Raw genomic sequence first — 136734 nt, 5'->3', positions numbered from 1 at the left:
CATGGCATCTGTCATGACACCCTGTCCAGGAAAACCTTCAGCCTCACTACAATCTTACCATGGCATCTGTCATGACAGCCTGTCCAGGAAAACCTTCAGGTTCACTACAATCTTACCATGGCATCTGTCCTGACAGCCTGTCCAGGAAAACCTTCAGCCTCACTACAATCTTACCATGGCATCTGTCATGACAGCCTGTCCAGGAATACATTCAGCCTTACTACAATCATACCATGGCATCTGCCACGAGAGCCTGTCCAGGAAAACCTTCAGCCTCACTACAATCTTACCAAGGCATCTGTCATGACAGCCTGCCCAGGAAAACCTTCAGCCTCACTACAATCTTACCATAACATCTGTCATAACAGCCTGTCCAGGAATACATTCAGCCTCACTAGAATTTTACCATGGCATCTGTCATGACAGCCTGTCCAGGAAAACCTTCAGCCTCACTACAATCTTACCATGGCATTTGTCATGACAGCCTATCCAGGAAAACCTTCAGCCTCACTACAGTCTTACCAAGGCATCTGTCATGACAGCCTGTCCGGGAAAACCTTCAGCCTCACTACAATCTAACCATGGCATCTGCCATGAAAGACTGTCCAGGAAAACCTTCAGCCTCACTACAATCTTACCATGGCATCTGTCATGACAGCCTGTCCATGAAAACCTTCAGCCTCACTACAATCTTACTATGGCATCTGCCATGAGAGCCTGTCCAGGAAAACCTTCAGCCTCACTACAGTCTTAACATGGCATCTGTCATGACAGCCTGTCCAGGAGAACCTTCAGCATCACTACAATATTACATGACATGACAGATGACAGCCTCACTACACTCTTACAATGGCATCTGTCATGACAGCCTGTCCAGGAAAACCTGCAGCCTCACTACAATCTCACCATGGCATCTGTCCTGACAGCATGTCCAGGAAAACCTTCAGCCTCACTACAATCTTACCATGGCATTTGTCATGACAGCCTGTCCAGGAAAACCTTCAGCATCACTACACTCTTACCATAGCACCTCTCATGACAGCCTGTCCAGGAAAACCTTCAGCATCACTACAATTTTACCATGGCATCTGTTATGATAGCCTGTAAAGGAAAACCTTCACTCTCACTACAATCTTACTATGGCATCTGCCATGACAGCCTGTCCAGGAAAACCTTCAGCCTCACTACAATCTTACCATGGCATCTGCCATGAGAGCTTGTCCAGGAATACCTTCAGCCTCACTACAATCTTACCATGGCATCTGCCATGACAGCCTGTCCAGGAAAACCTTCAGCCTCACTACAATCTTATCAAGGCATCTGTCCTGACAGCCTGCCCAGGAAAACCATCAGCCTCACTACAATCTTATAAAGGCATCTGTCCTGACAGCCTGCCCAGGAAAACCTTCAGCCTCACTACAATCTTACCATGGCATCTGTCATGACAGCCTGTCCAGGAAAACCTTCAGCCTCACTACAATCTTACCATGGCATCTGCCATGAGAGCCTGTCCAGGAAAACCTTCAGCCTCACTACAGTCTTACCAAGGCATCTGTCATGACAGCCTGTCCGGGAAAACCTTCAGCCTCACTACAATCTAACCATGGCATCTGCCATGAAAGACTGTCCAGGAAAACCTTCAGCCTCACTACAATCTTACCATGGCATCTGTCATGACAGCCTGTCCATGAAAACCTTCAGCCTCACTACAATCTTACTATGGCATCTGCCATGAGAGCCTGTCCAGGAAAACCTTCAGCCTCACTACAGTCTTAACATGGCATCTGTCATGACAGCCTGTCCAGGAGAACCTTCAGCATCACTACAATATTACATGACATGACAGATGACAGCCTCACTACAATCTTACAATGGCATCTGTCATGACAGCCTGTCCAGGAAAACCTTCAGCATCACTACAATCGTACCATGGCATCTGTCATGACAGCCTGTCCAGGAAAACCTTCAGCATCACTACAATCTTACCATGGCATCTGTCATGACAGCCTGTAAAGGAAAACCTTCAGCCTCACTACAATCTTACCATGGCATCTGTCCTGACAGCCTGTCCAGGAAAACTTTCAGTCTCACTACAATCTCACCATGGCATCTGTCATGACAACCTGTCCAGGAAAACCTTCAGCATCACTACACTCTTACCATGGCATCTGTCCTGACAGCCTGTCCAGGAAAACCTTCAGCATCACTACAATCTTACCATGGCATCTGTCATGACACCCTGTAAAGGAAAACCTTCAGCCTCACTACAATCGTACCATGGCATCTGTCATGACAGCCTGTCCAGGAAAACCTTCAGCATCACTACAATCTTACCATGGCATCTGTCATGACAGCCTGTCCAGGAAAACCTTCAGCCTCACTACAATCTTACCATGGCATCTGTCCTGACAGCCTGTCCAGGAATACCTTCAGCCTCACTACACTCTCACCATGGCATCTGCCATGAGAGCCTGTCCAGGAAAACCTTCAGCCTCACTACAATCTTACCAAGGCATCTGTCCTGACAGCCTACCCAGGAAAACCTTCAGCCTCACTACAATCTTACCATGGCATCTGTCATGACAGCCTGTCCAGGAAAACCTTCAGCATCACTACAATCTTACCATGGCATCTGCCATGAAAGCCTGTCCGGGAAAACCTTCAGCCTCACTACAGTCTTACCAAGGCATCTGTCATAACAGCCTGTCCGGGAAAACCTTCAGCCTCACTACAATCTAACCATGGCATCTGCCATGAAAGACTGTCCAGGAAAACCTTCAGCCTCACTACAATCTTAACATGGCATCTGTCATGACAGCCTGTCCATGAAAACCTTCAGCCTCACTACAATCTTACTATGGCATCTGCCATGAGAGCCTGTCCAGGAAAACCTTCAGCCTCACTACAGTCTTAACATGGCATCTGTCATGACAGCCTGTCCAGGAGAACCTTCAGCATCACTACAATATTACATGACATGACAGATGACAGCCTCACTACAATCTTACAATGGCATCTGTCATGACAGCCTGTCCAGGAAAACCTTCAGCATCACTACAATCGTACCATGGCATCTGTCATGACAGCCTGTCCAGGAAAACCTTCAGCATCACTACAATCTTACCATGGCATCTGTCATGACAGCCTGTAAAGGAAAACCTTCAGCCTCACTACAATCTTACCATGGCATCTGTCCTGACAGCCTGTCCAGGAAAACTTTCAGTCTCACTACAATCTCACCATGGCATCTGTCATGACAACCTGTCCAGGAAAACCTTCAGCATCACTACACTCTTACCATGGCATCTGTCCTGACAGCCTGTCCAGGAAAACCTTCAGCATCACTACAATCTTACCATGGCATCTGTCATGACACCCTGTAAAGGAAAACCTTCAGCCTCACTACAATCGTACCATGGCATCTGTCATGACAGCCTGTCCAGGAAAACCTTCAGCCTCACTACAATCTTACCATGGCATCTGTCATGATAGCCTGTCCAGGAAAACCTTCAGCATCACTACAATCTCAACATGGCATCTGCCATGAAAGACTGTCCAGGAAAACCTTCAGCCTCACTACAATCTTACCATGGCATCTGTCATGACAGCCTGTCCATGAAAACCTTCAGCCTCACTACAATCTTACTATGGCATCTGCCATGAGAGCCTGTCCAGGAAAACCTTCAGCCTCACTACAGTCTTAACATGGCATCTGTCATGACAGCCTGTCCAGGAGAACCTTCAGCATCACTACAATATTACATGACATGACAGATGACAGCCTCACTACAATCTTACAATGGCATCTGTCATGACAGCCTGTCCAGGAAAACCTTCAGCATCACTACAATCGTACCATGGCATCTGTCATGACAGCCTGTCCAGGAAAACCTTCAGCATCACTACAATCTTACCATGGCATCTGTCATGACAGCCTGTAAAGGAAAACCTTCAGCCTCACTACAATCTTACCATGGCATCTGTCCTGACAGCCTGTCCAGGAAAACTTTCAGTCTCACTACAATCTCACCATGGCATCTGTCATGACAACCTGTCCAGGAAAACCTTCAGCATCACTACACTCTTACCATGGCATCTGTCCTGACAGCCTGTCCAGGAAAACCTTCAGCATCACTACAATCTTACCATGGCATCTGTCATGACACCCTGTAAAGGAAAACCTTCAGCCTCACTACAATCGTACCATGGCATCTGTCATGACAGCCTGTCCAGGAAAACCTTCAGCCTCACTACAATCTTACCATGGCATCTGTCATGATAGCCTGTCCAGGAAAACCTTCAGCATCACTACAATCTCAACATGGCATCTGTCATGACAGCCTGTCCAGGAAAACCTTCAGCCTCACTACAATCTTACCATGGCATCTGTCCTGACAGCCTGTCCAGGAATACCTTCAGCCTCACTACACTCTCACCATGGCATCTGCCATGAGAGCCTGTCCAGGAAAACCTTCAGCCTCACTACAATCTTACCAAGGCATCTGTCCTGACAGCCTACCCAGGAAAACCTTCAGCCTCACTACAATCTTACCATGGCATCTGTCATGACAGCCTGTCCAGGAAAACCTTCAGCATCACTACAATCTTACCATGGCATCTGCCATGAAAGCCTGTCCGGGAAAACCTTCAGCCTCACTACAGTCTTACCAAGGCATCTGTCATAACAGCCTGTCCGGGAAAACCTTCAGCCTCACTACAATCTAACCATGGCATCTGCCATGAAAGACTGTCCAGGAAAACCTTCAGCCTCACTACAATCTTGACATGGCATCTGTCATGACAGCCTGTCCATGAAAACCTTCAGCCTCACTACAATCTTACTATGGCATCTGCCATGAGAGCCTGTCCAGGAAAACCTTCAGCCTCACTACAGTCTTAACATGGCATCTGTCATGACAGCCTGTCCAGGAGAACCTTCAGCATCACTACAATATTACATGACATGACAGATGACAGCCTCACTACAATCTTACAATGGCATCTGTCATGACAGCCTGTCCAGGAAAACCTTCAGCATCACTACAATCGTACCATGGCATCTGTCATGACAGCCTGTCCAGGAAAACCTTCAGCATCACTACAATCTTACCATGGCATCTGTCATGACAGCCTGTAAAGGAAAACCTTCAGCCTCACTACAATCTTACCATGGCATCTGTCCTGACAGCCTGTCCAGGAAAACTTTCAGTCTCACTACAATCTCACCATGGCATCTGTCATGACAACCTGTCCAGGAAAACCTTCAGCATCACTACACTCTTACCATGGCATCTGTCCTGACAGCCTGTCCAGGAAAACCTTCAGCATCACTACAATCTTACCATGGCATCTGCCACGAGAGCCTGTCCAGGAAAACCTTCAGCCTCACTACAATCGTACCATGGCATCTGTCATGACAGCCTGTCCAGGAAAACCTTCAGCCTCACTACAATCTTACCATGGCATCTGTCATGATAGCCTGTCCAGGAAAACCTTCAGCATCACTACAATCTCAACATGGCATCTGTCATGACAGCCTGTCCAGGAAAACCTTCAGCCTCACTACAATCTTACCATGGCATCTGTCATGACAGCCTGTCCAGGAAAACCTTCAGCCTCACTACAATCTTACCATGGCATCTGTCCTGACAGCCTGTTCAGGAATACCTTCAGCCTCACTACACTCTCACCATGGCATCTGCCATGAGAGCCTGTCCAGGAAAACCTTCAGCCTCACTACAATCTTACCAAGGCATCTGTCCTGACAGCCTACCCAGGAAAACCTTCAGCCTCACTATAATCTTACCATGGCATCTGTCATGACAGCCTGTCCAGGAAAACCTTCAGCATCACTACAATCTTACCATGGCATCTGCCATGAAAGCCTGTCCGGGAAAACCTTCAGCCTCACTACAGTCTTACCAAGGCATCTATCATAACAGCCTGTCCGGGAAAACCTTCAGCCTCACTACAATCTAACCATGGCATCTGCCATGAAAGACTGTCCAGGAAAACCTTCAGCCTCACTACAATCTTACCATGGCATCTGTCATGACAGCCTGTCCATGAAAACCTTCAGCCTCACTACAATCTTACTATGGCATCTGCCATGAGAGCCTGTCCAGGAAAACCTTCAGCCTCACTACAGTCTTAACATGGCATCTGTCATGACAGCCTGTCCAGGAGAACCTTCAGCATCACTACAATATTACATGACATGACAGATGACAGCCTCACTACAATCTTACAATGGCATCTGTCATGACAGCCTGTCCAGGAAAACCTTCAGCATCACTACAATCGTACCATGGCATCTGTCATGACAGCCTTTCCAGGAAAACCTTCAGCATCACTACAATCTTACCATGGCATCTGTCATGACAGCCTGTAAAGGAAAACCTTCAGCCTCACTACAATCTTACCATGACATCTGTCCTGACAGCCTGTCCAGGAAAACTTTCAGTCTCACTACAATCTCACCATGGCATCTGTCATGACAACCTGTCCAGGAAAACCTTCAGCATCACTACAATCTTACCATGGCATCTGTCATGACACCCTGTAAAGGAAAACCTTCAGCCTCACTACAATCGTACCATGGCATCTGTCATGACAGCCTGTCCAGGAAAACCTTCAGCATCACTACAATCTTACCATGGCATCTGTCATGACAGCCTGTCCAGGAAAACCTTCAGCCTCACTACAATCTTACCAAGGCATCTGTCCTGACAGCCTACCCAGGAAAACCTTCAGCATCACTACAATCTTACCATGGCATCTGCCATGAAAGCCTGTCCGGGAAAACCTTCAGCCTCACTACAATCTAACCATGGCATCTGCCATGAAAGACTGTCCAGGAAAACCTTCAGCCTCACTACAATCTTAACATTGCATCTGTCATGACAGCCTGTCCATGAAAACCTTCAGCCTCACTACAATCTTACTATGGCATCTGCCATGAGAGCCTGTCCAGGAAAACCTTCAGCCTCACTACAGTCTTAACATGGCATCTGTCATGACAGCCTGTCCAGGAGAACCTTCAGCATCACTACAATATTACATGACATGACAGATGACAGCCTCACTACAATCTTACAATGGCATCTGTCATGACAGCCTGTCCAGGAAAACCTTCAGCATCACTACAATCGTACCATGGCATCTGTCATGACAGCCTGTCCAGGAAAACCTTCAGCATCACTACAATCTTACCATGGCATCTGTCATGACAGCCTGTAAAGGAAAACCTTCAGCCTCACTACAATCTTACCATGGCATCTGTCCTGACAGCCTGTCCAGGAAAACTTTCAGTCTCACTACAATCTCACCATGGCATCTGTCATGACAACCTGTCCAGGAAAACCTTCAGCATCACTACACTCTTACCATGGCATCTGTCCTGACAGCCTGTCCAGGAAAACCTTCAGCATCACTACAATCTTACCATGGCATCTGCCACGAGAGCCTGTCCAGGAAAACCTTCAGCCTCACTACAATCGTACCATGGCATCTGTCATGACAGCCTGTCCAGGAAAAACTTCAGCCTCACTACAATCTTACCATGGCATCTGTCATGATAGCCTGTCCAGGAAAACCTTCAGCATCACTACAATCTCAACATGCCATCTGTCATGACAGCCTGTCCAGGAAAACCTTCATCCTCACTACAATCTTAACATGGCACCTGTCATGACAGCCTGTCCAGGAAAACCTTCAGCCTCACTACAATCTTACCATGGCATCTGTCCTGACAGCCTGTTGAGGAATACCTTCAGCCTCACTACACTCTCACCATGGCATCTGCCATGAGAGCCTGTCCAGGAAAACCTTCAGCCTCACTACAATCTTACCAAGGCATCTGTCCTGACAGCCTACCCAGGAAAACCTTCAGCCTCACTACAATCTTACCATGGCATCTGTCATGACAGCCTGTCCAGGAAAACCTTCAGCATCACTACAATCTTACCATGGCATCTGCCATGAAAGCCTGTCCGGGAAAACCTTCAGCCTCACTACAGTCTTACCAAGGCATCTATCATAACAGCCTGTCCGGGAAAACCTTCAGCCTCACTACAATCTAACCATGGCATCTGCCATGAAAGACTGTCCAGGAAAACCTTCAGCCTCACTACAATCTTACCATGGCATCTGTCATGACAGCCTGTCCTTGAAAACCTTCAGCCTCACTACAATCTTACTATGGCATCTGCCATGAGAGCCTGTCCAGGAAAACCTTCAGCCTCACTACAGTCTTAACATGGCATCTGTCATGACAGCCTGTCCAGGAGAACCTTCAGCATCACTACAATATTACATGACATGACAGATGACAGCCTCACTACAATCTTACAATGGCATCTGTCATGACAGCCTGTCCAGGAAAACCTTCAGCATCACTACAATCGTACCATGGCATCTGTCATGACAGCCTTTCCAGGAAAACCTTCAGCATCACTACAATCTTACCATGGCATCTGTCATGACAGCCTGTAAAGGAAAACCTTCAGCCTCACTACAATCTTACCATGGCATCTGTCCTGACAGCCTGTCCAGGAAAACTTTCAGTCTCACTACAATCTCACCATGGCATCTGTCATGACAACCTGTCCAGGAAAACCTTCAGCATCACTACAATCTTACCATGGCATCTGTCATGACACCCTGTAAAGGAAAACCTTCAGCCTCACTACAATCGTACCATGGCATCTGTCATGACAGCCTGTCCAGGAAAACCTTCAGCATCACTACAATCTTACCATGGCATTTGTCATGACAGCCTGTAAAGGAAAACCTTCAGCCTCACTACAATCTTACCATGGCATCTGTCCTGACAGCCTGTCCAGGAAAACTTTCAGTCTCACTACAATCTCACCATGGCATCTGTCATGACAGCCTGTCCAGGAAAACCTTCAGCATCACTACAATCTTACCATGGCATCTGTCATGACACCCTGTAAAGGAAAACCTTCAGCCTCACTACAATCGTACCATGGCATCTGTCATGACAGCCTGTCCAGGAAAACCTTCAGCATCACTACAATCGTACCATGGCATCTGTCATGACAGCCTGTCCAGGAAAACCTTCAGCATCACTACAATCTTACCATGGCATCTGTCATGACAGCCTGTAAAGGAAAACCTTCAGCCTCACTACAATCTTACCATGGCATCTGTCCTGACAGCCTGTCCAGGAAAACTTTCAGTCTCACTACAATCTCACCATGGCATCTGTCATGACAGCCTGTCCAGGAAAACCTTCAGCATCACTACAATCTTACCATGGCATCTGTCATGACAGCCTGTCCAGGAAAACCTTCAGCCTCACTACAATCGTACCATGGCATCTGTCATGACAGCCTGTCCAGGAAAACCTTCAGCCTCACTACAATCTTACCATGGCATCTGTCATGATAGCCTGTCCAGGAAAACCTTCAGCATCACTACAATCTCAACATGGCATCTGTCATGACAGCCTGTCCAGGAAAACCTTCAGCCTCACTACAATCTTACCATGGCATCTGTCATGACAGCCTGTCCAGGAAAACCTTCAGCCTCACTACAATCTTACCATGGCATCTGTCCTGACAGCCTGTCCAGGAATACCTTCAGCCTCACTACACTCTCACCATGGCATCTGCCATGAGAGCCTGTCCAGGAAAACCTTCAGCCTCACTACAATCTTACCAAGGCATCTGTCCTGACAGCCTACCCAGGAAAACCTTCAGCCTCACTACAATCTTACCATGGCATCTGTCATGACAGCCTGTCCAGGAAAACCTTCAGCATCACTACAATCTTACCATGGCATCTGCCATGAAAGCCTGTCCGGGAAAACCTTCAGCCTCACTACAGTCTTACAAAGGCATCTGTCATAACAGCCTGTCCGGGAAAACCTTCAGCCTCACTACAATCTAACCATGGCATCTGCCATGAAAGACTGTCCAGGAAAACCTTCAGCCTCACTACAATCTTAACATGGCATCTGTTATGACAGCATGTCCAGGAAAACCTTCAGCCTCACTACAGTCTTAACATGGCATCTGTCATGACAGCCTGTCCAGGAGAACCTTCAGCATCACTACAATATTACATGACATGACAGATGACAGCCTCACTACACTCTTACCATGGCATCTGTCATGACAGCCTGTCCAGGAAAACCTTCAGCATCACTACAATCTTACCATGGCATCTGTCATGACAGCCTGTAAAGGAAAACCTTCAGCCTCACTACAATCTTACCATGGCATCTGTCCTGACAGCATGTCCAGGAACACTTTCAGTCTCACTACAATCTCACCATGGCATCTGTCATGACAGCCTGTCCAGGAAAACATTCAGCATCACTACACTCTTACCATGGCATCTGTCCTGACAGCCTGTCCAGGAAAACCTTCAGCATCACTACAATCTTACCATGGCATCTGTCATGACAGCCTGTAAAGGAAAACCTTCAGCCTCACTACAATCGTACCATGGCATCTGTCATGACAGCCTGTCCAGGAAAACCTTCAGCCTCACTACAATCTTACCATGGCATCTGTCATGATACCCTGTCCAGGAAAACCTTCAGCATCACTACAATCTCAACATGGCATCTGTCATGACAGCCTGTCCAGGAAAACCTTCAGCCTCACTACAATCTTACCATGGCATCTGTCATGACAGCCTGTCCAGGAACACCTTCAGCCTCACTACAATCTTACCATGGCATCTGTCCTGACAGCCTGTCCAGGAATACCTTCAGCCTCACTACACTCTCACCATAGCATCTGCCATGAGTGCCTGTCCAGGAAAACCTTCAGCCTCACTACAATCTTACCAAGGCATCTGTCCTGACAGCCTAAACAGGAAAACCTTCAGCCTCACTACAATCTTACCATGGCATCTGTCATGACAGCCTGTCCAGAAAACCTTCAGCCTCACTACAATCTTACCATGGCATCTGTCATGACAGCCTGTCCAGGAAAACCTTCAGCCTCACTACAATCTTAACATGGCATCTGTCATGACAGCCTGTAAAGGAAAACCTTCAGCCTCACTACAATCTTAACATGGCATCTGTCATGAGAGCCTGTCCAGGAAAACCTTCAGCATCACTACAATCTTAACATGGCATCTGTCATGACAGCCTGTCCAGGAAAACCTTCAGTCTCACTACAATCTTACTATGGCATCTGCCATGAGAGCCTGTCCAGGAAAACCTTCAGCCTCACTACAGTCTTAACATGGCATCTGTCATGACAGCCTGTCCAGGAGAACCTCCAGCATCAGTACAATCTTACATGACATGACAGATGACAGCCTCACTACAATCTTACCATGGCATCTGTCATGACAGCCTGTCCAGGAAAACCTTCAGCATCACTACAATCTTAACATGGCATTTGTCATGACTGCCTGTCCAGGAAAACCTTCAGCCTCACTACAATCTTACCATGGCATCTGTCCTGACAGCCTGTCCAGGAATACCTTCAGCCTCACTACACTCTCACCATGGCATCTGCCATGAGAGCCTGTCCAGGAAAACCTTCAGCCTCACTACAATCTTACCAAGGCATCTGTCCTGACAGCCTACCCAGGAAAACCTTCAGCCTCACTACAATCTTACCATGGCATCTGTCATGACAGCCTGTCCAGGAAAACCTTCAGCATCACTACAATCTTACCATGGCATCTGCCATGAAAGCCTGTCCGGGAAAACCTTCAGCCTCACTACAGTCTTACCAAGGCATCTGTCATAACAGCCTGTCCGGGAAAACCTTCAGCCTCACTACAATCTTACCATGGCATCTGCCATGAAAGACTGTCCAGGAAAACCTTCAGCCTCACTACAATCTTAACATGGCATCTGTCATGACAGCCTGTCCATGAAAACCTTCAGCCTCACTACAATCTTACTATGGCATCTGCCATGAGAGCCTGTCCAGGAAAACCTTCAGCCTCACTACAGTCTTAACATGGCATCTGTCATGACAGCCTGTCCAGGAGAACCTTCAGCATCACTACAATATTACATGACATGACAGATGACAGCCTCACTACAGTCTTACAATGGCATCTGTCATGACAGCCTGTCCAGGAAAACCTTCAGCATCACTACAATCGTACCATGGCATCTGTCATGACAGCCTGTCCAGGAAAACCTTCAGCATCACTACAATCTAAACATGGCATCTGTCATGACAGCCTGTAAAGGAAAACCTTCAGCCTCACTACAATCTTACCATGGCATCTGTCCTGACAGCCTGTCCAGGAAAACTTTCAGTCTCACTACAATCTCACCATGGCATCTGTCATGACAACCTGTCCAGGAAAACCTTCAGCATCACTACACTCTTACCATGGCATCTGTCCTGACAGCCTGTCCAGGAAAACCTTCAGCATCACTACAATCTTAACATGGCATCTGCCACGAGAGCCTGTCCAGGAAAACCTTCAGCCTCACTACAATCGTACCATGGCATCTGTCATGACAGCCTGTCCAGGAAAACCTTCAGCCTCACTACAATCTTACCATGGCATCTGTCATGATAGCCTGTCCAGGAAAACCTTCAGCATCACTACAATCTCAACATGGCATCTGTCATGACAGCCTGTCCAGGAAAACCTTCAGCCTCACTACAATCTTACCATGGCATCTGTCATGACAGCCTGTCCAGGAAAACCTTCAGCCTCACTACAATCTTACCATGGCATCTGTCCTGACAGCCTGTTCAGGAATACCTTCAGCCTCACTACACTCTCACCATGGCATCTGCCATGAGAGCCTGTCCAGGAAAACCTTCAGCCTCACTACAATCTTACCAAGGCATCTGTCCTGACAGCCTACCCAGGAAAACCTTCAGCCTCACTACAATCTTACCATGGCATCTGTCATGACAGCCTGTCCAGGAAAACCTTCAGCATCACTACAATCTTACCATGGCATCTGCCATGAAAGCCTGTCCGGGAAAACCTTCAGCCTCACTACAGTCTTACCAAGGCATCTGTCATAACAGCCTGTCCGGGAAAACCTTCAGCCTCACTACAATCTTACCATGGCATCTGCCATGAAAGACTGTCCAGGAAAACCTTCAGCCTCACTACAATCTTAACATGGCATCTGTCATGACAGCCTGTCCATGAAAACCTTCAGCCTCACTACAATCTTACTATGGCATCTGCCATGAGAGCCTGTCCAGGAAAACCTTCAGCCTCACTACAGTCTTAACATGGCATCTGTCATGACAGCCTGTCCAGGAGAACCTTCAGCATCACTACAATATTACATGACATGACAGATGACAGCCTCACTACAGTCTTACAATGGCATCTGTCATGACAGCCTGTCCAGGAAAACCTTCAGCATCACTACAATCGTACCATGGCATCTGTCATGACAGCCTGTCCAGGAAAACCTTCAGCATCACTACAATCTTACCATGGCATCTGTCATGACAGCCTGTAAAGGAAAACCTTCAGCCTCACTACAATCTTACCATGGCATCTGTCCTGACAGCCTGTCCAGGAAAACTTTCAGTCTCACTACAATCTCACCATGGCATCTGTCATGACAACCTGTCCAGGAAAACCTTCAGCATCACTACACTCTTACCATGGCATCTGTCCTGACAGCCTGTCCAGGAAAACCTTCAGCATCACTACAATCTTAACATGGCATCTGCCACGAGAGCCTGTCCAGGAAAACCTTCAGCCTCACTACAATCGTACCATGGCATCTGTCATGACAGCCTGTCCAGGAAAACCTTCAGCCTCACTACAATCTTACCATGGCATCTGTCATGATAGCCTGTCCAGGAAAACCTTCAGCATCACTACAATCTCAACATGGCATCTGTCATGACAGCCTACCCAGGAAAACCTTCAGCCTCACTACAATCTTACCATGGCATCTGTCATGACAGCCTGTCCAGGAAAACCTTCAGCATCACTACAATCTTACCATGGCATCTGCCATGAAAGCCTGTCCGGGAAAACCTTCAGCCTCACTACAGTCTTACCAAGGCATCTATCATAACAGCCTGTCCGGGAAAACCTTCAGCCTCACTACAATCTAACCATGGCATCTGCCATGAAAGACTGTCCAGGAAAACCTTCAGCCTCACTACAATCTTACCATGGCATCTGTCATGACAGCCTGTCCAGGAAAACCTTCAGCCTCACTACAATCTTACTATGGAATCTGCCATGAGAGCCTGTCCAGGAAAACCTTCAGCCTCACTACAGTCTTAACATGGCATCTGTCATGACAGCCTGTCCAGGAGAACCTTCAGCATCACTACAATATTACATGACATGACAGATGACAGCCTCACTACAATCTTACAATGGCATCTGTCATGACAGCCTGTCCAGGAAAACCTTCAGCATCACTACAATCGTACCATGGCATCTGTCATGACAGCCTTTCCAGGAAAACCTTCAGCATCACTACAATCTTACCATGGCATCTGTCATGACAGCCTGTAAAGGAAAACCTTCAGCCTCACTACAATCTTACCATGGCATCTGTCCTGACAGCCTGTCCAGGAAAACTTTCAGTCTCACTACAATCTCACCATGGCATCTGTCATGACAACCTGTCCAGGAAAACCTTCAGCATCACTACAATCTCACCATGGCATCTGTCATGACACCCTGTAAAGGAAAACCTTCAGCCTCACTACAATCGTACCATGGCATCTGTCATGACAGCCTGTCCAGGAAAACCTTCAGCATCACTACAATCTTACCATGGCATCTGTCATGACAGCCTGTCCAGGAAAACCTTCAGCCTCACTACAATCTTACCATGGCATCTGTCCTGACAGCCTGTCCAGGAAAACTTTCAGTCTCACTACAATCTCACCATGGCATCTGTCATGACAGCCTGTCCAGGAAAACCTTCAGCATCACTACAATCTTACCATGGCATCTGTCATGACACCCTGTAAAGGAAAACCTTCAGCCTCACTACAATCGTACCATGGCATCTGTCATGACAGCCTGTCCAGGAAAACCTTCAGCATCACTACAATCGTACCATGGCATCTGTCATGACAGCCTGTCCAGGAAAACCTTCAGCATCACTACAATCTTACCATGGCATCTGTCATGACAGCCTGTAAAGGAAAACCTTCAGCCTCACTACAATCTTACCATGGCATCTGTCCTGACAGCCTGTCCAGGAAAACTTTCAGTCTCACTACAATCTCACCATGGCATCTGTCATGACAGCCTGTCCAGGAAAACCTTCAGCATCACTACAATCTTACCATGGCATCTGTCATGACACCCTGTAAAGGAAAACCTTCAGCCTCACTACAATCGTACCATGGCATCTGTCATGACAGCCTGTCCAGGAAAACCTTCAGCCTCACTACAATCTTACCATGGCATCTGTCATGATAGCCTGTCCAGGAAAACCTTCAGCATCACTACAATCTCAACATGGCATCTGTCATGACAGCCTGTCCAGGAAAACCTTCAGCCTCACTACAATCTTACCATGGCATCTGTCATGACAGCCTGTCCAGGAAAACCTTTAGCCTCACTACAATCTTACCATGGCATCTGTCCTGACAGCCTGTCCAGGAATACCTTCAGCCTCACTACACTCTCACCATGGCATCTGCCATGAGAGCCTGTCCAGGAAAACCTTCAGCCTCACTACAATCTTACCAAGGCATCTGTCCTGACAGCCTACCCAGGAAAACCTTCAGCCTCACTACAATCTTACCATGGCATCTGTCATGACAGCCTGTCCAGGAAAACCTTCAGCATCACTACAATCTTACCATGGCATCTGCCATGAAAGCCTGTCCGGGAAAACCTTCAGCCTCACTACAGTCTTACCAAGGCATCTGTCATAACAGCCTGTCCGGGAAAACCTTCAGCCTCACTACAATCTAACCATGGCATCTGCCATGAAAGACTGTCCAGGAAAACCTTCAGCCTCACTACAATCTTAACATGGCATCTGTCATGACAGCATGTCCAGGAAAACCTTCAGCCTCACTACAGTCTTAACATGGCATCTGTCATGACAGCCTGTCCAGGAGAACCTTCAGCATCACTACAATATTACATGACATGACAGATGACAGCCTCACTACACTCTTACCATGGCATCTGTCATGACAGCCTGTCCAGGAAAACCTTCAGCATCACTACAATCTTACCATGGCATCTGTCATGACAGCCTGTAAAGGAAAACCTTCAGCCTCACTACAATCTTACCATGGCATCTGTCCTGACAGCATGTCCAGGAACACTTTCAGTCTCACTACAATCTCACCATGGCATCTGTCATGACAGCCTGTCCAGGAAAACATTCAGCATCACTACACTCTTACCATGGCATCTGTCCTGACAGCCTGTCCAGGAAAACCTTCAGCATCACTACAATCTTACCATGGCATCTGTCATGACACCCTGTCCAGGAAAACCTTCAGCCTCACTACAATCGTACCATGGCATCTGTCATGACAGCCTGTCCAGGAAAACCTTCAGCCTCACTACAATCTTACCATGGCATCTGTCATGATACCCTGTCCAGGAAAACCTTCAGCATCACTACAATCTCAACATGGCATCTGTCATGACAGCCTGTCCAGGAAAACCTTCAGCCTCACTACAATCTCACCATGGCATCTGTCATGACAGCCTGTCCAGGAACACCTTCAGCCTCACTACAATCTTACCATGGCATCTGTCCTGACAGCCTGTCCAGGAATACCTTCAGCCTCACTACACTCTCACCATAGCATCTGCCATGAGTGCCTGTCCAGGAAAACCTTCAGCCTCACTACAATCTTACCAAGGCATCTGTCCTGACAGCCTACCCAGGAAAACCTTCAGCCTCACTACAATCTTACCATGGCATCTGTCATGACAGCCTGTCCAGAAAACCTTCAGCCTCACTACAATCTTACCATGGCATCTGTCATGACAGCCTGTCCAGGAAAACCTTCAGCCTCACTACAATCTTAACATGGCATCTGTCATGACAGCCTGTAAAGGAAAACCTTCAGCCTCACTACAATCTTAACATGGCATCTGTCATGAGAGCCTGTCCAGGAAAACCTTCAGCCTCACTACAATCTTAACATGGCATCTGTCATGACAGCCTGTCCAGGAAAACCTTCAGTCTCACTACAATCTTACTATGGCATCTGCCATGAGAGCCTGTCCAGGAATACCTTCAGCCTCACTACACTCTCACCATAGCATCTGCCATGAGTGCCTGTCCAGGAAAACCTTCAGCCTCACTACAATCTTACCAAGGCATCTGTCCTGACAGCCTACCCAGGAAAACCTTCAGCCTCACTACAATCTTACCATGGCATCTGTCATGACAGCCTGTCCAGAAAACCTTCAGCCTCACTACAATCTTACCATGGCATCTGTCATGACAGCCTGTCCAGGAAAACCTTCAGCCTCACTACAATCTTAACATGGCATCTGTCATGACAGCCTGTAAAGGAAAACCTTCAGCCTCACTACAATCTTAACATGGCATCTGTCATGAGAGCCTGTCCAGGAAAACCTTCAGCCTCACTACAATCTTAACATGGCATCTGTCATGACAGCCTGTCCAGGAAAACCTTCAGTCTCACTACAATCTTACTATGGCATCTGCCATGAGAGCCTGTCCAGGAAAACCTTCAGCCTCACTACAGTCTTAACATGGCATCTGTCATGACAGCCTGTCCAGGAGAACCTCCAGCATCACTACAATCTTACATGACATGACAGATGACAGCCTCACTACAATCTTACCATGGCATCTGTCATGACAGCCTGTCCAGGAAAACCTTCAGCATCACTACAATCTTAACATGGCATTTGTCATGACAGCCTGTCCAGGAAAACCTTCAGCCTCACTACAATCTTACCATGGCATCTGTCATGACAGCCTGTAAAGGAAAACCTTCAGCCTCACTACAATCTTACCATGGCATCTGTCCTGACAGCCTGTCCAGGAAAACTTTCAGTCTCACTACAATCTCACCATGGCATCTGTCATGACAGCCTGTCCAGGAAAACCTCCAGCATCACTACACTCTTACCATGGCATCTGTCATGACAGCCTGTCCAGGAAAACCTTCAGCATCACTACAATCTTACCATGGCATCTGTCATGACACCCTGTAAAGAAAAACCTTCAGCCTCACAACAATCGTACCATGGCATCTGTCATCACAGCCTGTCCAGGAAAACCTTCAGCCTCACTACAATCTTACCATGGCATCTGTCATGATACCTTGTCCAGGAAAACCTTCAGCATCACTACAATCTCAACATGGCATCTGTCATGACAGCCTGTCCAGGAAAACCTTCAGCCTCACTACAATCTTACCATGGCATCTCTCATGACAGCCTGTCCAGGAAAACCTTCAGCCTCACTACAATCTTACCATGGCATCTGTCCTGACAGCCTGTCCAGGAATACCTTCAGCCTCACTACACACTCACCATGGCATCTGCCATGAGAGCCTGTAAAGGAAAACCTTCAGCCTCACTACAATCTTACCAAGGCATCTGTCCTGACAGCCTACCCAGGAAAACCTTCAGCCTCACTACAATCTCACCATGGCATCTGTCATGACAGCCTGTCCAGGAAAACCTTCAGCCTCACTACAATCTTACCATGGCATCTGCCATGAAAGCCTGTCCAGGAAAACCTTCAGCCTCACTACAATCTTAACATGGCATCTGTCATGACAGCCTGTAAAGGAAAACCTTCAGCCTCACTACAATCTTACTATGGCATCTGCCATGAGAGCCTGTCCAGGAAAACCTTCAGCCTCACTACAGTCTTAACATGGCATCTGTCATGACAGCCTGTCCAGGAGAACCTTCAGCATCACTACAATCCTACATGACATGACAGATGACAGCCTCACTACAATCTTACCATGGCATCTGTCATGACAGCCTGTCCAGGAAAACCTTCAGCATCACTACAATCGTACCATGGCATCTGTCATGACAGCCTGTCCAGGAAAACCTTCAGCATCACTACAATCTCACCATGGCATCTGTCATGATAGCCTGTCAAGGAAAACATTCAGCCTCACTACAGTCTTACATGACATGACAGATGACACCCTTACAACAATCTTACCATGGCATCTGTCCTGACAGCCTGTCCAGGAAAACCTTCAGCATCACTACAATCTTACCATGGCATCTGTCCTGACAGCCTGCCCTGGAAAACCTTCAGCCTCACTACAATCACACCATGGCACTTCTCATGACAGCCTGTCCAGGAGAACCTTTAGCCTCACTACAATCTTACCATGGCATCTCCCATGAAAGCCTGTCCAGGAAAACCTTCAGCATCACTACAATCTTACCATGGCATTTGTCATGACAGCCTGTCCAGGAAAACCTTCAGCCTCACTAAAATCTTACCATGGCATCTGTCATGACAGCCTGTAAAGGAAAACCTTCAGCCTCACTACAATCATACCATGGCATCTGTCCTGACAGCCTGTCCAGGAAAACTTTCAATCTCACTACAATCTCACCATGGCATCTGTCCTGACAGCCTGTCTAGGAAAACCTTCAGCATCACTACAATCTTACCATGGCATCTGTCATGATACCCTGTCCAGGAAAACCTTTAGCCTCACTACAATCTCAACATGGCATCTCCCATGACAGCCTGCCCTGGAAAACCTTCAGCCTCACTACAATCTTACCATGGCACTTCTCATGACAGCCTGTCCAGGAAAACCTTTAGCCTCACTACAATCTTACCATGGCATCTCCCATGACAGCCTGTCCAGGAAAACCTTCAGCCTCACTACAGTCTTACCATGGCATCTGTCATGACAGCCTGTCCAGGAAAACCTTCAGCCTCACTACAATCTTACCATGGCATCTGTCATGAGAGCCTGTCCAGGAAAACCTTCAGCCTCACTACAATCTTAACATGGCATCTGTCATGACAGCCTGTCCAGGAAAACCTTCAGCCTCACTACAATCTTACCATGGCATCTGTCATGAGAGCCTGTCCAGGAAAACCTTCAGCATCACTACAATCTCAACATGGCATCTGTCATGACAGCCTGTCCAGGAAAACCTTCAGCCTCACTACAATCTTAACATGGCATCTGTCATGACAGCCTGTAAAGGAAAACCTTCAGCCTCACTACAATCTTGCTATGGCATCTGCCATGAGAGCCTGTCCAGGAAAACCTTCAGCCTCACTACAATCTTAACATGGCATCTGTCATGACAGCCTGTCCAGGAAAACCTTCAGCCTCACTACAATCTTACTATGGCATCTGCCATGAGAGCCTGTCCAGGAAAACCTTCAGCCTCACTACAGTCTTAACTTGGCATCTGTCATGACAGCCTGTCCAGGAGAACCTTCAGCATCACTACAATCTTACATGACATGACAGATGACAGCCTCACTACAATCTTACCATGGCATCTGTCATGACAGCCTGTCCAGGAAAACCTTCAGCATCACTACAATCTTAACATGGCATTTGTCATGACAGCCTGTCCAGGAAAACCTTCAGCCTCACTACAATCTTACCATGGCATCTGTCATGACAGCCTGTAAAGGAAAACCTTCAGCCTCACTACAATCTTACCATGGCATCTGTCCTGACAGCCTGTCCAGGAAAACTTTCAGTCTCACTACAATCTCACCATGGCATCTGTCATGACAGCCTGTCCAGGAAAACCTCCAGCATCACTACACTCTTACCATGGCATCTGTCATGACAGCCTGTCCAGGAAAACCTTCAGCATCACTACAATCTTACCATGGCATCTGTCATGACACCCTGTAAAGAAAAACCTTGAGCCTCACAACAATCGTACCATGGCATCTGTCATCACAGCCTGTCCAGGAAAACCTTCAGCCTCACTACAATCTTAACATGGCATCTGTCATGGTACCTTGTCCAGGAAAACCTTCAGCATCACTACAATCTCAACATGGCATCTGTCATGACAGCCTGTCCAGGAAAACCTTCAGCCTCACTACAATCTTACCATGGCATCTGTCATGACAGCCTGTCCAGGAAAACCTTCAGCCTCACTACAATCTTACCATGGCATCTGTCCTGACAGCCTGTCCAGGAATACCTTCAGCCTCACTACACACTCACCATGGCATCTGCCATGAGAGCCTGTAAAGGAAAACCTTCAGCCTCACTACAATCTTACCAAGGCATCTGTCCTGACAGCCTACCCAGGAAAACCTTCAGCCTCACTACAATCTTACCATGGCATCTGTCATGACAGCCTGTCCAGGAAAACCTTCAGCCTCACTACAATCTTACCATGGCATCTGCCATGAAAGCCTGTCCAGGAAAACCTTCAGCCTCACTACAATCTTAACATGGCATCTGTCATGACAGCCTGTCCAGGAAAACCTTCAGCCTCACTACAATCTTACTATGGCATCTGCCATGAGAGCCTGTCCAGGAAAACCTTCAGCCTCACTACAGTCTTAACATGGCATCTGTCATGACAGCCTGTCCAGGAGAACCTTCAGCATCACTACAATCCTACATGACATGACAGATGACAGCCTCACTACAATCTTACCATGGCATCTGTCATGACAGCCTGTCCAGGAAAACCTTCAGCATCACTACAATCGTACCATGGCATCTGTCATGACAGCCTGTCCAGGAAAACCTTCAGCATCACTACAATCTTACCATGGCATCTGTCATGAAAGCCTGTCCAGGAAAACATTCAGCCTCACTACAGTCTTACATGACATGACAGATGACACTCTTACTACAATCTTACCATGGCATCTGTCCTGACAGCCTGTCCAGGAAAACCTTCAGCATCACTACAATCTTACCATGGCATCTGTCCTGACAGCCTGCCCTGGAAAACCTTCAGCATCACTACAATCTTACCATGGCATCTGTCCTGACAGCCTGCCCTGGAAAACCTTCAGCCTCACTACAATCTTAACATGGCATCTGTCATGAGAGCCTGTCCAGGAAAACCTTCAGCCTCACTACAATCTTAACATGGCATCTGTCATGACAGCCTGTCCAGGAAAACCTTCAGTCTCACTACAATCTTACTATGGCATCTGCCATGAGAGCCTGTCCAGGAATACCTTCAGCCTCACTACACTCTCACCATAGCATCTGCCATGAGTGCCTGTCCAGGAAAACCTTCAGCCTCACTACAATCTTACCAAGGCATCTGTCCTGACAGCCTACCCAGGAAAACCTTCAGCCTCACTACAATCTTACCATGGCATCTGTCATGACAGCCTGTCCAGAAAACCTTCAGCCTCACTACAATCTTACCATGGCATCTGTCATGACAGCCTGTCCAGGAAAACCTTCAGCCTCACTACAATCTTAACATGGCATCTGTCATGACAGCCTGTAAAGGAAAACCTTCAGCCTCACTACAATCTTAACATGGCATCTGTCATGAGAGCCTGTCCAGGAAAACCTTCAGCCTCACTACAATCTTAACATGGCATCTGTCATGACAGCCTGTCCAGGAAAACCTTCAGTCTCACTACAATCTTACTATGGCATCTGCCATGAGAGCCTGTCCAGGAAAACCTTCAGCCTCACTACAGTCTTAACATGGCATCTGTCATGACAGCCTGTCCAGGAGAACCTCCAGCATCACTACAATCTTACATGACATGACAGATGACAGCCTCACTACAATCTTACCATGGCATCTGTCATGACAGCCTGTCCAGGAAAACCTTCAGCATCACTACAATCTTAACATGGCATTTGTCATGACAGCCTGTCCAGGAAAACCTTCAGCCTCACTACAATCTTACCATGGCATCTGTCATGACAGCCTGTAAAGGAAAACCTTCAGCCTCACTACAATCTTACCATGGCATCTGTCCTGACAGCCTGTCCAGGAAAACTTTCAGTCTCACTACAATCTCACCATGGCATCTGTCATGACAGCCTGTCCAGGAAAACCTCCAGCATCACTACACTCTTACCATGGCATCTGTCATGACAGCCTGTCCAGGAAAACCTTCAGCATCACTACAATCTTACCATGGCATCTGTCATGACACCCTGTAAAGAAAAACCTTCAGCCTCACAACAATCGTACCATGGCATCTGTCATCACAGCCTGTCCAGGAAAACCTTCAGCCTCACTACAATCTTACCATGGCATCTGTCATGATACCTTGTCCAGGAAAACCTTCAGCATCACTACAATCTCAACATGGCATCTGTCATGACAGCCTGTCCAGGAAAACCTTCAGCCTCACTACAATCTTACCATGGCATCTGTCATGACAGCCTGTCCAGGAAAACCTTCAGCCTCACTACAATCTTACCATGGCATCTGTCCTGACAGCCTGTCCAGGAATACCTTCAGCCTCACTACACACTCACCATGGCATCTGCCATGAGAGCCTGTAAAGGAAAACCTTCAGCCTCACTACAATCTTACCAAGGCATCTGTCCTGACAGCCTACCCAGGAAAACCTTCAGCCTCACTACAATCTCACCATGGCATCTGTCATGACAGCCTGTCCAGGAAAACCTTCAGCCTCACTACAATCTTACCATGGCATCTGCCATGAAAGCCTGTCCAGGAAAACCTTCAGCCTCACTACAATCTTAACATGGCATCTGTCATGACAGCCTGTAAAGGAAAACCTTCAGCCTCACTACAATCTTACTATGGCATCTGCCATGAGAGCCTGTCCAGGAAAACCTTCAGCCTCACTACAGTCTTAACATGGCATCTGTCATGACAGCCTGTCCAGGAGAACCTTCAGCATCACTACAATCCTACATGACATGACAGATGACAGCCTCACTACAATCTTACCATGGCATCTGTCATGACAGCCTGTCCAGGAAAACCTTCAGCATCACTACAATCGTACCATGGCATCTGTCATGACAGCCTGTCCAGGAAAACCTTCAGCATCACTACAATCTCACCATGGCATCTGTCATGATAGCCTGTCAAGGAAAACATTCAGCCTCACTACAGTCTTACATGACATGACAGATGACACCCTTACAACAATCTTACCATGGCATCTGTCCTGACAGCCTGTCCAGGAAAACCTTCAGCATCACTACAATCTTACCATGGCATCTGTCCTGACAGCCTGCCCTGGAAAACCTTCAGCCTCACTACAATCACACCATGGCACTTCTCATGACAGCCTGTCCAGGAGAACCTTTAGCCTCACTACAATCTTACCATGGCATCTCCCATGAAAGCCTGTCCAGGAAAACCTTCAGCATCACTACAATCTTACCATGGCATTTGTCATGACAGCCTGTCCAGGAAAACCTTCAGCCTCACTAAAATCTTACCATGGCATCTGTCATGACAGCCTGTAAAGGAAAACCTTCAGCCTCACTACAATCATACCATGGCATCTGTCCTGACAGCCTGTCCAGGAAAACTTTCAATCTCACTACAATCTCACCATGGCATCTGTCCTGACAGCCTGTCTAGGAAAACCTTCAGCATCACTACAATCTTACCATGGCATCTGTCATGATACCCTGTCCAGGAAAACCTTTAGCCTCACTACAATCTCAACATGGCATCTCCCATGACAGCCTGCCCTGGAAAACCTTCAGCCTCACTACAATCTTACCATGGCACTTCTCATGACAGCCTGTCCAGGAAAACCTTTAGCCTCACTACAATCTTACCATGGCATCTCCCATGACAGCCTGTCCAGGAAAACCTTCAGCCTCACTACAGTCTTACCATGGCATCTGTCATGACAGCCTGTCCAGGAAAACCTTCAGCCTCACTACAATCTTACCATGGCATCTGTCATGAGAGCCTGTCCAGGAAAACCTTCAGCCTCACTACAATCTTAACATGGCATCTGTCATGACAGCCTGTCCAGGAAAACCTTCAGCCTCACTACAATCTTACCATGGCATCTGTCATGAGAGCCTGTCCAGGAAAACCTTCAGCATCACTACAATCTCAACATGGCATCTGTCATGACAGCCTGTCCAGGAAAACCTTCAGCCTCACTACAATCTTAACATGGCATCTGTCATGACAGCCTGTAAAGGAAAACCTTCAGCCTCACTACAATCTTGCTATGGCATCTGCCATGAGAGCCTGTCCAGGAAAACCTTCAGCCTCACTACAATCTTAACATGGCATCTGTCATGACAGCCTGTCCAGGAAAACCTTCAGCCTCACTACAATCTTTCTATGGCATCTGCCATGAGAGCCTGTCCAGGAAAACCTTCAGCCTCACTACAGTCTTAACTTGGCATCTGTCATGACAGCCTGTCCAGGAGAACCTTCAGCATCACTACAATCTTACATGACATGACAGATGACAGCCTCACTACAATCTTACCATGGCATCTGTCATGACAGCCTGTCCAGGAAAACCTTCAGCATCACTACAATCTTAACATGGCATTTGTCATGACAGCCTGTCCAGGAAAACCTTCAGCCTCACTACAATCTTACCATGGCATCTGTCATGACAGCCTGTAAAGGAAAACCTTCAGCCTCACTACAATCTTACCATGGCATCTGTCCTGACAGCCTGTCCAGGAAAACTTTCAGTCTCACTACAATCTCACCATGGCATCTGTCATGACAGCCTGTCCAGGAAAACCTCCAGCATCACTACACTCTTACCATGGCATCTGTCATGACAGCCTGTCCAGGAAAACCTTCAGCATCACTACAATCTTACCATGGCATCTGTCATGACACCCTGTAAAGAAAAACCTTGAGCCTCACAACAATCGTACCATGGCATCTGTCATCACAGCCTGTCCAGGAAAACCTTCAGCCTCACTACAATCTTAACATGGCATCTGTCATGGTACCTTGTCCAGGAAAACCTTCAGCATCACTACAATCTCAACATGGCATCTGTCATGACAGCCTGTCCAGGAAAACCTTCAGCCTCACTACAATCTTACCATGGCATCTGTCATGACAGCCTGTCCAGGAAAACCTTCAGCCTCACTACAATCTTACCATGGCATCTGTCCTGACAGCCTGTCCAGGAATACCTTCAGCCTCACTACACACTCACCATGGCATCTGCCATGAGAGCCTGTAAAGGAAAACCTTCAGCCTCACTACAATCTTACCAAGGCATCTGTCCTGACAGCCTACCCAGGAAAACCTTCAGCCTCACTACAATCTTACCATGGCATCTGTCATGACAGCCTGTCCAGGAAAACCTTCAGCCTCACTACAATCTTACCATGGCATCTGCCATGAAAGCCTGTCCAGGAAAACCTTCAGCCTCACTACAATCTTAACATGGCATCTGTCATGACAGCCTGTCCAGGAAAACCTTCAGCCTCACTACAATCTTACTATGGCATCTGCCATGAGAGCCTGTCCAGGAAAACCTTCAGCCTCACTACAGTCTTAACATGGCATCTGTCATGACAGCCTGTCCAGGAGAACCTTCAGCATCACTACAATCCTACATGACATGACAGATGACAGCCTCACTACAATCTTACCATGGCATCTGTCATGACAGCCTGTCCAGGAAAACCTTCAGCATCACTACAATCGTACCATGGCATCTGTCATGACAGCCTGTCCAGGAAAACCTTCAGCATCACTACAATCTTACCATGGCATCTGTCATGAAAGCCTGTCCAGGAAAACATTCAGCCTCACTACAGTCTTACATGACATGACAGATGACACTCTTACTACAATCTTACCATGGCATCTGTCCTGACAGCCTGTCCAGGAAAACCTTCAGCATCACTACAATCTTACCATGGCATCTGTCCTGACAGCCTGCCCTGGAAAACCTTCAGCCTCACTACAATCTTACCATGGCACTTCTCATGACAGCCTGTCCAGGAAAACCTTTAGCATCACTACAATCTTACCATGTCATCTCCCATGATAGCCTGTCCAGGAAAACCTTCAGCATCACTACAATCTTACCATGGCATTTGTCATGACAGCCTGTTCAGGAAAACCTTCAGCCTCACTAAAATCTTACCATGGCATCTGTCATGACAGCCTGTAAAGGAAAACCTTCAGCCTCACTACAATCATACCATGGCATCTGTCCTGACAGCCTGTCCAGGAAAACTTTCAGTCTCACTACAATCTCACCATGGCATCTGTCCTGACAGCCTGTCCAGGAAAACCTTCAGCATCACTACAATCTTACCATGGCATCTGTCATGATACCCTGTCCAGGAAAACCTTCAGCATCACTACAATCTCAACATGGCATCTGTCATGACAGCCTGTCCAGGAAAACCTTCAGCCTCACTACAGTCTTACCATGGCATCTGTCATGACAGCCTGTCCAGGAAAACCTTCAGCCTCACTACAATCTTAACATGGCATCTGTCATGACAGCCTGTCCAGGAATACCTTCAGCCTCACTACACTCTCACCATGGCATCGGCCATGAGAGCCTGTCCAGGAAAACCTTCAGCCTCACTACAATCTTACCAAGGCATCTGTCCTGACAGCCTACCCAGGAAAACCTTCAGCCTCACTACAATCTTACCATGGCATCTGTCATGACAGCCTGTCCAGGAAAACCTTCAGCCTCACTACAATCTTAACATGGCATCTGTCATGACAGCCTGTAAAGGAAAACCTTCAGCCTCACTACAATCTTACTATGGCATCTGCCATGAGAGCCTGTCCAGGAAAATCTTCAGCCTCACTACAGTCTCAACATGGCATCTGTCATGACAGCCTGTCCAGGAGAACCTTCAGCATTACTACAATCTTACATGACATGACAGATGACAGCCTCACTACAATCTTACCATGGCATCTGTCATGACAGCCTGTCCAGGAAAACCTTCAGCATCACTACAATCTTACCATGGCATCTGCCATGAAAGCCTGTCCAGGAAAACCTTCAGCCTCACTACAATCTTAACATGGCATCTGTCATGACAGCCTGTCCAGGAAAACCTTCAGCCTCACTACAATCTTTCTATGGCATCTGCCATGAGAGCCTGTCCAGGAAAACCTTCAGCCTCACTACAGTCTTAACATGGCATCTGTCATGACAGCCTGTCCAGGAGAACCTTCAGCATCACTACAATCCTACATGACATGACAGATGACAGCCTCACTACAATCTTACCATGGCATCTGTCATGACAGCCTGTCCAGGAAAACCTTCAGCATCACTACAATCGTACCATGGCATCTGTCATGACAGCCTGTCCAGGAAAACCTTCAGCATCACTACAATCTTACCATGGCATCTGTCATGATAGCCTGTCCAGGAAAACATTCAGCCTCACTACAGTCTTACATGACATGACAGATGACACCCTTACTACAATCTTACCATGGCATCTGTCCTGACAGCCTGTCCAGGAAAACCTTCAGCATCACTACAATCTTACCATGGCATCTGTCCTGACAGCCTGCCCTGGAAAACCTTCAGCCTCACTACAATCTTACCATGGCACTTCTCATGACAGCCTGTCCAGGAAAACCTTCAGCATCACTACAATCTTAACATGGCATTTGTCATGACAGCCTGTCCAGGAAAACCTTCAGCCTCACTACAATCTTACCATGGCATCTGTCATGACAGCCTGTAAAGGAAAACCTTCAGCCTCACTACAATCTTACCATGGCATCTGTCCTGACAGCCTGTCCAGGAAAACTTTCAGTCTCACTACAATCTCACCATGGCATCTGTCATGACAGCCTGTCCAGGAAAACCTCCAGCATCACTACACTCTTACCATGGCATCTGTCATGACAGCCTGTCCAGGAAAACCTTCAGCATCACTACAATCTTACCATGGCATCTGTCATGACACCCTGTAAAGAAAAACCTTCAGCCTCACAACAATCGTACCATGGCATCTGTCATCACAGCCTGTCCAGGAAAACCTTCAGCCTCACTACAATCTTAACATGGCATCTGTCATGATACCTTGTCCAGGAAAACCTTCAGCACCACTACAATCTCAACATGGCATCTGTCATGACAGCCTGTCCAGGAAAACCTTCAGCCTCACTACAATCTTACCATGGCATCTGTCATGACAGCCTGTCCAGGAAAACCTTCAGCCTCACTACAATCTTACCATGGCATCTGTCCTGACAGCCTGTCCAGGAATACCTTCAGCCTCACTACACACTCACCATGGCATCTGCCATGAGAGCCTGTAAAGGAAAACCTTCAGCCTCACTACAATCTTACCAAGGCATCTGTCCTGACAGCCTACCCAGGAAAACCTTCAGCCTCACTACAATCTTACCATGGCATCTGTCATGACAGCCTGTCCAGGAAAACCTTCAGCCTCACTACAATCTTACCATGGCATCTGCCATGAAAGCCTGTCCAGGAAAACCTTCAGCCTCACTACAATCTTAACATGGCATCTGTCATGACAGCCTGTCCAGGAAAACCTTCAGCCTCACTACAATCTTACTATGGCATCTGCCATGAGAGCCTGTCCAGGAAAACCTTCAGCCTCACTACAGTCTTAACATGGCATCTGTCATGACAGCCTGTCCAGGAGAACCTTCAGCATCACTACAATCCTACATGACATGACAGATGACAGCCTCACTACAATCTTACCATGGCATCTGTCATGACAGCCTGTCCAGGAAAACCTTCAGCATCACTACAATCGTACCATGGCATCTGTCATGACAGCCTGTCCAGGAAAACCTTCAGCATCACTACAATCTTACCATGGCATCTGTCATGATAGCCTGTCCAGGAAAACATTCAGCCTCACTACAGTCTTACATGACATGACAGATGACACCCTTACTACAATCTCACCATGGCATCTGTCCTGACAGCCTGTCCAGGAAAACCTTCAGCATCACTACAATCTTACCATGGCATCTGTCCTGACAGCCTGCCCTGGAAAACCTTCAGCCTCACTACAATCTTACCATGGCACTTCTCATGACAGCCTGTCCAGGAAAACCTTTAGCCTCACTACAATCTTACCATGGCATCTCCCATGAAAGCCTGTCCAGGAAAACCTTCAGCATCACTACAATCTTACCATGGCATTTGTCATGACAGCCTGTCCAGGAAAACCTTCAGCCTCACTAAAATCTTACCATGGCATCTGTCATGACAGCCTGTAAAGGAAAACCTTCAGCCTCACTACAATCATACCATGGCATCTGTCCTGACAGCCTGTCCAGGAAAACTTTCAGTCTCACTACAATCTCACCATGGCATCTGTCCTGACAGCCTGTCCAGGAAAACCTTCAGCATCACTACAATCTTACCATGGCATCTGTCATGATACCCTGTCCAGGAAAACCTTCAGCATCACTACAATCTGAACATGGCATCTGTCATGACAGCCTGTCCAGGAAAACCTTCAGCCTCACTACAGTCTTACCATGGCATCTGTCATGACAGCCTGTCCAGGAAAACCTTCAGCCTCACTACAATCTTACCATGGCATCTGTCATGAGAGCCTGTCCAGGAATACCTTCAGCCTCACTACACTCTCACCATGGCATCGGCCATGAGAGCCTGTCCAGGAAAACCTTCAGCCTCACTACAATCTTACCAAGGCATCTGTCCTGACAGCCTACCCAGGAAAACCTTCAGCCTCACTACAATCTTACCATGGCATCTGTCATGACAGCCTGTCCAGGAAAACCTTCAGCCTCACTACAATCTTAACATGGCATCTGTCATGACAGCCTGTAAAGGAAAACCTTCAGCCTCACTACAATCTTACTATGGCATCTGCCATGAGAGCCTGTCCAGGAAAATCTTCAGCCTCACTACAGTCTCAACATGGCATCTGTCATGACAGCCTGTCCAGGAGAACCTTCAGCATTACTACAATCTTACATGACATGACAGATGACAGCCTCACTACAATCTTACCATGGCATCTGTCATGACAGCCTGTCCAGGAAAACCTTCAGCCTCACTGCAATCTTACCATGGCATCTGCCATGAAAGCCTGTCCAGGAAAACCTTCAGCCTCACTACAATCTTAACATGGCATCTGTCATGACAGCCTGTCCAGGAAAACCTTCAGCCTCACTACAATCTTTCTATGGCATCTGCCATGAGAGCCTGTCCAGGAAAACCTTCAGCCTCACTACAGTCTTAACATGGCATCTGTCATGACAGCCTGTCCAGGAGAACCTTCAGCATCACTACAATCCTACATGACATGACAGATGACAGCCTCACTACAATCTTACCATGGCATCTGTCATGACAGCCTGTCCAGGAAAACCTTCAGCATCACTACAATCGTACCATGGCATCTGTCATGACAGCCTGTCCAGGAAAACCTTCAGCATCACTACAATCTTACCATGGCATCTGTCATGATAGCCTGTCCAGGAAAACATTCAGCCTCACTACAGTCTTACATGACATGACAGATGACACCCTTACTACAATCTTACCATGGCATCTGTCCTGACAGCCTGTCCAGGAAAACCTTCAGCATCACTACAATCTTACCATGGCATCTGTCCTGACAGCCTGCCCTGGAAAACCTTCAGCATCACTACAATCTTCCCATGGCACTTCTCATGACAGCCTGTCCAGGAAAACCTTCAGCATCACTACAATCTTAACATGGCATTTGTCATGACAGCCTGTCCGGGAAAACCTTCAGCCTCACTACAATCTTACCATGGCATCTGTCATGACAGCCTGTAAAGGAAAACCTTCAGCCTCACTACAATCTTACCATGGCATCTGTCCTGACAGCCTGTCCAGGAAAACTTTCAGTCTCACTACAATCTCACCATGGCATCTGTCATGACAGCCTGTCCAGGAAAACCTCCAGCATCACTACACTCTTACCATGGCATCTGTCATGACAGCCTGTCCAGGAAAACCTTCAGCATCACTACAATCTTACCATGGCATCTGTCATGACACCCTGTAAAGAAAAACCTTCAGCCTCACAACAATCGTACCATGGCATCTGTCATCACAGCCTGTCCAGGAAAACCTTCAGCCTCACTACAATCTTAACATGGCATCTGTCATGATACCTTGTCCAGGAAAACCTTCAGCATCACTACAATCTCAACATGGCATCTGTCATGACAGCCTGTCCAGGAAAACCTTCAGCCTCACTACAATCTTACCATGGCATCTGTCATGACAGCCTGTCCAGGAAAACCTTCAGCCTCACTACAATCTTACCATGGCATCTGTCCTGACAGCCTGTCCAGGAATACCTTCAGCCTCACTACACACTCACCATGGCATCTGCCATGAGAGCCTGTAAAGGAAAACCTTCAGCCTCACTACAATCTTACCAAGGCATCTGTCCTGACAGCCTACCCAGGAAAACCTTCAGCCTCACTACAATCTTACCATGGCATCTGTCATGACAGCCTGTCCAGGAAAACCTTCAGCCTCACTACAATCTTACCATGGCATCTGCCATGAAAGCCTGTCCAGGAAAACCTTCAGCCTCACTACAATCTTAACATGGCATCTGTCATGACAGCCTGTACAGGAAAACCTTCAGCCTCACTACAATCTTACTATGGCATCTGCCATGAGAGCCTGTCCAGGAAAACCTTCAGCCTCACTACAGTCTTAACATGGCATCTGTCATGACAGCCTGTCCAGGAGAACCTTCAGCATCACTACAATCCTACATGACATGACAGATGACAGCCTCACTACAATCTTACCATGGCATCTCTCATGACAGCCTGTCCAGGAAAACCTTCAGCATCACTACAATCGTACCATGGCATCTGTCATGACAGCCTGTCCAAGAAAACCTTCAGCATCACTACAATCTTACCATGGCATCTGTCATGATAGCCTGTCCAGGAAAACATTCAGCCTCACTACAGTCTTACATGACATGACAGATGACACCCTTACTACAATCTTACCATGGCATCTGTCCTGACAGCCTGTCCAGGAAAACCTTCAGCATCACTACAATCTTACCATGGCACTTCTCATGACAGCCTGTCCAGGAAAACCTTTAGCCTCACTACAATCTTACCATGGCATCTCCCATGAAAGCCTGTCCAGGAAAACCTTCAGCATCACTACAATCTTACCATGGCATTTGTCATGACAGCCTGTCCAGGAAAACCTTCAGCCTCACTAAAATCTTACCATGGCATCTGTCATGACAGCCTGTAAAGGAAAACCTTCAGCCTCACTACAATCATACCATGGCATCTGTCCTGACAGCCTGTCCAGGAAAACTTTCAGTCTCACTACAATCTCACCATGGCATCTGTCCTGACAGCCTGTCCAGGAAAACCTTCAGCATCACTACAATCTTACCATGGCATCTGTCATGATACCCTGTCCAGGAAAACCTTCAGCATCACTACAATCTCAACATGGCATCTGTCATGACAGCCTGTCCAGGAAAACCTTCAGCCTCACTACAGTCTTACCATGGCATCTGTCATGACAGCCTGTCCAGGAAAACCTTCAGCCTCACTACAATCTTACCATGGCATCTGTCCTGACAGCCTGTCCAGGAATACCTTCAGCCTCACTACACACTCACCATGGCATCTGCCATGAGAGCCTGTAAAGGAAAACCTTCAGCCTCACTACAATCTTACCAAGGCATCTGTCCTGACAGCCTACCCAGGAAAACCTTCAGCCTCACTACAATCTTACCATGGCATCTGTCATGACAGCCTGTCCAGGAAAACCTTCAGCCTCACTACAATCTTACCATGGCATCTGCCATGAAAGCCTGTCCAGGAAAACCTTCAGCCTCACTACAATCTTAACATGGCATCTGTCATGACAGCCTGTACAGGAAAACCTTCAGCCTCACTACAATCTTACTATGGCATCTGCCATGAGAGCCTGTCCAGGAAAACCTTCAGCCTCACTACAGTCTTAACATGGCATCTGTCATGACAGCCTGTCCAGGAGAACCTTCAGCATCACTACAATCCTACATGACATGACAGATGACAGCCTCACTACAATCTTACCATGGCATCTGTCATGACAGCCTGTCCAGGAAAACCTTCAGCATCACTACAATCGTACCATGGCATCTGTCATGACAGCCTGTCCAGGAAAACCTTCAGCATCACTACAATCTTACCATGGCATCTGTCATGATAGCCTGTCCAGGAAAACATTCAGCCTCACTACAGTCTTACATGACATGACAGATGACACCCTTACTACAATCTTACCATGGCATCTGTCCTGACAGCCTGTCCAGGAAAACCTTCAGCATCACTACAATCTTACCATGGCATCTGTCCTGACAGCCTGCCCTGGAAAACCTTCAGCCTCACTACAATCTTACCATGGCACTTCTCATGACAGCCTGTCCAGGAAAACCTTTAGCCTCACTACAATCTTACCATGGCATCTCCCATGAAAGCCTGTCCAGGAAAACCTTCAGCATCACTACAATCTTACCATGGCATTTGTCATGACAGCCTGTCCAGGAAAACCTTCAGCCTCACTAAAATCTTACCATGGCATCTGTCATGACAGCCTGTAAAGGAAAACCTTCAGCCTCACTACAATCATACCATGGCATCTGTCCTGACAGCCTGTCCAGGAAAACTTTCAGTCTCACTACAATCTCACCATGGCATCTGTCCTGACAGCCTGTCCAGGAAAACCTTCAGCATCACTACAATCTTACCATGGCATCTGTCATGATACCCTGTCCAGGAAAACCTTCAGCATCACTACAATCTCAACATGGCATCTGTCATGACAGCCTGTCCAGGAAAACCTTCAGCCTCACTACAGTCTTACCATGGCATCTGTCATGACAGCCTGTCCAGGAAAACCTTCAGCCTCACTACAATCTTACCATGGCATCTGTCATGAGAGCCTGTCCAGGAATACCTTCAGCCTCACTACACTCTCACCATGGCATCGGCCATGAGAGCCTGTCCAGGAAAACCTTCAGCCTCACTACAATCTTACCAAGGCATCTGTCCTGACAGCCTACCCAGGAAAACCTTCAGCCTCACTACAATCTTACCATGGCATCTGTCATGACAGCCTGTCCAGGAAAACCTTCAGCCTCACTACAATCTTAACATGGCATCTGTCATGACAGCCTGTAAAGGAAAACCTTCAGCCTCACTACAATCTTACTATGGCATCTGCCATGAGAGCCTGTCCAGGAAAATCTTCAGCCTCACTCCAGTCTCAACATGGCATCTGTCATGACAGCCTGTCCAGGAGAACCTTCAGCATTACTACAATCTTACATGACATGACAGATGACAGCCTCACTACAATCTTACCATGGCATCTGTCATGACAGCCTGTCCAGGAAAACCTTCAGCATCACTACAATCGTACCATGGCATCTGTCATGACAGCCTGTCCAGGAAAACCTTCAGCATCACTACAATCTCACCATGGCATCTGCCATGAAAGACTGTCCAGGAAAACCTTCAGCCTCACTACAGTCTTACATGACATGACAGATGACACCCTTACTACAATCTTACCATGGCATCTGTCCTGACAGCCTGTCCAGGAAAACCTTCAGCATCACTACAATCTTACCATGGCATCTGTCCTGACAGCCTGCCCTGGAAAACCTTCAGCATCACTACAATCTTACCATGGCACTTCTCATGACAGCCTGTCCAGGAAAACCTTCAGCCTCACTACAATCTTACCATGGCATCTGCCATGAAAGCCTGTCCAGGAAAACCTTCAGCCTCACTACAATCTTATATTACATGACAGATGACAGCCTCACTACAATCTTACCATGGCAACTGTCATGACAGCCTGCCCTGGAAAACCTTCAGCCTCACTACAATCTTACCATGGCATCTGTCATGACAGCCTGTCCAGGAAAACCTTCAGCATCACTACAATTTTACCATGGCATCTGTCATGATAGCCTGTCCAGGAAAACCTTCAGCCTCACTAGAATTTTACCATGCCATCTGTCCTGACAACCTGTCCAGGAAAACCTTCAGCCTCACTACAATCTTACCATGGCATCTGTCATGACAGCCTGTCCAGGAAAACCTTCAGCCTCACTACAATCTTACCATGGCATCTGTCCTGACAGCCTGTCCAGGAATACCTTCAGCCTCACTACACTCTCACCATGGCATCTGCCATGAGAGCCTGTCCTGGAAAACCTTCAGCCTCACTACAATCTTACCATGGCATCTGTCATGACAGCCTGTAAAGGAAAACCTTCAGCCTCACTACAATCTTGACATGGCATCTGTCATGACAGCCTGTCCAGGAAATTCTTCAGCCTCACTACAATCTTACTATGGCATCTGCCATGAGAGCCTGTCCAGGAAAACCTTCAGCCTCACTACAGTCTTAACATGGCATCTGTCATGACAGCCTGTCCAGGAGAACCTTCAGCATCACTAAAATCGTACCATGGCATCTGTCATGACAGCCTGTCCAGGAAAAACTTCAGCCTCAATACAGTCTTACATGACATGACAGATGACAGCCTCACTACAATCTTAACATGGCATCTGTCATGACAGCCTGTCCAGGAAAACCTTCAGCATCACTACAATCTTACCATGGCATCTGTCATGACAGCCTGTCCAGGAAAACCTTCAGCATCACTACAATCTTACCATGGCATCTGTCATGATAGCCTGTCCAGGAAAACCTTCAGCCTTACTACAGTCTTACATGACATGACAGATGACACCCTTACTACAATCTTACCATAGCATCTGTCATGACAGCCTGCCCAGGAAAACCTTCAGCATCACTACAATCTTACCATGGCATCTGTCATGATAGCCTGTCCAGCAAAACCTTCAGCATCACTACAATCTTACCATGGCATCTGTCATGATAGCCTGTCCAGGAAAACCTTCAGCCTTACTACAGTCTTACATGACATGACAGATGACACCCTTACTACAATCTTACCATAGCATCTGTCATGACAGCCTGCCCAGGAAAACCTTCAGCATCACTACAATCTTACCATGGCATCTGTCATGATAGCCTGTCCAGCAAAACCTTCAGCATCACTACAATCTTACCATGGCACTTCTCATGACAGCCTGTCCAGGAAAACCTTTAGCCTCACTACAATCTTACCATGGCATCTCCCATGAAAGCCTGTCCAGGAAAACCTTCAGCATCACTACAATCTTACCATGGCATTTGTCATGACAGCCTGTCCAGGAAAACCTTCAGCCTCACTAAAATCTTACCATGGCATCTGTCATGACAGCCTGTAAAGGAAAACCTTCAGCCTCACTACAATCATACCATGGCATCTGTCCTGACAGCCTGTCCAGGAAAACTTTCAGTCTCACTACAATCTCACCATGGCATCTGTCCTGACAGCCTGTCCAGGAAAACCTTCAGCATCACTACAATCTTACCATGGCATCTGTCATGATACCCTGTCCAGGAAAACCTTCAGCATCACTACAATCTCAACATGGCATCTGTCATGACAGCCTGTCCAGGAAAACCTTCAGCCTCACTACAGTCTTACCATGGCATCTGTCATGACAGCCTGTCCAGGAAAACCTTCAGCCTCACTACAATCTTACCATGGCATCTGTCATGAGAGCCTGTCCAGGAATACCTTCAGCCTCACTACACTCTCACCATGGCATCGGCCATGAGAGCCTGTCCAGGAAAACCTTCAGCCTCACTACAATCTTACCAAGGCATCTGTCCTGACAGCCTACCCAGGAAAACCTTCAGCCTCACTACAATCTTACCATGGCATCTGTCATGACAGCCTGTCCAGGAAAACCTTCAGCCTCACTACAATCTTAACATGGCATCTGTCATGACAGCCTGTAAAGGAAAACCTTCAGCCTCACTACAATCTTACTATGGCATCTGCCATGACAGCCTGTCCAGGAAAATCTTCAGCCTCACTACAGTCTCAACATGGCATCTGTCATGACAGCCTGTCCAGGAGAACCTTCAGCATTACTACAATCTTACATGACATGACAGATGACAGCCTCACTACAATCTTACCATGGCATCTGTCATGACAGCCTGTCCAGGAAAACCTTCAGCATCACTACAATCGTACCATGGCATCTGTCATGACAGCCTGTCCAGGAAAACCTTCAGCATCACTACAATCTCACCATGGCATCTGCCATGAAAGACTGTCCAGGAAAACCTTCAGCCTCACTACAGTCTTACATGACATGACAGATGACACCCTTACTACAATCTTACCATGGCATCTGTCCTGACAGCCTGTCCAGGAAAACCTTCAGCATCACTACAATCTTACCATGGCATCTGTCCTGACAGCCTGCCCTGGAAAACCTTCAGCATCACTACAATCTTACCATGGCACTTCTCATGACAGCCTGTCCAGGAAAACCTTCAGCCTCACTACAATCTTACCATGGCATCTGCCATGAAAGCCTGTCCAGGAAAACCTTCAGCCTCACTACAATCTTATATTACATGACAGATGACAGCCTCACTACAATCTTACCATGGCAACTGTCATGACAGCCTGCCCTGGAAAACCTTCAGCCTCACTACAATCTTACCATGGCATCTGTCATGACAGCCTGTCCAGGAAAACCTTCAGCATCACTACAATTTTACCATGGCATCTGTCATGATAGCCTGTCCAGGAAAACCTTCAGCCTCACTAGAATTTTACCATGCCATCTGTCCTGACAACCTGTCCAGGAATACCTTCAGCCTCACTACAATCTTACCATGGCATCTGTCATGACAGCCTGTCCAGGAAAACCTTCAGCCTCACTACAATCTTACCATGGCATCTGTCCTGACAGCCTGTCCAGGAATACCTTCAGCCTCACTACACTCTCACCATGGCATCTGCCATGAGAGCCTGTCCTGGAAAACCTTCAGCCTCACTACAATCTTACCATGGCATCTGTCATGACAGCCTGTAAAGGAAAACCTTCAGCCTCACTACAATCTTGACATGGCATCTGTCATGACAGCCTGTCCAGGAAATTCTTCAGCCTCACTACAATCTTACTATGGCATCTGCCATGAGAGCCTGTCCAGGAAAACCTTCAGCCTCACTACAGTCTTAACATGGCATCTGTCATGACAGCCTGTCCAGGAGAACCTTCAGCATCACTAAAATCGTACCATGGCATCTGTCATGACAGCCTGTCCAGGAAAAACTTCAGCCTCAATACAGTCTTACATGACATGACAGATGACAGCCTCACTACAATCTTAACATGGCATCTGTCATGACAGCCTGTCCAGGAAAACCTTCAGCATCACTACAATCTTACCATGGCATCTGTCATGACAGCCTGTCCAGGAAAACCTTCAGCATCACTACAATCTTACCATGGCATCTGTCATGATAGCCTGTCCAGGAAAACCTTCAGCCTTACTACAGTCTTACATGACATGACAGATGACACCCTTACTACAATCTTACCATAGCATCTGTCATGACAGCCTGCCCAGGAAAACCTTCAGCATCACTACAATCTTACCATGGCATCTGTCATGATAGCCTGTCCAGGAAAACCTTCAGCATCACTACAATCTTACCATGGCATCTGTCATGATAGCCTGCCCAGGAAAACCTTCAGCCTCACTACAATCTTACCATGGCATCTGTCATGACAGCCTGTCCAGGAAAACCTTCAGCCTCACTACAATCTTACCATAGCATCTGTCATGACACCCTGTCCAGGAAAACCTTCAGCATCACTACAATCTTACCATGGCATCTGTCATGATAGCCTGTCCAGGAAAACCTTCAGCCTTACTACAGTCTTACATGACATGACAGATGACACCCTTACTACAATCTTACCATAGCATCTGTCATGACAGCCTGCCCAGGAAAACCTTCAGCATCACTACAGTCTTACCATGGCATCTGTCATGATAGCCTGTCCAGCAAAACCTTCAGCATCACTTCAATCTTACCATGGCATCTGTCATGATAGCCTGCCCAGGAAAACCTTCAGCCTCACTACAATCTTACCATGGCATCTGTCATGACAGCCTGTCCAGGAAAACCTTCAGCCTCACTACAATCTTACCATAGCATCTGTCATGACACCCTGTCCAGGAAAACCTTCAGCATCACTACAATCTCAACATGGCATCTGTCCTGACAGCCTGTCCAGGAAAACCTTCAGCCTCACTACAATCTTACCATGGCATCTGTCATGACAGCCTGTCCAGGAAAACCTTCAGCCTCACTACAGTCTTAACATGGCATCTGTCATGACAGCCTGACCAGGAGAACCTTCAGCATCACTAAAATCGTACCATGGCATCTGTCATGACAGCCTGTCCAGGAAAACCTTCAGCATCACTACAATCTTACCATGGCATCTGTCATGATAGCCTGTCCAGGAAAACCTTCAGCCTTACTACAGTCTTACATGACATGACAGATGACACCCTTACTACAATCTTACCATGGCATCTGTCCTGACAGCATGTCCAGGAAAACCTTCAGCATCACTACAATCTTACCATGGCATCTGTCATGATAGCCTGTCCAGCAAAACCTTCAGCCTCACTACAATCTTACCATGGCATCTGTCCTGACAGTCTGTCCAGGAAAACCTTAAGCATCACTACAATCTTACCATGGCATCTGTCCTGACAGCCTGCCCTGGAAAACCTTCAGCCTCACTACAATCTTACCATGGCACTTCTCATGACAGCCTGTCCAGGAAAACCTTTAGCCTCACTACAATCTTACCATGGCATCTCCCATGAAAGCCTGTCCAGGAAAACCTTCAGCATCACTACAATCTTACCATGGCATTTGTCATGACAGCCTGTCCAGGAAAACCTTCAGCCTCACTAAAATCTTAACATGGCATCTGTCATGACAGCCTGTCCAGGAGAACCTTCAGCATCACTACAATCCTACATGACATGACAGATGACAGCCTCACTACAATCTTACCATGGCATCTGTCATGACAGCCTGTCCAGGAAAACCTTCAGCATCACTACAATCGTACCATGGCATCTGTCATGACAGCCTGTCCAGGAAAACCTTCAGCATCACTACAATCTTACCATGGCATCTGTCATGATAGCCTGTCCAGGAAAACATTCAGCCTCACTACAGTCTTACATGACATGACAGATGACACCCTTACTACAATCTTACCATGGCATCTGTCCTGACAGCCTGTCCAGGAAAACCTTCAGCATCACTACAATCTTACCATGGCATCTGTCCTGACAGCCTGCCCTGGAAAACCTTCAGCCTCACTACAATCTTACCATGGCACTTCTCATGACAGCCTGTCCAGGAAAACCTTTAGCCTCACTACAATCTTACCATGGCATCTGCCATGAAAGCCTGTCCAGGAAAACCTTCAGCCTCACTACAGTCTTACATAACATGACAGATGACAGCCTCACTACAATCTTACCATCGCAACTGTCATGACAGCCTGCCCTGGAAAACCTTCAGCCTCACTACAATCTTACCATGGCATCTGTCATGACAGCCTGTCCAGGAAAACCTTTAGCCTCACTACAATCTTACCATGGCATCTGCCATGAAAGCCTGTCCAGGAAAACCTTCAGCCTCACTACAATCTTATATGACATGACAGATGACAGCCTCACTACAATCTTACCATCGCAACTGTCATGACAGCCTGCCCTGGAAAACCTTCAGCCTCACTACAATCTTACCATGGCATCTGTCATGACAGCCTGTCCAGGAAAACCTTCAGCATCACTACAATCTTACCATGGCATCTGTCATGATAGCCTGTCCAGGAAAACCTTCAGCATCACTACAATCTTACCATGGCATTTGTCATGACAGCCTGTCCAGGAAAACCTTCAGCCTCACTAAAATCTTACCATGGCATCTGTCATGACAGCCTGTAAAGGAAAACCTTCAGCCTCACTACAATCATACCATGGCATCTGTCCTGACAGCCTGTCCAGGAAAACTTTCAGTCTCACTACAATCTCACCATGGCATCTGTCCTGACAGCCTGTCCAGGAAAACCTTCAGCATCACTACAATCTTACCATGGCATTTGTCATGACAGCCTGTCCAGGAAAACCTTCAGCCTCACTAAAATCTTACCATGGCATCTGTCATGACAGCCTGTAAAGGAAAACCTTCAGCCTCACTACAATCATACCATGGCATCTGTCCTGACAGCCTGTCCAGGAAAACTTTCAGTCTCACTACAATCTCACCATGGCATCTGTCCTGACAGCCTGTCCAGGAAAACCTTCAGCATCACTACAATCTTACCATGGCATCTGTCATGATACCCTGTCCAGGAAAACCTTAAGCATCACTACAATCTCAACATGGCATCTGTCATGACAGCCTGTCCAGGAAAACCTTCAGCCTCACTACAGTCTTACCATGGCATCTGTCATGACAGCCTGTCCAGGAAAACCTTCAGCCTCACTACAATCTTACCATGGCATCTGTCATGAGAGCCTGTCCAGGAATACCTTCAGCCTCACTACACTCTCACCATGGCATCGGCCATGAGAGCCTGTCCAGGAAAACCTTCAGCCTCACTACAATCTTACCAAGGCATCTGTCCTGACAGCCTACCCAGGAAAACCTTCAGCCTCACTACAATCTTACCATGGCATCTGTCATGACAGCCTGTCCAGGAAAACCTTCAGCCTCACTACAATCTTAACATGGCATCTGTCATGACAGCCTGTAAAGGAAAACCTTCAGCCTCACTACAATCTTACTATGGCATCTGCCATGAGAGCCTGTCCAGGAAAACCTTCAGCCTCACTACAGTCTCAACATGGCATCTGTCATGACAGCCTGTCCAGGAGAACCTTCAGCATTACTACAATCTTACATGACATGACAGATGACAGCCTCACTACAATCTTACCATGGCATCTGTCATGACAGCCTGTCCAGGAAAACCTTCAGCATCACTACAATCGTACCATGGCATCTGTCATGACAGCCTGTCCAGGAAAACCTTCAGCATCACTACAATCTCACCATGGCATCTGCCATGAAAGACTGTCCAGGAAAACCTTCAGCCTCACTACAGTCTTACATGACATGACAGATGACACCCTTACTACAATCTTACCATGGCATCTGTCCTGACAGCCTGTCCAGGAAAACCTTCAGCATCACTACAATCTTACCATGGCATCTGTCCTGACAGCCTGCCCTGGAAAACCTTCAGCATCACTACAATCTTACCATGGCACTTCTCATGACAGCCTGTCCAGGAAAACCTTTAGCCTCACTACAATCTTACCATGGCATCTGCCATGAAAGCCTGTCCAGGAAAACCTTCAGCCTCACTACAATCTTATATGACATGACAGATGACAGCCTCACTACAATCTTACCATGGCAACTGTCATGACAGCCTGCCCTGGAAAACCTTCAGCCTCACTACAATCTTACCATGGCATCTGTCATGACAGCCTGTCCAGGAAAACCTTCAGCATCACTACAATCTTACCATGGCATCTGTCATGATAGCCTCTCCAGGAAAACCTTCAGCCTCACTAGAATTTTACCATGTCATCTGTCCTGACAACCTGTCCAGGAAAACCTTCAGCCTCACTACAATCTTACCATGGCATCTGTCATGACAGCCTGTCCAGGAAAACCTTCAGCCTCACTACAATCTTACCATGGCATCTGTCCTGACAGCCTGTCCAGGAATACCTTCAGCCTCACTACACTCTCACCATGGCATCTGCCATGAGAGCCTGTCCTGGAAAACCTTCAGCCTCACTACAATCTCACCATGGCATCTGTCATGACAGCCTGTAAAGGAAAACCTTCAGCCTCACTACAATCTTGACATGGCATCTGTCATGACAGCCTGTCCAGGAAATTCTTCAGCCTCACTACAATCTTACTATGGCATCTGCCATGAGAGCCTGTCCAGGAAAACCTTCAGCCTCACTACAGTCTTAACATGGCATCTGTCATGACAGCCTGTCCAGGAGAACCTTCAGCATCACTAAAATCGTACCATGGCATCTGTCATGACAGCCTGTCCAGGAAAAACTTCAGCCTCAATACAGTCTTACATGACATGACAGATGACAGCCTCACTACAATCTTAACATGGCATCTGTCATGACAGCCTGTCCAGGAAAACCTTCAGCATCACTACAATCTTACCATGGCATCTGTCATGACAGCCTGTCCAGGAAAACCTTCAGCATCACTACAATCTTACCATGGCATCTGTCATGATAGCCTGTCCAGGAAAACCTTCAGCCTTACTACAGTCTTACATGACATGACAGATGACACCCTTACTACAATCTTACCATAGCATCTGTCATGACAGCCTGCCCAGGAAAACCTTCAGCATCACTACAATCTTACCATGGCATCTGTCATGATAGCCTGTCCAGCAAAACCTTCAGCATCACTACAATCTTACCATGGCATCTGTCATGATAGCCTGCCCAGGAAAACCTTCAGCCTCACTACAATCTTGCCATGGCATCTGTCATGACAGCCTGTCCAGGAAAACCTTCAGCCTCACTACAATCTTACCATAGCATCTGTCATGACACCCTGTCCAGGAAAACCTTCAGCATCACTACAATCTCAACATGGCATCTGTCCTGACAGCCTGTCCAGGAAAACCTTCAGCCTCACTACAATCTTACCATGGCATCTGTCATGACAGCCTGTCCAGGAAAACCTTCAGCCTCACTACAGTCTTAACATGGCATCTGTCATGACAGCCTGTCCAGGAGAACCTTCAGCATCACTAAAATCGTACCATGGCATCTGTCATGACAGCCTGTCCAGGAAAACCTTCAGCATCACTACAATCTTACCATGGCATCTGTCATGATAGCCTGTCCAGGAAAACCTTCAGCCTTACTACAGTCTTACATGACATGACAGATGACACCCTTACTACAATCTTACCATGGCATCTGTCCTGACAGCATGTCCAGGAAAACCTTCAGCATCACTACAATCTTACCATGGCATCTGTCATGAGAGCCTGTCCAGCAAAACCTTCAGCCTCACTACAATCTTACCATGGCATCTGTCCTGACAGTCTGTCCAGGAAAACCTTAAGCATCACTACAATCTTACCATGGCATCTGTCCTGACAGCCTGCCCTGGAAAACCTTCAGCCTCACTACAATCTTACCATGGCACTTCTCATGACAGCCTGTCCAGGAAAACATTTAGCCTCACTACAATCTTACCATGGCATCTCCCATGAAAGCCTGTCCAGGAAAACCTTCAGCATCACTACAATCTTACCATGGCATTTGTCATGACAGCCTGTCCAGGAAAACCTTCAGCCTCACTAAAATCTTACCATGGCATCTGTCATGACAGCCTGTAAAGGAAAACCTTCAGCCTCACTACAATCATACCATGGCATCTGTCCTGACAGCCTGTCCAGGAAAACTTTCAGTCTCACTACAATCTCACCATGGCATCTGTCCTGACAGCCTGTCCAGGAAAACCTTCAGCATCACTACAATCTTAACATGGCATCTGTCATGATACCCTGTCCAGGAAAACCTTCAGCATCACTACAATCTCAACATGGCATCTGTCATGACAGCCTGTCCAGGAAAACCTTCAGCCTCACTACAGTCTTACCATGGCATATGTCATGACAGCCTGTCCAGGAAAACCTTCAGCCTCACTACAATCTTACCATGGCATCTGTCATGAGAGCCTGTCCAGGAATACCTTCAGCCTCACTACACTCTCACCATGGCATCGGCCATGAGAGCCTGTCCAGGAAAACCTTCAGCCTCACTACAATCTTACCAAGGCATCTGTCCTGACAGCCTACCCAGGAAAACCTTCAGCCTCACTACAATCTTACCATGGCATCTGTCATGACAGCCTGTCCAGGAAAACCTTCAGCCTCACTACAATCTTAACATGGCATCTGTCATGACAGCCTGTAAAGGAAAACCTTCAGCCTCACTACAATCTTACTATGGCATCTGCCATGAGAGCCTGTCCAGGAAAACCTTCAGCCTCACTACAGTCTCAACATGGCATCTGTCATGACAGCCTGTCCAGGAGAACCTTCAGCATCACTACAATCTTAGATGACATGACAGATGACAGCCTCACTACAATCTTACCATGGCATCTGTCATGACAGCCTGTCCAGGAAAACCTTCAGCATCACTACAATCGTACCATGGCATCTGTCATGACAGCCTGTCCAGGAAAACCTTCAGCATCACTACAATCTTACCATGGCATCTGCCATGAAAGACTGTCCAGGAAAACCTTCAGCCTTACTACAGTCTTACATGACATGACAGATGACACCCTTACTACAATCTTACCATGGCATCTGTCCTGACAGCCTGTCCAGGAAAACCTTCAGCATCACTACAATCTTACCATGGCATCTGTCCTGACAGCCTGCCCTGGAAAACCTTCAGCATCACTACAATCTTACCATGGCACTTCTCATGACAGCCTGTCCAGAAAAACCTTTAGCCTCACTACAATCTTACCATGGCATCTCCCATGAAAGCCTGTCCAGGAAAACCTTCAGCCTCACTACAATCTTACATGACATGACAGATGACAGCCTCACTACAATCTTACCATGGCATCTGTCATGACAGCCTGCCCTGGAAAACCTTCAGCCTCACTACAATCTTACCATGGCATCTGTCATGACAGCCTGTCCAGGAAAACCTTCAGCATCACTACAATTTTACCATGGCATCTGTCATGATAGCCTGTCCAGGAAAACCTTCAGCCTCACTAGAATTTTTACCATGCCATCTGTCCTGACAACCTGTCCAGGAAAACCTTCAGCCTCACTACAATCTTACCATGGCATCTGTCATGACAGCCTGTCCAGGAAAACCTTCAGCCTCACTACAATCTTACCATGGCATCTGTCCTGACAGCCTGTCCAGGAATACCTTCAGCCTCACTACACTCTCACCATGGCATCTGCCATGAGAGCCTGTCCTGGAAAACCTTCAGCCTCACTACAATCTTACCATGGCATCTGTCATGACAGCCTGTAAAGGAAAACCTTCAGCCTCACTACAATCTTGACATGGCATCTGTCATGACAGCCTGTCCAGGAAATTCTTCAGCCTCACTACAATCTTACTATGGCATCTGCCATGAGAGCCTGTCCAGGAAAACCTTCAGCCTCACTACAGTCTTAACATGGCATCTGTCATGACAGCCTGTCCAGGAGAACCTTCAGCATCACTAAAATCGTACCATGGCATCTGTCATGACAGCCTGTCCAGGAAAAACTTCAGCCTCAATACAGTCTTACATGACATGACAGATGACAGCCTCACTACAATCTTAACATGGCATCTGTCATGACAGCCTGTCCAGGAAAACCTTCAGCATCACTACAATCTTACCATGGCATCTGTCATGACAGCCTGTCCAGGAAAACCTTCAGCATCACTACAATCTTACCATGGCATCTGTCATGATAGCCTGTCCAGGAAAACCTTCAGCCTTACTACAGTCTTACATGACATGACAGATGACACCCTTACTACAATCTTACCATAGCATCTGTCATGACAGCCTGCCCAGGAAAACCTTCAGCATCACTACAATCTTACCATGGCATCTGTCATGACAGCCTGTCCAGCAAAACCTTCAGCATCACTACAATCTTACCATGGCATCTGTCATGATAGCCTGCCCAGGAAAACCTTCAGCCTCACTACAATCTTACCATGGCATCTGTCATGACAGCCTGTCCAGGAAAACCTTCAGCCTCACTACAATCTTACCATAGCATCTGTCATGACACCCTGTCCAGGAAAACCTTCAGCATCACTACAATCTCAACATGGCATCTGTCATGACAGCCTGTCCAGGAAAACCTTCAGCCTCACTACAATCTTACCATGGCATCTGTCATGACAGCCTGTCCAGGAAAACCTTCAGCCTCACTACAATCTTACCATGGCATCTGTCATGACAGCCTGTCCAGGAATACCTTCAGCCTCACTACACTCTCACCATGGCATCTGCCATGAGAGCCTGTCCAGGAAAACCTTCAGCATCACTACAATCTTAACATGGCATCTGTCATGACAGCCTGTCCAGGAAATTCTTCAGCCTCACTACAATCTTACTATGGCATCTGCCATGAGAGCCTGTCCAGGAAAACCTTCAGCCTCACTACAGTCTTAACATGGCATCTGTCATGACAGCCTGTCCAGGAGAACCTTCAGCATCACTAAAATCGTACCATGGCATCTGTCATGACAGCCTGTCCAGGAAAACCTTCAGCATCACTACAATCTTACCATGGCATCTTTCATGATAGCCTGTCCAGGAAAACCTTCAGCCTTACTACAGTCTTACATGACATGACAGATGACACCCTTACTACAATCTTACCATGTCACTTCTCATGACAGCCTGTCCAGGAAAACCTTTAGCCTCACTACAATCCTACCATGGCATCTGCCATGAAAGCCTGTCCAGGAAAACCTTCAGCCTCACTACAGTCTTACATAACATGACAGATGACAGCCTCACTACAATCTTACCATGGCATCTGTCATGACAGCCTGCCCAGGAAAACCTTCAGCCTCACTACAATCTTACCATGGCATCTGTCATGACAGCCTGTCCAGGAAAACCTTCAGCCTCACTACAATCTTACCATGGCATCTGTCATGAGAGCCTGTCCAGGAAAATATTCAGCATTACTACAATCTTACCATGGCATCTGTCCTGACAGCCTGTCCAGGAAAACCTTCAGCATCACTACAATCTTACCATGGCATCTGTCATGATAGCCTGTCCAGCAAAACCTTCAGCCTCACTACAATCTTACCATGGCATCTGTCCTGACAGCCTGTCCAGGAAAACCTTAAGCATCACTACAATCTTACCATGGCATCTGTCATGACAGCCTGCCCTGGAAAAACTTCAGCATCACTACAATCTTACCATGTCACTTCTCATGACAGCCTGTCCAGGAAAACCTTTAGCCTCACTACAATCTTACCATGGCATCTGCCATGAAAGCCTGTCCAGGAAAACCTTCAGCCTCACTACAGTCTTACATAACATGACAGATGACAGCCTCACTACAATCTTACCATGGCATCTGTCATGACAGCCTGCCCAGGAAAACCTTCAGCCTCACTACAATCTTACCATGGCATCTGTCATGACAGCCTGTCCAGGAAAACCTTCAGCATCACTACAATCTTACCATGGCATCTGTCATGATAGCCTGTCCAGGAAAACATTCAGCATTACTACAATCTTACCATGGCATCTGTCATGACAGCCTGTCCAGGAAAACCTTCAGCCTCACTACAATCTTGCCATGGCATCTGTCATGACAGCCTGTCCAGGAAAACCTTCAGCCTCACTACAATCTTACCATGGCATCTGTCCTGACAGCATGTCCAGGAAAACCTTCAGCTTCACTACGTATACAGTCTTACCATGGCATCCGAAATGTAAATATCAGCCTTCCCGGCACCACACCCATGGTGTTATGCTATTGGTGCTAGACGGAAACATAATCGATGTGTAGTGTATTCACGAAATGAACTTGTTAATAGATAATTGGTTATGTTGTCCACACAAGGGTGGATTAGTGCAAAAACAACCCAGATACATTCCATCTTAATCACTTCTATATGTCACAACTTAATGTAATCCTTTACAATAATATGTGACTAAATGTTTGATACATTAGTCATTTTAGATGACGTTGAACAATTTCTAGAGAAATCAGTGGACAAGTTCATATCGCAAATGATTCCAGAGACAAGTAGGTGATGAGATTGTAGTTTATGAAAAGCATTTATTTTCAAAATAATGCAAACCAATCTCACCTCTAATGCTCTGGAATCACTACCACTTTTATGAGAACAGTTTGAGAAGGTGTCAGCTAAGAAAGCCAACCTTTCACTTTTTTAGGCTCAGGACGTCAACGAGTAGTACATTTGAAGTTAGCACATAACACATCTCCTGTGACGTATTATAACAAGGCTGGTGGTTGATGGAAGTGAATATATATCACACGGAAGCCGACAGTGTCGAAACATAAACAACATAATCAAACAAGAACACAGTGAAAGGGGCATTGATTTCCGAGCGTTTTCCGTTCACTGGTTGTTGCTTTTACTGCTATTTTTTCTGTGTTATATCAACAATATTCTTGACTGGTTCGTGACTCCACATGCGCAACTGATAGTATAGATATAGATTGATTAACAGAAATGAAATCTTTTTTTACTTGACAATTATTTATCCATCTTAATTTTTAAGACAAGAAACGAAAAGCTTTGGAATTTTAACTATCTGACAGTCTTAAATGTTAGGGATGAAAAATATATATGAGTATTCATATTTTGTTTGTTTACGAAAGAGTGTGATCAGTATAGATTTGTAAATCTACAAACGTAAACGGTGCCTTTTGATAAATCCACAGTGCAAGAAACAAGTAATTAATCAATCAGCATGTTATTGATTAATCCTTTGATCGATTCTTGTTTTTGTATCTTAGCTGATAATTCATTCACTTCTATGCATTTGATTTAACCGTTTCAGTAGAGCGTTCAAATCTTCAATGGCCTGCTGTTTAATGTTATTCTTAAAAGGGTTGAAGCGGCATCTGCATGTTCATCTTTTGAGGTATTGGTACAAAATATGTCTCTTTCCTGGCACCTGCGAATTGTTATTTGTTTAGAAAGTCTTAAAACCTCCTTTGAGCATGCAACACCAATCGTAATCCAATGTTTGTTTGATCGGCATTCTTACAACTTTACAGACGCCGATTTCTTGTTGATGCATAGAGGGGACTTTCCATGTTTATTCTCCCGCCGTTATCAAGATAGTTAATCACTCTTTATTTCGTTTTACCACTCACCGTAGTACATTCAGGTGAACGAAAGTATATATGCATAGCGCCAAGCAGCAAGTTAACAACACCAGGTAATTTACCAAGTAGCACATTGTCGGATGGGGCCAACGGACGAGTAAGATCAACAAATTGTAAACTGACTCATAGGAAGGAAAGCGAGTATACAACTTCTAAAACGCTTTTAAACGGCTAATAGACCGATCCAGTCTGTCAATCAAAACTGGCGCCTGTGTCTCCTTCGGCCAATTATCACAGTCCGGGAACGCTTTGTGGATTTGTAGGACTTTTTTGTAGGGTCAAACGATGTCTCTGAAGCGATGTGCTTTGAATCATGCTATTCACACTCGTTATATCTATTATATATTGCTGTGATTTATGTGTACCTTCACCAAAACCAATACGGTCAAGACAAATCAAATTAAGGCGGATCAAGAAATGCGACATAGCTTACGATCACTTTAATGTCGATACCATCCTTCGCGAAACCTACGTCTGCTCAAAGGTAAGAATCTGCACAAATTTCCAACCTGTCGCACATGTGCAACATTATTAGCTGACAACAAGATGGCAAGATGACAAGATGACAACAAGATGACAAGATGATGACAAAATGACAACAAGATGACAAAATGACAACAAGATGACAAGATGACAACAAGATGACAAGATGACAAAAAGATGATAACAAACAGCAGTCTAAGACTTCGCAAATGAAATAAACATGGACAGTTCTTGTAACCGCAATACTGATTTTGACTGACATTTCTTGTCATTACTGGGCATAGAGTTGGTAGACCATAAAGCTGAAATAAGACGGGCGAAAAAGCCGTGACAAAATTTAATCAAATCTGACGGCGATCTGATTTCGGTTAGTGTCTACCAAAACAGAAAAACATGTTACATTAAGGAACAATGTGGTGGGTATTGTTGCCTTCGCCCGTATATATTCTTACATTTGTCACATATTTTATAATGTTTTCAAGTTCACAAAGCACAATCTGAAGACCTATTGTGCAGTACTGTATCTGTAATTTACTCGAAATGTATTTGTGGTGTAACAACACCTTTTTATTCAAACGGACAGTGCCTATCACATAATACCCAAAATATCAAAATTATTTCAAACGAGTGTATATAATCACACGTATGGGAGGTTCATTGGTGTATTATAAGAGTAATACCGTAATTAAAACTGCCATTATAATTAAATCATTGGAAATAATTGCATGGTATGCTTTTTAAGAATCTTGCGTCCTTTAGTGAACGTATGAAAATAATAAAATGAATGATATACTGTAATTTTAAAACATAATAAATACTTTTTCTCTGATGATACATCTATGCATCCGAAATCTTTCAAATCTAGGAAAACGTTAGCAAAACCCACTCAAACCCATCCATTCGTCGTGTTAATGGCGTTAGTGCCAAATCAGGTTTTGCACGTGCAGTCGGTCACGTGATCTTAGGATCGAAGTTTTCTTCATTTGCACGTGTTTGCATTGGCCTCAAGAATTGCCAATCTCCAATCTCGACGTCCACACTGTGACTTGACATTCCGTATACCCATGTTTTGGAACGGCGGTGTAGCCGAATGGAACTGATTGTGGCACTGTCAGTATATCGAGTACATCACACAGATGCAATGAAATTATAACAATTTAACCATCTTACCATCTCTTGTTCTTCTATAACGCCCTGAAGAAGAATATGACGTTTCTTTTTTGACTCAGTATAATATCAAACTAGAACAGAAACATTTCTCATGCTATCATACCTACTTCCTAACACTGAATGAAACAAATGCTGCATGGTGAGATGGATCAGAGAATATTATAATGGCATAAATGCTGGTTTGTGACTTGTCTAATGGTAACAAATATGTAATCACCCTGTTGGTTAACTTAGGACATGACACGTCAAACGGGCATCGATACGTTTATATCTAATATGTAAAAAAATCAGCATTTTTAGTAACTGAAATAGGATTACACGAATTTGGAATGAGACGTTTTAATCTGAGATTAAACGCATGCACGCACGCACGCACGCACGTACGCACTCGCGCACACAATATTATATCTGAATTACTATTAATACCATCCATGTCTGGTTGGAACTACTATTATACCATATATGTCTAGCTTTGTTTATTATCATACCATGTACGTCTGGCTATAACTACTATTATACCATATATATGTATGTCTAGCTTTATTTACTATTATACCATGTGTGTCTGGATGGAATTACTATTAATACCATCTATGTCTGGCTGGAACTACTATTATACCATATATGTCTAGCTTTGTTTATTATCATACCATGTACGTCTGGCTATAACTACTATTATACCATATATATGTATGTCTAGCTTTATTTACTATTATACCATGTGTGTCTGGATGGAATTACTATTAATACCATCTATGTCTGGCTGGAACTACTATTATACCATATATGTCTAGCTTTGTTTATTATCATACCATGTACGTCTGGCTATAACTACTATTATACCATATATATGTATGTCTAGCTTTATTTACTATTATACCATGTGTGTCTGGATGGAATTACTATTAATACCATCTATGTCTGGCTGGAACTACTATTATACCATATATGTCTAGCTTTGTTTATTATCATACCATGTACGTCTGGCTATAACTACTATTATACCATATATATGTATGTCTAGCTTTATTTACTATTATACCATGTGTGTCTGGATGGAATTACTATTAATACCATCTATGTCTGGCTGGAACTACTATTATACCATATATGTCTAGCTTTGTTTATTATCATACCATGTACGTCTGGCTATAACTACTATTATACCATATATATGTATGTCTAGCTTTATTTACTATTATACCATGTGTGTCTGGATGGAATTACTATTAATACCATCTATGTCTGGCTGGAACTACTATTATACCATATATGTCTGGCTGGAACTACTATTATACCATGTATGTTTGGCTGAACTACTATTATACCATGTTTGTCTGACTGGAACTACTGATTCCATAAATTTATGTCTTGCTGAAACTACCATTTTATCATGCATGTCTGACTGGAACTACTGCTATCACATACATGTGTGGTAGGTACATGTTAGGTACTCTAAAGCTGTCGTGGAGATCAAGCCGATTCGTTTGGAACATTCCAACAAAATGAAGATAGACGAACATGATATGGATATGCTTTTAACATTTATTGCTCTTGAATGTGTTTGTGCGTTTGTATGTGTTCGCATGCGTGCATGCGTTAGTTTGACTGCGTCTACGTCTTTGTGTCTCTTCACGTGTGTGTATGTACACGTATGGAAGAAGAAATGTCCCGAAGCTTGCCAGTGGTCCTGTCTGTGAATCATCTTCTGCATGTAAAAACAATACAAAGTACAATACAAATATAATACACAAGCGATAATCCTTGTATCATGTAAATATTGTTCGCCACTATAGTGTCAGCAGCTGTTACAGCGTATATTACAACAGTAGCCCGTACCTTAATATACTCTTGAAACAAAGAAACGTGAAGTATTCGCCCGAGCAATAGTCTTCCGATTTGTGCAAAAAATGATTCCGGGTGTTAGTGGGATGTGAAATGGGATTATTATAATCGCCAAAACATAGACAACAGTGCATATTTGGTGGAAATACCAGAAAACTGTCACTTGCAAAACACACACTCACTAAATGTACACTCAGTGACAATAGAAACTATATCACATTATTGAGGCTGACAAAAGATACAGAGAAAATCATTGTGGCAGGTGGAAGACAAATAATTGAGGACATGGGAAATCAATGTCAGTGACACCGCGACACACCTGTAGAGTGAGATCACCACTGGCATCGATACCGGCTCTAACACGGTGTCAAACAAATGAGGTCAGACGTCTGGTCACGTGAGGTGGTATCCTGTGCCATCCCTTTCTCAAAGTTCACTGGGCCAAACGTCTCAACCGCCTGCACGCAGAAATGTGCCGTCGATGCAGTCAGGTCAGTTCAGGAGGTATCTGCTCTCGTCAGTAAATAGACTCTGCGCGGACAACCTTGAACGATACGTACCCATCTCACACGTCGACGTCGGAAAAGGCGCCTCAGTGCTATACCACGGCAGGGTCTGTAGACTCGGATTCAGTGCTGGTGAAGTCTTCGGTTGATACGACGACCCAGCGCAGACGATGCTGATGATGTCACAGTGAGGAATCAGTTGCAGGGTACGCAACGCAAGGACTGACCTACAGCTGGAGTCGTGACCTGAGGTTTGCCACTGATCGACTTGTTTTGTGTCCTGTTTGTTGTCGGCAGTCCTGTGACCAGGGTGCGGGTAGCGCCAACCTGGATCGGACCAACTGCCCTTTTTCACGTTTTCATTTTCACCTGCTTTTATACCGAATATTTGTCACGTGTGTCGTGTGCACATGTGTACAAAACTAGCTTGAATAACTTCACTTTTCTGGGTTCTTGCTTTACACATGCATCGCTGTTTAACAGAGTCAGGTTTGCTGCGTTTGATGTTTGTGGCCATAAATACTCAAAACACAAAGTCCAAACACAAATTTAAACAGTTTGGCATCATGTTTCTTTTGCCCGAGTGTATGTGTGCTGTAATCCGAACCCCAGTCGTATATAAAGGAAAGGGTATTTGTGTGAGCGAAAGTAACCACGAGAACATGTGCCTCGGATCAATGACATGTAGAGGAGCAACGTCACCAAATTCAGACAGGCCGCTGCCTTGCGTTTAGGCATCATTTCCACAGCTATGAGCGGCAAGGGTCCACCTATAACCGACCTAGATCCGGCAGAGATGATGCTAGAAGGCGCATATACAAACTTTGGGTAAGTGGCATTTACAAGCTGGTATGAGAAGGACAGCAGCTGTTATGGAATGAAAACTTTCGTCATAGCGCTTTTTCTTTTCGTGCATCCAGTTTTTTGTGGTGAAAGTGTGAGGATGTGTGCTCACATTTTCCACAACTCCAAGACCAGCCTGATCCATTTTCGGTGTCATATATGAGGTGGTCCTAAATGACAGGGTTACAAGTTAATGGCTGCACCTGGTCTACTGGACCTACTCACACTCTTTTTAAATAGGCTTGTTCAAACTGACCAACATGCACTGTTGTCATTCCAGAATTACTTTTTTGGTCCAAAATCAGAAAAATATCGCTCTACATTTCATTTTAGAAGAGTAAATTGCATCATACCTTCATCTAAGCCACGTGTTATATTTTATATACACTGTCATCAACAGGGTTTTTATTTCCTAACTATATGCGTCTATTTTTGTATGTACACTGAACTGCAAAAACACGTCACTCACGTTTTGAAACTGGTAATCAGTGTAATTTAAACACATGAAAATAGCATAATAATTGTCGGAAAGATTTCAAAATTGATGTCCAAAAGTAAATAAATGTAAATGGATGAGACGTTGTGTGAAGACCACAGGAAGATGCGCCCAGTCTCGGAGATACGCCAAAGAGTGTTAGATGCATTTGTCAGTTTTGGTCGCCCATCATTGAGCCTCGTCTGAATCTAGTCCCACAAGTGTTTTACCGGGTTTAAGTATGGACTGAGGGCAGGCCATTGAAGAGTTTGTATGCCGTGTTGATGGAGAAAGTCTCTAGTTGCTCTGGCAGTAGAGACACGCACGTTGTCCTGCTGGAAGACGTGGTTTCCATGACGACCAAAACGTGGCCCGACGAAGGGTCTCAGCACTTGATCAATGTAGCGGGCAGATGTTACACCATTTCCTCTACCAGGACCAATATTCTGGAACACCATAGTAGTTTGTGATTGTAAGCAACAACATCCCACACCATTATGCTCGGACCTCTCCACGAGTCTCTTTCCAGGACACAATCACCCGCACAACGCTCGCCACACTCTCACGCTGCCATCAGCAGGCCGTCGTCGTCAGACTACAGCCCGCCACTTGCGGTGACGCCAATTCCGATGATGTGTGGTCCGCTGGAGACGAGATCGACGATGTCGAACAGTCAGGATCGGATACTCGGTAAGGCCTGTGGTATCTGACGTTTCTCTGTCTCAAACACCTCTGCAGCGTGTCGGCGCTGATTGGTCTCTGGTGATCGCCAATGGTTGTCCGTGCAGTTTCCGTTGCCGCAGAGAAACGATTTTGCAGGTGATGATTTGCCTCCAAGTTGTCACAGGCACGTATCCACTGCAACGACGGTCGGTCATGCTTCCCGGGGCTTTACGCGTTGCTGTAGGCGGTATATTGCTCGAAGATGAACAAAAAAATTATTTGCAACATGTCTTGCAGTCTGGCCAGCATTCAGGCTTCCTAGAGCTCTGTCGCTACCATCGAACAATGAATGATTTGGTGCATGTTCGGTGGCTCGTCTTATAGCGATGACACCTCTGGATGCACGTGCATCGTTATTTTCATGAAATACGCGCAATAACCTCGTCCCATCACTACTTTAGTATCTGCAATTTGATGACATGTGTTTTGCATTAAATCTAGAACCTGAAACCTGAAAATTTTCTTTAACACTGGCTACGAATCAGGTCCAGCTAATATACGAAAAGTGAAAAAATAAGTAAAATTAAGATGAAACATATCTAGCAAACATTTTGGTAGAGTTTCGCTTCTTTTGCGGTTCAGTATATGTATACATAGCAAATGATGATGGATTGTAATCCGTAAATATTCAACATAATACTGTATTGAAATCTATAGGAATTTAAGGGTTTCAGCTTATGAGTGTGTGTCAATGAACGTTTAGTATATATCAGTATTTCACACTACCTATCTTACATGCCTGATCCTGTTTGTGAAGCGACAATGGTGTGTTGTCCAACTGTGCGGAAATCTAAATGTGTAGGTGTGTTTAGTGAAGGATACCTTCAGTTCGTGAAGTCTCTGAGGAAAGCGATAGATGGACAGTCTGCAGACGCAAAGTTTACGATGTTTTTAACTGTGCCATTCAGGGGGTCTACGAACTCCACAAGCCTGTAAAAATAAATGGTAGTTTATTATTATTATTGAGTAATGAGACAAAAGTGCTGAAGGTCACAGAGTTTGGCATTGCTACAAAATGCCTTGGTCACACCCTATCTAGTCTACGTAGTTGCAAAAAAGGGCAGTGTCAGGTGTCGGGAATAAGGTTTAAGAGCACTTCCAATATTTTTCCATAAGGTAAGACAAACCTCAGCGATCCCATTGATTAGGAAGTAGCGTCCCAAATGTACAGTGAGATGACACAATGTGTTTGCAAAGAGTGTCCTGCTGTAGTTATGTAATGTTCAAGTTGCTGACCCTGATGAAGCCGGACCCACGGCACATGATACCCAATGTAGAAAAAAAGAGTTTGACTTAGAGCAACGTGTTTGCTTCAAATATTAGGCTTTAAGACACTGTAAAGTAGTATCTAGATAGACATCATACCATTCTACTGACATAAGCACAATCCAAGGTACACATGTGTTTAACTTGTTTTAGACACCCCCGAACAGGGACCTGAGACTAGAGAGACTAGAGGTATCTGCCCTTGCGCCACTGGCAGCATTTAAAACTGCTCTTGAATAGTTCTGTACACATTTGTTTCACTGACCTGCATAATAGCATTCAAAGTGTGCCAAAAGGGGGACTTGGATCTTGTTACCTTCACTGGTGATCACCAACATGGACCTGTTGTTAGTTTTCAAAACTTGAAATTCCACTTAGTGAAGTGACAGTTTGTGACAGTTGAGTAGCTAAACAAGCGGGAATTACCTCCCTTTGTTATCATTTGTAACAGCATTGTTCTTGGTTAAACAGAGACATGGTTATTATCACATTAGAAGGTTGTAATATCTGAACTAATTATGGTTATGATATCATTACAGACAATCGACAAACAGGTCGGGGTTGTGGTAAACACTACAAGTGACCACGGACACGTCTGTCAACATCAAAGGTGAAGTGATCAGATTACTTGCTTCCTACAGACCACCACCCTCAAAGGAAAACAAACTCACTAATGACATGCTCATAACTGAAAAATCTGAGCTTCTTGAAACAACAGCTGTTGCACATGGTCATCTCCTTATTGTGGAAGACTTCAATATTCATGTGGATGCATGTCAGGTATCTCTCTTAATCATAGCGGACATACATTAGATCAGGTAATTACCAGACACACTGATGACTTCACTTCAGTAAAGTATGTATTTCATCATCAAATCTCAGACCATTTCTTAATTGATGCATCAATTGCTCTGGGCAAACCTGGGTCAGTCCAGTAAACCTTTACCTACCGAAAGACTCGAAAGATGCTCAAGGTGACAAGTAACAATGTCAGGTATCACCTAAGAAGTACAAAGAAAAACTCTGTGTCTAAAATCATCGAAACTAACAGAAGCAACAGCAAAGACTCTTCGAACTACTAAATCAATTGCTTAAAGGTAATGCAGAACCCAAGTTTCCTAAAAACGATAATTCCACAACACTCGGAAGTAATTTAGACAAGACAAGATACACAGGATACGGAACCTACTTTTTAATCACAATTGTTGCAGTTCAGGTGTTGACGAGGACGTCGACAACGTTTTGAAAGTCATAAAGAGTGCTGATTCCAAATCGTCGGCTCTTGCTGTTCCCACCTGGTTGTTCAAGTCTCTGATTGTTCACACGGCTTCGGCATTGTGGAATATATATTTAACACGTTGCTCTCCCTCAGTCATGTTCTCCTTATGTTCAAACATAGTATAGTCACGCCTATACTCGGAAAAAATGGATCTGATCCCAACCAAGTTAAAACCTTTCGACCAGTGTCAAACTTGTCGTTCCTAAATGTCTAGAGAAAGTCGTATCTCCAACACCACTTGGAGATTAATCAGCTCTGAGAGTCCTTCCAGTCAGCATACAAACCATCCCATAGCACAGAAACAGCCCTTGTTGGAGTTAACAATGACATTATGGTAAATATGGGTTAACAAAAAGTCACAGCTCTGGCTCTTCTTGTTTTATCAAGTGCCTTTGACACTACTGACCACAAGACTACTTCACAGACTCTTATCGGCATCACTGGCACCGGCCTCATGTGGACGCACTCCTATCCCTCTGACCGGACCCAGTCGATTACAATTCACGATGCCTACTCTCAAAAATCAACTCTGTTGTTTGATGTGTCACAAGGTTCAGTTTTGGAACCGTTTCTTTTCACAATTTACGTCTTACCTGTTGGGGACATAATTCGAAAACTTTTTTCTGGATTTCCGCCTCTATGCAGATGACATTCAACTCTATGTCAGTTTCAAATCATTTGAAATGCTATGCAACATCTCAAACCTGGAACAGTGCGTTCAGGACATTCGAATGTAAATGGTATCTAACTTCCCCATGTCAAATAATGACAAAGAAAAATTTCATCTAATAGGACCCGAACGCCAGTTCCGAAAGCTAGAATCTGACTCCATGTGTCTTCATATTAGTGATGCTGAGGATTTGCCCTCTCACAGTGCACGCACTCTGGGAGTAATTCTTGATTCCACCATGTACATGGACGCCAATGTTGTCTCTGTCAGCAACGCTTGCAACAACAGCACTTTCAGCATAGGTAGAGTATGCCACTATCTTAACATTCAAACCGTTGATGCTTTGAGTAGTAACTTCAAAACCTGACTATTCCAACTCACAGTACGTCAACATCTCATCCAAATCAATTCAGAAACTTCAATGACTTCAGTAGTCAGCGGCGCGATGCAACCGGAGTATCTCCCGTTGTTCCTGCTATGAGCATATCTCTCCTGTGCTTCAATTACTTCAATGGCTTCCCATCTCTGAAAGCATCAATTTCAAACTCCACGCCCTCACTCACGACTGTCTCTACATTACAAACTTTCAACCCTATCTCAAAGAACTTATCTCTCCATGCTCACCTCAGCGGAATCTCAGATCCTCCGGTGACGCTGTCTTGATTCAACCAAAATCACTGAATGGACTTTTCGAACACGCCTTCTCTTTCGTCAACCCACAAGTGTGGAATTCGCTTCCAAAACATACACCCACTAAAGACGCCTTTAATTCACAGCTTGAGACTTACCTATTTCGTTCTGTGTACCAGTAGATAATCATTTTTTGTTTAATGTATATATGTTACAGTTTTATCACTGAACTAGCGCCACTTAGCATCTGTAAGGTGGGCATTAGGCTCTTTACAAATGCATTATCATTATTTTTACAGGTTAAGATAGAAATGAAGCAGAGAGGGTTCGGGTGATCCTGGCACAGTCAGGCCGGTAAGGCTCGTCATCAGCTCAGGGCCCTCGCCCCTCTACACGCAGCCCAGACAGCGAATGGGACTTCTCCCAGAAAACACTGCCTAGTCGAACCCACCAAGGACTTTCCGGGGAATATGGAGGCTCCTCAACACTGCAGCCTTCTGCAAATTGTCAAGAGGGCTGTGCTCCCGGTGGAGAATCCAGGCACTCTTCTGACCTGCGCCAAGAGTTCATTTCAAAAGCGAGATCCGCATATTTATCATGCTTTTCCTGAATCTTGCCGATCACATTGCTGTCAAAAGGGACAGAAAATTCACTGATATAAATAATTTCATTGGCTTTATCAAAAAGGACAAGATCAGGTTTGTTGGCAGGAATTTTTCTGAGGCTGTATATTGGCCTATTCCAGAGAAGTTTAAAACTGTCGTGCTCTAAGACGCCCTGGCGATGACAAGGGAAAACTTTACACATGTGCTGCCCTGCTCCATTTCAGACTCATGTGTGAGGCCACTGTTTAATTTACTGATGCGAAATAACATCTACTGCATTTACTCTCACTTACAGGGAAAATCGATAGTTTTACATCACTTATATACCTATTACAATGTATAGGTCCCACGGATGATGGAGTACTTTATATGTGTATATTTAACTTTCTCATTTATTGTTTTGCTTTCGTCCTTCAACAGTTTGTTGGACTTTATGTTTGTTTATGAATCCATCCAGGTGATAACCATGAATACACCCCATTTTTTGTTTCAGTTACGTCGCCGACAGCCTTCTTTTTACCTTTTTATTTCACCAGAAGGCTGCTTCTCCACTGTCCATATGTAGAAAGTTTTCGTGCCACCCGTATTTGACTACCCGCCAAAACACGTGCGTTCCAAGCTTGCGACGTGTCATACTTTCATGTCACCATCCGTCTATGTCGGACGTGCATAACATTTTTTGATGTTATAATCTTGATATTGCACAGGTAAGCACCCTGTCTATATATATTCTGTCTACATATATATAATTACTGCCAGTGGTTTGTATGTATGTATGTGCTTGCGTGCGTGTGCATATCATATATATAGTGATAACATATTTTCTTGGGTCATTAATAAATGGCGACTGCGTAATATAAACATTCTCTCGCACATCACTTACTAAACTGAAGTACTGGCATAGTACGTAAGGCCGTGTGTGAATGATTAATCGTTGTGATTTCATATCTACAATATACCGAATCATCAACTTCATATTTTTCTGACTGATCCCTAATGTGAGACGTCATGTCAGTTGTAAATATCCAGGATGAAGCGCTAATGCCTGATGTTATGTATATCTTATCAATTATACAATTATAGTGTAATTATTATATTCCAAACTTATAACTATAATTTCATTGTTTAAAGTCTATGTATTCGTGTTATATATATTCGACTACTGATGATTTGGATTCACTTGTTGGTGATTTTACGGACATCCTTGTGAGTGTATGTGATGGGTTTATTCCAAAAACTAGATCACTACGGTTAGAAATGGGGACAAACCACGGATGAATTTCCAATACACGTAGACAACAAAAAGCATATCCGTAAACACAGAGTTGATAAGAGACGTAATTTACCCTCTGACATGGAAAACACTGAACTTTTTAGCAAAATACTTCTTTCTCTGAATGTTCGCAAAGTGACCGGCCTTGGTAGTATTGGCAATAAATTCCTACGCTTACAGCCAAAGTGCTGTCTTACCCGTCACTTAAGCTTCCGTAATACTCATTCATTAGGAGGACAGAGTTAATGAATGTAGCAGTAGCAGACCATTTTCTGTCACATGTTTATCTAGAATATACTTTTAAATGCGTCTTATTTTCTTAAAAAGACAATGGTATTATAATAAATTATGATGGTGTTTCTGGTAATTTAACAATTTATCAATTATTAGATCTATGTGTATAACTTCATTTCAAATGCCATCGATTATGATGGTATTTCTGGTAATTTAACAATTTATCAATTATTAGATCTATGTGTATAACTTCATTTCAAATGCCATCGATAAAGGTAAAGAAGTAACAGCTGTCTTCTGTGATGCAAGCAAGGCCTTTGATAAATCGTGGGATAAGAGACTTCTATACAAATTATAAACACCTGGAATAAATGTTTGATTACTTGATTGGTTTGATAGCTTCATGAAAGAGTTCCGAGGGTATCGAGGGTATCGAAGGTATCGAGGGTATCGAAGGTATCGAGGGTATCGAAGGACAATGAGGTGAACTCTTTTGGTAGGTCACTCCTCTCCCTGTGCCGGGTTATGGGTCTTCACATGCTCAACGGTAGATCAGGAGGAGACAAGTGTGGTAACTTCACTTTTATTTCACACACTGGCAAGAGTGTGATAGACTATGTCTTAGCCTCTACCAGTCTGTACAACAATGTGTCTGATTTCAACATACTGGCTATTGCAGAGTCTGATCACCTGCCACTAACATGTACTCTCACCATAGCCTCACAGGTGTCTTCATACAGCACTGGTCAACAACTCAGATCATGGAACAGACTCACCTGGAAACCTCACTTGAGCCAGTCCTACATTGACTCCATTGGTAGTGAATTAAGTAACGTGCATGAGGCATTTGTGAATAATCTCGAAAATAATGACACTGATGCTGCTGTTAATAATTTGTGCAGTGTTATCTGTGAGTGCGCTATTACATGTGGTATGAAACCAGGCACAAGGGGCGAGAGAAAGTCACTTAGACAGCCCCCATGGTGGGATCAGGAATGTGAGATTCTCAAAAGTGAGAAAAATAAGTGTTTAGACAAGTTTAGAATATCTGGTTCTGACATTGATTTAGATAATTATACACTTTCTAGAAACATGTTTAAGAATGCATGCAAAGGAAAGAAGGATAGATATAACAATGTGGACAAAGCGGATGTGATGGAAGTGTTTAGGAAGGGAGGTGTGACTACACAGGAGTTGTGGAAATACATTAAACGTTATAACAGACAAGGAAAGTCGGGCAGTGAATCAATCACACCTGATGAGTGGTATGAACATTTTTCAGCTTTACTCAACAGCAATAATTTTGAAACTGACACAGACTTTAGTGATTATGTACATAAATTTGTCAGTGATTATGAGCATGATGAGGAGCACTCAGACTTTAGTGCTAATACTGAAAGTGTTCGAGACAAAACTGTGACTGTTGAGGAAATCTGTTCAGTGATTTATAATCTGCCAAATGGAAAGGCCCCGGGTCCCGATGGAATTTTGAATGAACATTTGAAAGCTGTTTGTCATGTACTTATGCCATATATCCACATGTTGTTTAATAAGATACTAGATGTCGGTGTGTACCCATCACAATGGGCAGAAGCAATAATATTCCCTATCCATAAGAAGGGAGAAAAAGCAGAACCGAATAATTATAGGGGAATCTCCTTGTTGTCGGTTATAGGAAAAGCCTTTACCAAAATATTGAATAACAGACTTGTTAACTGGTGTGAAAATGAAGCGAAGCTGTACGAGGAACAAGCTGGCTACAGACATGGTTATAGCACTGTTGACAATATATTTATTCTGCAATCACTCATTCAGAAATATTTGTCTAAGTCAAGAGGACGCTGCTATTGTTTATTCATAGACTTTTCAAAGGCTTTCGATAGCGTTCAGCATCACCTCATGAAATATGTTTTACTACAGCGAGGTGTGAAAGGTAAATTTTTCACAGTTATCTCATCTATGTACAGCCAGCTTAAGTCATGTGTGGTCGTTAATAAGTTTTCACTGTCTGAGTACTTTGATTGCACGGTGGGCACCAGGCAGGGATGTATGATTAGTCCCCTTTTATTCACTCTTTTTATGAATGAGCTAGTAGATACTGATAGACTTGATGACTGCACGGGTATATTTGTAAATGAGCAGGCAGATAACATCTCTTTGTTAATGTTTGCAGATGACATTGCCAGTGTTGGACACTCCGTTAGAAGACTGCAGCATCAAATAGACACCCTAAGTAGATTTTGTAGTCAATATGGGATGAAGGTAAACTTGCATAAGACCAAGGTTATGGTGTTTAGAAGGGGTGGTGTAGTGACAACAAAGGAACAGTGGTACTATAATGGTTCGCCATTAGAAACAGTGTCAGCTTATAAGTGTCTTGGTGTGTTCTTTACCCCTAAACTCTCATGGGGCTTAGCAAGGAATACCCTAGCACAACAAGGAGAAAAGGCACTTTACGTCTTGTTTGGCTTTTTAAAAAGGGCAAGGATTAACATTAAAGAATCTCTGTTTTTATTTGACAGGATGGTTTCTCCAATCTTGTGCTATGCCTCAAGTGTCTGGGGTTTTGAAAGCGTAAAGGCGATAGAAAATGTTCAATGTAAGTTTCTCAGGAAACTTCTCTATGTTAACTCTAACACTCCAGCAGCAGCCTTGTATGGGGAGCTGGGAAGGTATCCATTACATGTCACCACTATGTTCAACTACATTAAATACTGGCTTAAGATCTTGTATATGCCCAGCAACAGATATCCTAAGGCTTGTTACTTGATGTTGCATCAGTTGGATGAGGCTGGAAGACCCACATGGGCCTCAAGAATTAAACATCTATTGAATATGTTAGGTTTTGGAGTTGTATGGTTGGAGCAAGGTGTTGGAGATTCCTATCTTTTCCTTAGAAATGTCAAAGAAAGGCTGCAGGATTGTTGGAGGCAAATATGGGCACTGTCTGTGAGTGAAACCAGTAAACTCACAAATTATTCCCTCATTAAATCGCTGTTAGAACCTGAAAGGTATTTGTATGATATTAAAAGTAGAAGTTTACGAATTGCTCTTAGCAGATTTAGATGTGGTAATCACAAACTAGCAGTTGAGACAGGGCGATGGGGAGGAATTTCGAGAGAAGAGAGAGTTTGTAAATATTGTTATGATAATCTGAATGTTATGGTCGTTGAGGACGAAGTTCACTTTATAACTTCATGTCACTTGTATAATAATTTGAGAAATAAGTTTTTGCCAAGCATTAGCACAAGTAGCCTTTGCAATGTTGACAAATTTGTAAAACTAATGAAAGATAGCTCTGTGTGTGAACATTTATCCTTGTACATCATGAAATGTCTCCTGAAAAGACAAGCCTATCTCAGTGTGTAAAGACAAAATTATTTAAAGGGAATTTATGAGCGCTTCATTTACTATCATCAGATCTCAATGATCACTGTAAACTGTACTGCCAATATGGTTTGATCTGTATTACTTGATGCTATAACCATATACTAGGAGCACTCCACTCGCTTTCATTGTATATATTATTGTTAATGTTTGACTTGAATGTTTAATGATGGATATGTATTTTTGGAAAAAATGCTTAATGTTGTTGAGGATGAAGCTCACCTTATAATTCTATGTTACTTACATAAATAAATAAGTTTTTGCCAAGCATTAGAATAAGTAGTAATCTTCACAAATTTTGTGAAAGTAATGAGAGACAGCTCTGTGTGTGAACAGTTATTTTTGTATATTATGAAATGTCTCCTGAAAAGACAAGCTTATTGCAGTGTGTAAAGACAAAATTATTTAAAGGGAGTTTATGGGCGCTTCATTCACTATCATCACAATTTCTATGATCACTGTATACTGCACTGCCAATATGGTTTGATCTGTATTACTTGATGGCGTAACCATATACTATGAGCACTTCACTCGCTATCATTGTATATATTATTGATAATGTTCGACTTGACTATTTATTGATGGATATGTATTTTTGAAAAAATGCTTATGTGTGAATCACATGTACTCTGGGCTGGAGGCCTATAATACTGCAATAAAATCTTGAATCTTGAATCTTGAATCTTGAAAGAGTTCCGAAAGTAGTTATAAACGGTTACAATTCCAAGTATACGAATAGATCTGTATTAGCTGGTGTCCCCCAAAGATCTGTGCTTGGGCCGTTAATATTTCTTGTCTATATAATGACCCTGTAGAAAATATAGTTTGCAATATGAGACTCTGAATTCTAGACTATATACTTTTACATGAGACTCTTAGCACAGACTTATCAGAGAGACACATTATATAGTTTTCAACTCCAACAAGGACTTATTGATACTATAATTACTTATACTGTGCGAAGATGTTATAATTTCGGTAAACAAACATTTTTCAACCGTTTTATTTTTTTCTTTTGTTTTGTTTTTGTTTTGGGTTTTGGGTTTTGTTGTTTTTTGGGTTTTTTTGTTTGTTTGTTTTGTTTTTTTTGTTTTTTTTTGGTTTTTTTGGGGGGTTTTTTTTGGGGGGGTTGTTTTGTTTTGTTTTGGTTTTGGTTTTTTTTAATAAAGGTGTAAACGATAGAATTACCCACATTCTGTAATAACCAAACCTGGGTAAAACCTGGGTAAAAGAGTAAATTTCTGAAATTTGACACTCGGTTTTGCTTTCCAGCATCATCTAATTGTTTAACATTATATAGCATTGGTCTGGATATCTAGAACAATTCATATGTTTTATCCAGTATCTTATACCCCTTATCTGTGTTGAAACATACATCGTGTGGCGCCCTGTATCATCAAGCATTGCCTTATTGGATGCGAATTTGCCAACCTGCAAGAAACGTTTTAAATACTGAGTGTGGACTTTTTCGATAACTCGATAACTTTAAAGTATCTTGTCCCCCATATTTCAGACCAAAAACTGATGAACCTTTGCTATCAAATATTAAATATGAAAAGTATAGGACTAAAACACATCTGCTGATGTGATAAAGTTACAGATTTAACAGATTTAACTGAAGAATGTATATGTTTTAGCAAATTGACCATTTTCTTATGACAATCCTTTAGTGGTAATTTAGGTAATAACTTCTTTCTGTCTGCATAGTCAGAGGGATTGTTAAAGTAAATACATACACAGTAAAACGTGTGGTTGACACAAATATTTAGAGATCAATGCTTCTAGAGTGAATATATTGTCGATGATAGAGTATAAATTTACTCTACTATTGAGAAGCCATTTTGAGCTTCGGATATTAAGTCGTTCATTTCTATCCCAGCGCCCTAAGACTGATTTAATATTCTCCCCATGACGTTCAATATAGAAACCCCCCTATAACAGGAGATGCTCTACTGAAGACGCGGATTTAGAAATGATTTCTCAATTGACAATACGATTGCCAGTTATATTCGGGGTTAGGATTAGAGTTAGGGTTAGAGTTAGTCTGATCCTGTCACGTTTGTGTCATCCCTTTGCCGCTGCAACACTATCATTACATTTCTGGTGAAGGGTTTCTCAAATTTGTGTCATCCCTTTGCCGCTGCAACAGTATCATTACATTTCTGGTGAAGGGTTTCTCAAATTTGTGTCATCCCTTCACGACTGTAACAGCATTTTTCCTTCAGTGCATTAGGAACTATGGTCAATCTCAAAGAAAGGATTTTGATGGTACACCAACCTTTTCCTCTTACCCCGTTTGTGGCGTATTTATTGGTCCCATTCATCCTTCAATCTTGTATACCATGACTACATCTAGCATACGACTTGGAGGCAATCAAAGCAAGAACATGATTTACCCCTCCTCTTTGTACACTATGGCTACATCGCCAGTGCATGGATCCACCTTCAAATCGGAGATGGGTCTGCCTTGATCCTCGATGAGTAGCTTGTAGCATCCAGCCGCCATGTTCTTCACGACAACTCTTCCTCTATCGTCACCAAAATACAGTTTCGTGTCTGCAAAACAGTATTACTTTTCAAACATTTGATATATGTCATACAGTTATACATGCAATGTTTCCAGGCACAGATCTCAGCTTTCCTGAGCTAACTGGCATTGATTAAATAAAGTTTAATAGCTTGAAAAACTATGTGATGCTATTTCTTTGAGTGAGATTTTTGAAGTTGGGAAGTACAATATAGAGCAACCTTCCAAATCAAGCGCCAAAACTCCTCCATCAACTCATTCTAGGCAAATTTAGTCTCAGTATGATTCGTTACAATCCTACACTGAGTCTAACAAACCCGAGTAGGAGGTCGCGTCAGGTAACCTTTGAGAGACCAGTGACTGTTTAGTCAAACGCGACACGGCTGAACGGTCCTAGCCAGTGGCTACTGTTTGGGGTTTGTGGGACTAACAGAATTCCCCAGTCACTGATACTGATCCCTCAGCAAAAGAAAATCCGCATAAAAAAACAAAACATTGACCTACAGCATATACGCTTGGTGCTTTCTGCTGGCATGGTTACAAGATGACATCCTTGAAAGTTGACAAAAACGCTATTTTCTACGACTGTTAATTTACTTTTGACAGTGTTGTAGTGTGCTCAATGTGCATCACCCGAAAACGGTCGTACCAAAAATAGCATTCGGAATAATTCGGGAACAAACTGTTTCAAGTTAAAGGTTCCAAATGTACGTGTGAAGGTCCACTTTTGCGATTTAATGTTCCAACATGGCCCGAAGCTGTGTTCTGAATGATCAATCTCAAAGGTTACCTGAGGCGACCTCCTACTATGGTTTGTTTGACTCAGTAGAGGAGTGTGATGATAAACACGAAGGCCAAGTTTACTTGGATGCCATCCATCGAGACAAAATTACTTCATTCCTTCCGCTTATCATGCTCTCTTCCACCAGGCCAAATCTACTGCATACATTCGACTGCAGAAGTATCTTATTACTTGTGCACCATTGACTTCCACGCCTCTCCTTTGTCAAACTCTCTGGCTTCACCAGCTTACTGCCTAGTCAGTCATGTCAACTATGTTTCCTCAGTTGTTTCCAGTACATTTGTTACATTTCCTCTTTTTCGCCGACGTGTTTGACAATATTTCATGTCATTCAAAATCAACGAATCAGTTGCTTTACTGCATGTTCCAACATCGCCTTTTAAGTGCCAAAAAAGAACACAGAAGGTTGCATTTACCTTAGAGTATAAATCTACACGTTTAAGTTTATATATGGGTATCAAATTATAGTATAGGGTGTTCTCATACTTTTTGTTTGTGGTATATATACATACGAGAATCTGCATGGAAATGTCGCACTCATGAATAAAAGAAGTTCTTAGAAAAGCCATATTTATAGATGTCAACTTCTTTATTGTAACGTTTTGGAGCGTATGCTTGCTCCTTCATTTGGTGAACGACATCCTGTACATAAATCTGGCTTTTCTTATGCTTTCACTTCTAAATACCCTTCAAAGATTTAAAAGAATTTGTTATCAGTAATGTTTGTGTTTTATGTTATGTAGATCACGTGACATGTTTACACAAGAGAGGATGAACGTACAAAGATACCGCCATCAAGGTGGACATAAGAAGATTACCACAGAGACGCCAGCAAAGTGATGATGTGATGGTAGGGCTGGATGTTCTCGCGGAGAGGCCAATGGTAGGGCTAGATGTAGTAACAGAGAAGCCAATGGTAGGGCTAGATGTACTCACGGAAAATCCAATAGTAGGGCTGAATGTAGTAACAGAGAAGCCAATGGTAGGGCTAGATGTACTGACAGAGACGCCAGCTAACTGCAGGTGAAGCCAATGGTAGGGCTGGACGTTCTCACGGAGAAGGCAATGGTAGGGCTAGATGTAGTAACACAGAAGCCAATGGTAGGGCTGGATGTACTAACAGAGAGGCCAGCTAAGTGCAGGTGTGACGGTAGGGCTAGATGTAGTAACAGAGAAGCCAGTGGTAGGGCTGGACGTTCTCACGGAGAAGCCAATGGTAGGGCTGGATGTACTAACAGAGAGGCCAATGGTAGGGCTAGATGTAGTAACAGAGAAACCAGCTAAGTGCAGGTGTGATGGTAGGGCTAGATGTAGTAACAGAGAAGCCAGTGGTAGGGCTGGACGTTCTCATGGAGAAGCCAATGGTAAAGTTGGATTGGAGGTAGTAAGAGAGATACCAATGGTAGGACTAAATGATCTAACAGAGAAGCCAGCTAAGTGCAGGTGTGGTGATAGGGCTAGATGTAGTAACAGAGAAGCCAATGGTAGGGCTGGATGTTCTTACGGAGAGGCCAATGGTAGGGCTGGATGTTCTTATTAGAGAGGTCAGTGGTAGGGCTGGATGTTCTCGCGAAGAGGCCAATGGTAGGGCTAGATGTAGTAACAGAGAAGCCAGCTAAGTGCAGGTGTGGTGATAGGGCTAGATGTAGTAACAGAGAAGCCAATGGTAGGGCTGGATGTTCTCACGGAGAGGCCAATGGTAGGGCTAGATGTTCTCACGGAGAGGTCAATGGTAGGGCTAGATGTTCTCACGGAGAGGCCAATGGTAGGGCTAGATGTAGTAACAGAGAAGCAAACTAAGTGCAGGTGTGATGGTAGGGCTAGATGTAGTAACAAAGAAGACAGTGGTAGGGCTGGATGTTCTCACGGAGAAGCCAATGGTAGGGCTGGATGTAGTAACAGAGAAGCCAATGGTAGTGCTGGATGTAGTAACAGAGAAGCCAGCTAAGTGCAGGTGTGATGGTAGGGCTAGATGTAGTAACAAAGAAGACAGTGGTAGGGCTGGACGTTCTCACGGAGAAGCCAATGGTAGGGCTGGATGTAGTAACAGAGAAGCCAATGGTAGTGCTGGATGTAGTAACAGAGAAGCCAGCTAAGTGCAGGTGTGATGGTAGGGCTAGATGTAGTAACAGAGAAGCCAGTGGTAGGGCTGGATGTTCTCACAGAGACGCCAGTGGTAGGGCTGGATATTCTTATAGAGAGGTCAGTGGTAGGGCTGGATGTTCTCGCGGAGAGGCCAATGGTAGGGCTAGATGTAGTAACAAAGAAGCCAATGGTAGGGCTAGATGTACTAACAGAGAAGCTACCTAAGTGAAGAGGTGTGATGGTAGGGCTGGATGTAGTAACAGAGAACCCAGTGGTAGGGCTGGATGTTCTCACGGAGAGGCCAATGGTAGGGCTGGATGTAGTAACAGAGAAGCCAATGGTAGGGCTGGATGTACTAACAGAGAAGCCAATGGTAGTGCTGGATGTAGTTACAGAGAAGCTAGCTAAATGAAGCTGTGATGGTAGGGCTAGATGTAGTAACAGAGAAGCCAATGGTAGGGCTGGATGTAATAACAGAGAAGCCAATGGTTGGGCTGGATGTTCTCACGGAGAGGCCAATGGTAGGGCTGGATGTAGTAACAGAGAAGCCAATGGTAGGGCTGGATGTACTAACAGAGAAGCCAATGGTAGGGCTGGATGTAGTTACAGAGAAGCTAGCTAAATGAAGCTGTGATGGTAGGGCTAGATGTAGTAACAGAGAAGCCAATGGTAGGGCTGGATGTTCTCACGGAGAGGTTAAAGGTAGGGCTGAATGTAGTAACAGAGAAGCCTATGGTAGGGCTAGATGTTGTAACAGAGAAGCCAGTTAAGTGCAGGCGTGATGGTAGGGCTAGATGTACTCACAGAGAGCTGTACTTACCACTAACAATAATTCAGAGAGGAACACTTCCATCTATCCGCTAGTCCATGTCTGCTTGTCCTATTCTGAGTTAAATTGAATGTTTGACCTTAGCAACATGTCGATAGACTGTCTCAAGTGAAGTAAATCAATGTTTTTTGGATAGGCACAATCAATAGGATTCACCGACTTATCGATTTCTGTGGGCGTGATGTGTTTTTTCTGGTTCGGTTTATATGCATAAAATTTTACTCACAGTTTACATTGAAATCCAGCGCAGTGATCATGAAGTATGGGTAGTCGAAAAACACTGAGGATATTCCGCCCGGCACAGTTTCGATTGAAAAGATATTAATTCCCGATGCTACTAAAACAGAATCGCTGAAATTTCAACATAATTATTTGATCATTAATTGGATCAATTAGTTTAATAATTCAACATAATAGCATAGAGCTTTAGATAGAGAATATCATTCGAAATGGTTTGATTTAACATAACAGCACAGAGCTAGAAGAATCTCACCAGTATCATTTTGATTCAGCATAAAAACGTACAGCTAAAAACGAGAAAATTCCATCCGTGCAAGTTTGAGTCAATAAAAGATACGTAGAGCTGGCACATAGAGAATTTTATCAGTTAAAAAAATCCCTGGGGCTAGTAATTGGAGAATCTCAGCCGTACATATACAGGAAAAAATAATTAGGAATATATGAAAATTTTGAAAGTATGAAAAAGTATTTATATATTCGGTGACACAACCATAAAAATACCAATATCACAACTTACATTGTCCAGTATATTTCAATTAACAAAGAAAGACGTTGGCCGAAGAAAAAGGAAATCTCATCGGTACTGTTTGATTTAGCATAGGAGCATAGATGATTTCATTGGTACTGTTTGAGCATAAAAGTGTAGATGACTGTTCCTGGTTGCACAACAATACGACGTTGATTTTGATGGCGCTGACCCCAGAGTGTTTTTAAGAACTGTCACAACTCCTTCAGGAGCATCTCCAAGAAAGAGGTCGATAATAAGGACAGAACCATGTCTGGGTCCAAGCAGTCGGGGCTTCCCCATGTCTTTGAAAAGTCAAGAATGTGTCTTTCGAAATACTGCCCAACCTACTACCCAAGTAATCTGATAAAGGTTTGGAATCAGTGGGAACCCATTGTCTTTTAGTTTGATGACATTACTATTATCATCTATGAAGAGACAGGGGCCGTCATCCACGGTGACGTTGACTCCCTGCCGACTGGTGTATGCATCCATGCCCACCTGTACATACACGAAGCAAACATGGTATTGGTGTTGTTGGGTCCACTGGAGTTTGATGCCTTTCACGACGTTGATGTTATCCACATGTCGTTCAGCAAGGCAGACTTGGATGATCAGCGTGGATTCCACCTGCAGATTTTGCAGGATGTTGTTCACACTGTCGAATTCTGACACAAACTGCAACATCGCGTCTGATGCCACAGGTTTGCTAGATGGGATATGGGCTATTTCACTTGGTTGTGCGCTGATGACAACACTACGTCTTTACCTTTACGTTGTGACATAAGCCATGATCAGCATGCCGCTGTTCACAGCTTTCATGAGGTAGTGATCTTTGTTTTCTGTGAACACATGGGGAGAGCCTAGAACGACGTCAAGGTTCCAGTCGATTCAAGAGGGTATGACCACCCATCGGTTGCCATTGGTGAAGACGAAAATGTAAGGTGTGTTTCGAGCCAGACCGTCTTCTCGACGTCGTCCAGATCGAACAGTTTGCCACTGAAGGTTAGGACCACCACCTACGTGTTACTGTTGTAGCGGACGAGATTGTACTGTTTTTAAGAGACCTGTAGTCTCAACATCTTCTAAATCTCCCAGGTTACCCCCAACACCACTGCTAGATCCATTGCTCCCTTCGAAGCGTTTGTAAATGTTGTTTTGGAGTGACATGCTGTGGAACATCAATCTGAACGTCCCCGTGTGAATGTTGAAGGATATTGTGATCTTTACGGAGGGACAGTGAAAAGTAATGGAACCCTAAGTTCAAACAGCGAGGTGACCGCCCAGGGTGTGTCCAACCAGCTGTTCAGCCAGGGCATGCGCGCATACCATCAGCCGGATGAGATCCAAAAGTTACTGGTGATCAAGCAAGACGGAAATCAATGCAACCACCAAGGACCTTGGTCTTGCCTGCGTGACACTTGGAGAGTACTTAAACAACCAAGTACGCACTGTGGTTGGATGTGGAATCCACAGACAACGACTGGTTACACAGCAATGAGCGTCACATCAACAACGGCAGTGAGATCACCACCCAAATCACCAAGAAGACACAAACTGCTTGTCAATTAAATTTATATTTGTACGTGATCATGGATGCGGACCAAAATATACAATGTGGACGATTCATGCAAGCCACCTATTAATATCAAACTCACCTGGGATCTGCTTTGCGCCATCGTGTGCAGTCAGATGGGAAAACGACTTTCATGCTAGACCTGTAGGAAGGATACTATCAGGACATGGTGGATGGCATCATCATTCTCTGCCCAACGTTACAGGTGAACAAGATATACACGGAGGAAGCGTACGTGATGACAAACCCAAATCTGCACAGGATGGATACCAGAACATGTCTTCATGACTCGATGGGTCCTAGGACATGTCTTCATGAGTGGATGGATCCCAGAACATGTCTGCAGGACTGGGTGGATCCCAGATCATGTCTGCAGGATTGGATGGATCCCAGAACATGTCTACAGGACTGGATGGGTACCAGAACATGTCTGCAGGACTGGTTGGCCGCGTATTACAGTAAATTGACAGGGGAGTTGATGCTGTTCATTCTAGACAACCTATTAGACATTTGACTTAGGATAGGTATACAAAATGTTAGACATTTGACTTAGGATAGGTATACAAAATGTTAGACATTTGACTTCACATGTGAATATAATTATGTAGGTTTGAAAAATGTTTTTCTCACATTGACATACCAATCATGACGACTGCGATGGTGATAAAACGTGGATTGGTGGGTTATTCTCACATGAGGAAGCAAAACCTCCCACTGTCAAGTTCGAGCTAAAAAACTTCACATATAATTGAACAATTTGAAAAGTATCAAATACCAAATGACGATAAAATGACACTTGTAAAATTGCAGATGGACGGCAACACAAGAATCCTTGGAAAGTTTTAACCGTAGAGGCTCAAAATGGACAAAATCCATACCATCTACCTAGAGGTAGCGAACTGTGTACCGTTAAAAGGTGGACCATACCTACACTTGCCCTCCCACAAAACCCAATTACTAGTAAAAAAAGGCATCATAAACATTAAAAACAACGATCACTGCCTAGGATGGATGCTGAATCTAAAGTGACAAATAGACGTTCGAGCTATACTGCCAATGATGGGCTGAACTTGGACGTAATTGACGCACCTGCACCCGTCTCTCAAATAATGAAGGTGGAAAAGCAAAACCTTTTAGCCATCAACGTTTTCAGTCACAGAGGCGATGATCGTGCACTAAATTAGCTCAAGATCCAATGAATCCACCATTTCTCATTACGAGTATGACCACGCCGAGACCATGAGGGAAATACTAGGATGCCAAACCTTAGGTAATTATCATGACCTGTACTTGAGAAAGGACGTGCTCCTGTTGGCTGACATGTTCAAAACCTTCAGAAAAACATGTTTGAAACAATACCATCTCAACGCCGCATGGTACTACACCAGTCCCGGTCTTTCATGGGATGCACTGCTGAAGAACACAGATGTCCTGACCTGTTCATTGCGAAAGACATACATGATGTTATTCACATGGTCCCTAAATGGTGCGTGGAAGCCAACAACAAATACGTGAAAGCCTACAATGCGATTAAACCCAACAGTCATCTCCTCTATCTTTACACCAACAAACTGTACAACCTGTTCAAAATGGATTTGGCGTATCCTGAAGTCTTGCACCACGCACACAACAGCTATCTGATGGCTCCAAAATGGTTGACGCTGAACCGAGACTGCACTATCAGCATTACTCAGAAGCACAAAGATGTTTCAGGAGGAAAAGCTCGGAAAAGACCAAGTACATGGTGCATTATCACAACTTGTAGTTGTACCTGTGGCAAGGTATGAAGCAGACCTGCATCCTTCGGATGCTGAAAACTAATCAACATTCCTGGACAGAACCTTACATTCAATTGAACACCAAGCTCGACTTTTCAAACTCATGAAGAATTCAGTGTTTGGCAAAACCATGGAAGAATGGTGCACGTCAAACTCATGCAATTGCACCAGGGAGACAAACTTCAGAAAATGATCCCGAGTCCAGCCATCAACTGAAACGCTGATCTGATGGCGCTCGACATGAACAAAAGCCACATCAAGCTCAACCAACCCGATTGTAAGGGGATGAGCAACCTTGACATGTCCAAACATTTCATTATGATTTCTACTACACCTGACTCAAACCCCAGTATGGCTAGAGATGTTGTACACGGACACCAATTTCTTGCTGTTGAGTCTATGGTCTGAAGATGTGTATCAGGACATGGGGAAACAGTGACTACCCGTGACTACCCTCCAGACCATGTACTACATATCCAAGTCAACAAAAAGGTCCTCGGCAAAATGAACGACGAATGCGCTCGTACCACGGTCACCGAGACCATGATCAGCTTGAAACCACAGGTGTATTCCATCAAGAAATCTTTCGAAATTCGAAAGGCGAAAGGCTTGAAAAAGCATGTGGTGAAAAAATACATGAGAAACCTGTCCAATTTAAAGAATTCCTGTTCAGGACCAAAATGTTCAGGCACCAAAGGAGCCTGTAAAGAAGCAACGCACACAACATATATGGACTGACGATCAATAGGACCTCATTGTCTCCTCTAGACACAAAACGATGGATCGCCATTGATGGCATTACCCAGTATGGGTACGGATATCATTCGTCTTAGAGACCGTTGCCACTCCTTGGGATTTTCCAAGACTCCCAACAGAGGAAACTCTATACATAGCAACGGTTTCTAAGACGAATGATACCTATTAAAGTGTTTACTCTAATACATAATATCATGCAGACAATGTATTACAGTCTGCGCGAATACTGGAAAGGCGCGGGAGCAATCCCGAAACTCACCAAAGCCACCTGTGTCTCCAAGGATACTGGCAAAGCTTGGCAAGCCATCTGTCACGACGACCTGCCACCTACCCGTTAACATCCCGATAAGAAAGTTCGACATTGCCGTACCCAGTCATATCCATCAAGTCGACCTCCTGTTTCTCCCACACTGACAGGATGAGAAACAAAACATACAACTACGCCCTGACTGGGCGTCGCCAGTAGCTATAAGGAAGCCGAACCACTCACGAGCAAAGATTCTAGTCAAATCGCCAAGGCTTTAGAATGGATTTACAAATGCAGTCACTTGACTTGACCAACAGAATTACAAGTCGATCCCAGTTCATGTGAACCATGTCGCAGCTGTTAGACAAGCATAATGTCCAAGGGAGGAGCTATTATTAAACGATTCAACACGACTTTAACCAAGCATTTGTTCGGATATCAGTATGCTCGAGAGATGGTCAACACCGAAAACCGATCAACTGAATGGTACGCTTACCGTATGTGGTGTCTGCGATCAATAACGAAGTCACTCGACACTTCGATACATGACCCATCGAAGTCATTCTAATGAAATTCGTGACGACCGAATCGGCGTGGCAAAGAATAAAACACGGGGGACAATCGTCGTGCCACAGACCCCGTATGGTCCATGAAAACATACCACGTCAACCGAGTGGACATCAAAGATGGCAAACAGACTTTGTTATAAAGGATTCATCCGAGAAGAATTACAAATTCAGCCTGTATGATAGTTGAGGTCTTCAGGGCACTGTATTGTTACTACGTTTCATGGATGCATTAATCGATAATAGCCATTCAAAATACAGACACTTTCTTCCTAGATTGTACCCCATGCGCTTTTTGTTTGTTTTTTGTGTGTGTGTGGTTTTGGTTTTTTTTGTTTGTTTGTTTGCTTGCTTTTGTTGTTTTCGGATTTCTTTTGAGAGAGAGAGATTGTACACAGAAAATGTTATCCATATTGGTTTGATTCAACATATTCGTTTAATTCACAGTTGAGCTAGTAGGTAGAAACCGGTTATGGATAGTGCCTGTCTGCGGTCCCGAAAGCGGGTAATAAATACACTCTTCACAAAAAGGAAAAACAACGCAAATGCCATTGTTAGTAGAATATATATCAGTAGTTTTAGAGCAATCATTTCATGTAATAAAAGTGAAAATGGTGACTGCTCAAGACTGACATATATTTGTGCACTGAAACAGCTTGTATGGGGGGTGGGGTATATAGCGTGGCTCCATTAAACTATGTGCAGGAGGTGGGGTATATTTAGTGACTGCACTCAAACAGGTTGTACAGGGGGTGCGGTGTACTTAGCGAACTCACCGAAACAGGTTGTACAGGAGGTGGGGAATATGTAGTGACTGCACTGAAACAGGTCGTACAGGAGGTGGGGTATCTTTAGTGACTGCACTGAAACAGGTTGTACAGAGGGTGGGGTATATTTAGTGACTGCACTCAAACAGGTTGTACAGGGGGAGCGGCATACTTAGCGAACTCACTGAAACAGGTTGTACAGGAGGTGGGGTATCTTTAGTGACTGCACTGAAACAGGTTGTACAGAGGGTGGGGTATATTTAGTGACTGCACCGAAACAGGTCGTACAGGTGGTGGGGCATATTTAGTGATTGCACTGAAACAGGTCGTACAGGAAGTGGGGTATATTTAGTGACTGCACTGAAACAGGTTGTACAGGAGGTGGGATAATTTTAGTGACTGCACTGAAACAGGTTGTACAGGGGGTGGGATATATTTAGTGACTGCGGTGAAACAGGTCGTACAGGTGGTGGGGCATATTTAGTGATTGCACTGAAACAGGTCGTACAGAGGGTGGGGAATATTTAGTGATTCCACTGAAACAGGTCGTACAGGTGGTGGGGCACACTTACCGAACTCACTGAAACAGGTTGTACAGGAGGTGGGGTAATTTTAGTGACTGCACTGAAACAGGTCGTAGAGGAGGTGGGCATACTTAGCGAACTTCCTGAAACAGGTCGTACAGGAGGTGGGGAATATGTAGTGACTGCACTGAAACAGGTTGTACAGGGGGTGGGGTATATTTAGTGACTGCACTGAAACAGGTCGTACAGGTGGTGGGGCATTTTTAGTGATTGCACTGAAACAGGTCGTACAGGAAGCGGGATATATTTAGTGACTGCACTGAAACAGGTTGTACAGGAGGTGGGGTATATTTAGTGACTGCACTGAAACAGGTTGTACAGGAGGTGGGGTATATTTAGTGACTGCACTGAAACAGGTTGTACAGGAGGTGGGGTATATTTAGTGACTGCACTGAAACAGGTTGTACAGGAGGTGGGGTATCTTTAGTGACTGCACTGAAACAGGTTGTACAGAGGGTGGGGAATATTTAGTGACTGCACTGAAACAGGTTGTACAGGAACTGGGGTATATTTAGTGACTGCACTGAAACAGGTCGTACAGGTGGTGGGGCATATTTAGTGACTGCACTGAAACAGGTCGTACAGGTGGTGGGGCATTCATAGCGAACTCACCGAAACAGGTTGTACAGGAGGTGGGGTAATTTTAGTGACTGCACTGAAACAGGTTGTACAGAGGGTGGGGAATATTTAGTGACTGCACTGAAACAGGTTGTACAGGAACTGGGGCATACTTAGCGAACTCACTGAAACAGGTTGTACAGGAGGTGGGGTATATTTAGTGACTGCACTGAAACAGGTTGTACAGGGGGTGGGGTTATTTTACTGACTGCACTGAAACAGGTCGTACAGGAACTGGGGTATATTTAGTGACTGCACTGAAACAGGTTGTACAGGAGGTGGGGTATATTTAGTGACTGCACTGAAACAGGTCGTACAGGTGGTGGGGCATTCATAGCGAACTCACCGAAACAGGTTGTACAGGAGGTGGGGTAATTTTAGTGACTGCACTGAAACAGGTTGTACAGGAAGCGGGGTATCTTTAGTGACTGCACTGAAACAGGTTGTACAGGAGGTGGGGTATATTTAGTGACTGCACTGAAACAGGTTGTACAGGAGGTGGGGTATATTTAGTAACTGCACTGAAACAGGTCGTACAGGTGGTGGGGAATATTTAGTGATTGCACTGAAACAGGTCGTACAGGAAGCGGGGTATATTTAGTGACTGCACTGAAACAGGTTGTACAGAGGGTGGGGAATATTTAGTGATTGCACTGAAACAGGTCGTACGGGAAGCGGGGTATATTTAGTGACTGCACTGAAACAGGTCGTACAGGAGGTGGGGTATCTTTAGTGACTGCACTGAAACAGGTTGTACAGAGGGTGGGGTATATTTAGTGACTGCACTCAAACAGGTTGTACAGGGGGAGCGGCATACTTAGCGAACTCACTGAAACAGGTTGTACAGGAGGTGGGGTATCTTTAGTGACTGCACTGAAACAGGTTGTACAGAGGGTGGGGTATATTTAGTGACTGCACCGAAACAGGTCGTACAGGTGGTGGGGCATATTTAGTGATTGCACTGAAACAGGTCGTACAGGAAGTGGGGTATATTTAGTGACTGCACTGAAACAGGTTCTACAGGAGGTGGGATAATTTTAGTGACTGCACTGAAACAGGTTGTACAGGGGGTGGGATATATTTAGTGACTGCGGTGAAACAGGTCGTACAGGTGGTGGGGCATATTTAGTGATTGCACTGAAACAGGTCGTACAGAGGGTGGGGAATATTTAGTGATTCCACTGAAACAGGTCGTACAGGTGGTGGGGCACACTTACCGAACTCACTGAAACAGGTTGTACAGGAGGTGGGGTAATTTTAGTGACTGCACTGAAACAGGTCGTAGAGGAGGTGGGCATACTTAGCGAACTTCCTGAAACAGGTCGTACAGGAGGTGGGGAATATGTAGTGACTGCACTGAAACAGGTTGTACAGGGGGTGGGGTATATTTAGTGACTGCACTGAAACAGGTCGTACAGGTGGTGGGGCATTTTTAGTGATTGCACTGAAACAGGTCGTACAGGAAGCGGGATATATTTAGTGACTGCACTGAAACAGGTTGTACAGGAGGTGGGGTATATTTAGTGACTGCACTGAAACAGGTCGTACAGGTGGTGGGGCATATTTAGTGATTGCACTGAAACAGGTCGTACAGGAAGTGGGGTATATTTAGTGACTGCACTGAAACAGGCACAGGAGGTGGGGTATATTTAGTGACTGCACTGAAACAGGTTGTACAGGAGGTGGGGTATATTTAGTGACTGCACTGAAACAGGTTGTACAGGAGGTGGGGTATATTTAGTGACTGCACTGAAACAGGTTGTACAGGAGGTGGGGTATCTTTAGTGACTGCACTGAAACAGGTTGTACAGAGGGTGGGGAATATTTAGTGACTGCACTGAAACAGGTTGTACAGGAACTGGGGTATATTTAGTGACTGCACTGAAACAGGTTGTACAGGAGGTGGGGTATATTTAGTGACTGCACTGAAACAGGCTCTGCAGGAGGTGGGGTATATTTAGTGACTGCACTGAAACAGGCTGTACAGGAGGTGGGGTATATTTAGTGACTGCACTGCAACAGGTCGTACAGGTGGTGGGGCATTTTTAGTGACTGCACTGAAACAGGTCGTACAGGAAGCGGGATATATTTAGTGACTGCACTGAAACAGGTTGTACAGGAGGTGGGGTATATTTAGTGACTGAACTGAAACAGGTCGTACAGGTGGTGGGGCATATTTAGTGATTGCACTGAAACAGGTCGTACAGGAAGTGGGGTATATTTAGTGACTGCACTGAAACAGGCACAGGAGGTGGGGTATATTTAGTGACTGCACTGAAACAGGTTGTACAGGAGGTGGGGTATATTTAGTGACTGCACTGAAACAGGTTGTACAGGGGGTGGGGTATATTTAGTGACTGCACTGAAACAGGTCGTACAGGTGGTGGGGCATACTTAGCGAACTCACTGAAACAGGTTGTACAGGAGGTGGGGTATATTTAGTGACTGCACTGAAACAGGTTGTACAGGGGGTGGGGTTATTTTACTGACTGCACTGAAACAGGTCGTACAGGAACTGGGGTATATTTAGTGACTGCACTGAAACAGGTTGTACAGGAGGTGGGGTATATTTAGTGACTGCACTGAAACAGGTCGTACAGGTGGTGGGGCATTCATAGCGAACTCACCGAAACAGGTTGTACAGGAGGTGGGGTAATTTTAGTGACTGCACTGAAACAGGTTGTACAGGAAGCGGGGTATCTTTAGTGACTGCACTGAAACAGGTTGTACAGGAGGTGGGGTATATTTAGTGACTGCACTGAAACAGGTTGTACAGGAGGTGGGGTATATTTAGTAACTGCACTGAAACAGGTCGTACAGGTGGTGGGGAATATTTAGTGATTGCACTGAAACAGGTCGTACAGGAAGCGGGGTATATTTAGTGACTGCACTGAAACAGGTTGTACAGAGGGTGGGGAATATTTAGTGATTGCACTGAAACAGGTCGTACGGGAAGCGGGGTATATTTAGTGACTGCACTGAAACAGGTTGTACAGGAGGTGGGGTATATTTAGTGACTGCACTGAAACAGGTTGTACAGGAACTGGGGTATGTTTAGTGACTGCACTGAAACAGGTTGTACAGGAGGTGGGGTATATTTAGTGACTGCACTGAAACAGGCTGTGCAGGAGGTGGGGTATATTTAGTGACTGCACTGAAACAGGCTGTACAGGAGGTGGGGTATATTTAGTGACAGCACTGCAACAAGTCGTACAGGTGGTGGGGCATTTTTAGTGACTGCACTGAAACAGATCGTACAGGAAGCGGGATATATTTAGTGACTGCACTGAAACAGGTTGTACAGGAGGTGGGGTATATTTAGTGACTGCACTGAAACAGGCACAGGAGGTGGGGTATATTTAGTGACTGCACTGAAACAGGCACAGGAGGTGGGGTATATTTAGTGACTGCACTGAAACAGGTTGTACAGGAGGTGGGGTATATTTAGTGACTGCACTGAAACAGGTTGTAAAGGGGGTGGGGTATATTTAGTGACTGCACTGAAACAGGTCGTACAGGTGGTGGGGCATACTTAGCGAACTCACTGAAACAGGTTGTACAGGAGGTGGGGTATATTTAGTGACTGCACTGAAACAGGTTGTACAGGGGGTGGGGTAATTTTACTGACTGCACTGAAACAGGTCGTACAGGAACTGGGGTATATTTAGTAACTGCACTGAAACAGGTTGTACAGGAGGTGGGGTATATTTAGTGACTGCACTGAAACAGGTTGTACAGGAAGCGGGGTATATTTAGTGACTGCACTGAAACAGGTTGTACAGGAGGTGGGGTATATTTAGTGACTGCACTGAAACAGGTTGTACAGGAGGTGGGGTATATTTAGTGACTGCACTGAAACAGGTTGTACAGAGGGTGGGGAATATTTAGTGATTGCACTGAAACAGGTCGTACGGGAAGCGGGGTATATTTAGTGACTGCACTGAAACAGGTTGTACAGGAGGTGGGGTATATTTAGTGACTGCACTGAAACAGGTTGTACAGGAGGTGGGGTATGTTTAGTGATTGCACTGAAACAGGTTGTACAGGAAGCGGGGTATATTTAGTGACTGCACTGAAACAGGTTGTACAGGAGGTGGGGTATATTTAGTGACTGCACTGAAACAGGTTGTACAGGAAGCGGGGTATGTTTAGTGACTGCACTGAAACAGGTTGTACAGGAGGTGGGGTATATTTAGTGACTGCACTGAAACAGGCTGTGCAGGAGGTGGGGTATATTTAGTGACTGCACTGAAACAGGCTGTACAGGAGGTGGGGTATATTTAGTGACAGCACTGCAACAGGTCGTACAGGTGGTGGGGCATTTTTAGTGACTGCACTGAAACAGATCGTACAGGAAGCGGGATATATTTAGTGACTGCACTGAAACAGGTTGTACAGGAGGTGGGGTATATTTAGTGACTGCACTGAAACAGGCACAGGAGGTGGGGTATATTTAGTGACTGCACTGAAACAGGCACAGGAGGTGGGGTATATTTAGTGACTGCACTGAAACAGGTTGTACAGGAGGTGGGGTATATTTAGTGACTGCACTGAAACAGGTTGTACAGGGGGTGGGGTATATTTAGTGACTGCACTGAAACAGGTCGTACAGGTGGTGGGGCATACTTAGCGAACTCACTGAAACAGGTTGTACAGGAGGTGGGGTATATTTAGTGACTGCACTGAAACAGGTTGTACAGGGGGTGGGGTAATTTTACTGACTGCACTGAAACAGGTCGTACAGGAACTGGGGTATATTTAGTGACTGCACTGAAACAGGTTGTACAGGAGGTGGGGTATATTTAGTGACTGCACTGAAACAGGTACAGGAAGCGGGGTATATTTAGTGACTGCACTGAAACAGGTTGTACAGGAGGTGGGGTATATTTAGTGACTGCACTGAAACAGGTTGTACAGGAGGTGGGGTATATTTAGTGACTGCACTGAAACAGGTTGTACAGAGGGTGGGGAATATTTAGTGATTGCACTGAAACAGGTCGTACGGGAAGCGGGGTATATTTAGTGACTGCACTGAAACAGGTTGTACAGGAGGTGGGGTATATTTAGTGACTGCACTGAAACAGGTTGTACAGGAGGTGGGGTATGTTTAGTGATTGCACTGAAACAGGTTGTACAGGAAGCGGGGTATATTTAGTGACTGCACTGAAACAGGTTGTACAGGAGGTGGGGTATATTTAGTGACTGCACTGAAACAGGTTGTACAGGAAGCGGGGTATATTTAGTGACTGCACTGAAACAGGTTGTACAGGAGGTGGGGTATATTTAGTGACTGCACTGAAACAGGCACAGGAGGTGGGGTATATTTAGTGACTGCACTGAAACAGGCACAGGAGGTGGGGTATATTTAGTGACTGCACTGAAACAGGTTGTACAGGAGGTGGGGTATATTTAGTGACTGCACTGAAACAGGTTGTACAGGGGGTGGGGTATATTTAGTGACTGCACTGAAACAGGTCGTACAGGTGGTGGGGCATACTTAGCGAACTCACTGAAACAGGTTGTACAGGAGGTGGGGTATATTTAGTGACTGCACTGAAACAGGTTGTACAGGGGGTGGGTAGTTTTACTGACTGCACTGAAACAGGTCGTACAGGAACTGGGGTATATTTAGTGACTGCACTGAAACAGGTTGTACAGGAGGTGGGGTATATTTAGTGACTGCACTGAAACAGGTTGTACAGGAAGCGGGGTATATTTAGTGACTGCACTGAAACAGGTTGTACAGGAGGTGGGGTATATTTAGTGACTGCACTGAAACAGGTTGTACAGGAGGTGGGGTATATTTAGTGACTGCACTGAAACAGGTTGTACAGAGGGTGGGGAATATTTAGTGATTGCACTGAAACAGGTCGTACGGGAAGCGGGGTATATTTAGTGACTGCACTGAAACAGGTTGTACAGGAGGTGGGGTATATTTAGTGACTGCACTGAAACAGGTTGTACAGGAGGTGGGGTATGTTTAGTGACTGCACTGAAACAGGTTGTACAGGAAGCGGGGTATATTTAGTGACTGCACTGAAACAGGTTGTACAGGAGGTGGGGTATATTTAGTGACTGCACTGAAACAGGTTGTACAGGAAGCGGGGTATATTTAGTGACTGCACTGAAACAGGTTGTACAGGAGGTGGGGTATATTTAGTGACTGCACTGAAACAGGCACAGGAGGTGGGGTATATTTAGTGACTGCACTGAAACAGGCACAGGAGGTGGGGTATATTTAGTGACTGCACTGAAACAGGTTGTACAGGAGGTGGGGTATATTTAGTGACTGCACTGAAACAGGTTGTACAGGGGGTGGGGTATATTTAGTGACTGCACTGAAACAGGTCGTACAGGTGGTGGGGCATACTTAGCGAACTCACTGAAACAGGTTGTACAGGAGGTGGGGTATATTTAGTGACTGCACTGAAACAGGTTGTACAGGGGGTGGGTAATTTTACTGACTGCACTGAAACAGGTCGTACAGGAACTGGGGTATATTTAGTGACTGCACTGAAACAGGTTGTACAGGAGGTGGGGTATATTTAGTGACTGCACTGAAACAGGTCGTACAGGTGGTGGGGCATACTTAGCGAACTCACTGAAACAGGTTGTACAGGAGGTGGGGTATATTTAGTGACTGCACTGAAACAGGTTGTACAGGAAGCGGGGTATATTTAGTGACTGCACTGAAACAGGTCGTACAGGTGGTGGGGCATATTTAGTGATTGCACTGAAACAGGTCGTACAGGAAGTGGGGTATATTTAGTGACTGCACTGAAACAGGCACAGGAGGTGGGGTATATTTAGTGACTGCACTGAAACAGGTTGTACAGGAGGTGGGGTATATTTAGTGACTGCACTGAAACAGGTTGTACAGGGGGTGGGGTATATTTAGTGACTGCACTGAAACAGGTCGTACAGGTGGTGGGGCATACTTAGCGAACTCACTGAAACAGGTTGTACAGGAGGTGGGGTATATTTAGTGACTGCACTGAAACAGGTTGTACAGGGGGTGGGGTTATTTTACTGACTGCACTGAAACAGGTCGTACAGGAACTGGGGTATATTTAGTGACTGCACTGAAACAGGTTGTACAGGAGGTGGGGTATATTTAGTGACTGCACTGAAACAGGTCGTACAGGTGGTGGGGCATTCATAGCGAACTCACCGAAACAGGTTGTACAGGAGGTGGGGTAATTTTAGTGACTGCACTGAAACAGGTTGTACAGGAAGCGGGGTATCTTTAGTGACTGAACTGAAACAGGTTGTACAGGAGGTGGGGTATATTTAGTGACTGCACTGAAACAGGTTGTACAGGAGGTGGGGTATATTTAGTAACTGCACTGAAACAGGTCGTACAGGTGGTGGGGAATATTTAGTGATTGCACTGAAACAGGTCGTACAGGAAGCGGGGTATATTTAGTGACTGCACTGAAACAGGTTGTACAGAGGGTGGGGAATATTTAGTGATTGCACTGAAACAGGTCGTACGGGAAGCGGGGTATATTTAGTGACTGCACTGAAACAGGTTGTACAGGAGGTGGGGTATATTTAGTGACTGCACTGAAACAGGTTGTACAGGAACTGGGGTATATTTAGTGACTGCACTGAAACAGGTTGTACAGGAGGTGGGGTATATTTAGTGACTGCACTGAAACAGGCTGTGCAGGAGGTGGGGTATATTTAGTGACTGCACTGAAACAGGCTGTACAGGAGGTGGGGTATATTTAGTGACAGCACTGCAACAGGTGGTACAGGTGGTGGGGCATTTTTAGTGACTGCACTGAAACAGATCGTACAGGAAGCGGGATATATTTAGTGACTGCACTGAAACAGGTTGTACAGGAGGTGGGGTATATTTAGTGACTGCACTGAAACAGGCACAGGAGGTGGGGTATATTTAGTGACTGCACTGAAACAGGCACAGGAGGTGGGGTATATTTAGTGACTGCACTGAAACAGGTTGTACAGGAGGTGGGGTATATTTAGTGACTGCACTGAAACAGGTTGTACAGGGGGTGGGGTATATTTAGTGACTGCACTGAAACAGGTCGTACAGGTGGTGGGGCATACTTAGCGAACTCACTGAAACAGGTTGTACAGGAGGTGGGGTATATTTAGTGACTGCACTGAAACAGGTTGTACAGGGGGTGGGGTAATTTTACTGACTGCACTGAAACAGGTCGTACAGGAACTGGGGTATATTTAGTGACTGCACTGAAACAGGTTGTACAGGAGGTGGGGTATATTTAGTGACTGCACTGAAACAGGTCGTACAGGTGGTGGGGCATACTTAGCGAACTCACTGAAACAGGTTGTACAGGAGGTGGGGTATATTTAGTGACTGCACTGAAACAGGTTGTACAGGAAGCGGGGTATATTTAGTGACTGCACTGAAACAGGTTGTACAGGAGGTGGGGTATATTTAGTGACTGCACTGAAACAGGTTGTACAGGAGGTGGGGTATATTTAGTGACTGCACTGAAACAGGTTGTACAGAGGGTGGGGAATATTTAGTGATTGCACTGAAACAGGTCGTACGGGAAGCGGGGTATATTTAGTGACTGCACTGAAACAGGTCGTACAGGAACTGGGGTATATTTAGTGACTGCACTGAAACAGGTTGTACAGGAGGTGGGGTATATTTAGTGACTGCACTGAAACAGGTCGTACAGGTGGTGGGGCATACTTAGCGAACTCACTGAAACAGGTTGTACAGGAGGTGGGGTATATTTAGTGACTGCACTGAAACAGGTTGTACAGGAAGCGGGGTATATTTAGTGACTGCACTGAAACAGGTTGTACAGGAGGTGGGGTATATTTAGTGACTGCACTGAAACAGGTTGTACAGGAGGTGGGGTATATTTAGTGACTGCACTGAAACAGGTTGTACAGAGGGTGGGGAATATTTAGTGATTGCACTGAAACAGGTCGTACGGGAAGCGGGGTATATTTAGTGACTGCACTGAAACAGGTTGTACAGGAGGTGGGGTATATTTAGTGACTGCACTGAAACAGGTCGTACAGGTGGTGGGGCATTCATAGCGAACTCACCGAAACAGGTTGTACAGGAGGTGGGGTAATTTTAGTGACTGCACTGAAACAGGTTGTACAGGAAGCGGGGTATCTTTAGTGACTGAACTGAAACAGGTTGTACAGGAGGTGGGGTATATTTAGTGACTGCACTGAAACAGGTTGTACAGGAGGTGGGGTATATTTAGTAACTGCACTGAAACAGGTCGTACAGGTGGTGGGGAATATTTAGTGATTGCACTGAAACAGGTCGTACAGGAAGCGGGGTATATTTAGTGACTGCACTGAAACAGGTTGTACAGAGGGTGGGGAATATTTAGTGATTGCACTGAAACAGGTCGTACGGGAAGCGGGGTATATTTAGTGACTGCACTGAAACAGGTTGTACAGGAGGTGGGGTATATTTAGTGACTGCACTGAAACAGGTTGTACAGGAACTGGGGTATATTTAGTGACTGCACTGAAACAGGTTGTACAGGAGGTGGGGTATATTTAGTGACTGCACTGAAACAGGCTGTGCAGGAGGTGGGGTATATTTAGTGACTGCACTGAAACAGGCTGTACAGGAGGTGGGGTATATTTAGTGACAGCACTGCAACAGGTCGTACAGGTGGTGGGGCATTTTTAGTGACTGCACTGAAACAGATCGTACAGGAAGCGGGATATATTTAGTGACTGCACTGAAACAGGTTGTACAGGAGGTGGGGTATATTTAGTGACTGCACTGAAACAGGCACAGGAGGTGGGGTATATTTAGTGACTGCACTGAAACAGGCACAGGAGGTGGGGTATATTTAGTGACTGCACTGAAACAGGTTGTACAGGAGGTGGGGTATATTTAGTGACTGCACTGAAACAGGTTGTACAGGGGGTGGGGTATATTTAGTGACTGCACTGAAACAGGTCGTACAGGTGGTGGGGCATACTTAGCGAACTCACTGAAACAGGTTGTACAGGAGGTGGGGTATATTTAGTGACTGCACTGAAACAGGTTGTACAGGGGGTGGGGTAATTTTACTGACTGCACTGAAACAGGTCGTACAGGAACTGGGGTATATTTAGTGACTGCACTGAAACAGGTTGTACAGGAGGTGGGGTATATTTAGTGACTGCACTGAAACAGGTCGTACAGGTGGTGGGGCATACTTAGCGAACTCACTGAAACAGGTTGTACAGGAGGTGGGGTATATTTAGTGACTGCACTGAAACAGGTTGTACAGGAAGCGGGGTATATTTAGTGACTGCACTGAAACAGGTTGTACAGGAGGTGGGGTATATTTAGTGACTGCACTGAAACAGGTTGTACAGGAGGTGGGGTATATTTAGTGACTGCACTGAAACAGGTTGTACAGAGGGTGGGGAATATTTAGTGATTGCACTGAAACAGGTCGTACGGGAAGCGGGGTATATTTAGTGACTGCACTGAAACAGGTCGTACAGGAACTGGGGTATATTTAGTGACTGCACTGAAACAGGTTGTACAGGAGGTGGGGTATATTTAGTGACTGCACTGAAACAGGTCGTACAGGTGGTGGGGCATACTTAGCGAACTCACTGAAACAGGTTGTACAGGAGGTGGGGTATATTTAGTGACTGCACTGAAACAGGTTGTACAGGAAGCGGGGTATATTTAGTGACTGCACTGAAACAGGTTGTACAGGAGGTGGGGTATATTTAGTGACTGCACTGAAACAGGTTGTACAGGAGGTGGGGTATATTTAGTGACTGCACTGAAACAGGTTGTACAGAGGGTGGGGAATATTTAGTGATTGCACTGAAACAGGTCGTACGGGAAGCGGGGTATATTTAGTGACTGCACTGAAACAGGTTGTACAGGAGGTGGGGTATATTTAGTGACTGCACTGAAACAGGTCGTACAGGTGGTGGGGCATTCATAGCGAACTCACCGAAACAGGTTGTACAGGAGGTGGGGTAATTTTAGTGACTGCACTGAAACAGGTTGTACAGGAAGCGGGGTATCTTTAGTGACTGAACTGAAACAGGTTGTACAGGAGGTGGGGTATATTTAGTGACTGCACTGAAACAGGTTGTACAGGAGGTGGGGTATATTTAGTAACTGCACTGAAACAGGTCGTACAGGTGGTGGGGAATATTTAGTGATTGCACTGAAACAGGTCGTACAGGAAGCGGGGTATATTTAGTGACTGCACTGAAACAGGTTGTACAGAGGGTGGGGAATATTTAGTGATTGCACTGAAACAGGTCGTACGGGAAGCGGGGTATATTTAGTGACTGCACTGAAACAGGTTGTACAGGAACTGGGGTATATTTAGTGACTGCACTGAAACAGGTTGTACAGGAGGTGGGGTATATTTAGTGACTGCACTGAAACAGGCTGTGCAGGAGGTGGGGTATATTTAGTGACTGCACTGAAACAGGCTGTACAGGAGGTGGGGTATATTTAGTGACAGCACTGCAACAGGTCGTACAGGTGGTGGGGCATTTTTAGTGACTGCACTGAAACAGATCGTACAGGAAGCGGGATATATTTAGTGACTGCACTGAAACAGGTTGTACAGGAGGTGGGGTATATTTAGTGACTGCACTGAAACAGGCACAGGAGGTGGGGTATATTTAGTGACTGCACTGAAACAGGCACAGGAGGTGGGGTATATTTAGTGACTGCACTGAAACAGGTTGTACAGGAGGTGGGGTATATTTAGTGACTGCACTGAAACAGGTTGTACAGGGGGTGGGGTATATTTAGTGACTGCACTGAAACAGGTCGTACAGGTGGTGGGGCATACTTAGCGAACTCACTGAAACAGGTTGTACAGGAGGTGGGGTATATTTAGTGACTGCACTGAAACAGGTTGTACAGGGGGTGGGGTAATTTTACTGACTGCACTGAAACAGGTCGTACAGGAACTGGGGTATATTTAGTGACTGCACTGAAACAGGTTGTACAGGAGGTGGGGTATATTTAGTGACTGCACTGAAACAGGTCGTACAGGTGGTGGGGCATACTTAGCGAACTCACTGAAACAGGTTGTACAGGAGGTGGGGTATATTTAGTGACTGCACTGAAACAGGTTGTACAGGAAGCGGGGTATATTTAGTGACTGCACTGAAACAGGTTGTACAGGAGGTGGGGTATATTTAGTGACTGCACTGAAACAGGTTGTACAGGAGGTGGGGTGTATTTAGTGACTGCACTGAAACAGGTTGTACAGAGGGTGGGGAATATTTAGTGATTGCACTGAAACAGGTCGTACGGGAAGCGGGGTATATTTAGTGACTGCACTGAAACAGGTTGTACAGGAGGTGGGGTATATTTAGTGACTGCACTGAAACAGGTTGTACAGGAGGTGGGGTATGTTTAGTGACTGCACTGAAACAGGTTGTACAGGAAGCGGGGTATATTTAGTGACTGCACTGAAACAGGTTGTACAGGAGGTGGGGTATATTTAGTGACTGCACTGAAACAGGTTGTACAGGAAGCGGGGTATATTTAGTGACTGCACTGAAACAGGTTGTACAGGAGGTGGGGTATATTTAGTGACTGCACTGAAACAGGCACAGGAGGTGGGGTATATTTAGTGACTGCACTGAAACAGGCACAGGAGGTGGGGTATATTTAGTGACTGCACTGAAACAGGTTGTACAGGAGGTGGGGTATATTTAGTGACTGCACTGAAACAGGTTGTACAGGAAGCGGGGTATATTTAGTGACTGCACTGAAACAGGTTGTACAGGAGGTGGGGTATATTTAGTGACTGCACTGAAACAGGTTGTACAGGAGGTGGGGTATATTTAGTGACTCCACTGAAACAGGTTGTACAGGGGGTGGGTAATTTTACTGACTGCACTGAAACAGGTCGTACAGGAACTGGGGTATATTTAGTGACTGCACTGAAACAGGTTGTACAGGAGGTGGGGTATATTTAGTGACTGCACTGAAACAGGCACAGGAGGTGGGGTATATTTAGTGACTGCACTGAAACAGGCACAGGAGGTGGGGTATATTTAGTGACTGCACTGAAACAGGTTGTACAGGAGGTGGGGTATATTTAGTGACTGCACTGAAACAGGCTGTACAGGGGGTGGGGTATATTTAGTGACTGCACTGAAACAGGTCGTACAGGTGGTGGGGCATACTTAGCGAACTCACTGAAACAGGTTGTACAGGAGGTGGGGTATATTTAGTGACTGCACTGAAACAGGTTGTACAGGAGGTGGGGTATATTTAGTGACTGCACTGAAACAGGTTGTACAGGAGGTGGGGTATGTTTAGTGACTGCACTGAAACAGGTTGTACAGGAAGCGGGGTATATTTAGTGACTGCACTGAAACAGGTTGTACAGGAGGTGGGGTATATTTAGTGACTGCACTGAAACAGGTTGTACAGGAAGCGGGGTATATTTAGTGACTGCACTGAAACAGGTTGTACAGGAGGTGGGGTATATTTAGTGACTGCACTGAAACAGGCACAGGAGGTGGGGTATATTTAGTGACTGCACTGAAACAGGCACAGGAGGTGGGGTATATTTAGTGACTGCACTGAAACAGGTTGTACAGGAGGTGGGGTATATTTAGTGACTGCACTGAAACAGGTTGTACAGGAAGCGGGGTATATTTAGTGACTGCACTGAAACAGGTTGTACAGGAGGTGGGGTATATTTAGTGACTGCACTGAAACAGGTTGTACAGGAGGTGGGGTATATTTAGTGACTCCACTGAAACAGGTTGTACAGGGGGTGGGTAATTTTACTGACTGCACTGAAACAGGTCGTACAGGAACTGGGGTATATTTAGTGACTGCACTGAAACAGGTTGTACAGGAGGTGGGGTATATTTAGTGACTGCACTGAAACAGGCACAGGAGGTGGGGTATATTTAGTGACTGCACTGAAACAGGCACAGGAGGTGGGGTATATTTAGTGACTGCACTGAAACAGGTTGTACAGGAGGTGGGGTATATTTAGTGACTGCACTGAAACAGGCTGTACAGGGGGTGGGGTATATTTAGTGACTGCACTGAAACAGGTCGTACAGGTGGTGGGGCATACTTAGCGAACTCACTGAAACAGGTTGTACAGGAGGTGGGGTATATTTAGTGACTGCACTGAAACAGGTTGTACAGGGGGTGGGGTAATTTTACTGACTGCACTGAAACAGGTCGTACAGGAACTGGGGTATATTTAGTGACTGCACTGAAACAGGTTGTACAGGAGGTGGGGTATATTTAGTGACTGCACTGAAACAGGTCGTACAGGTGGTGGGGCATACTTAGCGAACTCACTGAAACAGGTTGTACAGGAGGTGGGGTATATTTAGTGACTGCACTGAAACAGGTTGTACAGGAAGCGGGGTATATTTAGTGACTGCACTGAAACAGGTTGTACAGGAGGTGGGGTATATTTAGTGACTGCACTGAAACAGGTTGTACAGGAGGTGGGGTATATTTAGTGACTGCACTGAAACAGGTTGTACAGAGGGTGGGGAATATTTAGTGATTGCACTGAAACAGGTCGTACGGGAAGCGGGGTATATTTAGTGACTGCACTGAAACAGGTCGTACAGGAACTGGGGTATATTTAGTGACTGCACTGAAACAGGTTGTACAGGAGGTGGGGTATATTTAGTGACTGCACTGAAACAGGTCGTACAGGTGGTGGGGCATACTTAGCGAACTCACTGAAACAGGTTGTACAGGAGGTGGGGTATATTTAGTGACTGCACTGAAACAGGTTGTACAGGAAGCGGGGTATATTTAGTGACTGCACTGAAACAGGTTGTACAGGAGGTGGGGTATATTTAGTGACTGCACTGAAACAGGTTGTACAGGAGGTGGGGTATATTTAGTGACTGCACTGAAACAGGTTGTACAGAGGGTGGGGAATATTTAGTGATTGCACTGAAACAGGTCGTACGGGAAGCGGGGTATATTTAGTGACTGCACTGAAACAGGTTGTACAGGAGGTGGGGTATATTTAGTGACTCCACTGAAACAGGTCGTACAGGTGGTGGGGCATTCATAGCGAACTCACCGAAACAGGTTGTACAGGAGGTGGGGTAATTTTAGTGACTGCACTGAAACAGGTTGTACAGGAAGCGGGGTATCTTTAGTGACTGAACTGAAACAGGTTGTACAGGAGGTGGGGTATATTTAGTGACTGCACTGAAACAGGTTGTACAGGAGGTGGGGTATATTTAGTAACTGCACTGAAACAGGTCGTACAGGTGGTGGGGAATATTTAGTGATTGCACTGAAACAGGTCGTACAGGAAGCGGGGTATATTTAGTGACTGCACTGAAACAGGTTGTACAGAGGGTGGGGAATATTTAGTGATTGCACTGAAACAGGTCGTACGGGAAGCGGGGTATATTTAGTGACTGCACTGAAACAGGTTGTACAGGAGGTGGGGTATATTTAGTGACTGCACTGAAACAGGTTGTACAGGAACTGGGGTATATTTAGTGACTGCACTGAAACAGGTTGTACAGGAGGTGGGGTATATTTAGTGACTGCACTGAAACAGGCTGTGCAGGAGGTGGGGTATATTTAGTGACTGCACTGAAACAGGCTGTACAGGAGGTGGGGTATATTTAGTGACAGCACTGCAACAGGTCGTACAGGTGGTGGGGCATTTTTAGTGACTGCACTGAAACAGATCGTACAGGAAGCGGGATATATTTAGTGACTGCACTGAAACAGGTTGTACAGGAGGTGGGGTATATTTAGTGACTGCACTGAAACAGGCACAGGAGGTGGGGTATATTTAGTGACTGCACTGAAACAGGCACAGGAGGTGGGGTATATTTAGTGACTGCACTGAAACAGGTTGTACAGGAGGTGGGGTATATTTAGTGACTGCACTGAAACAGGTTGTACAGGGGGTGGGGTATATTTAGTGACTGCACTGAAACAGGTCGTACAGGTGGTGGGGCATACTTAGCGAACTCACTGAAACAGGTTGTACAGGAGGTGGGGTATATTTAGTGACTGCACTGAAACAGGTTGTACAGGGGGTGGGGTAATTTTACTGACTGCACTGAAACAGGTCGTACAGGAACTGGGGTATATTTAGTGACTGCACTGAAACAGGTTGTACAGGAGGTGGGGTATATTTAGTGACTGCACTGAAACAGGTCGTACAGGTGGTGGGGCATACTTAGCGAACTCACTGAAACAGGTTGTACAGGAGGTGGGGTATATTTAGTGACTGCACTGAAACAGGTTGTACAGGAAGCGGGGTATATTTAGTGACTGCACTGAAACAGGTTGTACAGGAGGTGGGGTATATTTAGTGACTGCACTGAAACAGGTTGTACAGGAGGTGGGGTATATTTAGTGACTGCACTGAAACAGGTTGTACAGAGGGTGGGGAATATTTAGTGATTGCACTGAAACAGGTCGTACGGGAAGCGGGGTATATTTAGTGACTGCACTGAAACAGGTTGTACAGGAGGTGGGGTATATTTAGTGACTGCACTGAAACAGGTTGTACAGGAGGTGGGGTATGTTTAGTGACTGCACTGAAACAGGTTGTACAGGAAGCGGGGTATATTTAGTGACTGCACTGAAACAGGTTGTACAGGAGGTGGGGTATATTTAGTGACTGCACTGAAACAGGTTGTACAGGAAGCGGGGTATATTTAGTGACTGCACTGAAACAGGTTGTACAGGAGGTGGGGTATATTTAGTGACTGCACTGAAACAGGCACAGGAGGTGGGGTATATTTAGTGACTGCACTGAAACAGGCACAGGAGGTGGGGTATATTTAGTGACTGCACTGAAACAGGTTGTACAGGAGGTGGGGTATATTTAGTGACTGCACTGAAACAGGTTGTACAGGGGGTGGGGTATATTTAGTGACTGCACTGAAACAGGTCGTACAGGTGGTGGGGCATACTTAGCGAACTCACTGAAACAGGTTGTACAGGAGGTGGGGTATATTTAGTGACTCCACTGAAACAGGTTGTACAGGGGGTGGGTAATTTTACTGACTGCACTGAAACAGGTCGTACAGGAACTGGGGTATATTTAGTGACTGCACTGAAACAGGTTGTACAGGAGGTGGGGTATATTTAGTGACTGCACTGAAACAGGTCGTACAGGTGGTGGGGCATACTTAGCGAACTCACTGAAACAGGTTGTACAGGAGGTGGGGTATATTTAGTGACTGCACTGAAACAGGTTGTACAGGAAGCGGGGTATATTTAGTGACTGCACTGAAACAGGTTGTACAGGAGGTGGGGTATATTTAGTGACTGCACTGAAACAGGTTGTACAGGAGGTGGGGTATATTTAGTGACTGCACTGAAACAGGTTGTACAGAGGGTGGGGAATATTTAGTGATTGCACTGAAACAGGTCGTACGGGAAGCGGGGTATATTTAGTGACTGCACTGAAACAGGTTGTACAGGAGGTGGGGTATATTTAGTGACTGCACTGAAACAGGTTGCACAGGAGGTGGGGTATATTTAGTGACTGCACTGAAACAGGTTGTACAGGAAGCGGGGTATATTTAGTGACTGCACTGAAACAGGTTGTACAGGAGGTGGGGTATATTTAGTGACTGCACTGAAACAGGTTGTACAGGAAGCGGGGTATATTTAGTGACTGCACTGAAACAGGTTGTACAGGAGGTGGGGTATATTTAGTGACTGCACTGAAACAGGCACAGGAGGTGGGGTATATTTAGTGACTGCACTGAAACAGGCACAGGAGGTGGGGTATATTTAGTGACTGCACTGAAACAGGTTGTACAGGAGGTGGGGTATATTTAGTGACTGCACTGAAACAGGTTGTACAGGGGGTGGGGTATATTTAGTGACTGCACTGAAACAGGTCGTACAGGTGGTGGGGCATACTTAGCGAACTCACTGAAACAGGTTGTACAGGAGGTGGGGTATATTTAGTGACTGCACTGAAACAGGTTGTACAGGGGGTGGGTAATTTTACTGACTGCACTGAAACAGGTCGTACAGGAACTGGGGTATATTTAGTGACTGCACTGAAACAGGTTGTACAGGAGGTGGGGTATATTTAGTGACTGCACTGAAACATGTCGTACAGGTGGTGGGGCATACTTAGCGAACTCACTGAAACAGGTTGTACAGGAGGTGGGGTATATTTAGTGACTGCACTGAAACAGGTTGTACAGGAAGCGGGGTATATTTAGTGACTGCACTGAAACAGGTTGTACAGGAGGTGGGGTATATTTAGTGACTGCACTGAAACAGGTTGTACAGGAGGTGGGGTATATTTAGTGACTGCACTGAAACAGGTTGTACAGAGGGTGGGGAATATTTAGTGATTGCACTGAAACAGGTTGTACGGGAAGCGGGGTATATTTAGTGACTGCACTGAAACAGGTTGTACAGGAGGTGGGGTATATTTAGTGACTGCACTGAAACAGGTTGTACAGGAGGTGGGGTATCTTTAGTGACTGCACTGAAACAGGTTGTACAGGAAGCGGGGTATATTTAGTGACTGCACTGAAACAGGTTGTACAGGAGGTGGGGTATATTTAGTGACTGCACTGAAACAGGTTGTACAGGAAGCGGGGTATATTTAGTGACTGCACTGAAACAGGTTGTACAGGAGGTGGGGTATATTTAGTGACTGCACTGAAACAGGTTGTACAGGAGGTGGGGTATATTTAGTGACTGCACTGAAACAGGTTGTACAGAGGGTGGGGAATATTTAGTGATTGCACTGAAACAGGTCGTACGGGAAGCGGGGTATATTTAGTGACTGCACTGAAACAGGTTGTACAGGAGGTGGGGTGTATTTAGTGACTGCACTGAAACAGGTTGTACAGGAGGTGGGGTATATTTAGTGACTGCACTGAAACAGGTTGTACAGGAGGTGGGGTATATTTAGTGACTGCACTGAAACAGGTCGTACAGGAGGTGGGGTATATTTAGTGACTGCACTGAAACAGGTTGTACAGGGGGTGGGGTATATTTAGTGACTGCACTGAAACAGGTTGTACAGGCGGTTGGGTGTATGTAGTGGCTGCTTTGAACAGGTTGTGCGGGAGGTGGGCTATGTATAGTAGTCCATTAAAACAGGTTCTACAGTTGGTAGGGGTATATAGTGACTGCATTCAACAGGTTCTACAGGAGATGGGTCATATATTATGACATTGAAAAGCTTGTACAGGAGGTATACTTGCTGCACTGACAAAGGTTGTTCAGGAGATTGGGTATATATAGTGGCTGCTTCGGCAAAAATTACACAGGAGGTGGAGTATGCATAGTGCCTGCGTTAATACAGGTTGTATAGGAGTTGGAATATGTATAGTGGCAGCGTTAATACGAGTTGTATAAGAGATCGGGTATATATAGTGGCTGCGTTAATACAGGTTGTATAGGAGGTGGAGTATATATAGTGGCTGCGTTAATACAGGTTGTATAGGAGGTGGAGTATATATAGTGGCTGCGTTAATACAGGTTGTATAGGAGTTGGAGTATGTATAGTGGCAGCGTTAATACGGGTTGTATAGGAGTTGGAATATGTATAGTGGCAGCGTTAATACGAGTTGTATAAGAGATCGGGTATATATAGTGGCTGCGTTAATACAGGTTGTATAGGAGGTGGAGTATATATAGTGGCTGCGTTAATACAGGTTGTATAGGAGGTGGAGTATATATAGTGGCTGCGTTAATACAGGTTGTATAGGAGTTGGAGTATGTATAGTGGCAGCGTTAATACAGGTTGTATAGGAGTTGGAATATGTATAGTGGCAGCGTTAATACGAGTTGTATAAGAGATCGGGTATATATAGTGGCTGCGTTAATACAGGTTGTATAGGAGGTGGAGTATATATAGTGGCTGCGTTAATACAGGTTGTATAGGAGGTGGAGTATATATAGTGGCTGCGTTAATACAGGTTGTATAGGAGTTGGAGTATGTATAGTGGCAGCGTTAATACAGGTTGTATAGGAGTTGGAATATGTATAGTGGCAGCGTTAATACGAGTTGTATAAGAGATCGGGTATATATAGTGGCTGCGTTAATACAGGTTGTATAGGAGGTGGAGTATATATAGTGGCTGCGTTAATACAGGTTGTATAGGAGGTGGAGTATATATAGTGGCTGCGTTAATACAGGTTGTATAGGAGTTGGAGTATGTATAGTGGCTGCGTTAATACAGGTTGTATTGGAGATCGGGTATATATAGTGGCTGCGTTAATACAGGTTGTATAGGAGGTGGAGTATATATAGTGGCTGCGTTAATACAGGTTGTATAGGAGGTGGAATATGTATAGTGGCTGCGTTAATACAGGTTGTATAGGAGGTGGAATATGTATAGTGGCAGCGTTAATACGGGTTGTATAGGAGGTGGAGTATATATAGTGGCTGCGTTAATACAGGTTGTATAGGAGGTGGAATATGTATAGTGGCTGCGTTAATACAGGTTGTATAGGAGGTGGAATATGTATAGTGGCAGCGTTAATACGGGTTGTATAGGAGGTGGAGTATATATAGTGGCTGCGTTAATACAGGTTGTATAGGAGGTGGAATATGTATAGTGGCTGCGTTAATACAGGTTGTATAGGAGGTGGAATATGTATAGTGGCAGCGTTAATACGGGTTGTATAGGAGGTGGAGTATATATAGTGGCTGCGTTAATACAGGTTGTATAGGAGGTGGAATATGTATAGTGGCTGCGTTAATACAGGTTGTATAGGAGGTGGAGTATATATAGCGACTGCGTTAATACAGGTTGTATAGGAGGTGGAATATGTATAGTGGCTGCGTTAATACAGGTTGTATAGGAGGTGGAGTATATATAGTGGCTGCGTTAATACGGGTTGTATAGGAGGTGGAATATGTATAGTGGCAGCGTTAATACGGGTTGTATAAGAGATCGGGTATATATAGTGGCTGCGTTAATACAGGTTGTATAGGAGGTGGAGTATATATAGTGGCTGCGTTAATACAGGTTGTATAGGAGATCGGGTATATATAGTGGCTGCGTTAATACAGGTTGTATAAGAGATTGGGTATATATAGTGGCTGCGTTTATACAGGTTGTACAGTAGATCGGGTATATATAGTGGCAGCGTTAATACAGGTTGTATAGGAGTTGGAGTATATATAGTGGCTGCGTTTATACAGGTTGTATAGGAGGTGGAGTATATATAGTGGCTGCGATAGTACAGGTTGTACAGTAGATCGGGTAGGTATAATGGCTGCGTTAATACAAGTTGTACAGTAGATCGGGTATATATAGTGGCTGCGATAGTACAGGTTGTACAGTAGATGGGGTATATATAGTGGCTGCGTTTATACAGGTTGTACAGTAGATCGGGTATATATAGTGGCTGCGTTAATACAGGTTGTATAGAAGTTGAAGTATATATAGTGGCTGCGTTTATACAGGTTGTATAGGAGTTGAAGTATATATAGTGGCTGCGATAGTACAGGTTGTACAGTAGATCGGGTAGGTATAGTGGCTGCGTTAATACAGGTTGTACAGTAGATCGGGTATATATAGTGGCTGCGTTAATACAGGTTGTATAGGAGGTGGAGTATATATAGCGGCTGCGTTAATACAGGTTGTATAGGAGGTGGAATATGTATAGTGGCTGCGTTAATATAGGTTGTACAGGATGTGGAATATATGTAGCGGCTGCGTTAATACAGGTTGTACAGGAGTTGGATTGTGTATAGTGGCAGCGTTAATACAGGTTGTACAGGATGTGGAATATATATAGTGGCTGCGTTAATACAGGTTGTACAGGAGTTGGATTATGTGTAGTGGCAGCGTTAATACAGGTTGTACAGGATGTGGAATATATGTAGCGGCTGCGTTAATACAGGTTGTACAGGAGTTGGATTATGTATAGTGGCTGCGTTAATACAGGTTGTACAGGATGTGGAATATATATATAGTGGCTGCGTTAATACAGGTTTTACAGGAGTTGGATTATGTATAGTGGCAGTGTTAATACAGGTTGTATAGGAGGTGGAGTATATATAGTGGCTGCGTTAATACAGGTTGTATAGGAGGTGGAGTATATATAGTGGCTGCATTGAAATCCGTTGTACAAGACGTCGCGTATATAGTGGCTGCACGGATACAGACTGCGCATGACGTGGTGTATGTATAGTGACTGAACTGAAAAAGGTTTTCCAACGGTTCGGGTATATACAGTCGCTGCATTCAAAGCAATATAACAGCCTATACAAGAAGTGGGGCATATATAATGGCTGCATAGAAATAGGTTGTACAGGAGGCAGGGTATATAGAGTGGCTACATTGATGCATGTTGTACTGGATGTGGAGTATCACTAGTTTATATACTGAGAGATGTTTATAAATACAGTTGAGGAGTGGTCCACTTTTCGTTAGACGTTATCGCTACCGGAATTGAAGTGGCCTAATTGACGGGTTTACATGGAAGGAAACAGTAGTTTTAAACAAAGAAACATGTGAGGATATAAATACCTTGCACCTGCATCAGATGAGGGGTAAAAGGTGTTTCGGGTATAACTTGGCTGGCGAACCACCGACAACGCTAACAGTGTGAAGTTGTTCCCGTCCACGAGGTACGTTCCAGCCTCTCCTGCACCCGAGGTTTCAGCCGTTATTATAAACGGACCACCACCATACGTGATACCCGTTGGGCGCAAGTCTAGAAGCAAGCGTAAGGAAATATGTGTTATGCTACTGCTCATTTAATGCCACCACATGTTGAGCAACACGAATTAATCTACTGTACATTCATGATGTGTTGTTACTGCAATAGTGCGAACAATTAACCAAATCTGTTCTATAAATTCACGAAGAACGTCAAGAGAACAACCAGTGTTAATTACCCACTTCAGCAGGTTCCATGTGAAGGAAAGATTATCTGTGAACATTGTACAGATAGACCACTGGAAGTCAGATTTTCCATGGGTGGTAACGATAAGGGTATTCTGACTTGTCAGCCCTTCTTCTCAGCTTTGAACTGATCAAATATGTACAACCTCGAGCTAAACAACTGACAAATCGGCATTGGTGCAGATCAACACAAACTTTCAAATATTAATATCAGTATTAAAAACACACGAATGTCTGTACCATTTCCACCAAAGTTATAAGCTATTTCACAGGAGTAAGGTGAGGCGAGGTGAGGTGAGGCGAGGTGAGGCGAGGCGAGGTGAGGCGAGGTGAGAAGAGGTGAAGCGAGGTGAGGTGAGGTGAAGCGAGATGAGGTGAGGCGAGGTGAGATGAGGCGTGGTGAGATGAGGTGAGGCGAGATGAGGTGAGGCGAGGTGAGATGAGGTGAAGCGAGGTGAGGCGAGGCGAGGTGAGGTGAAGCGAGGTGAGGCGAGGCGAGGTGAGGTGAGGCGAGGTGAGGTGTTGCTACATAAATACAACGTTCATCAGAGCATCTAATGACATAAAGACCAGTGCGTGTACACATGTGATGACTCAGTGATCTAAAGACACAAAGATCAGTGCCTGCATACAACTGAGGACTCCGGGATCTAAAAACAAATAGATCAATAGATACACACATCTGATGACGTCGAGGACCTAAAGCCATAACATTAGATCGCTATCTGACATGATATAATCTAGCATCCAAAAGAAACGCCACCAAATATTTTCTCTGGTCCAAAACAAAACTTAAGCAAAATATGGTAACGTTAGGTGTTTTACTGTAAAAAAACAATTATTCAGCGACAGTATTTCATGGATAACAAAGAGAAAAAAGACACAGCTCGTGATTTAATATCACCTGAATGACATTTGGGTGCATTATCCAGTTGTGTGCATTATCCAGTATTCGATCACCAATGGAGAATGGGAGCTTTTAAAACTTTCTGGGTAGTACATATTGTTCAGTGGCGGGTGTGGCCACCCCTTGCAGTGATGTAGGCCCCAACCCGGCGTGGAACTAAGTCGGTACGTTTTCTGACGGGTAATTAGGAATCCGACGCCATTCCTTTTGCAGGGCAGCTACCAAAGCGTTTCTCGTCAATGACTGATGTTGGCGTTTCCAAATACCACGACCCAGCTATTCCCAAAGGTGCTCATTTGAGGACAGGTCTTGAAGGGCTGGAACTTGCTTTCGTCACTACAGTTCACTCTTCACCAGTTTCGCTGCTGTCAGTGTGGCACAATCTTGGTTCTTCTCAATCTGGCACATGAGTGTTGGCACGTCAAAGTCATGCCCTTGAAAGGTCTATCGACAAAGAGACCATGAAAACGGAGTCGTCTGGTCACACCCTGCTGACTGAATGTCCAATGCCATTGGCGCTTGATGACGTCACAATAATATATCGTTTTGTCAAGTGAAACAGCCGTAAATACTGGTCTTCTTTTTTTGGTAGCGACCTCCAGTCTACCGGTCTTTGGCCTGTCTGCAGTATCAACAGCCTGTGGTAGACGTGTGACAAGTTTCCAGATGGTTGATTTGCCGCATCCCATGGTCTTGTGCCTGTTCCGTCTATAACATACCGATTGCTCACTCCCTCTGGTCTGCTGTTAAATGAGGCATATTCTTGGTTTTCACTCGATTGCCGTGACGTAAGAGAATAAACCTGGATAGCTCGTATACCCTAGTTTGATACGGGTAGCTTTGTGCAACTTCCATTTTATTCTTGTAAATTCGTTGTTTCTTGTGGTACTTCCTTCTCTATTTAGTATACAAGCACATGCCTCTGTTGCCTCAGAGGACATGACACCAAAGTCAGAGATGATGTGGAGACCCTAGTGTACCCTAGATATCACTACATGGCTCTACTGAAGCCTGGAGTCTATGTATAAGCTACGTCAGAGGTGATGTGGAGACCAGTGTGTACCCTAGATATCACTACATGGCTCTACTGAAGCCTGGAGCCTATAAGCTTCTCTAATGTTGCAAGGTCACTATTAGTATTACTGGCTTTGGTACTGTTACCGATATTAGGTTTGTACATCTGAGCTGTCAGCGCCCTGCAACTTACCAGGCAGCTTCGTATGTGAAGTAGCAGGTTGTGTGGCACTGCACTCTTCACTTTAACTAGCATTAACCCTTTTTGTGTGTCATTCTATACACAATGTTATATCCAATATATCATAAAGGACACATGTACACATCATGAACAACGTATCATATATTAGTCTATATCTCCACATTTGACATATCTTGCTGTATATTGCATCACATCTGATTTATCATGTTCTCTGATACATCATATTGTATATTACAAACACATCCGACATTATAAGGAGGGTGACTTAAACAAACCTCGAGGGTACATCAACCCATGGGCCCCGAGGGACTGGTGAACAACATATTTATCATACTAAATACCTCAGTGTTAATTCTGAACTGTTTGAAGCTTGGGTATTTTCTCCCACACTTCAACCAACCTGTTTGAAACAAATGATTCCAATCTTCCATCTTGTTGGGTTTTTTTCCGCAGGTATTGTATTGTTTACTCCTTCTTAGCATTCACAAGGGACTACATTTGAACGTTTTGTCGAAAAGTATTCATTGGAATGCGAGGAGACGAAACGTTTCGTAGCCATCGCTAGATTTTGCAGGCAACACAACTCTGATTAACAGAGATCAAGGCTACCCCATCCCCGCGGCTTAGGATGAGCTCATCAAACTACTCTAGCCTCCTGTACAAACATCTACTCTGTGTACCTCACTGGCTTACTTAGTTATCATCACAGAGTTAACTTGTAATCATACTATGGAAGTAAAACTAACATTTTCTCACTGAAACTGAAAAACTGAAACTTCTCTCTTTCTGGCATAGTTTTGTTTCAATTTTGCTTGTGAAACTGTCAAGTTGTGCCTGGCCAACTCACATGCTTTTGAAAGTCTGTCCTGAAATGTAGACACATAGTTTGAAAGACGGATCTCAGGATTGTTATAAAGCCATTGTTCCTTTAAACGTTTTAGTGGCCCACGCACACTGACCAAATACAAGGGCCAAGTCTGCCAAAAGCCCCTCAGTAAGATAAGCTTACTTGTATATCTAACTGGACCAATGCGATCAATGCAATCGTCCACTCTCTCGTGCTAGGATATTCAGCCTAGCAGCACCAACCACTTCTCCGGCACAAGAACACATGATAGACTCCACGAACTGGCACTGGGTTCAGTAATGTCATTGCCCTGCCCGTGCCCTACAACATGACCTAAAAAAATCAACTTGTGCCTTTCCAAATTCACACTTGGCTAGATTCACAATCAATTTTGCGTAAGACATTTTCAGATGGTCATTGTTCTTTTAAATGTTTTAGTGGCCCATGCACACTGTGACCAAATGCACGCTCAAAGCGGCTAAACTATCATAAAATAATAATACATACCAAAATTCATTGTTAATAATATATCGGTAGTAGCTTAGAGACTCCTGTCCTGTAGTAAAACACGTCTCACAGAGATACTTTTGAAGAAGGTATAAGTTATGTCTATACGATTTCACAGATGTTCTAGATAAATCCTAGCCTGTGGCATTCAAAACTTCATTGCAAGGCAAACCATTCAGTAAGACAAGGGTTATGTCTGGACAGTTTAATAAACTGCTTTGATAAGGTAAACATCACCTTGTTATGCAAGCACCAATTGAGGGTCGTTAAGATCCAGCCCATAGTAAGCAATCAGTAAATGTGCCAACATGATTAATGCCAAGATTAAGTAAGCACCTGTCTGTTCATTGAAGTTGTTGTAGGACACACCTCATTTTGTTTATTCTGTATTTCATTGGCTATTGTTGGTTACACCCATTTTTGTATCAGTCATCCAGTCATAATCTTTGTATTATTTCAGTTTTATTTAAATAATCATGAACTCCAGTATGGTTTGGACTCCCAGCTCAGTTCAGATCTAACCCTCAGCCCAGAGGTTTGTACCAACTAACAGTGGCCACCTATGTTATTCCATTCTTTTAGATGAAATTGTGATTAGCTACATGTGACTTCGGACTCCTTGCTGAGTTAATTATCCTAAGCAGACCAGCACGCCAGTTAGACAAGGGATTTCACCGGAACCCTCATTTGGACCCAAGTCCCGTATCATAAAAAAAAACCTAAACTTTCCTGAACTGACTCCATGACAGCAAACAACAACAAATGCACACCCTCATCCCAGTCTTTCTCTTTCGCAAAACAATAAGTCTTGACCATATTCTTCAAAGTTTGATGTAACCTCTCTAAAGCTCCCTGCTACTCGGATTATTGGCACAAGACTTAACTTGCTTAATGCCTAACTGGTACATAGCCCGTTGAAACACCTTAGACATAAAATTTGAGTTCTAATCAGACTGAACAACATCTGGCAAACCAATTAAGGTGAAAAACGTGATCCAGCTTTGGCAATCACAGGAACAACAATGCTACGAAGTGGAATTGTTTCAGGATTACTGATAGAAGCATGCATGATAGTGAGTAGGACAGATTGCTGCAAGTAGTCTTACGTAGTGGACCTACACAATCAATAACAACTCTAGGGGAAGGTTCCTCAAAAGTCGGTATAGGTCTTAAGGGAGTGGAAGGAATTTTCTGATTTTGTTCTCAAACAATTTGGCGAATTCACAAAATGGAGAGGAACAAAGGAATTGCCACATATACACTGAGGTCACTTAAGATTCATCAAAATATCATTCAAAATGAGAGACTGAAGAGCTCCAGTATCCCTCAAGATAATAACGGGCCATGGGTTAGAATTATATCCCATAAACGACACAGAACTCTGAGAAACTCTCAGAAACAAATGACAAAACCTCCTTCCTAACTACAGAATCTGGCGACTTACTCTCACAAATTAAACTCTCCTCAGAACCACCTGGAAAGAAAGGCTTAAGCATTTGCGGAATCTGCAGCCTGACGTTTCAACTGGAGTTTGTAAAATGCAGAAATCAAATGGCCTAGCTTGTTACAGTATGCACACACAGGATCAGAACCACTGGTAGTCTTAGGCTTAGTCTGAAAACTAGACTTTGAACCTGTTCTAAGACCACTGTAACCTGCATGTCCTGAAGTCTTACCCGAGGAAATACTTTACATTACCCGGAGACCTAACAGAACTTTTGTGAGTCAAACAATTATCATCTCCCAACATTGCTGCCTCATGTAAGTCATCAACCTTCAGTTCATCCATATTAGTCGTAAGATCAGAATGAACACCGTGCTTAAAATCTTCCATCAAAACTTTCTTAAGCCATTAAAATTTGCGACGTCCTTAGACCCACACCACCTATCAAACCATGTTTCCTTTTCTCTAGCAAATTCTACAAAAGTTTCATTGTCCCTTTTGTCCCATTTCTAAACTTCTGACGATAAGCCTCACTCACTAACTGATAAGCCTTTAAAAGTGTACTCTTGACAAGATCACCTGTCTGAGCTATGCTGTAATGACAAGGCTAAATAAGCATCCTGAGCTTTACCTTTCAAACCAGTTTGCAATAGCATAGTCCATGACTCCCTAGGCCATTTGCGCTTTTCAGCAACTTTTTCAAAATGTAGAAAACATTTGTCTACTTTTCTTCTCATTAAAGAGAGTAACCAGTCTAGCATGCTTTGCAATGTCAAAAGAAGAAGAATCTTGGGCTGGAGAAGAGATGGTAAGCTTTTTCAGTTGAATTTCTCTGCCTGCTTCCAATTTTCTCAATTTTATTTCATTTCTCTGTCCATCTCTATCTCAGACTTTTTCATTTCCATTTTTTCTATTTCCATTCTTTTCAGTTCTATTATTTTCATTTCCAACTGATCTAAAAAAAAATCCTCTTGATCCATTTCCAAAACATTTTGTTCAAACGGTCCCTCGTCAATATAGTGATTCAAAAAAAATTTCAAAATCTGAAATTTCCTCATTGTACGTATGGCATCAAGTTTGATATGTGAAGAAATATGTAAAAAAAATCTTATTTGCGCAAATGACTGATTGTCTGATGGTCAATACAAACTTCTCAACTTCAAACACCAGTTTGCTGGTTTCGCTGGTCAACTTGTTGCAAAAGTGCAAACAATTGAAATAAATTTCACAATAAATTTCAAATGTCAAATGAATTCTATCCTGGACGAGACCCTAAATTTGTTACGGTTAATAATTTGCCGTGAAAAATCTAATATATTCAGTAATATGTATTGGCCAAAGAGCAAGGTACAAAGATTCACAATAGAGATTTCTAGTAATGCAAATGAGTCATATCTAAAGTAATGGGTCTCAAATATATCAACTCACCAAAGTCTTGGTTTTCAGTGAAACAGTTATACTAAATGTTACACAGCAAGCGGTGTTGAATGTAGGTTGAAAGCTGACGAAGAGGCAGACAGATGTAGATAAATGACAGATAACTTTGTGTGCAAATCCGTGTGTGCATTAACACACCAACCAGTCTTATGCATACGCAGTCACTGAGTATTCCAGCAAAGCATGGAAGCTACACGATCGACTCGTGTTCGCCAATAAGCAAAACACACCAAAGGGAGGCAACTCTAAAGCGCTACGTAAAGGCGTGCAGCAAAAAATACAATTACTTTGATACGAAATGTGACCAATAATAAATATCACTCAAAACTCTAAACATTGTGACCCGATAATAACTATCACTTAATCAATAACCGTACAAAGTACAGAAAATACACTCATGTACAGTCTAAGTAAACGTAGCGTTAGTACTTTTCGTTACACCCCACTACTGAGTCTAACAAAGCCTTATGGGAGGTTGCGTCAGGTAACCTTTGAGATTGACCAATCAGAGGCTTACCAAATCGCGAAAGTGGACATTCACACATACCTTCTGAACTTTTTTATCTCGAAAAGGTTCGTACCCGAACGATTCCGAATGCTATTTAGCGTACGCTCTCTTCCGGGTGATGCACACGACGCACGTTACAACCATTACAACGGGTAGTAAACAGTCGCTGAAAATATTTTGGCAGTATTCAAGAATGTCATCTTGCGGAAATATTAGCAAATAGTAACCATGTCAACAGAAACCCCAAAGCATATATACTGCAGGTCAAATAACTGTGTTATATGCGGATTATTGTTTGTGGAGAGATCTGTGTCAGTGATCTGAATATTTTTTGAGTCCTTCCAACCCCTAAGTAGTAGCCGTTGTCTGATTGGTTAAATCTCTTTAACCGTCTAGCGTGTGGCTGGACGGTCATTGGTCGCTCAAAGGCTACCTGGCGCGACCTTCTACTAGGGACTCTCCTAACACCTTTAGTATGGATCCAACAACTTCACTATAATCAGGTTGTAACAATAAAGAGGTATTAAATTTCCAATATCCCTGCCCTCTTCCTTTGGTTAGTATTTGGAAAAGTGTAAGTAATAGCTGAGTGGTCTGTTTTATAGTCTGGTAGAATATCGGAATCAAGTGTAAGGTTCAGCAAATCTTGTGAGATTATAAAAAGTCCACTCTGGCAAGCTGTCGTGGATGTTTTGGTTTTTTTCCACTATGTATTTTTTCAGTATATCATTGGAATCACACCAAACGTCCACAAGATCATAGGGTGCAGTTGTGTCCAACATTTTTTTTTTACCTTGGGATTGTTAATATGTTTGTAATTTTCTAAGTTAGTGGAAGGATCAAGGACCGATCAAGATTCCGATCTCCTACCATAACCAGATATTCATTCTCACAACCGGAAACACTTTCAAAAAGTTTTAAATACAATCCTGTTATCTTCTACAGTTAAGTTTGCATAATGAAATGTCAGCTTTCATCTTCCAGATTTTTATGCATATTCATATCAATATTATTACTGAAAAGTATTGCATGCGTTCTTCACTTTAAGTAGTATTAACCAAATGATTACAAAATGTGCACAATCAAAACTGTAACTATCCTTCATAGTTTGGGTCATTTTAACTAGCTCTTCGTCAACCAGTTGATTACAGCACATAGTCCACCTTAACTAGCTCTCTATTCATCAGGTTTGCACCATCGACGAGCTGCTCTCTGACTGGTCAAAAATATAACACCAGTATTATTTTTATTTCATGGCGTGATATATCGTATTGGTGCGAGCCTATTGATGGTGATGGACAAACATGATGGACTCGATCACTCGATACCGCTAATTTCACAATAAATTCGTGTATTGCAGGTAAAGGAATAATCTATTTCATCTAAAAGGTTGTAGAACGAAAGCGGAATATCTAGCAATTACGGTAATGCTATGTTTTTTCGCCGATCAGGTGTTTTAAAGGGAAATACATCGTATTTCTTCCCCGAGAGGCGATGATTTTCGTAGGCAGGTGTACAAATGAAAAGGTTGTCTTTTCCCGAGTTCCAAGCAAAATTACTCGGTACAAAGTGCACCGATTTTGATATATATTTTATTATTTATTCAAAATGGAATATATCTGACTTTATTTCAGTAAGAATTGCCAGAATTCGGCCATAATCGAGAGTGGGGTGTTCGACAACTTTGTGCGCGTTACATCCCTTTCCTTCTTTATATGGGTATGGATATCAGTGTAGGCTTGTTGGACCAAGGACGTATTATTTACAGCATTACAAGCCCCTGTGTCTGCCTCAGTAGACCTAACACTGAAATGCCACCGCCGTGCCGATCTAACTCCCACGCATGGAACATGGACTTTCAGCAGCGGTTGCTGGGTCCCTGTGCACCTTTCCATAAAACAATCTTAGGTGTCGGTTTTATGAACACGAAAAATCGCTGTCTTAGGTTACAGTTGCAATCACATCCACAAAGCGACAACGAGCAGAGAGCAAGTGGGGTTTATATATATATATATATATATATATATATATATATATATGTATATATATATATATATATGTATATATGCACGCACGCACACGCACGCGCGCACGCACGCTTATATTATATATTGGACAAATCTAGTTAGAGATATCTGTGAATTTTGAAATTATGAATAATGGTCCATTTATTCATCTGTTCACCAATGTAATATCAATCACAAAAATACCAATATCTCCATCCTATTTTGTCCAGTATATAGGGTCTGAATCACCTGATGGATAGGGAGTCATGACTACATCTTTCCCATCACAGGTCCGGGTAACTATGTTGGTCTGTCCACTCGAAGGAACAGTGAAATAGGTCACGTTACCGTCGACACCAACGATGCCCCCAGCAGTTGTCATGGGCTTACTACTTAAGTTCGTGTTGAGACGGTTGAGAGCAATCAGCTGGTTGTCTGCGGCTACAACGAAGGAGCAGTCTGAAAAACAACAATTACATCTGTCGTCACGGTTACTTCAGTGCGATCTTAAACAGACTTTAAAACAGTGATTATTTCATGACTCGGGTTGATTACGAAACCCAGTTGCAAGTTGTAATGTTGGCATGGGAGAACGAACTGAACATTGTCCACTCAAGCAATATGTGGGTACTATTTATCCTCTTCAATCAAAGACAGACCTCTTTGGGATGGCAAACTTTGCTCTTCAAAAAACTACCAAATGACTGACAAAAAAAGCTAAGATACTTTATGGATGACCCCTTGTGTATTATTTTATGAGATGACGTATCGGTACATGTTCTGTTATATAGTAGTCAAGCAGCAAATGGCTATTTCCAAATTGTTACAAACAGTTTCCAAGATAACTACCTTTGCATTCTGTCTCCGACATGTTCTTCAGTTCTTGTAGTTGGTCCATGAGATCTTGTATAAGTACATTCACGATCTGAGCGTTACATTGGAAGCATGCCCCTGTCGTAATGTTGTCAAAAGATGTGACATTGTCACAATCTGAAAGAAATTTAATATATATTTCAAACTTTCCTTTCTTTGACAGGCCTGACAGTGCTAGATGACAGTCCTAACTGATGCTTCTAACTGATGGTCCTAACCGAAAGCCTTCACATATCATCCTAACCGATCCAAACTGGTAGTCATAGCTGACGGTCCAAACTGATGTATCTAACTGACGCTCTTAGCTGATGGTCCTAACTTATAGTCTTAACTGGTGGTCCTAGCTTATAGTCTTAACTGATGGTCCTAATTGTTAGTTTGTCTTCACGACAGGAAGATACCAGTAGCTAACAGGAATACTATGACAACATAATAGAATTAGTAGTGACTGGTTACAACGTTAATGAACATGCTTCATAGAACCAGTCACTGCTAATAGACCGATCCAGTCCGGGCCGATAAGCCCCGCCCACTTCGTTTTTTGACGTTTAGGGGGACAACCTCTGACAATGGCGTCACCGCCGGTGAAACTTATGTACAGTAATTAGGAACGATGTTGATGAATTCTGCTTGTGATACTGTGGCATCCGTAGTCTATGAATGATATTTAAAGAAGAAAGACTTGCGTATATTATCTAATGTATCTTATTTAATGTATCTTTTCACTGTAATTAGCGAGTGAAAATGTTACATGCCCGATGATCGTCTCGGCCAACGGCTTCATGTAGAAAGCGTATTTTCTTTCGAAATGATTAATCTACCTGGCATTTCAATGGAACAATCTCTGGAAATCTCTGAAAAAAGGATCCACAGTTACCAAAACAATTAACTAGGTTTCTTCAAAGATAATTACTAATGGACATAAGGTGCAAAGAATATCAAAAAAGTTCAAAGCTGTTGTCAATAAAATTATATCTGGACATCAATTGCTTCTTAAACAATGATGATAGTAATCTTTGTTTTAATATATCAGATAACATATCCGTAGAGGACATAACACGAAATCTGATCTATTTCCTTTTCTGGAGTATTTACTAATGTCATCAAAAACATTTTAAAATTGTTTCAAAATGTGGTAAAAGTCTTAACAAAGGAAAAGGAAAATGCCCTAAAGCATTCACATCCTGCAAACCAGTGTGCAATTTAATATGAAGCTAATTTTCCAAATGACCATGTATCAACAAACCTTGAACAATTTTTCCATCTTAATAAACAACACTTTGACTCATTGCCAATACTTTGACTCATCATGAAACATTGACAACCTCGCCAAAAGCTGGCGATTTCTAAGAAACATTACATAAAATGTGGGTTAAATGTATGTTTCAATATGCATTCCTGTTACATGAATAGTCAACTGTGAGCTTGTAAGTTATTCTGTGCCAAGACTGAATAATGCCAGACAAGAGTGTGGCCAAAACGTAGCATTTGTTGTTGCCTTTTTCTCAAATCTCTGGATGTTGAAATAACTTTTATATGAGTTACGATACAAGTAATCACTTTCAGACGAATCTCACTTGAGAATATATTATCTTTTTTTAAAAAAAAACATCGTAAAGCAGGAGCCAAGAAACTAAGTTAGTGCCATGTTATTGCCCTGCCATGACATGTCGATAGTGTTGTCTAAGCATGCCTGGTTCTGCTTTCAAACCACATGAATCTGATATGTCACTTAGGTATAATTATTTATAATTGATTATAGCATTATTTACTTTTTTACCTTTCTACCTTTCCATTAAAGGATGCAAAATTCTTAAAAGATCTCTTGCTATCATTTCCAGTGAAGTAATAAAAATGTACCTCCCTGCATGAAAAAAAATATTGTACCAAAAATTTAAAACAAATAATATTCTCTTAGTTAAGAAATACAATTTTACGTAATTCCCCCAAATATTCCAGTCACTATTCTTCTCGCATAGTTTTCGTCTCGACCCACATCTGTTTATAAAAATTCCAAAATATTTAAGACATGGTTTTATAGACACTTATTTGAAATGCTTTTCATATTTTGGATATTGCGTGATAGGCATCTGCTTACACTGTCCCTTTGATGAAAAAATATTACTCCTCAAATATGTTGCCCTCTTAACAGATAGTGTACTGCACAGTAGCCATTCAGATTGTGCTTTTGAAACTTGACAACATCATAAAATTTGTGACAAATTTAAGAATATGTAAGATCGAAGGCAACTATATCCATCACTTAGTATTTTATTGTAACGTGTTTTGCAATTCGGGTCGTCCCTAACCAAAATTAGATCGCTGTCAGATTTGTTTGCATTGTGTCACGGCCTTCTCGCCTGTCTCGTTTCAGCTTGATGGTCTACCAATTCAATGCCCAGTATTGACTAAACCGTTTAGCAAAAACAGTATTGTAGTTGCAAAAAACATCCGTGTTTATAATACTTGCAATGCCTTAAACTGCTAGTTATTGTCCTCTAATTGGTAATGGGTTTGCACACGTGCGAAAGTATGGAAATTCATGCAAATTCTCAACTTCGAGCAGACGTAGGTTTCGAGAACGATGGTGCCGACAATTAACTGATCGTTGAACGTACTGATCAAATCGTAGCAATGTACAATAGATATTGCGAGTGTAAGTGGCATAGTTCGAAGCACTTCGCTTCGGAGGCTTCCTTTGACCCCGGAAATAAGTCTGCTGATTGGCCGAAATCGTCGCATGCGCCAGCTTTGACTGACAGACTGGATCGGTCTATTCTGTTATGTTGTCACAGTATTCCTGTTGGCTACTAGTATCATGGTGTCATTGCATTGTGACGTCATAAGCATTGTGAGGTCATGGGCAGAGTAAACAGTTAACCCCCTGGATGCCGAGTTTTATTTCAGGCGCACATTTTCGTAAGGTTTGGAAAGTGAGCGTTGTGTGAGATTTGCGCTCGCGTGGTCCTGGATCTGCGTACGGCTGTAAAATTGCACAGAAATGTAGAATATTTAATCTCCTATCCGTTGGTATAAATATAACTGCGGTTACCTCAGGGATTTGAGAAATACACACTGCTAAAAGTTCTCCAAAACGTTTGTGTGTGTTGAAAAACAGTAAATTTCTCCGGGTTTTTTTATCGTGCACCAATAAAAGCAGTCTGCTACGATTTTTTTAATTTGTCATCTTTACGTAAAGTGTGAGCGAAGAAAATATAGCTTGATGTTTGAACGACATAAGTATATATGAAATGGATTTATGTGCTAATGCATAACGTCATACTCACAAAATCAAAAATGACCCGCAATAAATGTCAAAAATCGATTTTCTTCTATGGCGTCAAATGTCGACAGAGAGGTCATGCACGTATATATATAGACAGAGAGGTCATGCACGTGTGTGTGTGTGTGTGTGTATATATATATATATATAAGGGGGCTATGGTTTACATTAGGTCAGCGTAGCTCAGATCACATGGAGAGAATTTGCTGTGGATATGGACAGTATATTTTCGTTACGTTTTGTTCACATTGAACCAAACTATTCCAATACAAAGTTCCCCAATGTGGGAGGATACCGTTTAGTAGTTTCACAATTTGTAAGAAAAGATGCCAATGTACTACATCAAAAAGCAGGTAATAGCGATTTGGATGTCCCTATCCGATACATGATTTAGTTCTTAGAATCCCATATTCTCTTGTTTGTGTAGATGTATTTTGATTAATTTTGCATCATTATTAACGGAGTAACAGCCACGTTTTCAAATGTAATGAAATAATTGAAAATAATGCGACATTTTAGTTGACGTAACGGCGTGTTTTGTGCATTTTGTGACGTCGGAAAAAGACGACTCTGGTTGCTGATTAGTATATATCTAACCTAATTTCCACTCTAACCTAATTTCCACTCAGTGTGTAAAAGATCTCGGCCTCTGTGTCAGAATTCAACACTTTTAGCCAAAACACAAAATGAGTGGTTTTACCGCGAAAAAAGTGTCCTGAATATATCAACAATTACATGGTTTTACTACATATCCTATTGTGAGCAACACGCGCACCTGTCTAGCATTAATTTAGCGTAAATGAAAATTTCACAACACCTGAATATTCATTGAATATTCATTTAGGAAATAGACTTTTCTTCTTATGATTATGAAATTATGTCACGTCATAAGTATGCAATGAAAGGTACAAAGATATCGCTTTTTCAGTACAAATGTATTAGAATATGGACGTAAGGCTTTTCCAAATTAAGACATGACCTGGTTTATATATTTTTAACAATTTTCGTTTTAAATATAAATATTGTTTGGGTTAGATATTCTGCCATCAGGTATATTTTAATGGAATTTGAATTGACTTTATGATCGAAAACAATGATAATGAATCATAAAACGTTCTTGACAAACTCGCACCTGGTCAATCAATATTCATAATTGTTTTGTCTATACAAACCAATACAATGAACAAGACAATTCCTTTAAATATGTGTGCCTCTACATTTCATAAAATGTACACATCATTTTCATTAATATTATCAGTTTTACCTGCAAGGTCGAATTAAATCACTGTTTATTAATTTGTTCATATGAAAATTCAATATTTATCCCAACGTACTGAATTTTGTGCATCAAAGTTAACTAAAGCACATGTTGCAGTAATGACTACGTGTGATCTTCCAACACTTGTGTAAGGGCTTAAAATGTGGTTTAATACACTTACTGAGTCAATTTCCCATGTAAGTATCATTCAAACAATCAAAACCTTTCAAAGAATAAAAACGTATACCTTATATCCACATATGATATGGTGTTGAACATGGATATATGTCGATACTGAAATCAGTTTATGAAAAAAATATCTGAACGATACGCAAAATATACATCGGAATACTGAAAGTGCAATCGGAATGATATGATCATTGTGTACACTCTTGTTCAACCGACCTTCACCTCAAAGAAATTGCCTAATATGTGCAACAATGTTGACGTGTGACATCACTACCGATGACCGATTTCTTTTAAAATGGCGGCTTCGCTGACAAGGGTACACAGGCCTCTTTCCTTGATTAGGGATCTTTTGTGCATAAATGTGAGATGTAAGTAATCAGAATTATTCTGACTATCTGTGCATTGTTATATGATTTTATCGTTTACATTGTAAATGACGGAAGAAGCCACAAATGCCGGCAAGTACCGTTGTCGTTCTGCGTGATTTTGCGTCAGTCATGGCGTCACGCTGCGCTGAAAGTTTGCCAGTTTCCTATGAATTATCAAATGATTGCATTGTATCTCTACTTAATGTGCTATTTCTTTCTACGATGCTGTCACCCTGAATATTCTAAGCGTACTGAGCCATTGTAAGCAATCATTACACGGCTGGATGCTGGAAATTTTCCTAAAATGCTACTCAGTGTAAAATCGGAATTTGATAATAGTGGATGGTATCAGGAAACTGGGAATTTTCCGCAGAATTCAAAACTGTGAAGTATTTATATATGTGTGGCATATTTAGAATTTTATTTGACTTAAAAGTGAGGTATGTAGAGGAAGGACATACGAGTATATGTCCCTGTGGCATCCAGGGGGTTGAGCGCTTGAAGATTGCAACCACATAACTTGTTCCACCGGGTAGTTGTCTCCCTTAGTTGTCCATAATTTCCATTTGTTGCCCATAGTTTTCCAAAGTTAGCCATACTTTCCTCTGTTTATATATAGTTTCTTGTATAGTATGTATAGTATAGTATATGTATAGTATACATATAGTTTCTCCTAGTTATCCACAATTTTCCCTACAAGTCCATATTTTCTCAACTTTTGTCAAGGTTTCCCTGGTTGCTCTTAACGTTTCCAAAATTTCCTCTTCTTGTAAAAGCTTCTATCCAGATATTCATATCTGTTACATTTATTGCATTGCCTGTAGATACATGGCAGATCACATGTTGATGAATGAATATGGCAGACATTTATGTCTTGCACGCAACGAACGTTCGTGTCCCTTGTGTTTTATCCCTATGATCGAACGTAAATACCATATTTACCTTGAATGTCCTTTGTGTCTGAGAGCATCTTTTATACCATGTGTTTGTCATGTGCCCTCCCCATCAAAAGTTTAGACTCACACATGTAAATACTGCCACATACGCCAGGCAATAAACTGTTCTAAACAACATTTGCAAATACACATGTAATCCCAACTGTTTATGTCACTATCCTCCTCATGTTGTTATTTACTGTATCACTGATCTGGATTTAAATATAGAGAAAGTGACCCAGTCTTTACTGTATGTTGGTAGCTGATTCCAGTCAGGATCCGGCAGGCATGTGTTCATATGTGTGTATATAATTATACCTTTACGACCCTTCATGCCATGCCATATGCCCTTCTAGTGTGTATATGTATAATGGACGGGGGCCTCTTTACTGAAGAAACACACGCTCAGGCTAATTTCTTCTAGTTGTCCATAGTTTTTCCAAGGTTACACATAGATAGAGGATACTAAACGACCTTCCATGTAATACCATTTGTATTAAACGAGTTAATGATTTGGTATCAGACGAGAGAAAGCGAGTTTCATACTAAATCTTTAACGAGTTTAGTGAAAATGGTATTTCACGGAAGCGAGTTTAGTATTCTGTTTATTACTCGTCAACATAAATTGACAGAAACTGCGGCGAAATTGCCTACAGTGTGAGGACTCTCAGCTTTCAAGTCAAGCAAGGTCTAGTAAAATCGCGACATCAACATTAGCATTGTGACGTCACAACTTTGAACCATTTTGACGTCATACGTCAAGCGGTATTACACTAGTGTAATATTGTAAAGTGAAAATGAAAGTGGAAAATGAATATTGTGGAGTGAAAATATTACACTGCAGTATGTTCAACGGGCGAGTAATAAATGTCCATATCTGTCGTCCACATTTGCCGCGCGCTGTCTACAGTTTTCCCTAGATGTCCATGTAGATGTTTATGTAGCTGTACATAGTCTTCCTAGTGACCCATAGCTTTCCCTACTTGTCACTTGACTTTCGTTCCTTGTCCATAGTTTTCCCGTACTGGTCCATATTTTCCTCTTGTTTTGTATAATGTCCTCACGTTGGACACAGTTTCCCCTTGTTGTCTACAGTTGTCCATAGCTTTCCCTAGTTGGCCTTAACCCCCTGGATGCCGAGTTTTTTTTCAGGCGCACATTTTCGTAACGTTTGAAAAGTGAGCGTTGTGCGAGAATTGCGCTCGCGTGGTCCTGGATCTGTGTACGGTTATAAAATTGCACCCAAATGTGGAATATTTGATTTCCTATCCGTTGGTATAAATATAACTGCGACTACCTCAGGGGTCTGAGAAATAGACACTGCTAAATGTTGTGCAAAACTTTTGTGTGCTTTGAAAAACAGTAAATTTCTCCTTTTTTTTATCGTGCACCGATAAAAGCACTCTGCTATGATTTCTTTCATTTGTCATCTTTACGTAAAGTGTGAGCGAAGAAAATATAGCTTGATATCTGAACGACATATGTGTATATGAAATGGATTTATGTGCTAATGCATAACGTCATACGCACAAAGTAAAAAATGACCCTCAATAAATGTAAAAAATCGATTTTCTCCTATGACGTCAAGCGTCGACAGAGAGGTCATGCACGTATGAAGATAAGGGGGCATAAGTCAGCTATGGTTTACATTAGGTCAATGTAACTCCGATCACATGGAGAGAATTTGCTGTGGGTACGGACAGTATATTTCCCTTATGTTTTGTTCACAGTGAACCAAACTATTCCAGAACACAGTTCCCCAATGTGAGAGGATACCTTTTGGTACTTTCACAATTTGTAAGAAAAGGTGCCAGTGTACTACATGAAAAAGCAGGTAATAACGATTTGGATGTCCCTATCCGATACATATTTTAGTTCTTAGATTCCCATATTCTCTTGTTTGTGTAGATGTATTTTTATTAATTTTGCATTATTATTAACGGAGTAACAGCCACATTTTCAAATGTAATGAAATAACTGAAAATAATGCGACATTTTACTTGACGTCACGACACGTTTTGTGCATTTTGTGACGTTGGAAAAAGACGACTCTGGTTGCTGAGTAGTATATATCTAACCTAATTTCCATTCAATGTGTAAAAGATCTCGGCTTCTGTGTCAGAATCCAACACTTTTTAGCCAAAATATAAAATGAATGGTTTTATCACTGAAATAGGGTCCTGAATATATCAACAATTGCACGGTTTTACTACATATCTTATTATAAGCAACACGCGCACCTGCCTAGCATCAATTTAGCGTAAATCACAATTTCACGACACCTGAATATTCATTGAGTATTTTCATTTAGGAAACAGACTTTTCTTCTTATGATTATGAAATCATTTCACTTCATATGTATGCAATGAAAGGTACAAAGAGATCGCTTTTTCAGTACAGAACTATTAGAATATTGACGTAAGGCTTGTCCAAATTAAGACATGACCTGGTTTATATATTTTTAACAATTTTCGTATAAATATTGTTTGAGTTAGATATTCTGCCATCAGATATATTTTATTCGAATTTGAATTGACTTTATGATCGAAAAAAATAATAATGAATCATGAAACGTTTTTGACAAACTCGCACCTGGTCAATCAATATTCATAATTGTTTTGTCTATAAAAACGACACAAACCAATACACTGAACAAGACAATTCCTTTTTAAATACATGTAGTAGTATGTGTGCCCCTACATTTCATACAACGTACAAATCATTTTCATTAATATTATCAGTTTTACTTGGAATTAAATCGCTGTCTATTAACCTGTTCATATGAAACTGCAATATTTGTCCCAACGTATTGAATATTGCACATGACGGGAACTAAAGCATATGTTGCAATAATGGCTACGTGTGATCTTCCAACACTTGTGTAGAGGCTTAAAATGTGGTATAGTACACTTACTGAGTCAATTTCCCACGTAAATATTATTCAAACAATCAAAAGCTTTCAAAGAATAAAAACGCATACCTTAAATCCACATATGATACGGTGTTGAACATGGACATATGTAGATACTGAAATCAGTTTCATGAAAAAATATCGGAACGATACGCAAAATATACATCACAATACAAAAAGTGCAATCGGAATGCTATGGGCATTGTGTTTACTCTTCTTCAACCGACCTTCACCTCAAAGAAATTGCCTAATATGTGCAACAATGTTGACGTGTGACATCACTACCGATGACCGATTTCTTTCAAAATGGCGGCTTCGCTGACAAGAGTACACAGGATTTTGCGAGGACGTTTTCCTTGATTCAGGGATCTTTTGTACATAAATGTGAGATGTAAGTAATCAGAATTATTCTGAGTATCTGTGTATTGTTATATGTTTTTATCGTTTACACTGTAAATGACGGAAGAAGCCAGAAATGCCGACAAGTACCGTTGTCGTTCTGCGTGATTTTGCGTCAGTCATGGCGTCACGCTGCACTAAAGTTTGACAGTTTCTTATGAATTACCAAATTATTTCATTGTATCTATTTTTAATTTTTTTTTAATTTAATCTTTTGCTACGACACTCTTCCCCAGAATATACTAAGCGTATTGAGCCATTGTAAGCAATGATTAGACGCCTGGATGTTGGAATATTACCGAAAATGCTACGCAGTGTAAAATTGGATTTTTTTCTTTGTTACATTTCAAACAAGCGCTGTCTTTCGAGCACAGCGTTCGTTTTCATACCAATTATCTTTCGTTTCGTTTCGCCTAGACAGTTGGTATTGGTGACAAAGACCATTTGTAATTTGATTCTAAGATGAGTGGGGAATTCAATGATGCATTTGTCGCAGCTGACTATGAAATATACGTGATGCTATAGGCGTCTCAATACCGGCATTCTCGAAACGTGATTTTGTAAACACTAACCAATATGCCGGAAAGCGCACTTCGGCGTTCGTGTAAGTGTGTTTTCAAAAACATCCCAACCGATTCTGGATTCATCGGCGACGTTTCAGAATTATCATTACTGGTTACATCAAAACTTGATATCAGTGATCATTAATATGCTGTTTTTGAAATTCAATACTCCCAGTAATTATCCGATTTTCACATTTCAAAACATACTGCAAATAACGCTGTGAATCTCGATTTAGTACAGTTTGCAAAATGACGACATTTACGATGAAACCTATTTTGAAAGGCAATTTTGAGCACTTTAGCTTGGTCTGAGGTAATAGTGGATGGTATCAAGAAACAGGGAATTTTCCGCAGAATCCAAAACTGTGAGGTGCTTATATATGCTTGGTATATTTAGAATGTTATTGGATTTCAAAGTGAGGGATGTAGAGGAGGGACATATATGTCCCTGTGGCATCCAGGGGGTTAAGTTTCCCTGTTTACCTATAGTTTTCTCAAGATAGTTTTTCCAGCTGGTCGGTAGCTATTTTTAGCTGTCAATAATTTTCTCATAGTTGTCCATACTTTGTATCTAGTTGAAAATAGCTTCCCATAGTTGTCCATAGTTCCCCATAGTTGTCTATAGTTCCCAATAGTTGTCCATAGTTTTCCACAGTTGTCCATAGTTCTACATAGTTGTCCATACTTTGTATTTAGTTGTAAATAGTTCCCCATAGCTGTCCATACTTTGTATCTAGTTGTTCATAGTTCTTCATAGTTGTCCATAGTTAAGAAATACAGTTCGCTCTACCACCATGTATAGTGTAATAAAGCACACTTTCACCCTGAACTATTATAACGTTAAAGTACTCGGACGATTTGACGTTATAATAGTTCAGGGCGAAAGTGTGCTTTATTACACGATACATGGTGGTAGAACGAACTGTATTTCTTTTCCAAGATGTCGTATTCAATAATTTCTAAACCTAATTTCGATTAATCTATGGCAGAAAACAAACGACGGTGTCTGTGACCTAAATTAAGAATCCTCGCACAGGGCTAACTGACGCGCTGTTCTTTTAACGTGTCAGCCCCCTACGTTAAGCCAAAGGTTACTAGAAAAACAAATGATGAACAGTTTGGTGATGGTTTGTGTTCGGGTTAAATATCTTCTCTAGATCATTTTAATTACATCCGTGACTCTCTTCAACCATACAAGGCAATATGACCGCCTCATTTCTACTACCAACGAAAGTTTAGATCAGTACATTCAGAGGAAGCTAACAAGTCAAGCGACATTCCACGATTGCATTGTGGGAATGTAAACATTGCCAACAATGCCGTGTCTCTGTAAGATTTTGAGTGGAACTATGAGACATTTTATCCGTCGGAAAACATAAACGTAATGTTTGCACAGTGATGTTGGCTGTGTGGTGCAACTGCAAACCAAGAAACGGGACGCGACAAAGCAGTTTACTGTGGGAGGCTGTACGAGGCGATGGCAACTGACATCCATCGTGACGTCGGTTACATTGTGATGTAATACAAAAAAGTTCGATTACGAGGGGGCAGACTGGAATGACGCAGCGACGTCAACACATTGTGACGTAATGCAAAAAGTGCACATTATCGTCTGATGAAGTGTTGTCGGCGCCTTTGATCTTTCGCCGAAGCATCTTAGAATTTCCCATACTTGTCCATACTTTGTATCTAGCGGTCCACAGTTCCCCATATTTGTCAATACTTTGTATTTAGTTGTCTATAGTTCCCTATAGTTGTCCATAGTTCCTCATAGTTGTCCATAGTTTTCCCCGTTGTGACTAATACTTGAAAGTAGTCCATAAGTTGACCCTAGCTTTCTCCAGACATTATTCCCATATGTCCATGCCCGATTCCACAAAATGATCTGTTCTCACCTAAAAGATCTTTAGTACGTCTTATATCACACGATGTCCTACGTGTACACCACATTTTCTGATTTGTCCGCATTTGTGTTCTGTCCCTAACAATATTCCCGTTATCCGTTGGCGTTGTTGTACACAGGCACTACACTGTATTATCCGTTGCATCTAACCTTGAATAGGTTCGTATTACATTTACAGACCGATTAACAGTTTCTTAAAAGGCATTTTAGAAGTTGTATAGATGCAATGGATGCGACGTTTCGGTGAAGGTACTAACACCGTTATCGAACAAGTGATACCTAGAGGCAGCACGTTGAAAGTGTTCTACATCGGCTTCTGTGCTAAGCCAATCTCGTGGGTTCAGCAGAAGGGTGATGTTGTTGTCGAAATGTGTAGTAGGGTTATGTTTGTGTGCTGTAGATGGCAGTGAGAAAATATGCGTGTGTTAGTTTCGGGGGTGTTACAGTGAGAGCATAGACCATAGAGATGTCTGTTTTGTTTGTAGAGTTGGTAGTTAAGGTTTATGACTCCAGAGATAAGTCTGGTGATGCATATGTCTATTGTTTTGTTTGTAGAGTTGGTAGTTAAGGTTTATGACTCCAGAGATAAGTCTGGTGATGCATATGTCTATTGTTTTGTTTGTAGAGTTGGTAGTTAAGGTTTATGACTCCAGAGATAAGTCTGGTGATGCATATGTCTATTGTTTTGTTTGTTGAGTTGGTAGTTAAGGTTTATGACTCCAGAGATAAGTCTGGTGATGCATATGTCTATTGTTTTGTTTGTTGAGAAGATGGTGGTGGTTATAATAGGGGAGGTAATTATGGACTTAATCTAGTTAGATTTGTTTGTGTTGAAGTTTGATAGTTTGCTTGTACAGTGTGAGATGTGATTATTTGTTTAATTTCTAGTTCTTATGTGTGATGGTTTAAGGGGGATGAGGGCTGGATGGTGGCGAGCTTACCTGTGGTGTCTGCTATGTTGTTACCTATGTTGTGGGTGTGGTCAGGTATCCATAGGAAGGGGATATTTTCGTTTGAGAGGCTGAGATAGTGGATTTGGAGGATGATTGTGTGGATAACATCATTTCGAAACATGGATTGCTTGTTTTGTATCTGTTTGAGAGCACCAAGGAATTGAGTTAATATTAGGGAAGCTTGTTTGAGGTTGGGAATTATGTGTTGAGCTGATAGGATTGCAACTGTATTGATATTGGTGTGGTTGGCGGAAATTTGTTGTGATGGAGGAGGGGAGACATCAAAAAAGATGCCAAAGTCCTAGAAGTCACCTTTTACCAACTCCTAACATGGGCTCCCCACGTTCATAACTTGGTCAACTCATGTTAAAAGGATCTACATTTAATGAGAGCTGCCGCTAGCACAAACTGGGGAGCTGACAAACAAACAAACATTCTTACACATATACAAAACTTCAATTATGTCTAAATTGGTCTATGCAGTTCCGGTCATCCATTACACCTCCCCAGGCAATCTACCAAAACTAACTTTCCTCCAATATAAAGTCCCTAAAATTGCCATAGGGGATGGAATGGTACTTCCCATAGCACACTCCCCCTGCTTACGGGCATCCCATCAATCACACACAGAATAAACCAAACTGCACTCAACTACTGGGCTGGGACCCAACGGAATCCTATCTCCAAACTCATAAACACAAAATAAACTAATGCTCAAAAGAAAGTTTACACCTCTTTGATTAGACATTAAAACAAAACGGAAGCAAGTATAATTGAAACTATTTTGAATTCAAGAAGAGTATTCAATTGCACATGTATTGGTGGTTGACCGCTTCTAGGCCTGTAAGATGTGCTGCCTGTCTGCCTGAGTCACTGCATCAGTCTGACGACGGTTGCTCTTGTGCATCCTAAGGTTCTGGCGATGGCAGTGTTGGTCGCTCCTTGCTGCGCCATTCCGACATCTCTCTCTTGTTGAACTTGACTCAAACGTGGCCTACCTCTTGTGTTTCTCTGATCACTATGTCCCTAACGTGTCCCATCGACTGATTTATACCACAAGAAATGCACGTGCATTACGTGTAACATGCCGTTTTTCGATTTTATGCTGCGTTTATGCGAATCGTAATTTTTTGGTTCAGTTTGTTCTCTGAAAGGATGGGCCTTTACAAAGGTAACATGGCGCAGTATGGATAATGTTTTCAGTTTTCTCTTTGCGAAGTTTTATGTTCTTGTTTAGATGTATAGTTTCTTTTCAGCAATAGTTTACAATAACACCAAACAATCCACTATTAAAAAATACAAACTCAATCCCGAAAAAGCTCCTTATCTGACCCACCACACAAGTCTGCTATATACACAACTAAACAACATACTCCTCCCATCACAACCAACATCCACGACAAACCAACACCAAACACGAACGCCTCTCTAGCACCTAATACCTATCAACTAGATAAAAATACTGACACTCCCACAATAACCCACCCAATAAATACCCACACAACCCAAACCTACCCTCACCACACACAAGTGATACATAGAGTTGTAACATGGAGTGAGTGAGTGAGTGAGTTTAGCACTCAGCAATATTCCAGCTATATGGCGGCAGTCTGTGAGTAATCGAGTCTGGACCAGACAATCCAGTGACCAACAACATGAGCATCGATCTGCGCAATTGGGAACCGGTGACATGTGTCAACCAAGTCAGCGAGTCTGACCACCCGATCCCGTTAGTCGCTTCTTACAACAAGCATAGTCACCTTTTATGGCAAGCATGGGTTGGTGAAGGCCTATTCTACCCCGGGACCTTCACGGGTATGTAACATGGAAATATATATACATAGCTGCAAGTGTGTATATACAACTGACAAGGTTGATATATATTGGATTGCTCATGAAATATTTGAACAGAGTAGGTAGATGTACAGAGTAACAGAGATTAAAACAATATGTTGAATGAGTATATACAATAGATAAGTTGATGAATATTGACAAGGTTGCAGACGGTAGACTGATGAACATACTGATGGGTTGTGAATACGATACACAAAAGGGAGCATAGAAGCCAGTGGACGGGGTATGGGTGGATTAGTAGTGATCTTTTTTTTAGGTAGTGATAGGTGATAAGATAAAATATCCTTGATCCCTGTTCGTGATGGGGTTGAATCGTTGGATGATTATGGCTTCTAGAAGTTTCCTAATCTTAGTCTGTAGTCTTGGTTTCCAGAATTTGGATGTTGTCCCATAGGATGACATGAGCAAGGTTGATTTGGGTGTAGTCGGCTATGGACGATTTGGAATCTGTTCTTTTTCTCTCTCTTTCTGGATTGAATTTTTGTGTTCTTTAATTCGTGGTGGGAGAGGGCGGGACGTTTCACCTACATAAGACACTCCACATTGGCAATTGATCTTGTGCACTAGTCGCATGGGGTCTGCTTTGATGGAGAAAAAACGTGCTGGGCTAGAATGCGTAGACGCATTCCACCATTATTGGTAAAGGGACTGCTTACAATGCGCAGGAACAGTTCGTGGTGAACGTTGAGTATGTTATCGCCAGAGCGGGGGATTTACGTAGTGCTATCAAGCGATACCAGGACACACTGGAATACTCCCGGTCAAAGGTACTTGTTCAGTGATGGCCTGTACATGACTCCGACATGACATGCGACTGTGAATCAATAAAGTCTTGGGCTATAACAATGAAATCGTCTTGTTACCTTCTCATTCAAAGACGTTGAAGGTATGTGGGCATTCTGTTCTTCTATTTTAGTAACCTGAGATGTGGGGGTGGGTTCGTCTATACCATCCCAGTTGAGTCTGTCGTCTTTGGGGTACCTGGAAAGTCTGTCTGAGTGCACGTCAGTTGGATACAAGGCTGACCTGATTGCTGCCCTCCTTTGTTTTTGACGTTGACCATAGCTTGTTTTTTCTTGTAGTATGTATGTAGTATGAACGGTATGTAGTTGGCTATAACCAGGTAGACTTTATCGATCTTATCCACAATCCACCTGGAACCCCTGTGTGTGTAGCGTTCCAGTTTTTTCACTTATTTGCAGAAGCGAGGTGCTAATGGACTCAATCAACTGGAGTCACGACTTCCCTGAAGTAACACTGAACATGCTCAATAGCAATGTCCGCCTGCTTTTTATCAAGCACCATTTTCACCGTGATTTGGAATTTGAGTTTACTAAAGGTTAGTCAGCTCCTCGTTTACTTTGTCAGTGATAGAGGATTTGAGGTCCTCTTTATCTAAGTTTTGGTCTAAATTCATCTGCTAGCCCCTCAGATAATTACCTATAGCGTGTTCAGTCCATACGAACCACACATCCTGCTCTTTCACCTGACTGATGGGAGGAGGTTGCACATTGCGTAATCTCAACAGCTGAGGTTTTCTCAGTTGGGAATAATCCACTATACCCCATTCTCTCGCAATCCGCCTGGGCTCTGGGACAGTAGGCATTATTATACTCAGGTGTATACCAATCTTTAATTGTGTCACCCAAAAACCCATATCGTAGTGTAGGGTGGCAAAACTGGTTCTACTCCAGCATGTGCTTAGCTATATCTAGATAGACCTCATCGATTATGCCCTCGACCCACCGTAACATGCCCAAAGTGGTCGCGTTTCTTGTATTTCTTGCAACAAGGCATCAACAATCATATCTATCTCCCCATGTTGATACAAGTCTACTGGTCCACCACCAAATTGATTCCAAGTGTGCTGAAAGGTATTTTCCGTCCACGGTACATGAAACTCTACTTTCACCATGAATGAAACACCCTAGTTCTTCTCGTGTCACTTAGCGAAAACCCTCGGTCCTGCATTTCCTACCACAGGTCGGGTTTTCCCTCATAAGCACGTACTTAGAATGATACGGAACGGGTCTCATCTTTGCTGTACCCAAATGAGTACCTAGTTTAATTGTTCTGCAGTTAACACAGTCGCTGCTAGGTCCAGCACAAGGAAGGCCAGTTCTTGGTCCTTTTCCCCAGGGAGGGCTTGTAATACTAAGAAAGTGTGGGTGGTTCACCGAGGGGTTTGACCTGTAGTGGGAGTTTCACAAGAAATTGTGGAAGCAGCTACATTGGAGAAACTTGCCGGCCTTTCAACATTAGACTAAAAGAACACAAAACTTCAGTTGAAAAATCTGACCTTAAATCTGCACTCTCAGAACACATTGTTAAAAATCAAAAGCATTATCATCAACTGGCAACACTCTCAAATCTTGGTGTCCAACATCAATAATTGGTGGAAAAGAAAACTCCTTAAGTCAATCTTCATTAGAACATTAGTAACGGAGATCAACAGAGATCTAAGGATTTACCTCCCTACTGCCTGGTGCATCACCAAAAAAATCGTAGTAAATAACCGACATGGGCACCCATGGATGAACAATAATTACTTTAGATGCTATACATGCAATACATTTATCGAAGATCTCTGTACATGTCTAAACTTGAAATTTTGTATGATAGGGATCTGTCATTTCTAATTTAATCCAACAACACTACAATATATCCAAAAAGAGGTATTCATTCTATGAGTCATGTTAGTTGTAACTATTCACTACTAATTCTATTATGTTGTCATAGTATTCCTGTTCGCTACTGGTATCATGTTGTCATAGCATTGTGACGTCATAAGCATTGTGAGGTCATGGGCTGAGTTAACAATTAAGCCTTACTGTTCAGTTCAGCTCAAGCTCATGAAGGGGATAGGCTCTGAAACGTCGTGAAAATAAACTCAAGAAGTTGCTATCCATAAAAATTTGTCCTGTATTTATAATACCTGATACACACGAAACAAATTGAGATAAAAGTTAAAGTATACATGGTGAGGATCTCGTCGACATTATATATAAGTAAACTTACAATTTGTGGAAGCGAAAAGTATAAGCAACTCTTAACAGCAGCCGGTTTTTAAACAGGTTCCAGAAATCCTTTGCCCTAATGTAGCAAGTATAGACGGGACGTAGCCCAGGAGGAATGACATCATAAAACTGGCTCCAAACTTCCTTTGCGCTATTATAAATGGAGCCCAGCTTTGGAGGATGATGCAATCTCAGGATAGACTCGTTAAACCAAGATTATGCAACTATGTCCCCAGTAGCGCAGTCGGTTGAGGGGTGCGGCTTATCATGTATAGTTTGTGCGGCTACACATGAGTTCGTATCCTGCCTTTGGCTGAATGGATTCCTTGCAACTTTCGGTGATGTGAGTTGTTTCGGAGTGAGTGAGTGAGTGAGTTTAGTTTTACGCCGCACTCAGCAATATTACAGCTATATGGCGGCGGTCTGTAAATAATCGAGTCTGGACCAGACAATCCAGTGATCAACAACATGAGCATCGATCTGCGCAATTGGGAACCGATGACATGCGTCAACCAAGTCAGTGACCCTGACCACCCGATCCCGTTAGTCGCCTCTTACGACAAGCTGAGTCGCCTTTTATGGCAAGCATGGGTTGCTGAAGGCCTATTCTACCCCGGGACCTTCACGGGTCGAGTTGTTTCAGAAGGGAATCAGTTTGGTCTCTGAAAAGGGCCTAGTTGAGCGGAGCACTCTCATGGGAGAACTATCATCTTTCAATTTCACCTTTGGGAAATTACGGTTGCCGAGGACATTTTACTTTCATTTACTACTTTCTAAAACCTTTCTATCTTTGTTGAGTAAATGTAGGGTGTGAACAAAAGGTGATACATGAAATGGAGGGAAGGAAAAAGGTCCTTTACTATGCAAAAGAAGCATATATTGCACTTGGTCCAGACTTGGTCAGACTTGGTCCAATACCGCTATTGTATATACTACTACACAGAAACAATAAATGGGAGTATACAACGTGCTTACTCAAGAGTGTGTAACGTGATATTGACTTACCTTCCGCACAGGGGCACTGGACACTAACGAGACTCAGTAAATCACCTCTTACTATCCCAATGGCCGATGATAGGGCGCCCTGGATCGCCTGCAATTTCACCTCAAGGTCGCTCCCATAGCAGCAACATGTGAGCGTGGCCAACAAGTACAGGCAGTGCCATTTCATGGAGAATGTGTACAATCCCATTGAGGGTGAGTATGTATGTCTAACCCTATGTCACCGGGGTCGTTGCCGAGACGCGACGTTGCACACAGCACCAATGTACGACAGTGCTACGTCTCTCGCTCTGCTCCCTCTAGAAATAAACAAGTCATTATACCTTATGCCTTGACGGTAAGTGACATACAATACATCTACCTTGTACCTTCACAGTAAATGGCGGTCCCTTGACAGTATGTGACATAAAACTACCTTGTACACTGACATCATGTGACATACAACTACCTTATACCTTGATAATATGTGACATACAACTACCTTGAACCTTGACAGTATGTGACATAAAACTACCTTATACATTGACAATATGTGACATACAACTACCTTATACATGACAATATGTGACACACAACTACCTTGAACCTTGACAGTATGCGACATAAAACTACCTTATACATGACAATATGTGACACACAACTACCTTGAACCTTCACAGTATGCGACATAAAACTACCTTATACATTGACAATATGTGACATACAACTACCTTATACATGACAATATGTGACACACAGCTACCTTGAACCTTGACAGTATGCGACATAAAACTACCTTATACATTGACAATATGTGACATAAAACTACCTTATACAATGACAATATGTGACATACAGCTACCTTATACATTGACAATATGTGACATACAACTACCTTATACCTTGACAATATGTGACATACAACTACCTTATACTTTGACAATATGTGACATACAACTACCTTATACATGACAATATGTGACATACAACTACCTTATACATGACAGTATGTGACATAAAACTACCTTATACCTTGACAATATGTGACATACAACTACCTTGAACCTTCACAGTACGCGACATAAAACTACCTTATACATTGACAATATGTGACATATAACTACCTTATACATGACAATATGTGACATACAACTACCTTGAACCTTCACAGTACGCGACATAAAACTACCTTATACCTTGACAGTAAGTGACATACAACTACCTTATACCTTGACAATATGTGACATACAACTACCTTGAACCTTCACAGTACGCGACATAAAACTACCGTATACATTGACAATATGTGACATACAACTACCTTATACCTTGACAATATGTGACATACAACTACCTTGAACCTTGACAGTACGCGACATAAAACTACCTTATACATTGACAATATGTGACATACAACTACCTTATACCTTGACAATATGTGACATACAACTAACTTGAACCTTCACAGTATGTGACATACAACACAACTGTTCCTTGGCGGTAAGTGTCATACAACTACCCTATACCTTGACAATATGTGGCATACGATTAAACTGTTCCTTGACAGTATGCGACATAAACTACCTTATACCTTGACAGTAAGTGACATACAACTATCTTATACCTTGACAGTATGTGACATACAACTATCTTATACCTTGACAGTAAGCGACATAAACTACCTTATACCTTGACAGTATGTGACATACAACTATCTTATACCTTGACAGTATGTGACATAAACTACCTTATACCTTGACAGTAAGTGACATACAACTATCTTATACCTTGACAATATGTGACATAAACTACCTTATACCTTGACAGTAAGTGACATACAACTATCTTATACTTTGACAGTATGTGACATACAACTCCACTATTCCTTGGCGGTAGTGCACGGTAGTTAAACGCTATGTATTGTCAGAGATACAAGTAGTTTCCCTCAGGGTATCTTCGTTGTTTACCACAGTTCTGTACTCCACTTTCTTGGCATCTTCACCTATATGACACATATATTGTAATAACAAAATCGTACTTCCACCAACTTACCTCCCTTGTTTATTATAGTTCTGTAGTACATTTGCTTGGCATCTTAACCTAAACGTGACACCCATTCACACTTAGCTGTAGTCCCACTGACTTTTCTCCGTTGTAGACTATATTACCAAACCTTCTTTTGAGCATGCATGGAGGGGATTTGCAGAGAACGTAGACTAAGAAGTACATGTGTCGAACCAAACACCAACTATCTATGGACACCTGTGTGTGCTGTGTTATACCGAGGACTACGCGTGGACACTTGCTTGTGCTGTGTCGTACCGAAGACTGACTAAACATGGCCACCTATGCGTGATGTATCGTATGTAGGACTGTCCACAAACACCTGTGTCATGCAGTGGGATTTATCACTCACAAATACAAAACTGCCAATTCAACACATCACAAAATATTCTTTGTTTTTATGAGACAAGTTTTTGCACGAGGATTATGAGAACCTACGTACCTTTCGTAAGCTGTACAAGGCGTCGAGTCAACACTGCTACCCAAATCCTGTCTGGATGCATCCGGTGCGTGGTACAGTTGACAGATGCTTCTGCTACGCGAGACCACGTAGGTGTCAATAGCTGGTTAGACAAGCTGTTGCGCCACCATTGTTCAGGTGACACACACCAGCAGCCCTGTCAACGCCGTTCACGTCACACACACACACACACACACACACGCACGCACGCACGCACGCACGGACACACACACACACACCGGTAGCCCCTGTCAACGCCGTTCAACACACACACACACACACACACACACACACACACACACACACACACACACACACACACACACACACACACAACGGCAGCCCTAGACTAACTACAGCAGCACCTGTAAATGCTGTTCACGTCACACAGACCAGCCCCTGTCAGCGCTGGTCATCTCACACAGACCAGTCCCTGTCAGCCATTATCACCTCAAAAGAAAAAAACTACATCAAGTTCACCTAAATATTATCTATAATTCATTGCATGAAAAACACATATGTAAGGGCAGCTACAATCTCGTTTACAAGACAAATGGTGGGACTAGAAATCGAAGTAAAAGGTTTGAAAGTGGTGAAATTCAGCGTTTGGTGGACTTTGATCTAGAAGAAATTGTAACTAATTATATTTATAATCAAAATCCATACCTTGTATCCAGAAAAATAGAGTGAACTTGTACTCGAATGGATCTAAACTATTTTATCAGATCTAAGTATTGTTAACATATTCAATATTTTCATCACATCAAATTCATTTATCAAACTAGGACACAACATTTGTCGTCAGAATTAAATGAATTATTTGAAAAATAGAATTAAGACGTGCAAAAAAATAGTTTCATTGGATTTTTTAAATGATCAGTCTAAGTAAACTTTGTCTCAGTGCTTTTCGTTTCGCTTGAGTCCCAACGGTGGGGTGTGACGAAAAGCACTGAGACTAAGTTTATTTAGACTGTTTGATGATTATCATGGCTTGAACTTTCATTACGCGTCATCTCACAAAGTGAAAAAATTCACGTAGGAAATAAACGGAAGTTACTTCCCTTATCGTGTTGGCTTTGACATTGACATTTCAGGCGAATGTGACAGAAAAGAGCGATGCTGTGAATAAAAAAGGAATAGAATAGGTAAGAATAACAATGCATAGCAGTTGTAGATCTAAAGAATACGTGTATTGCAACAAGTAAGTCTTATTTACAAGTGATAAATTGATGATATAAACTCAACAAATTATTTCTCAAGCGAACGATATCATGGCGTTCACAGAGTACTGACCTATTCTCCCCGACATTTTTCCTATAAAGACACCCGAAAGAGTGTAAGAATCACCAGAGTGTGTACTTTGATACTCTGAGGTTGTGTTCTTGATTCAAATGCCTTTTTAATTTTTTCAGCGACATGTATTTGTTTTCAGAATAGAGCTTGTTGATATACTGCCGTACAAGTTGTCCAAATGTTTTAATTTGTCTGATTTTGACACGATCTCTGCCTGCTTCGGACCCGTGAAGGTCCCGGGGTAGAATAGGCCTTCAGCAACCCATGCTTGCCATAAAAGGTGACTATGCTTGTCGTAAGAGGCGACTAACGGGATCGGGTGGTCAGGGTCACTTGGTTGACGCGTGTCATCGGTTCCCAATTGCGCAGATCGATGCTCATGTTGTTGGTCACTGGATTGTCTGGTCCAGACTCGATTTTTTACAGACCGCCGCCATATAGCTGTAATATTGCTGAGTGCGGCGTAAAACTAAACTCACTCACTCACTCACTCACTGCCTGCTTCGCATCACCCTCACACAGAACATTTGTCAGTACCGTTGATACCCCTAGGGCTTTTGATGTCCGCGCAAGTCATTTATGAATGGCATAACATGGTTTACCCCTTTCGGCTTCCCCACGGAAAAATCGTACACTTTAATCATCAACTGTTTCACGTCAGCATTCAACTTCATGTTTCATCAGGCACGTGTAACCTCTGCACGACGAGATAGTGGCTGTTCCGTTTCCGCGATTTCACAGGTAACAACTTTTGCGTTTTCAATGATGATAGCTTCTTAAACAACGTTTTGGGTGCAGTCCGGAAAATGTTCAAATGCAAGGAAGCTGTCGGGTATTAGTAAATGATAAACATGTGTACTATTCATATTTATGTGGCTATTTTGTACAATGATAAAACTTGCAATTCATGTGTTCGTTTCTGACTCAAACGGACTGGTTATGTAATGGAATATATCTTCATGAAAAGTGGTTTTATCATTTTTGAGAATGCACGTGCTGATCCAAGCACTGGTCCACCAAACCATGTGAAGCAACAAGTTCAAAGTCAAAGGTCAAGGTTACAGCAATCCTCTTGGTTGCTATTTTTGCTTGAAATTCAGTGGTTAACCTCTCATCTTTTTCAGCTGTTGAGTATGGAATAAACACAACATCATGTAATTGGTATCATAAGGCACACCAGAGACACAGCTTGTGTGCATAAACACCCTCAAGGTCGAGGGTTAAGGTCACGTTTATGAATATTGTAGCACTATGTGGCAACCAGGACTTTCAATGACATTTTATATGTGCATAGATCAAAGATTACATAAACACTTTGCTTGATCCATATGATTCCATGTATAGCATACAACTCGACAGTTTGCAAATATAGACGAATTGTACACACGTCAACGTCAGAAGAACATGCTCGATAATCTCCAAAACACTGCAAAGTCGTCAAGTGATCAAAAGCATAAGCATCGATCTAGGCAATAAGGGTGCAATGATATGTGTCAATGAAGACACATCCCCTCCCCCCTGCCCTTGCTGTCTCCTCCTCGACGAGTAACACGGTGCTGCCATGGAACCTGGCAAACTGGAGGCGCATATGGTTTAGCGATGAATCCCGTTATCTCCTCAGGCGACGTGATGGTAGAGACGACTTCTT

The 136734-nt window shown here is 43.6% G+C and overlaps 1 protein-coding gene across 1 annotated transcript; it reads right to left on the bottom strand.

Moving 5' to 3' along the window:
- Positions 1-53980: 53980 nt before the first annotated feature.
- On the bottom strand, positions 53981-133898 carry LOC137257894 (uncharacterized). Its single transcript, XM_067795396.1, has 9 exons — positions 133776-133898; positions 131294-131589; positions 112632-112772; positions 112032-112241; positions 102533-102719; positions 72655-72779; positions 68582-68741; positions 57664-57771; positions 53981-54157 (listed from the first exon to the last, which is right to left on the bottom strand). Exons 2-8 carry the CDS (start codon positions 131478-131480, stop codon positions 57666-57668), a joined length of 1116 nt encoding a protein of 371 aa, XP_067651497.1. The 5' UTR covers positions 131481-131589; positions 133776-133898; the 3' UTR covers positions 53981-54157; positions 57664-57665.
- Positions 133899-136734: the final 2836 nt, after the last annotated feature.

This window comes from Haliotis asinina, chromosome 1 (genome assembly GCF_037392515.1).
Source record: "Haliotis asinina isolate JCU_RB_2024 chromosome 1, JCU_Hal_asi_v2, whole genome shotgun sequence".
NCBI lineage: Eukaryota > Metazoa > Mollusca > Gastropoda > Lepetellida > Haliotidae > Haliotis > Haliotis asinina.
The sequence above is the reverse complement of the archived record's forward strand: the minus strand, read 5'-3'. Positions and strand labels throughout refer to the sequence as shown.

Coding starts and splice junctions, on each gene's coding strand:
- LOC137257894 (XM_067795396.1), bottom strand. CDS start 131,480: ATGGGATTGTACACATTCTCCATGAAATGGCACTGCCTGTACTTGTTG. Junction 112,773..131,293: donor CCAGTGCCCCTGTGCGGAAG/GTAAGTCAATAT, acceptor AATTTCTTTCAG/ATTGTGACAATGTCACATCT. Junction 102,720..112,031: donor CATGACTCCCTATCCATCAG/GTGATTCAGACC, acceptor GCTTGCTTCTAG/ACTTGCGCCCAACGGGTATC.